At 51.4% G+C, this 110,539-nt stretch overlaps 3 protein-coding genes across 4 annotated transcripts in view; 2 read left to right on the plus strand and 1 right to left on the minus strand.

Moving 5' to 3' along the window:
- LOC128271530 (rootletin-like) overlaps window positions 1-3,121 on the plus strand; it is a 12,768-nt gene extending 9,647 nt beyond the window's left edge. The window contains exons 12-20 of the mRNA XM_053009103.1: window positions 622-771; window positions 837-953; window positions 1,013-1,336; window positions 1,403-1,731; window positions 1,799-1,991; window positions 2,070-2,201; window positions 2,267-2,655; window positions 2,858-2,948; window positions 3,017-3,121. Of these exons, the coding sequence (XP_052865063.1) occupies window positions 622-771; window positions 837-953; window positions 1,013-1,336; window positions 1,403-1,731; window positions 1,799-1,991; window positions 2,070-2,201; window positions 2,267-2,655; window positions 2,858-2,948; window positions 3,017-3,121 (1,830 nt within the window). The remainder of the gene's footprint in view (window positions 1-621; window positions 772-836; window positions 954-1,012; window positions 1,337-1,402; window positions 1,732-1,798; window positions 1,992-2,069; window positions 2,202-2,266; window positions 2,656-2,857; window positions 2,949-3,016) is intronic.
- A 2,964-nt stretch (window positions 3,122-6,085) lies between these two features.
- Window positions 6,086-105,717, plus strand: LOC128271138 (protein spire). The gene is made up of 17 exons (XM_053008577.1): window positions 6,086-6,734; window positions 33,221-33,255; window positions 51,388-51,514; window positions 57,197-57,390; window positions 69,658-69,852; window positions 74,346-74,378; window positions 76,672-76,802; window positions 77,088-77,199; window positions 77,298-77,424; window positions 79,699-79,761; window positions 100,708-100,961; window positions 102,566-102,779; window positions 103,025-103,078; window positions 103,731-104,356; window positions 104,435-104,641; window positions 104,704-104,996; window positions 105,066-105,717. The coding sequence occupies exons 1-17, from the start codon at window positions 6,086-6,088 to the stop codon at window positions 105,283-105,285; spliced, it is 3,534 nt and encodes a 1,177-aa protein (XP_052864537.1). The 3' UTR covers window positions 105,286-105,717.
- A 1,910-nt stretch (window positions 105,718-107,627) lies between these two features.
- LOC128273179 (ubiquitin-fold modifier-conjugating enzyme 1) lies at window positions 107,628-108,804 on the minus strand. 2 transcript variants are annotated; one of them, XM_053011104.1, is made up of 5 exons: window positions 108,720-108,804; window positions 108,363-108,492; window positions 108,154-108,285; window positions 107,919-108,086; window positions 107,628-107,853 (listed from the first exon to the last, which is right to left on the minus strand). In XM_053011104.1, exons 2-5 carry the CDS (start codon window positions 108,483-108,485, stop codon window positions 107,767-107,769), a joined length of 510 nt encoding a protein of 169 aa, XP_052867064.1. In that variant the 5' UTR covers window positions 108,486-108,492; window positions 108,720-108,804; the 3' UTR covers window positions 107,628-107,766. The 2 variants fall into 2 exon arrangements, with proteins under 2 accessions (XP_052867064.1, XP_052867063.1); XM_053011103.1 differs by lacking the exon at window positions 108,720-108,804 and having other exon boundaries at window positions 108,363-108,678.
- Between the last annotated feature and the right edge of the window lie 1,735 nt (window positions 108,805-110,539).

Raw genomic sequence — 110,539 nt, forward strand, 5'->3', positions numbered from 1 at the left:
CAATCGGGCACTTCCTGCGGGAGTCCCAGTTCCGCGGGAAGCGGGGTTTTACACCGTTCCGGTTGGCTCCCAGTCCTGCGCGTGCCACGTTGTCCTGTCGTCCAATCCTGCTGTCGTTTGTTTAATTTTGTGCCGTTAAATGTGCGCTTTCCTCGCGTTCGCGGTGATTTTACGATGATGAATGATAACCCGGGTGGTGTGCCACGAGCGAAGGTGGATTATTGCTTCATTGCCATTCGCTGAGCCCAGCAGTCCGAGTCCGTTTTGCCAATTATCCTGCGGCCGTGGAGACATCGGTGGCCATCCAGGGATCCAGGGACCAGGGGGGAGGTTGTAAATGGATCGTTCGGTTTTTAGGTCATTTACACTTCGATTTATGTCGTGTGCGGTGCGGCGGTGGTCCGTGAATCGATGGTTTATTTCATTTACTGTGGCGTGTCGGGAATGGCCGTGTTCATCGATTTATGGTTAGAACGGGCCGTGGAAGAATGATAGTATATTAAAGCGCTCCTTTGGGATAAGTTTTCCGTGCAGTGAGACAATAGTATGGTTCTTCGCAAAAGTGATAATAGTTTGGCTATTCCTTAGATGGTTAAAGTGCGTGTTGTTGGTTCATTGCAGCTAAGTGACCAAAAATCTCTCTACTTTGCGCTGCTGAAGAATGACGTTAAACAAATGCAGGACCAGCTGAACGGTGTCCGGTGCGAAATCGTTTCGAGGCAACAGGATCTGGGACACTTGAGCTTTTTCCGGGAGAAGTGTGCCGAAATGGTAAGTGGTGTGGTTTAGAAGGGTCATACTTCCAACGCTAAAAAATGGCCCATCGGCATCTCTAGGAACGTATTCACGAAGTGGAGCTAAGCCAGCAGCGTAGCAAACATTCCAACGAACTGAAGGACCTGCGGCGTGAAATCGAGCAATTGAGCAATCAGTTGGCCACCTCGATGGACTCGGTAACGATGGATGGTGGTGAGACGATTTGCCGTGTGTAATGCTTCCTCCTTCGTTCCAGAGCAAACATCACGAACAGACGGTACAAGAGCTGGCCACACTGCAGGCGACAATCCTAGAGCTGGGCGATCATAACGAGGTGCTGCAAAAGACGATACAATCCTACCAGGACAGCATCGTTCAGCTCGAGCAACAGTTTGGCGCTTCCGACCATCAGCTATCGGGAGCGAAGCTGGAGCTGGAAGAGCTACGATCGCGCTGCAATGAGCAGGAGAACAAAATTGGCAGTTTAAAGGCGGACAGGGACCGGCTGGTTGGCGAGCTGGCGACGCATAAGCGAATGTGCAAATGTGGCTTCAATAACGGATCCGGTTCTCGCGAAAGGGTAATCATTTGATCGGCACTCGTCAAAGTTGCGATCCTTATGTCTCTTGTTTTTCGATTGTTGTAGGCCAAAACACCTCTGTCGCACTCGCTGCAGAAGCAGTTGGATGCGAAGACGAGAGAAGCATCGCGTGCCCAGGAGGAGCTTCTTCAACGCTGCGAAGAGTGGAAAAAGCGCGAAGCCGAATACGTGGTCCAACGGGTGCAGGCCACAGAGCAAGCAACCCGATTGATCGAACAGCTGAGTGAACTGAAAGGCCGGAACAGTATCCTGGAGCAGTCGATCTTTACCAAGTGCGAGCTGCTGGACCGCTTGCAGCACAATCTGCGCGACGTAAATCGGACGCTCGCAATGAAGCTGGATCTGCTGACGGAAGTGGATACGAAGAATGCCAAGTAAGCATTAGGCACATCGTCTAGCAAATGCCGCTCACCATCGGGTTGTGTTTCTTTTGGTTCTCAGCCTGGCGGATGCGCTGGAAAAAGCACGCAAGGACGCACTGATGTGTGAGAAACGCTGCATGGAAGAGCTGAGTAACGTACGGCGTAGTTCGATGGACCAGAAGAACCAACTACAGCAATACGAGTCTCAGAATGGTCGGTTGCGGGCGGAAGTTGACGCGTTGAGAGAGAAGTGTGAACACATTGCGAATGAGGTTAGCAATAGACCATAAAAGCATGTACGGACGGGATGAAATTATGATCTGATGATCTATTTTGCCTATACTCTCTAGCGCGAGGCTTTGAAGGACGAAACGCAGGGACTGCGGGAACGATTGGCAACGTTCGAAGGTAAAGAAAGCGCCCTTTGTGAGGTAGTGAAATCGAACCAAAATGAGCTTGCCATTAAATCATCACGGCTGCTGGTAAGTTTAGGCGTTGGCCAGGCAGTAAAGGGCGGTGGTTTAACGATGAATCATCCTACGGGTAGGAATTGGAGGAAACGAACCGCAAGCTAAGCCAAAACTATCAGCAGGTGCAGGGCTTTAGTGCAGATCTGAACAAACAGTACCAGCGGACGCAGTTGGAACTGGAGCAGATGAAGGAGTGTTCGTCGAAGCTACTGGAGTTTAAGCAACAAACCCTTAACACGAAGGACATCACTCGCAAAAGTATAGCGGAGTGGAAGGAACGCGAAGCCCGGTACAATCAGGAGATATTGCGGCTAAAGAAACGCACCGAAATGCTCGAACAGGATCGGACAAAGCTGGTTACCAAGCTGGAAGGATACCATCGCGATAATACGATTCTCAGCAGAAGAGTGCACCAGGCGCAACAGCAGCCGGCGCGACAACATTCGCCCTACGACGAGAACCGGAGGTGAAGCATAATTGTGCACGTTTTTTGCCAAGAGAATGTTGATACGAGTTTTTCGCCATTTTTCACCAACAATAAAGACTAACAGAATGTTTTTGGTCAACAAGCAGCTGCCGCTGGCGCATTATGAGGGGCCCATAACCTTCCATTCCAACAGGGATCCATTGTTTATCGAAACTATTCCGTTCTGTGTTCTTTCTTTTAGAAGCAATAACCTTACACCGCTGCACCAGACGTTTTACCCACCGGAAGCGTACAGATTGGCGCGATCGAGCAGTGATCCTAACTGTAACGAGGTACACACGTGCCGGCAGAGATATCGTGTGAGATCAAACGAAGATTGTGATTTGTTTTTCAATTTTAGCCCAACGATTTGCTGCACAAAGTGGAATTCACTTGCAGCCAGTTGCAACAAATCAGGAAGTTTTGGCATCAAGGCATCAAACAGGCGTTTCCAACGGAACCGTAGGCCGAAGTCGGACCGGGAAGATAATATTTCGTCGTTTGCTCTTCCACAAGACGATATTCAAAATGCAAAGTATTGTAGTTCTGTAGTCTATCGATCATTCGGTAATCTTGTGACTGTTGTTTGGGTTTTATTTTTGTATAATAAAGTCTTTCAATGAACACCCGTTTTGTGTTTTGTGTTAGCTCAATCGTTTGGACGTTGTGGTTTTTACCTCGCAGCTTATTAGTCATTCAATATAAGACTACCCCACACTAGGATACTCAAATAAGGCTACCCCGCGGGTCAATTGAGGGATTTTCTATTTACCCCTTTCGAGACCACGAAAAACATATCCTTTGCCAGTTTTACTTACCTTCCAAGCAGCCTAATTTTTCGCTTAAACCTGGTATTTTGAATCTTATGTTGATCAAGTGTTTAAATCCCAACGAGAAGCGAGAGAGAGAGAACGATGTGAGAGAGAAACAGGTTTCAGGCTAGAGTGAGAGTGCATGATACCGGTACGGCCAGTGGAGTAAGAAAGAACGAACGAAAACAAAACTGCTCGAACGATCATATGGAGCGCGAGAGCGATTTTTATTTCTCTCTCCGATTTGAAATGAGCATAGTTCCAGCAGTTGCCGAAGCACTGCTCGAATTGCTTACAGTATGTGTCATGATTTTATGTACAGTATGTTTTGTGATAATGATTTCGAACAACGATAAATCATCATCTGATACGAAGATGAAAACTTACTTTATTCAATCAATCCACAACACAGTTATAAAAAATACTGCTATGGACTTTTCCGAAGCTCTCTCGCTATCTCTCTCTTTCTGTGTTCGTGAGCCGATCGGAAAACTCTTTCCGTTTTTTTTCAACTTGGCAAAATCTTGCATTTCTAAAACGAAGAAAACTAAGAACTAGAAGAATAAAAACCTCACTTTTGAACCTGACCTTTCTTCACCGAAACTGACCAAGACGCAGAGTCAGGTTTATTGGTAAGGTTCGAAGGTTCAAAGTTAGGTTCAACACGCTCGGGATTCTCTGAGAAACAGATTTTTTTTACAATTTTCCAATTTTTGCCGGATTCGGACGCGTTTTTGTGCTCGCGCTTGTGAGTGATTTCCCGTCGAATTTTACGTGTTTTCATCCAGGTTCCGAAGAAACAGTCGTCGGCAAAGAAGGCAGATAGCGTTTTCAGTGCGTCGTTATTTTGTTATCAACTGGCCGCAAAGTGAAACTGGTTGTTGCAAGGTACGCAGAGTTTCAAGGATAAAATGTGTTCTAAGTGAAGAGAGCTTTCCGAAAAGGGGTTGTTTTTCGCAAGTCAATTCTTGGCCCATAGTATTGCTGGTAATTTATTCAAGCGTTGTTATCTTTTACCCATTTTGCCGTATGCTTCGGTATCGATCGTGGTTATTTGCTAAAACTGGAGATGATTCCCAGAAGGATTGTGGGTAGGATTCTTGCGGAAAGATGCTGTGCCTTGGTCTCCATTGCACACAGCACTTAGTGTAATGGTGTTTCGTGTTTCGCATTGTCGCAAGGTCGACCTTGTTTGCGTTGCCGCTATCAACCACCGGCTGCCGCGCGTCGTTCCGTCCGCGTTCAAGCGCTATCAGCTGTGCCGGAACGCGAAGTTTATTTTAAGGTGTTTAATATGAAACCTCGCAAAAAATAGGACGCATTCCGCTTTGCTGCACTGGATCGATGGCCGCACCACGCGAAGGGCCAAACTGCGGCACAGTGTCGTCGGCTCTCTCGCTCGCTCACGGAAGGTCGCCGGCATCATCGACCGGCTTTCGTCATCGGCGTTAGAGCTTGCGGAAGTTCTCTCTCCGGGCAAAGGACAGATACACTTTGCAGTGAAAGGAGTAAGCAAAACGTTCACTTTCAAGCCGTTGGAAGAACATTGGTGTGTGACGCCATCTTTGCGGTTCGGTGGAATATGTGTTTTATCGATCCGCAACCATGCGGAAATAGAACCTGCGTGCTGCGTTCGTGTCGTAGGTCATTGTTTCGATCCTTGCCTAGGTCCTTAACGCACAAAAATCCAATTTCATCACATTAAGTATTGTTTTCTTTCGCTAGTGTGCCTGCTGCGATTGTGTATTTTCACTGAACCCGGGGATACTTCGTTTCTATCAGTAGTAGTGTGCTCGCAGCTTCCTGCGACCGTTTGACGGTGATTGTCAAAGAAGCCGATAGTGCGTTCGCCTGACTTTCCGTTGGGTGTTTACTAATTGATTGCTCCGAGTTTACCCTTCCGAGATACCGTCGACCACTCATGTGTATGTGTCCTGACAAGTGTGCTCGCTCGTGCTCTGTGACGTACATGTAAATAGAATCGCCATTGGCCAGATCTGTAATGGCGCTCCATGGTTGCGATGAGTAAGTGAGAACAACAAGAAGCATAGACAGTAACATCAGCGGTTATCACGCGCGCTGGTGGCTGATAAAAGAAGGGTTCAATCTCACAAGCTGACTGACAACTCGTTGAAGGTCAGATTTTGGGGGAGGAATTTTCTCCTGGCCTTGCTGGCTGGTGCAACAAACAGCCATTTGTGGTGCATGTGCATGTCGCGGTGTAACGTTTTACTGTGTGTTTCTGTGTGTGTGTGTGTATGATTTCTTCGTAAAACGTCTTGCAAAAGAGAAAAATGGCATGAAATGCGGTGAGCCACGAAAATGAATTGTAAAATCACCACACGGGCCCCAGAAATGATGGAACCGGCAGCGATTGTGCGTCGATCGTGCGATGATCCCCTTTGTCAACAGCCGGTGGTCGTTGGTCGGTTACTTGTCCTGCCGAGGATTGGCTCGTCGTTGATTGAAAAGTAACGCATTTCGCAACAGTCTCGAACTCTCGTGTGTCAGGACGAAAACTCGTCTAGTAAGCGTTGCTGTGAAGTAACTGTGCGTGTTTCGCAATTGTAGACGCTTGGTTATCGACGACGAAAAGGACGACGACCGGAAACCGCACGATGGCGTCGGAAACGGAGGTGCCGGTACCGACATGTCCGCCCGCTCCGGAGGCGGTGGCCGGCCTTCCGGTGTGTGGATTGGCGTCGAAAGCGAGCTGCCTTCAACCACCGCCCGAAGATGCCGGTTGCGGTGACAGTGATTGTGAAAGCGGAGTAGGCGGTGTCGTCGTTACAGGCGATCGTCAGCAGCGAGCGCAGCGTATTGCGGCGGCCCGACGGACGGAAGCGGCCAAGGGAGGATTAGCCAACGGTAGCCGTGGTGACGCAGCCGCGAGTGAAGGTGCCTCGGAAAGTGTAAAGTACGCCAAGTACAACGCAAGCGGTCGCACGGGTGGCCCGGTGTGTAGTGCAAACGGTACAGCGGCGGCGGCGATCGGTCGAAGGGCAATGGTGAAGCAAGTTAATGGTGCGAGCGGAGGGCCCGGTGCCACCAGCGCTGGTTGCTCGGTATCGTTGGACGAGATCCTCCAGACGTTCAATGCACCGATCTCCGAGGATCAGGCATGGGCGCTGATCTATCAGGCGTCCCGAATGTTTCAGACGCGCCTTCAGGAGCCGGGATGCAGTTTACGGGATCTGCGGCTCCCGCTGCTCCCCAAACAGCTCCACATCCAAAAGGACGGCAGTTGCTTCGTGACTGCAAAGACAGGTAAGAGAAGTTTGACTATCGATCGTCTTTTTGGTGCACATCACATTTGGAAACTTAGATAACGTTGAGGGGATATTTTGACAAAGAAGAAGATTTACAAAACCATCACGTTTTAGACACACAGGCCACAGGAGTATGTCCCCTCCGCGTGCAACAACAAACAAGGTTGTGCATGGCCACTTTATTGTTAGAGGAGTGCATAATGCACCGAGTAAGGGGACGGTAAACAATAAACCAGGAAATGTAAAATTTATGCTAAAATGTAGCAATACAATGCGGGACCGATAGCGACCGAGTTGCGAGAGCGTCAATTATGTGTAAACCTGCTGACTATGTGCAGGTTTGTTCTTTTAATGGTCCACACTAAGCGTTGTCGTTGAGTATCGGTTTACCTAAACACTTCAAAGGTACTTGTGTACGGGACAATTGTTGCCAGTCACTCGCCGTCACACTGGACCGATTAGGGGTCCGATGATTTTTGCTCAGTGACGTAAGTTTCTAACGGATGAGCTCATTTGTCAACGGTTCTTCTCCCGGACAGTCTGGGAATTAGTTGATAGTGACAAGATGATTGTTTTTCCAAAATCTTACAATTAGCTCAGGCTCATAACTCATGAGTTCTGCGGAGAGCTTCAAGTATAAACGATTACTTACTATCATCTCGCCTTCTCTTATCAGCAGCGCATTGTAAAAAATGGGGGTTTTCAAACGGTAATTGGTACTTGTGGCCAGTCTCATGATCTCATCTCATGGTCAAGGCCCATTTCTGCAGTCGAACATGACCTAATCGAATGCTCTTGGCATGACACGACATGTGAGAAAATAGCTCAAAAGTCCCCAAGGCTCAAGATAGACTTCCGTCTCCCGGCCATGCCGCATCGAAATTCTCGAGAGATTACACTATAGCGACGCACTTTGCGACCGCCCGGGAAGGCATGAGGAATTGCGCAATGAATCCTTTTAGAATGTCGTTCTAGAGCCAACATTCGCTTTTATTGTTGAACTGCTCGTGTGACCGTTTGCGTTTTGCGTTGTAGGATGCGATAGAACGTAAATCATTTGCTCGAGCCAAAACGGGGGGTAGGTTTATGCCTCCACGCCCCGTATGGGCTGGCCTGGCCAGAGATCGATATAACTCTTCATGAACGAAAGCACAATTGTGCTCGGCTCTGCTAAACAGTTTATGTCGCCCACCTATGGCACCACCTAGAACGGGCGGGCAGAGTGAGATGTTTGGAAATTGGGGACGGACCCGCACGGACGGACGCCGAGAATCGTGACCAGGTTCTTCCTGTTCACTCTCACGAATCCATCCACTTCCGCCCACCCGTGTGGGAGGAAGTTTTGGGGCGATCGAACTGAAAAGTGTTGCAGGGGATAGCTGCGAGGGGGGACCGAAACTCCGTTTTTTTTCTTCATCTTATGGTCGCAACCGCATTTTTTTAACTACTATTTGTAACGTTGCGATGGCTGCGTTTTGGGGGTTTGATTTGAAAAGTGTGCACTTCCGCTTCGGAGGGCGATCCGGCCGGGCCGGTTCTCGGGTTGATTCGGTTGCTCCGGTTTTACAGCGGCCACGCGGGGTAAATTGAAACGATGTTGATTGCGGCCACTTGCTGTGGCCACCTTGCTGGGTGGTTGAAATTGATTCCGATCGTCATTTTTCGTCGGCGATGAAGAACAAGGCACAGAGGCGCACCATATGAAGTCATTGCGGTTGCATGGATTCGATGAGTTTAAGTGGGGCTGCCAGGTGTTTTCTTGGCCACCGTTAGAATGTTTTACGCTTCTTGCGCATCACTGAGTTTAGGCGTTCGGTAACGAGGAAAACGTCTGCCACAAACGGGCTGTTGTGGTTGGAGCTGCTTCTGGCATGGTCAAGATTTTAGACTTCACTGGTCGCTGTGTGAATGCTTCCTCAATATGTTCGAAATAAGGCAGTTGAAAGAGTGGTAAATTATTGACAATTAATTCATTTCACTTCTATCTGCTGCACCCCACGGCAATGCTATGTGCCTGCTTCTTGCCAACGAGCCGAGGACTGACCCGTTAGGTGAAACTGCTAGAATATTACTAGAAAAAAGTCGTAAACAATCTACTGTAAAAGTTTCACAGAGCACGTCTTTTCCGGTTGCCACACATTCCGGGATGTTTATAAACTCGGCGCCACAACACGAACAAAAACTCGACGGGAGAAACGGGGCTGTTTTGGCCGGACTTGTCGCTTTGCTGGACAATGTGCCATGCTTTATAAAAATTAAGGGAGTTTTGCAACTAAAGGCAACTTGTTGTGAGCTTGTGCCATGGAAAGACTCATCAAACACGCTTCTCGTGAATGAAACAGAAAAGGTTTACCACACACAGGTCAGGAACGATGGTCAATCTCGATGGGCCGCACATTCAAAAATGCCAGGGCGAACATTTGGAGCCTCTTCTCGAGACCCGGGTGGCGGGTGATAGTTTCCTTCCTGCAAACGAGGTGATGGTTCTTCGCTGTGAGTAGATTGTCGTCGTTTCGAGAGGAAGCGATCAATCAAGGGGGAGCTAGCTGTATGGCTCAAAGTGGCTCAGACTTTTTCTTGCGACCCTCTTCTGGGTCGCAACAGCGTACATGATCTTCAACGATCGTCCGCAGGTCCATGGGTACTTTCGATTGGTCTTGGGATGGGAAGCTGGGCCATCGGTACTGCGGATCGGTCATGATCGTCTTCAAGCGTACGCCCGAGATCGCCATGTTCGTCTTGGGCATTTTTCTAGCGCACTACGCGCCATCTTCATGGTCATGGTCGTTAATAATGATCCACCGATTGATCGATCTCCAATACCTCCACCCCTCTGGTCGCACCCTTTCTGGCTCACACAAGAATGGTTTCGAGAGCGTTTGTGGAGTCGCGGGTCTCCTTGGGAGGCCAATGCCCAGAGGTTGTCTGGCGGCCCCATCCTGGGCCCGATTCTTTGATAGATTTTAAGCACGACCTAATTGGAAGGAAGTGACGTCTCATTTCTATCCTTTCCTTTCTTCCCTCGCTATCTGTCTCTTTCTTTCTCTCTTCGTTGTTGTGAGAACCCTTTTCCGTTCGGCAGAGGTGGCTCAGGTTTTACGTCATTTGTGATCGTTGATCCGGTCCGAGGCAGAGGAAGGTCAATTATTCTTGCGGCCGCTGGCTGCGCTGGTGAAAGTCAAACAAAACGAAATATAATGATCGGCTTCGGGTTGTTGAACGTTCATGTTACGTTCGTTCTTGTCCGAGCGAAGTTATTGATTTCTTTTGCGTTCCATTTTCCATGGGAAACTTTGCTCGGTCATCGGTAGATGATGGTAATCATTGGCGTCGGCAGCCACGGCGCAGCCAACGAAATGTGGAACGATACTGTCGGACATGTTTTGAAGAAAACCCGAAGATTGGTTCTAGATGTAGGTTCCACTGTTTCGTCTCGAGAAATACGACATTCAATCTTGATTTCAGAGGTAGCAAAACACACGGTTTTGTGATGTCGAACAGGTGTTATGATTCTTAGAACCGTTTCCCGTGTAAAGTATAAAACAGGAGACGTTGAGCGATTTCACCCGGACTACAAAAAATATGGCGCTGTGAGATTTAAGTCATCCGACGCCCGAAAATAACCTCGCTGGCGGGTGAGGCCTGAGGTACACACTATTCTACGTAGCACCTGTTGGTTGCCTATCAAGCACGCTTTTTTAATGCTTCGGGCGAACCACAAGCATTGTCGACACATTCCAGCCCCCTCCTATTTGTGACACCACGTGGCCTGACGGTTCCCTTGACGGTTACATGCGGTCGCTCATGATGCTGTGTCGAGGCGGAAGAATGGAGGGAATTTTCTTACGAGTAGTTCTGTTTCTGAGAAAGTTTCATCAGCCTTACAGACACAAAAAAACATCACGCATCCCAGGGGCTACCCCTTAGGATAGGTGAGAGAAAACCGAGCGTGTTTGTTTTATGGTCCAAAAGCCAAGCCAGGGCAAGGTACTTGCTTAGCTGTACATTAATTCAGCGCTCGCCGGGTGTGCGCGCTCCTGGGGATGCTACATTAAAAGTTCTCATTTGAATATATGGTAATGATGCGTCCTTAGTGCTCATCTCTTTGTTAAAATTTTCACTCGAGAATCCAACAACACCTTCCGGAGGAGCGGAGCGGACACTTGAAAAGCACTCGTCCGCGCAGCTGGCAGTCGAAAAAAATGCGTGAAAGCGCATAAAATCTTGATGGGGAAGTGTGAGAAGAGATTGTGGCCCGTCAGGCCCTCGGACATCGCGCGCGCGTCTTTTCATTGCGCCCTTAATTGTTAATTGTTAAGGTTGTGCCTTTTATGGTGATGGTGTCTGATTTGTCTATTTGTTTTACTACTCTTTCGACTACTCACGACCGTTGGCTGTTGACAGATTTCTTTTTTGGCTTCGCCTTTTTTTCGAGATGAAAGTATGTTTTCATTGTAAAAAAATCGAAATTGATCAAAAAGTCACCTTTCCGTTTTGTTCTATTTGTTAAAGTTAAAAAAGTACACCCTCAATGTATCGGAAAACAGATCGTGGAGGTCTCGCGCACTAAAGATCACGCGAATGGCAGAGCTAGAATGTTTCACGCCCGATTCGGGACGCTTTTCGGGATTGCGATGGATCCCTCGTGCGCTCGTGATTTAATGTTATGAAATGTTTCGATCTGAAATTGAAACCGTGAACGGCGGCCGCGCAGTGAAAGGAAGTGGCTTGTGCCAAAAATAGGAACGCGATAGGAAATGGGATGGTTTTCGAGTTTGAGCAGCCTGACGTCGCGATGCGTCGTTCACGTTAATGGCCAACAGATGCGCTCCCTACCAATGGAACCCAATATGTCTAATAAGTTTTAAAGATTCGGGTTTTTTTTGTTTTTTGGCCAGTGGTTCAGTGGATGCTTCAGGCCACCTTCTTCAAGGTGGAGTCAGAGAAGCTGAGGAATTTTCGCACCACGAGGAGTGGCGCTCGTAAGTAGTAAAATTCCTTCGATCGAGAAGTGCATCAACTGGCGATGGCGTAATGGGGGGGCGCCGAATGTTATGGTTGCAAAAGGGGGCCCACACCAACCGTCGGATTGTCAGACTTCGGAACCCACCCGCAGAAGGAGCTCTCCCAACTCACGTGGCTTTTCCCGAGGCGGCCAGTTGTTGGTGTAGGCGCTGGCGGAAACTGCAAAATGAGTCACACGCACACACCGCGGGCCGAGATATTGGTTTTGTGGGGGTTTGAATGTTTCTTTTTTCGCCTCTCGCGAGCTTTAAACTTTGCGATTGGACCGCTGGTTCGCTGTGCCGGAAAGTGTGTGTGGTGTGCGCGAAGAGTTGCGTTACAACGACGCCGTCTGGTTGCGTAGATGCAGTTGGCGCGCGTTTGGCGCGATGCGTGCCGTTTTTTTCACGTTTTTTTTCGGCTCGGCGATGTGTGGCAGTGAGATGAGAAAAATGCGATTATGAAATAGTTACGCATTCCTGCGCTCGTAGCGAGAGCATAGAGGACCAGGACGGGTGGCCTGTGCTGTTGTTGGCGGTGGTTGTTGCTGATGTTGATGATGATGATGCGATGGAGCGTTGGAGGTTTCCTGACGCGGCGTTTCCTCATCACGCGCGCTGATGAGTGACTTTTGGTTGGCCATTTTCTTGAACGGAGAAAACCTGTCTCTTTTTCTGTCATTTCCCTGTGGGCAAACCGATTCGATTCCCCAAGCTAATTGATGCGCGTTTCCCATTTTCACCGACGAATGGCACACGGTTCTTGAAAATGGGGAAAAAATATGACATGCGTTCTGATTGGACTTTATCGGTTTGTCAGAATTGTAAAACGAACGTGTCCAAACCACATTTCGAGATCAGTTCAGATTGGATGTGATCCATCCTGCATGTTGCATGTCCGCTCTCAAAACAACACATATTTCGTTCTGACAAACCGTTAGTGGACCGTGGATCGCTAGGGCTTACGCAACGATGCTGCTGCTGGGCAGCGGGGCGTAAAACGCACGAAAAGGGGCACGAATTTACGAAGTTGTTTTAAAAATAATCACTGAAGAAACGGAGTTCGCGCCTTTTCAGAAAAGCGACCGGCTTGATTGGTTTTCTAAATGCTTTTCAGATCGTTTGTCCGTTCTGTCTGGGAAAGGCGGAAAAGTGCCGACAGTCCCCAAGATGTTTCTCACTGCGGTGCCACGACTGGTCGAAGTGGAAACTAAAAATATAAGATCTGCTTTCAAAATCAGCAGCTGACGATGATTAGGTGCATCGTGTGTAGAGCCGACGGTGAGCCTTTCAACTTCAGACGGGACGATCAGATAGGAGGATCGATTCCTGTGTCTTTCAACGGTAGCCTTCATAAAAGAACTATTTTCGAGTTTCTTAAATTTATTCTACCGCCGACTTGTCTCATGGAGCGGGCCGTAAAAAGTAGGTTGACGTGTGCTTCGGGAAGATGTGTCGATTCGCGTCCACTATTTACCGTTTTTTTGACAGCATTTTAACGAAGTTTACACTCTGCACCGAACAATGGTGGGTGTGGATTATGATGAAGCGTGCAGAGAGCGCGTATCAGCCGCGATTTTGATGTTTCTAACTGTTCCCGAATTGATTGGTTTTTGCCTTAAACGAGTGATGAGAAATTTGATGATGGTTCCAGCGCCGTGTTGCGCCGTCACCTCGCCACCGCCGATCGTCGGAAGCATGTTGAATCATCATCTTCGTGACCGATATCGCATCGAATATATCGGTCATCCGGTTGTGAAGCGCCGAAAATCGCTGACAGTCGGCGCGCACGATGCCGCCAAAGCGGGCTGATCTCATCGGCGGCGTTGGCCGCCCAATATCTTTGTCCAATCCGGGCCCGTCATCATTATCGGCTGGCCGGCTGGCAGCTTTTCGGCAAATGTTTCAGTTTGGCAATTTCATTTTTCTCTTGCACGTCGTCTTCCGCCTTTTAGTAACGGTCCCCCTGATGGCATTCATATGGTATGTTGTGCATTAAAAACTCTACCGTTAGGTCGCGTTCTTCGGCACACGGCGCCATTAACGCTTGGCCGAACGCTGGCCCGCCCGGTGCCGAGGATCGCTTGACAAATGGTTGAATTTAAATTAGACACCGCAACTATTTTGGGGGATTGGTTTTTGTTTGGCAATAACGTTGCAAATAAAAGTTGCTGCGAAAGATCGCACACGCGAAACCACCAGCTTGGCTGATCGCGTGGCGTTAGCAAGCGGTTTGCTGATTTGGTCCGATTGGGACACGGTTTCATTCATGCTGATTGGCGGTTTTGGGTGACAGAGGTATGGAGCAAAAATGGCGATCGGACGGATCGTGTCGGATCGTGTTTCAGTTTATTCTGCGCAGCTCATCATAAACTGTCAGCAGAAGCCGAAATCGCAACGGGCGGTACAGTGGGGCCGTTGTTTCGCTGCGGGGATCGCGTTTTGGTTTCGTTTTGCCACAGCACCAGACGATGTTTTGTTTGTCTCGTTTCTACAACCCCCGTCACGGCAGCGTTTTCCTTAGCGACATTTGGATCAAGTTATTAGGGTGGTTGGCTTTCTCTATCAGCTTCGGTTGGACCTTCATCTCTCGCGATCTTTCGCCCGATTCCGGCATCTGCGTCTGAGCCGATTATGAATGAAATTGGCGAATAAACGGTTCACGCTCACGAGCCCGGTGTACAGAAGAAACTGCGTTCAGAAACCGGATTCACTACGGCCGTGTTTTAGTCCGGTTCGTTCGCATATGACGGGGCACATTCCGGAGCACCACAAACATTTGATTCCGTTCTTCGATACCCGATTCTATGCTCGGCGTCCACAGTTTGCGTCCACCGTCAGCTCGGATGACGGATTAGGTCAAAATCTACCGGATCGACGGACCGGCTGGCGGACCGACGGCCAAGTACACGGCCGGCACGGGGCAAAATTGGGGCCCACAGATGGCTTCGCAGTGGCGGCGTTCTCTTAAAACGTGTTGCGGCTACTGCGGCCAGTCCCGTAATCGGTGACCCATTTCCGAAACTAAGCGAACTAATGGAGGTAAGGCTTGGATGCCTCCCCCCTTCCCGGCAAGGCTGCCCCCGGGGGCTTCGGTGGTGTGGTCTGTGTTTTCCAAACTGCACACACAAAAAGTGTTGAAGCGATCCGCTAGATTGACGCCGGCCGACGGCGAGAACAGAAGTTGCTCCAATTTTCGAACGCTTGCTTTGCGCTCCTGTTCCGGCATATCCCTTCGACTAAGCGGCTCTTCGGAGAAGGTGTTTTAAATTCGTCTTTTCCGCAAGCCCCAAATTTCCTGCCAAGCCAGGCCTGCAACAGCTGCCTGGCATTAAGCCGAACCAAGTTACGTGCAAATAGTGTTGTTTGCGGTCGATTTAGGATTGTTTAGGAGGGCGGAGAGCATAATTACACCAGGGGAGGGCTGGCTTAAAATGGGGGCCAAACGGGGTATTAAAAGTAAATCGCCTTCGATCCAATTCGATTCGGCGGCTAATCGATCGAATTCGGCACGGTTGACGTTCGTTGTCGAGGCGTTTTAATATCGGCTAAGCGGAACTGGCGGAAGTGGTTGTACCTGCTGCTGCTGCTGCTGCTGCAACTGGTCTCCGATCGCAAAGGGTTGTTGCTGCAGGAACGGTTGATTTTGGGGGAAATTGGACCACTTTGCTGTGAATGGGAGAAGAGTGCGCTGAACGGTAAATTGATCCGTTGGTTGACGATGAAATCGTAACTGGACATATGCTGCCTGCTGAGGAGGGACACCGGGAATCGGATCCCCAGCGGGAGGTTTGAGCATTTTTAAAGGCCGTTTCCGCATGGTTAATTTCAAACAGGGAGCAGACATGGACGATTTGCGATCTATCATTTGATCGCGACCGTAATCAACCCGGAATCGGATGCTGACCATAGCAAACACGAACATTAAGATCGAAGCCCAAAGAACCTTCGCCGTTATCTGGGCTGCTCGTTAATCAATCTCTGCATTATCTTTCAGCGCTCAATTGAGCGATCTTTGATTGTTCCACATTAAATTAGAAACGATTGTTCCATTCACTTGGCCCTTGACGTTGGAGTGATGAACGATGGATCATTATGTGGAGGACAGCATTTTTTCAATTTTTATGCAACCTGTCATGCATCGCCTGTCTCGTGTCTTTGTCCTCGGTTAGCAACCTGCTTCGGAAGACAAAAACAGAAATCCTGGTCCCAGCAACGACTAGACCTAGCGGAGCCTTCAATCCCCCTTGGAATGATGGAACACACGGTGCAAATACTTATGCAATTTTCCACCTTCTTGAACCGGTAAACGATCAGTTTAGTTGCGCATCGTCGTCGTCGTCTCCGCAACAGCCGTGAAGTCTTTGTTTGCGGAAAGGCGGAAAGAACGTACGACCTAGTCTCGACCGGGAGTTCATCCGATGCGGCCAGAGCTAGCCAACGGTAACGCTGGCAGCAAGAAGAAAAAAACCCACCAAACAAATTGTTTCACTTAAGTAACTTGCTGCCGTCGTTGCCTTGTTTTTACCCCGTTATGTTGTGCTCGTAGACACCGGTGGCACGGAATGAATGAATGGAGGTTTGTGATCTTTAAGCTAGCTAGCCAAAGATGCACCAATCGGGTTGACGTGGGCCGTGGGTGAGTAAGGCGTTTGTTTGAATATCTTCACCGCAATTGTGCAGCGATGGCAGCGATGCACGCCACGGGCCTCTGGAAGATCTCCTCCGGCCCGACAGGTGCTGCGATCGTACGATAAGAACCGAAACTGGACAAAGAGCTACAGCCACGGGCGGAAAGGTTATGCAAACGTGCAGTTGTGTAATTGTTTTGTGTACACAACTAGAAGGTGGTTGCAACTTTCGCAGTATTGTTACGGCTCGCGAGAGCTGCATCTTGGCGAGGCGACCTCTCTCGTTGGTCCGAACTGTTGAAGAGCCAAAAGTTAATTGGTCCAAAATTGAAGAAATGGTCTATTAAATGGCAACCTTCATTTCGGTGTCCTTGAAATACGATCTGCTATCGGCCGCCCCCCACGCGAACGTTAATTGATGATAATGTGTTCTGAGTGGCGAATTCTGAGACCATTGGTTTTAGCCCATAAGATCGTGCAGTATTTAATGCCCCCTTGTGCGTTTGTACAGCCCCAGAGCTTGTGCGTACAAATTCCGGGAAATCCCAACGAGCGGAAGAACCATCCGGGAAGGGTTTTCTTTAGCTGCGTCAAATCGCGATCAGTTGTCGATCGTCGGACGCTAACGTAACGACACCGCTGTCGACAGTGAAATGGAAATGAGTACCTTAGTCATGCAAATTGCACAGCTCAAGTGCTCCTCTGACATACGTCGAACGGACGCGCACTGTGCCCGTGCCATGGTCAAGGTCGGTGCCCTCAATAAAGCGTTCCGCATGCGGGATCCGTTCCCCACTGAGCGGAAATTATGTTGCGTTCCCTTGCCTCTCCCCCAAAGTGGCGTGGCAAGTCCCGGCAGCTTAGCGGGCGGGCTTAGCTCTCCCGGATTGTGTGTGTGATGGCGCTGCATAAATTGTGCTCAGAACTTGCTCGCCCCTCGTCCTCGGCTTTGCGAAGGGCAAAAGGGCAACCACTGGCCAAGAACAATGGCGAGTGCTAATTAGAGCTTTCACACACCACGTGGCCTGTTCGGGTGTGGGAATGTCCACCGCGTTAGTTTTTGCTCTCCTTTTCGTGGTTCCTGTCGTGGAGTGACAAGCGTTTTAGAGGCACTTGTCGAGGCGGGCCGACGTCCAGAGGATCGGTGAAGATCGAGTGGCATAGATGGTCTAATTGGGGGGAGCCCTTGAAAAAAGGGTGGAGTATCTAGATCGCGGCACCAGCACTTACCATCGCCGGCAGATCTCTGGCTCAGATCGTGCTAAATCGTCCTCCCGCTAATGAGGTTCGCTATAAAGCGCTGCTTACCCAATGCCCAGAGAGCTTTAACAGGCTGACGGCGGAATCAGCGTTTCCAGATCTTCGAATGAGCTGTGTGAAAACTTGGTTCCGTTTGGTTTCGGACGGGATTTAAAATTCTTCCTCCCGCGTGATTCTGAGGGAACGTATTTTTCTCGCCTCAAAGTGGTTGATCGAATCTTCGTTCGGTACCTATCGCCGAGTTGATCTTTAACGGATCTTGCGTCTCTGAAGTGCCCATCTTCGTGACACTTTCCTTCGTTCCTTCGACTCTAAATTTGGGCCACCCGGGAATGACAGAACGGGGATCAGCCCCATTTTCCCACGCAAAGCCCACCACACCGGAACCGTCCGGTCTGCAATTTCATTGTTTCATTGGTATTATTTAATTGCTGGCCCCATACGATGTGTCCGGTGCCTAGCCAGTCGGCTTGTCCGGTTGTTGAAGGGTGAAGGTTTCGAAAGAGGATCGTAATTTTTTCTCCATCTCCGTCTGCGCTGTTCTCGCCCTCGGGACCTGCGAGCGATTGCTCGCATCTGGCTGCTTCAAGTAGATTTTGCACGTTGTTTGTTTAGTTTACAGAAGAGCCGGCGTCCGGCGTCTTCCGGCAAGCGTGGGCCAACGTAACATCTTCGATGGTTAGTGTGTGATGGGAACGTGTGAGAAACGCTAAACGGCGGTCGCTGGCGGTCTACACGCGCGTCGCTGGTTTTGCAAGCGAGCTGGCGGATTTTCGGTTCAAGCAACTTCAAGTGACCGGCCCGAAGGTGAACGAAAGCGTTTGACCGTAGACAGAGACTTCGTTTCGATTCGGCGGCGGCTAATGCATGACGGGGGAGGTTTTAGCTTTATGACATCAATTAATTTACGGCTTGTGCTGGACGTGCTTTAGGCCAAATAATCGCGCAATCTGTCCAACCCACCGGAGGCCTATAGTTGATGGCTTTTGATGGCCGCTTGGCCGTCTTTAGCGCGATGTCATCAAACGGACGATTTGCGGACGAAACATCAAAAGCGGGCAGAAAGTGCTAGGTGTTTCCTTAGGCGGCAACCAAATCACTGAGGAGGTGGTCTGTTTGGGCGCTTTTTATGTGAACCGCTTTTTCAGGCGCCGATTCCCATAAGGTCCCCTCGATCGAGAAGGCTTCCCCAGCCCCGGGGGCGTACTGGAAAGCCTTCGATAGTTGACACACAACCCAAGGGGAACACTTCTGTCGAGGTCGCTCGAGGAACTTTCTACATTTGCCTACATTTCGGAGGCCCGGAGTCGCGTGGGGCCGTTTTTCTTTTTCCCCCTTTTCCACCGAAGCGCACTGTCTCGTCGCATGACTGCATTTGGGTGTGATTGGTGTGTGTGTGTGGTACGTTAATTAACTAGACGATAGTAGACGGGCCAGAGCATAGAAAGAGAAGGCCTCACTGGGGTGGTTGCCGTTTTCACGGCGCAGTGGGTGGCTCCATGGTGGGATTTTTATCCCATTTCCAGCTGACACCAAAAACACCCATGAAATTCATCTGCAGCGCCGCGCTCGCAGGGTGACATGGCCGACATGACGTTGATGAGGTTTTCGGTTTTTTTAATGTCGACTAAAACACACGCAGCCCTCGCCCTGAGAATGGGACGCCGAAAGTGGGTGCGGGTCGTGCGGGGGGTGATAGTGGGTTCATCGCTCGTCATCGGGCGCTGATTAGAAGCGTCATGTTGTCGCGCGAATGAGCAGCGCGCGCCCATACGGTTTTCAATTCAGGCCAGAGGGCCGCTCGCGATGGATGGAGTGAAAGGCTTTCACTTTGTGCGCCGCCGCCGCCACCGCTTTTCTCATGCTTCTGACGCATCGGCCGAGGTGGCGTCATCCGTTTTGTCTAACTATTTTCGATCCCCATTCGTGCGCGAGGGACGACCGAAGATCCGACCGGCTTGATCCACTTTTTATCGGTTTCGGTCGACAGTTTTCTCAGGTTTTTCTCGAACCACTTTCGCTCGATAACCGAAAGGGCTCTAAAGGTCAAAGGGACTAAGGGCTCGGTATAGAGTCATAATGTATGCATTCTTTTCCAATGACGAAGCTTCGCCGATGGCTTAATGCTGCACCAAGCAAATGGGGCATTAGAACGAGAATATGCTAATTCTATGCTGTGCCTTTTCAACCTTTAACTTTATGGCAAAACTCTCGCTTCGATCAAGGCTGTGGCCTTGAGAATCAAAAATCGCATTCACTTTTCAGCCATAAAGAGCGTCTCCAGCAAACAACGAATCCCGAGTTACATCGGGCGGTGAAATTAATTTCCAAATATTATCTCCCGAGCGTCCGGTGACCGATGTTGCCCACCGACGCCACCGCCAACGCCACCGCCGCCGCAGCATTAGCAGCTGTCATGTTGGAGCTGATTTTTTATGCTTTCGAATTAATTAGAAATGTCATTAGGCAATTGTTTCGCTTTTCACCGAGCCCGCGTGCGTTCGCTGCCGGTGGAAAGTGCGAAGGTGTGCTTTTTTGCGTTGGTGACGATGTTGTTGTGGTTGTTGGTTGACCGCACGAACAAGGCGCGTTTTTCGGCGGTGGCTTTCTGTATCCCTCCACTTGTCGGCTCCCTTTGACGTCGGAGGGGGGGTGCGTAGCGTTTTCTTATAAATTACAAATTTTCCACCATCACTTTTCCGACGATTTCGGCCACACGCAACGCAACGCAACACATCGGGCCTTGCGTGGGTTCGTGGCGGCGGCTGGAAAAAAGTTTTCATTTTCATTGTCGACGGCGCACTGATTAGTGACATCTAAGGGGTGTCGTTGGCGGTCGGCTTATGTTGCCCTGTCGGTCGGCGCGCTGTGACTAATGATGCGTCGGTGGGGTGCAATTTTTCTCCCTCGATTTTTGTTTGATCTGCAACACGGTTTTTCACTTTTCTCGTGCCGGAAAAAACAATCGGACCCCGGTGGCTGCTAGCGGGAAGGAAGGAATTTTAACAAAACAAAACTAAAACGCCAAACAGTGGGCTTTGGTGGGCGGCCTGGCGGGTTGGTTACTTTCGCTTTCGGTGGCTGTGGAGGCGTTAGGTTCGGAAATTAATTTTTCTCAACACCCAAAGTTCCGTTTGTGCGCCTGGCTAGTAGTTTTCCGATCGTTAGATTTTACGACGGCGACCGTCGGGTCGGGCGACATTCCCAGATCTTGCCGACGTGTTGGGGCGTGTTCCCGGTGGGGCCGTGCCTTAAACACGAATTAAAAATGATGGACTGTTTGTGTTGACTGGGAGCCGCCTTGTTTTGTTGTCATTTTTCCGTTCTCCGCGCCCGGAACTGACGGAAATATGAAGATAATCGTTATTAATATTTTCACATTGTTTTCCCGACTTTCGGGGTCCACGGCGGTTTTAATATTAATAGTACAACAAAGTGAAGCGATTCCGACAACCATTTCGGTGCATTTGTCATGCTAATCGGTCTCTGGGGTTCGAAAAGTGTTGTGAAGCTTAGTTAGAGCTTTTTTAGTGCGTTTGCCGATTGTTTGCCATCGACAAGGAAAAGATATAAATATTTAGGAAGTAAAATGGTAAAAAGAAACGTCGTGAACAAAACGCATATTGAGGAATTGGTTTGAGGATTCGCAGTTCGCAGAGGATTGTTCTAAAAGGAACAACATCCCTTATATGACTCGGAACTAATAAAAACTGCTTCTAATTTTTCCAACACAACTCCGCGAGTCAATGACCAGCTCGTTTCGGAGCCCAACGCCAGAACGGAAATCATTCGCATCGTGCGCCGGTCCTAGGAAATGGATTTTCCGGCTCACGTGGAAGATTATTGCCGGCCGGCAATGGGTGGTGGCCCCGTGTGGGGAAATGCCACAAACTATAAAGGGGGGTGGCACTCTTTTCAGCGCCAGCTAGCACATGTCTGCCGTCATCTGGGGTCGAAAAGGGGTGACCGTAGCCGTAGTCCGGTGAATAATTACGCGTTCCCCGGTCCGGTCCGGTCCGGGTCGGTTCTTTTGTGTCCGCGGCGCGCATGAAACATGGCTTTAAATTGCTGCTTCATGCATGGGTTCCAATTAATCTGTGCTGCGGAGCCCACGGGAACGTCATAAAGTGTTTCTTGTTAAAAAATCTGTAAACTTTTGTTGGTAAGCCCGCTCCTGAAGAAGAATACAATTATTCCTCGAATCGTGCCAAATCGGTTTGATTTGCTGCGGTCAAGCTGATTGAAGAGCCGGGTGCTTGGGTTGATAGCGGGTCTGCTTTCCTTTTTATTTTCCATAAGTGCAGCAGAAGCGGCAGAACCTATTTTGATTGCATTTCCTGTGGGTCGCGTTCCGGTGGCCTCGGTTCGAGGCCCACCGAAGCGAAACGCTGTAAATGCGTTTCCCCTAACTGAGCTCCCCCCTTTCGGTGGCTTTTCCGTTCTGTACGTGGCGCTGTGAGTCACTAGACTATTGTGCGTCGTTGATGGCATGTCATTTTTTACGTAGGTCGTGAATTTGGCCCTCTGTTGTTTGAGCCCTCCCGACCCGTCCACAACACGACCACGGCACATCAGACCAGCCCTTGATTGTGCTGGGCCGTAGCACCACTCCTTCGGTTGCGGTGCATTTCGCAATGTCTGCTGATGTTCCTGTGACCTGTGCGATTACCATATGTTCTGAATACTTCCCCCGTGGCAGCACCTGCACACAGGGTGGGACTGCGTGCGGACCGGTTCTGGGTGGATGGGAAAAGGAATGCTCAGAATGCTGCTCCCGCACCCGGGACCTGGACCGGGAAACGGGTTCTTCCGTAGCCGCCGCATCTCTGATCGTGTTCCACGTTCGGTGCGGTGCAGAGTGCTAAAGTAAACAATAAAAAAAAACACACACGCACACACACATGCGCCGGAAAATCCCGTTTATAGGGTGGTGCCAAAACGAAATTGTGCGCATGCAAAAGCCCCATCGCAGCACCTGAGCGCTGGTCCGAGTGAACCGGGTTTAAATACCATACCCGAGTCCCCCGCCACATCCGAAGCGCCGGGAACCCTTAATTCCGGTTACGGTGAAGAGTAGATAACCTCGGCCAAGACACGGCACATTTTGTTTTGCACGACGCCGACGGGTTCTTCCTTTCATTTTCCCGGTTATCCAGGCGCCCCGGTTGCTTCTGGTTGGGGCCGACGGGAAGTTTATGACTGTTTTTTTACCCCCTGTGGCCGCCGCAAGTAACGGAGCATGATGGTATGTTGTTCCTGGTGCGGTCGGTGCGTGATAGTGACCGGAATAGCCCGTGCCCGTGAGGAATGCGCCGATAGTACCACACGTGGCAAAGTGTTGCGTAATCGAATGGCTTGTACCGTGTGGATCGTCGTCGGGTTTTGATCGTGCGTTAAAGAGGGCTGCTACAGTGATGGCACATTACATAATGAGATTTATCAGTAAAGGAAGAGAGGAAGAGTTTATTTACAAAACAGAGCCTACTGTGAGTGGCCCCTTGTTGCTAATTCTTACTACTGTCGCCAAAACAAACCGGGGATTCGCGCCTGTTACTCTAAAATTGTTTGTTTATTCTTCTAAATCTATATCATCACCTATGAAGTGATCACAATTCTATGTAACACACCTATGCCTACATTTGTTGCAATTTTGGAAATGGTCTGAAACGTTCTTTTTAAGAACAGCCTTAACACATTCATCGCTTCGGCTTCTATCTCCGCTATGTCCACTGAAACGGAGTCTACGGATCGCTCACGTGAGTTCAGCGAATATCCAGAAGTCAGATGGTGCTAAGTTACAATGATCACGAAATGATCACGAAATTATCACGAAATGATCAAAATCTTTCTCGTGATCCAAGAACCAAGAATTGTTTCTCCACAAATCTGGTCTTTTTGATGCATAGACTTACGCGAACACTTGAAGTAGTATTCTTTGTTGACAGTTTGTCCGATTTTGAAAGGAATTCATGATGTACCACACTGCAATAATCAAAGGAAACTGTTTCACATAATTTTTTGGCCACAGTAGCATAATATTGCTAACGAAGCATCATAAAACGAATCACGCTCGGTACCAAAAAAACCATGTCTGTTTTATTATGACCCAGAGCCCTGCGTAAGCCTTCCGCGCACGGAAGGAAACAAAAAAAGAAGCCTTTCGGAAGCGGACTTAGAGTTAATCGCGCATTTTCGGTCGTTTAATTTTGCATTTGCGTGTTTTGCTTCGCGAACGGTGGGAGGAATCGCATCGGGTTGTGTTTTAAATTCCACCTTTTTTTGTTTTTCACTGGTCTACCAGTTCGGCGGAGGGCGCATTGGTTCGTGGCGATAGAAAGTGAACTCCGGGCAGCCCGTGTAATGCTGCGAATTTTTAACGATCAACCGAAGCAATGGGCAATGAAAACGCTCTCGTCCACTGCAAACTCGCTGAAACCGAACACACAAAAAATGCTGGCTTCTTGGCCAGTTTCTACTGCTAATTACCTCTTCTGATGGTGTCCCGCTCGAATGAGGAACAACGCACACGGGAGTAGGTTTCTTTTGCTTGGGTCACAGCCTGTGTCGTGGAACCATAAGGTGCTACGTGCCGTGCTTGGCTCATGCTCAAGTTTCTCTAGCAACCAAATTTGTTTTTATGCGAAAGAAGCTGTCCGCACTCAGCTGAAGTTCAGTTCAGTGATTTGTTGCGCCAGCGCCAATCTTTTTAGAGGACCGCCGACGGGGCAAGATCGTTCCCACCGGGCCTCTTAACAGACGCGGGGCAGGGGATACTGCGAAAATTGGAGCGAACTGCGGCGCGCACAATACTGTCCACCTCGAAGGGGCTCGAAGCACGCACACCTGCCACCGATCCGATCCGATCTGCTACCAGCTTTTCAGCAACAGACTTTCAATCAGATTAGTTCAATCGGCGGGCACACGGCGAAGATGTGAAGGTAACGACGACGTCTTTAATTGACTTTCCCCACGGTCGGTCTCCGCCGTTCGCCATTTTCGTGGCGAAAGGGAGTTCCTCGGGGAGGCCGCGTTAATTACTACCGCGCACTCGGCTCAACGGGGTGTCATCGTGCGTCAAAAGAGCGCAAGAAAATGCCGAAAACTTACCAACCCGGAAGCTGCCGGCGAGGTGAACGGAGGGCGCACAAAGATCGTGCCCCGAGCACCTCAGACGCTCGGAAGGAAGTAAATAAAATGGTTCACCCGCGAAGCCGGCCTCTGATCGCCCCGCTGCTGGGATGGGTCTCTCCCCGAACGTCCGTTCGACCCGCCGATCGGAAGAAAGCGGTGGCTTCCTGTTGAACCGGTGCGCACCAGGGAGAGTGAGAGTGGGCCACGTGGCTCACTGCGGTGCTCCGTCGCGCGCCGAGATCAATTTATCAAATCAATGTCCGGTCTGGTGGCCGGCTGCATGTGACGCAGCATGACGGATGACAAGACCATTCGAGGTCGAGGACACGACAATCGAACGGTGCTGCCACCAGTTTTACGCCGGTCCGTCTCCGAGGTTTCGCTGCCCGAAGGCATCGGGAGAAGCCGGTGCCGGTGCCGGTGCAACTGCATTTGCATTCATGCATCTGACCCACCGACCACGGCGACTCGCCCCGAGCCTGATCGTGAAGGTCCGGCAAACCGCAACCTCGGGGACCTGATTTATGTGATGTGTGTGGTGGTGGTGGCGATCTGTTGACGATCGCTTGCAGATTGTATCGATGATCGATAAGACCTCAATCCCCGCACCGGAGCCCCGGAGCGGATCTTCCCTCTCCGGAATGGGACTTGTTTGCATTCTGTGGATCACTGAAGCGTGTAATGATCGTTGGATGCCCCCCGAGGGACACGGGACTCCCGCAAAGAGGAGGCCACGCATGTCCACTTCCAGCGTCCAGATCGTATCTGACCGTTGGTGGCATGTTAGCTGTCATCGGGCCGAGGTGTTTCCATCGCTAGTTCCCGCCCGGGTGATCTGCCTTTCGTGTCTCCTTCTCGAGGCTGAGCGGTGCTCCAATTCGGTAGCCGATCGAACAAGATCTTGTTTGCGTTTGATCTGAGCGTTGACATCTTGATGGGGCCGACGCCTCGGGTTGACCGGTTTCGCAGCGCCGAGTCGGATCCGGCGAGCCCACGGGTGACCACGGGAAGATGATCGTTTCGTGACAAAGTTAATTAAATTGCTGCTCGTTTTCCGACGCAACAACTTTAGAGTGGTCCGTTTCGTAAGAGCCTACATTTTTGTTGTTGGACTAATCGTGTTTTAATATCTGAATGAAATTTGTCTTCCGATTGTTGTTGATTGTCGCTAACAGCTTGCGTAAGTATGGCCTTTTGATTGGGCATCGGCCAAGCTTTGCTTTAATTTTCATTGACAGTTTCCTAGGCCCGCGCCGTATCTTTCAGGAACTCCTGTCTGAAGCGTTTTTTGTGTTATGAAAATTGGGCAAAAGCTTTTAGCGATCGTCACGAGTGACCACTCGATGCAATTATTGCTACTCGCTACCAGACGCTTGTCGTGAACTAGTTTGTTCCTCCAATTGCACTTGGTTGGTGGTGGTACACGATCAGTTTCTGCAGCCAGCAACACTTCCTCCTGGAGACACCAACGACGGGGTCTGGTCAAGATCGAGCCATCGATCACGGACCATTCGGCGAGTGTCGTAATATTTTTGGCAAAGCTAAAAGCATCGCCACTCGTGACGGTCATAAATAACGGCTTTCAGCTTGCCGGAAGCCCACCACTGGTTGCCGGCTGGCCTTTTCGGGCTGTCCACTCTGTAGTATCTGTGCGAACAGGTGGGACTTTTCGGGCGTTATAAAACAGAAGCTTCTCGTCACGCTTGGCGCTTGGTTCTGGCATTAAAATCAACTTTTAAGCCCCCCCCCCCTGGCCCCATTGGGAATGGAACATTTTTGCATTCGAAATTCATTGGACGCCGGTCTCGAATTTTATCACACTACACACCCGCCGGCCCCGGGGCGTCACGGATCCGTGCGTGCGAATGTTGCAAATATTTATTTGTGATGCATTGTTTCACTTTCCGAGGCGCCTTTTATGGCGATTTTTGGTAAAATTTGGAATCGGTTTTTTTTGCGACATCGAAAAAAGTGCAGCGAGGTGCGAAATTAATGCAAACTTAGGTTCGGGTCTCTCTCCCTGGCGTGTGCCGTTTGGGTGCTGCTTCCTGCGCCGTCCATTTGAGGGTCGGTCTAAAAACCGCGGTGTTTATGTTGCGTTGCGTTGTCGAACATGGCGGGCGCACGATGCGCACGTTACTTTGTTGTGCGCCGGCGAGGCTCATCTTCGGCATCGATCGTGATCCTCGAGGGAGTGCGTGCGGCTGCGTGCACACGCGCACACGTAAATAAAACGCGCGCGCACCGGCAAGTGCACTTGAGGCGCGCGCGGGAGATGCGCCGCAGATTCGGGAAGGTGGCGGGCCGCACTGTTAAGTGGCCACTTAGTTAACGACCGACGATCGTGACTTGCGCACGGTCGATTCCATCCCCGTCCCATCATGGTTTGGGTTTTGTTTTGGTTCTCTCCACTTCTCGTTACGCGTTTATCGCGCGGATATCGGAACGTGAGTGTCACGACGAGCGCACTTGAAAGTGAGACGACCGGCAGGCAGGCGGGTTAGGCTAAATAAACCCGACCGAAGAAAGGGGTCCAAGCCCAAGGGGGCCGTTGGTTTGGAGAATGGAAAACCAATGATTTCCTAGCCGATTTCTCGACACCGGCCGGGGTCGGTCGTGGCTGAAGTGGAGCTTAGAATAAACAATAAACAGAAATCAGGAATCGGTTTGGGGGGGGGAGTGCGAACCACTCTTCGCGAGGAGGGGGCGTCGTGATTGATGAGGTGCTTTCACTTGGTGTACGAACGAAAACAGAAACCCTCACGGAACCAACGCCTGGACTCCGGCGGGTCGTGACTCGCTGCTTAGAACGCCCGTCGGCCGTTCGCATCTCGGCCATTAAATTATGGTCACGATAATTAAAGACCTTCTCCGAAAACAGGTGGATTACGGGGCTCCCGGGAGAGCCAAGAGTGAAAGAGAAAGAGAAAGAGAGAGGAAGAAAGGGAGCCCTTTTCAAAACATTCGAGCTCTTTTCAAGGTCAGGCCGCTCGACGAGGAAATGGTTCGGTTTTCCGCATTCGGCAACAACTCGGCGCCACCGGGCATGCGCCGGACGACGCATTTCCCCTTTTTCCCTACCAAATGCACCGGACACGACGGCAGCATGACGTGCAGTTTCTTGGCGCAATTCCGTTTCTGAGGCGAACAATGACGTCATATCGTGGTTGACACCACTCCATTCGAGGTCCGCGAGGTCCGTTGCGAACGGGGTTTCGTATCGATTTTCCAGTCCGACTTCTACTCCGTTGGCCACCGGGCGGCTAGTGACGCGATTATGGTCCGCCCGCAATGGTCGAGGTCGTCGTATGCGCGTGGAGCCCCACGAGGTTAACGCTCGGCATTGGAACGGGACAACCCTCTGGGCGATCTGATCGATTGACCAGCAGACGGCGGTCCTTGGGGGCAGCTAAACCCCATCGGCTCCGTCCACGCAGCGTACTGGGAAGGAAATGGACCAATTTTGGCGTGTCGCGATTGGCCAACTAGGAGGTTGACTAAAGTGTCACGGTTCGCCGGTGATGTTGTTGGTACTGTTTAATCGGATTAGATTTGAAACTCATTCGCGATCCGATTCGTTAGCGATGGAGTATGATTGCTGTTGCTTGTTTTTCGGGGTCTTGGCTTGCGCCACCCGTTTGTTGGTCAATTTGAAGTAAATCATTTAATTAGAAGGCGTTAACCGAGCAAATAAATTATTCTTCAATCAACACGGTCGGTTGAGGGGTGTAAAAAAGTGGACGCGATGGTCATTATTTGCTATGCAGTAAATGTAAATAATTCTATTTATTTAGTGACTTTTACAAATAATTCTGTTTAATTGGTCACATTTTGAAAATTAATTCATCACATGAACATGCACTGAAACAATAGCATAATCAATGAGGAACCTCATCGAGCAATACTTGCGCAAGCCGCTTGTTTCGCTTAATTCACACACGCCGTCAGCCATGTGGATTGTGGAGCAGTCCCTGGGGGGTGCCACATTAACCGAGAAACACGCACTCACGCACGATGTTGTACCCAAGTTTTCCAAGCAAATAAAGTCACAGGAACGGAGCGGTGGTGGCGGCGGCCCCTGCGGGGTGAACATCATAATTACGGGCCAAGTAGATGCATAACAAATGCGTGCCTTCTTTCGTCTTTCACCCGCGGCCACTATTCGTCGGTGTCGGTCGGGTGCTGATGGCTTTTGGCTGCTCCATCGGGATTAGCATATTTCCTCCTTTCGCTCGTCGAAATGGTACATTTTCCGTTCTGCGGCGGGAAAACTGCGTTGCGCGTTGCGATGCCTTCATCGTCGTCGCTCCCTTTTGCAGTGAATCAATAATGAATTATGCACAGCTTTCGCCTCGTGAAGCGCCGTGGCTCCCGCGTACTTATGTCACGCGGGAAAAACTATGTGTGGGATGCAGCTGCTGAAGCGGGTGGGTGAAGTTCTCTTTCGATCGCCGGCCCCATTAACCCATTCTCATTACGCCAGTGCCCAGGTCACCCACCGTAATGGGGCGCAGATCGCAAGTGAGATCATCTGGAATCTGGTCCGTCGTCTGCCATTACGGCAAAAGGGAAACCGTGGAATCTGAAACATTTCCCGTGTGGAGGACGGTATTTATGTTATTTGAACGACGCCCTATCAAGACGCCAGGTCCCCCGGACTAGGACCCGCGAACCTGTGAACTAACTCAGTACTTCGTCCGGCCAATGGGTGGATTTTAGTGACGTCTGTCAGTTCTGATTGAATGCAACGGTATTCAAACGACTCAAGGTACGGTAAGTGTGTGTGACACAGGAAGCCACGCTCCAGCGGGGCTCCCGAGACACCCGGTACACCCGGTGTGCGAAGAATTCCGCGTGAAGTGCCCGTCTTCTGATGACGCACCTTGCTTTGGACGCCCAATCGATTAGGTGAAGTGGTATAGAAGCTTGATTGGAAGGGCTCCACCTAGCTCGGGAGGAAGTGGCGGACTAGCGTTTCCTAGAACAATGCAATTGTCTCGATGACGGTAATTAAATCCCCGCAGACTAAGACTTTGGTTCGGCTGATGTCACCTGACGGAACGGCTTGTAAGGCCCTTTTTTCAATTACCTACTCCAGTGTGGCTCAGCGGCGCCCAACCCGGGTCACCTGGAAGACCGGGTCTGCCACGCTTCCGATAGCACTCCCCGCCGATCGTGTTGTCGATTGCGTCAGCAGCCCTCCAATCCGCCCGAGGGCCGCCTGGCTTAACGCTCTCGAGGTTGAGGTTAGAATCTAGGTTAGTGTAAACACTGTGAGTGCGGTGATCGTAATCGATCGACCGAAGGGGCAATTCCATTCCGGAGAGTGTCGGCCGCGGGGGGAGACCGGCACGCTAATCGTTTCGCGGGGTGTCTTAGATGGGCGAGGCCAAGGTTTTTCGAAAATCTCACTGATGCGCGAAGGTCCCTTTCGCAAAGATGGATGGCTCACTTGCCCACCAAAAGCCCGTTTGGTTTAGAAATGCTGTTGAAGTTGAGCGATTTCCGCTGGCGGTTATGGCCGATGGCTGCGGGTGGGTTTGTTTTTACAACCCCCTCACCGATATCGGCGTTTATGTTCGTGTGCATCGACCACGTGGCACTTGCAAACTGGAGCAATACACTGCGGGTGGGGTTCACGGAGATTTTTGGAGGTTAAGCGGCGCGGGTATGGCGTAATGGTCTTTATGATGCGCTTCGGTTGCTTGCCGTTGACTCGCTAGAAAGTGGGTAAGGGCCACCGAAAGCATAACTCACACGCTGTAAAGCTGACTTACGCGCCGCTCATTGATTCTTGAGCTGTGCGCATCTTAGCACATGGGCTGAAAAGTCCTGGGCCTTAGGAAGAAAGCGGGGTTTTTGTGGTTCAAAATTGGCTTTATTCATCAACGTAATCTCCATCAAGAGCCACACAATCCAGCGCGGCCTACGGTTTATCTTTTGCCTCAAAATAGGCCTCTGTTTCAGCCAACGATTCCAACATAAGATTCACACGCAAAAATTCCGTTTAATCCGGTAAATTACGTTTAAAAATGGCCAAACACTGCTCAGAATCATCAACACGTTCTTGGTTTTGGTTAGCAGTGCGCAAACGCGGCACGCACTTTGAACAAAGCTTTCTCATAGTCAAATGATTATAAAGTATTCAGCCAACACATTATTTTAATATCTTTTCAACGTTAGCTAACACACGCAACTTCACTTTTCGGTCATTCAAATCGATGTTGTGGATTTTTTTAAATGTTACTACATCACCGTTGGTGTCTCTACGACCACGTTTGAAGTCAGCGAACCAACGTTTTATCCTTGTTTCTGATGGAGCAGAGTCCTTAGAAAACTTTCCAACCCATTGCTTCACTTGAACGGCATTTTTCCCCATTAAGAAGCATTAACATTAAAACACGAAATGGTTTTTGATCCATTGTTTAAAAAAAAACAAAAGTAGTGTCACTCTTAGCATAATAAATAGCAAACTAGAAGCAGAATATCATGAAAAAGCGGTGAATGCAATATGGCTTGAACCACCTATGTGTTAAGTCCGGGACTTTTGACCCCATGTGTTGAAACTGCTAACGGAGAAAGAGAATAAGATTAGGAAAATGTCTTTTCTAGAGAACGAAAGAACTTTAGCTCACCATTTTATGTTTATTTTCGAAACCAACTGTCTGTCTTGAAGTACGACTACTGCAACAAACTGTGGTCCGAAGATCCAAAGCGTGCCCGTAATAAGCACGATCCCGCATCTAGGACATTTGTCACGACTTTGGGCTAAGATGTGAACTTCATTTGCCGCCGAAACCGCCGCCCATTAGGCCTGCATGCCTTCGTGCGAAAAGCGCATTGCCGTGCAGTTGCATTACGGAAAAGACGATGGTTTTAATTGACATTTGGTGCCGCTTTGCTTTGCGAGTCGCCGCCTCGGGGCACCTACGACAACAGGAACATAATGAGAGTCCCGCCGATAGCAGATTGCAACATTGTGGTCTTCCGTGTATCATTGAGCGAAACACATAAACAAACAGATCGGTCCTGTAACACCACTCTATACTTGTTCGCTCACCGGTAGCCGGGCCAGGAGGCCGATGATGACGGTTGTTGCTGCGACACAAAAAAACAACCCGCGCAGACCAAAACCGAGACGCTGTTGGAGAGGTTTGGTATTAAATAAATTGTAATCCACTTCGAATGCGCCGCCGCCGCCGGATTTCGATCGGCCCACTGCGCGCGGCCGGATGGTGTAGGTCGGCCTTTTGTGTCGGCCGGGTGTCGCGCCGCGACAAGAGGATGGCCATAAATCAGACCCCTGGATAAGGCGGCACTGGGAAACGGGTGAAGCCCTTAGATCGGTGGCCACCTAGAACCGGGAACACACCAGTCCGAGAGTTTTCTTGCATTTTTTCTTCGCCCTTCCATCCCTCCGATCCTGATGCACTCCCCGGTTGGTGGTGGTCCCCGGCCTTCATCGACGGTGGTGTCCCGAAACCGGTTTAAGGGTTTTTGATTATTTCCTTTTCCCATTTTGATTATTGCCCCTCCGGGGGCGTGGGGTTCGGTGAGTAAGTTGTCGAGTGGCATCTTACTTTTTGGGACCGCCTTGAGGTGTTTCTAGGTGAAACGCGGTTCAAGAGTGGTGCCGGCTCGTCATTCAGAACCAGTGCCGGCGTCGGTAGATGCACCTGACCCTGAAATGCGAAGGCGTGGAAGGCAGGTTGCTAGATTGACCACAGGAGGGACAGAAGAATTCCCTGGACGCGGCCGACCACGGTGATCTTCGCCGGCGGCGCAGATAGAGTCTTTTAAGCCGGGATTTACATCTGTCATCGTATCTGTCGGCGTGGAAGCTGGGTCACGTTAGGGAAACCTTCTTTTTGGTTAAATACAGCGTATGTTCAATAAATAACGAAATTTTATATTTTTAAATAAAAAAGAAGCAACAAAAATTAGTTAGTAACATAGTTTAAAAAGGTATGTTCTTCCTCTTTCAAACGCATCGAAATTCTTGCAAATCGCATGACAGATTAAAAAGTTATGCGCGTTTATGTTTCAGTAGGTTTAGTACCCGTGCTACGGACGCATGAATCACTGGAATGTGGCCATAAAAGGATCCTTTTATGGCCAATTTTATCTTAGGGAATAGGAAATAGTCACGCCGTGACAGATCACTTTTAGTCATGTCTTTCGAATGCGTCGCATTCATCGCGGCGAATATTGCTGGGTCCATAAAGTTAACGGTTGACGGTTGTTTTCTGTGACTTAAAGGAATAAGGGCATCAAGTGAAGAAGGTCTCCACCACGCTGCGTTGTCCCACGGGAGCGTTGCTAAATCGGGACATCGGGTGTAGCGCAACTTCTGGGCGGTGATTCCCCTTAGATTATGCTATCGTAATAAAGCTATTTGGTCACCGACTATGTGCGCCATTCTAAAACGTTTCCCTTCTCATCCGATTGCTCTCTTGCAGATAAGGAGCTGTGCGTTCCGACGACCCAGAAAAAGGTGAGTACTCGTCACTGTCTCTATAGCGTCCCGCGTGGCGTCGTTCTGCAAACAGACCTCCATCGCGCACAACAGTAAACGGAAGACGACGCACTGCGCGGTTTCACCCGAAACTGGCCCACCGGTGTCCGTCATCTCCCCCCCGTCGGGATGTTATCTGCTGCCCGATTTCACCACTGTCCGGTAAACACTTGGCCGCGCCGTCGACGATGCTGTTTTATTTCGTGTTTGCCTTCCCGCGACGCTCAAGTCAACGCTTCAATGTGTTATTAAATCACATCTGATTAAAAGTGCGAGATAGGGCCGCACTATCGCGATCTGGTAATTATAGCCGCCGCTCTCGGGCCTCGGATGGACCGAGCTCTCCGGACGGACGACCACCTGGAGCCGAGCCGGGAGAGTGTGAGCCAGGTTCCGTTCGTCATTCCCGTTAGCGTTCCGGGATTTCGTTTGGCCCGGTCCGTCGGTGGCCACTAGAGTTTGGCAAATCATGCACGCACGAATTTCGTTGGTGGCCACAGGCTCGTCCCGTCGTCGTGAAGACCACGGGAAGCTGTTGAGTAAGTCGTCACGGTCAAGTTCGTCGTCTGCCCGTTTGGCTTGGCTGAACTTTCTGCTCAAGCGGCCTCTCTAGGGGCCTCTCTCGCGCGCGCCGACGTTAGCTAACGATCCCACCCGCTGCCAACGGACCAACGGACGCTTTTAACCAGCCCGTACTCCGCGAGTGGAATGGAGTTTTCACTTTCGTTTCGGGAACAGGAAGACGGGGCCGCGTTTCGCGGCGTCCTGGCGCGCGTCTTTGCTATCGCCGCGGTGTCGCTGGAATGATAATTGAATCGGCGAAATACGCACGTCCGATAAACACGCCGCGGCCACTTATCGTGGCCGCGGCTATTAGAAAATGGCGGCTACGCGATAAGCCCTGGCTTTCGCCACTCCAGTTGCGGCGCAGAAGATTCCTTTGCTGGTGGCCACCCCTCAAAACGCCACGAATTTTAATTGTCTTCTTGCGTTACTGGTCGGCCTTGTCTTAATCGGGAATGGTTGCAGTTTCTCAAATTGTTCAAGATTATCCAAATATTTATTTGCACGAATCGAGTTTATGACGGCCACTGCCATGGCGAACTGCAAGTCCACGGCACCAGGTAGGTCGACTAGGCATTTATGGGAATTAAAAAGAAAAGTTACGACCAATAACTTGATGTGAGGTTGATATGGGCCGGAAAGGCCACGGTCACTTGGGAAGGGATGCAAGCATATCACGGAGGTCGCAGCCCGTGTGAGGTGAGAGTGTTGCTCCGAAAGCGGTCATGGCGAGCTGGCTGGGAGCATAAATAAAGACCCGGGATTCCTGAGACGGGATGGAAGAATGGAACGAAGTGCGAGTGTCGCGTGCCTTCATACACCAAATCTGCCTTTAGGATCTGATCCTGTTGTTCTCTCCATATTCACTCTCCACATCAGCCTTCCTTCAGATTAGAAAAAACAGCACTAAACCTCCTTTTAAATGCGCGAAAATTATGATGGCCACAGTTGCCCAAGGGGATGGGCCACTTCTCGCACCCAAGCCAGTCCCAAAGTCAGTGCCACGCGTGATGTGTGTAAATTGTAGTTAAATCCCATTTTGTGGCCTCTTCTCACATTCGCCACGCCACGCTGTGGACAATTTTCTCCCTCCATCCAGGAGAGGCCCCTGGCCCCTAGAGTGTGTCCTCACCGCGAAGTGGGTCATTTTCTCGGGACAGAGAGAAAGAGAGAGCACCTGACAGAATACAACCCTGCCACGAGGGCTCCGTTTTCCAGGAGTCAGGTCGCGAGAAAGGAGTAATAAAATTAGCGACCCGCTGACACTCGGGGCCTAGTTTCGGGGCCTCCGGCTCCGGCACCGGGATCTCCGCCGACTCGCTGGTCCTTTGCATACGCGGACCGGGCGCGCCCGGTGCCGCCCTTCGAATCCGCGATGGCTTTCGTGCCGACTCGCTGACCCATTTATGATTATTGGCATGTTTTGGCCGGCATCTCCGGACCGCGCTCGGGAGCTGCGCGCCGTAACTTTGTTTCACCGGCGCGAGAAGCGAGATGACAATCAAACTTCCACGGCACTGCACGGCTCGCGTGAGAAGCTGAATTTGGGCATGGGAATATCGGATGGAGGCGGCAAATCGGCTCTGCACCCACCCATAGGCCTCCGGGGCCTGCGAGGGTCCTATCGCGCCTAATGGCTTGTTGGGCATCGGCTGAGCTTGCTTCGCGCGCCCTCGGGACGGTGGTGGTGGACAAAGTCATTTGTGATTACCGCTTATTGACCGGCACCGGGCAGCGATCGACCACCGGAGGCCTCTGGAGAAGAAAGTGCTGGGAGAGAGAGAGAGAGCGCGAAAACTTAAGACGGCGGTGAAGGTGGAGCGCAGGTATCGTGGTACGTAATCTTGCTGTGAGCGGCTTCGAGGCTTCGAGGCTTTGTGCTAATGTGTTTGGACGGATGGCTGGCTGGATGGATGCGATCGGATGCGATCCGGGCCAGGCGATGGTGGCCGAGCGACGACTCACTTGCTAACTGCTTGCTCGCCCCGAAAAAGGGCCCCGAAGCGAATGGGTGGATACGCCATGCTGCGTGCCCCGGTGCAGGGAGGTGCTACAGACCCCTCTCTGCCCTGTGGACGTGGAGAGTCATTTATCTAACCGTAACCGGGGTGGTTAGCTGGTGTCTCTTTCGACGTGGCTTTCATCTTTTTGAAGGCTACGTATCCGCCGCATATCACACACCGCTATCTCCCTCCGTGGCGCAACCAGAACGGTCCTAGTCCTAGGCCTTTCCCCGTGGGCTCTCGGGGGGTGGCAGCCGGCGTTGCACGAGCGCTGGCGATGCACACCGAGGCCTGGCGAGGGCAGAGAACACGCCGTCGACAACGACGAGGTTCGACAGTTCGGCTCGACGGTGCTTCAGTGTTGCCCCGCGGGGCCGATCCGCGAACGGTCGCGGGTGAGCATAGATCGCCTGCCGATCGCGGCCGACGCGAGTGGAAAGTGGAATCTCGGGGATGATCTCGAGCCCGCGACCGGCCGTGATCTTGGATCGATCGGTGGAGGGAAGGTCTAGGCGACCACCACCGGCGGCGGCCGCGCACACTGAGCTGGTGCTGTTGGCACGTGAAGCGGTCGCCACCGCCGATCGGCGGATCATTTCCATATTTTTCGCCGATGCCTCGTGGCCGCTAGGCTCCGCTAGGGCTGGGTCCGAAGTGAACACTTCGGGTCTGTTTTACGGCCCGGGGCGGGGAACTAATATCGGCGGTGGTGGTGGAACGGTTCAAAAGAGGTCCCCCCGGTTGAGAGGTCGAATTGAGCCCCCCGGGAGATCGGCTGGGAAAACTGCGGCCCATACTGTGCCGTATTCCATTTATTCCCCCTCTAAGTATGTGTTGGTGTGTGTGTGGTGGGAAGGAATCCGTGATGCCAACCTGAGGGTGGTTCGGTCGGGTTTGGGGCGAAAGATAATTTCTCCATCGCGCGGTTTGGGGGCGTGAGAATAAAGATTCTTATGACCCATATTTGGGCCCGTCCGCTGCAGCTCACGACTCGCGGCGATGGTGGACTTTGCATACACACCACGGGGGCGGACGGACAGGGGAAGGTGCACACACATGGCTACGAAGACGGTTGATTAGATGAAAGCCGCCATCGGAGCTATCTCCAAAGGGTTGATCCTCGAATGTACGTCGTTGTTGGTCCGATGGGCGTTTGGACCTTTATCGCTCCAAGTGCCCATGTTTACGCCCTCTTCCGTCACCGATTCCGCCATATGGTGTGCCACAGTTTGTGATACATTTGAACGAACTATCGAGTCAGTTTGCGTACTACATTGAACAATTACAGAATTATTCCTTAAACTATAACGCAAAATATTAGGATGGGTAAATAGAAATCTCGCGGAGTTTCTGACGAGTCCCTACAAACGTGTATGGCCTGGCTTTGTTCTGATGGAACATAACACCTCTTTTGTTGGCCAATTCTGGTCGTTTCTGGTTAAACGCTAGCTTCAAACGGTCCAGTTGCCCATGCGAAGCAACTCATAATAAACAATTCCTTTCAAGTCCCCCATATGCCATATGCTCAATAGAACCTTCCTCCCCTTTGGTCCTACTTAGCCCACCGTTTGAGCAGCATCACCACGCTTTGACCACGATCGATTGCGCATAATATAGTCGTATTGGTCTTTTTGCCCAAGGCTTCGCCGGTGAAAACTCGATCCATCAAGTTTTTTGGTGTTTATAGGTGTGTCACCGAAGCATCAAGCTTCTCTTCGAATCCAGCTTTGCGCAAATGATTCTGAAACTGTTTTATAGCTGATCTTCAGTTCCTGGGCGATGCTACGACTACTAATTTGTCGATCGGCACCATAAACACCGTTCACATGTTCAGCGACCTGGCTTCCTTTTTGACCTTCATCAAAGAAAAACTCTAAAATGTACACGAGAGAAGAAAACTCTTTTTTGATCTCCATTGTTAACACCCTGTGTAACTCACGACTGAATGGAACAAACAAAAAACAGCAACATTGTTTGATCGATGCTTTACGATATATCGATCACTGCAGCCATCTTCCGAGAAAAAAAAAAGATTTCCTTTTCCCCAATCTAATAGTATAATCACTCTGGTCCTTGCGCTTTTGGTCATCCTTGCACTGATCGTCGAGGCTGACAATTCTCGCAATTTAGGACTCGCTTCAGAAGTGCTTACTCTGTTTAGAATGTGTGTAAACGAAGATCGAACGATCGATCGATAACAAGCCAGGATTTTGAATAACAAACCAGGACCCCAAAAATGGACAACTAATGTTTAACCAATTAAACGTCAAAGCTAATCCGTTGAAAGCTGAGCTACCCTTTGCCGGGTGCAGTTTTCCAAAGTTTGATGTGTGAAAATCGAGCGACAATCCACGGAGCGAAGGAATGCACACATTCCACCTGGGCACCCGCCGGAGGAGCAGGACGCCAGGTTACGGTGTCGATGCACTCTCCGCGGGCGGGCATGCCCACGGTGGCCACCGTCACCGGCCCCCAAAAGCAGTAAATCTACTTTTCCCCGGTGTTTTTTTTTGCGCCACGAGAGCGAAAGTTCGGGATTCGAATTTCTAGATGCACGCTCACTGATGGCACAGTTTTCCCCAGCCCACCGTGGCCAGCACCACCCCGCCCCGTTGGGATTGGGTTTCAATGGGACCGTTCCTTCTTTCTACGTCGTCGTCGGCGGCAGCGGCAGTGTAATCCATGCTGTGTGAAAAATGGTGCGCTCCCGAGGTGGAAAGCAACCTCCGGTGATCCTCCGGTTCGTTTTCCCGATCCCGAGACGCAAAGCGCCAGTGACACACACACACACACGCGCCCTGGCCGATCGGTCCGATTTCGCCTGCAACCCGTGCGCGATCCGTGTGCTGATCTCGAGGCACAAAATAAATTGCAAACACTGCAACACTCGGGTTGGAGGGCCATTCCGCTGTCTCTCTCTCTCTCTCTGTCTGTCTGTCGCTCCTGTTCTGCGCTGGCGGTGATCGAGCATTGCGTTCCGATATGTTGACGTGCGCGCAACAAAAGTGTGCGGCGCGAGGAAAAAGTCGAGCAATTTATTTTACGGTGCACGTCGTCGTCGTCGTCGGGTGGGCGAAAGTTCACGGTCAGCATAAGACTATTTGCATCTAGCGCGGCGCACAGGCGAAGTCACTGGAGATGCGAAGGAGTGCCATCGAGCTAAGCGCCCGCTCCGTTGGCTGCTGAGCTTCTAACACCTACCGGCGGCGACGGCGGCGGCCACAATTAGTGTGGAATGTGTCGGTGTGGATGCCTGCGCCGCTTGTTTGCGGTGCACTTTTCCCTTTCGGTTTCAGGTGCCACGAGCCGCCATTCACCAACCAAATGAACAGGGCTCCGTCAAAGGTTTAGGTCTCACTCGCACAACATTGGCACATTGGCACGATAGAACGTGGTCTAATTATGATGTTGGTTCCCGCCGTAGAAGGAAAGGCCGAACCGGGACGGATAATTGAATTAAATGCGGGGAGCGAAATTTAAACCAATTGCCGGTCCCGGACCGTGCACTTTCGGCACATCTCAAGCCCGGCGCAGAAACTGGGTGCTTATTGGTTCACGATTGATTCACGATACTTCAGGCAGTGTGGCCATTACACGTGGCCACTGCGAACCTGCAAAGTTCGCGTGCCCATACGCGGAGGGCGATCGTAGGGCCCGCTCGGGGGCAGCGAAACGTGCCGTGAAATTACTGTGATTAATGATTATTTATTCACATATACACGCGTCGATCGCGTGGTGGGGCAACACACGGCGACCGCGAAGTGCGGCGTGCATTGTCCGGCGGCAGGCGCCTCGGTAGGTTGCCATAATCATATGGAAGTCGGGCTCCGGCGGCAGCGCAGTACACTTGACAGGCCCAACATGGCACGGTGATAGGTCAGGGTGAGCTGATTCCTCCGGCGGCGCTACCGCAGAAGTCTGGACCTTCTGGTCCGGTCGCGAGGATCATGGCCGAGGATCCGGCCACGAGGTAGGGCGCTTGCGGGGATTTAGTTTTGGTCCACCAATCCACCGACCTGTTGTTGGCGAAATAATTGGCGGGCAGAGGCAGAGTTTAGCTGCACTTACCCGGTCCGCCCGCGGAAGATGCCAGTTTCGGTGGTACGACCCGTCTCAGGATGGACGTGTGTGGACGTCATTTACTCTCTGGTGGGTTATGGTGTGTTATTTTTCCAATCCGATCCGATGATTGACCGCCATCGATTGAGTCCCTCTCCCGCTACACGCCCCAGCACGTAATGGCGTCGTCCGTCGTCCGTGATAATGCCTTCCTTTCTTCGGCAATTCATGGTTGCACATTACGCGCCCGGTCCGCACCCTTCACCTTCTCGTACACGCCACGCCATGGACCCCAAGGTTTTGGAGGCCAAGGTGTAGCTGCTGGGCTGAGCACGGGACACCTGATAGGCTCCCCCGGGGTCCGAGGACCTTTACCGAGGGGCTTCACTTTCGTTTTCAATTTCGATTTCCCAGCCGGACACCGAGGTTGGCGGTCGGGGTCCAGGGGTGCTATTAACTTCAATGGGCCACGGCAGTGAATCGACTCGTCTCGTGCTCGACCCGGTCGTTGTTTGCGGTGGTTGATGGTATTTTGTGCAACATGAAATTGAACTCGTCGTCGGTGGTGGCGACGGCGACGGCGGTGGTTGGGCCACGGTCATCACAAGGCTGATTGGTCGTCGAGGAGCCCTTGGAGCTGTTGTTTGCCCACACATGCGTGTTGTTGGGTGATTTGTGCGGCCGAAACTGCGAGTGCGCAATTTTCCGCCGGATTTTTAGCCATAATCACATCCTTCAGCTCCAAAGGGGTTTGGTCTCGGGTTTGGGTCCGGGTTGATGGTGAAATGGAAAGTTTCTCCTTCAAAGCGTTTGGCGTCCCCAGGATCATCAACTCTTGCCACTCGCGGCGATTGTTGAAGGAAAACCTCAGCGATGGACGAGGAACCGTATCAATTGGGCATCCTCGAAAACTGGCTCCCGCCTGGCCGGTGGCAAGTATTGATCGAACCGGTGGCCAGCCACCGGCAAGTTGGTGAATTTTAATTGATCACGACAATTAAAATCGTGCAACTTTCGATTCCCCGTTGGTGTGATTCGGGGGCCCCGCCACGATCTCCACGCCGTGGCTGACGCCGGTTCCCGGACTTCTCGATCGCTTCTGGCGCTTCGCGCAATGAGGTAACCCCGCGCCTGCGCCTAGGCTCTCGGAGAGGGGCGGCGTTTGGAGAAAAGTATTACCATTTCATAAACTTGTGCGCCGCCGATTGATGGTTTAGTAGTAGCGGCCGCCGCCATTTTAACCGAAGCCTTGTCTGCGCCCTTGCCAAACATTTTGCGCCACTAAACGGCGCCCGCGTTCGCCAAAACCGCCCCGTGATTCCTCCGCCCGGGTTTTGTGGTTCAATATTTTCTTTGATCCAGCGAGCGCTCCGGGACTTTCGGGGGAGGCCCGTGGTTGCGGTGGTGGTATATTGGTAACAAAGTTTCTCACGGCTTGGCTCGGCGTGGCGCCCGAAGGCTCCCGGTTGTGGTGGGGCACACTGTGTACACTAAGTGTCGTTAAACATGCATCATTCCGTGCTGCCTTTTCGGGCCCCCGTCCGCTGGAGGTCCTCCGCCACAGCACGGCAGGGTGGTCCGTGGCCGCCGAAACGTCACGCAATTCTTGGTGAACGAAAACGTCTGGAGGCTGAATTTCTCCATCACGCCGTTTGCGAAACGCAACTCGGGCGAGGAGTGCCTCACGGTGCTGGTGACCCCAGGTCGACTCCCGGTCTCGCTGGCGGATCGATTTCAATCTGTCAAACTGGCAAGGCCTGACTGCGGAGGCCCCGTGGTGACGAAAGCGGCCTCCCGTCAATATTTATGACCCGATTGAGGGCAGTATTTTTGCATCTTGAGTGACTGATCGTGAGCTAGGCCGCCGCAGCCTGGCAGCCCTATTTGAAGTCTGTTGGTGGAAGAATCCACGAAACTCTTGGCGATGCAACTAATCGATGTTACGTTTCGGCGCGGTTCCAGAAATAACCTCTACGCACAGACACACAGATACGGGTCAGCTGTCAGTGGAACAAATCGTTCCGCTTCCCAGAACTAACGCCTCATGGAGTCAGCGAGAAGATTCTACTGGGAAGTCTTGAAGATTTATTTCTGGACAGTGTCTGTGACAGTGGCGATTAGCCGCAGGGTGACACATTTATTTTTAATTCTTACAGCTAATTCCAATCGCTCGCTTACACCACGACCACGAGCTGAAAATAGCACCCCCACACACAAGAGGCGTGACGCTTTGGGGTCTTGTTGTTGGAGAATGTTTTCGAATTTGGTGGGACTGATTCGCTGACAGCGGGAAGTTCGATTTATCATGGTGATTGTTTACTGGTCCGAAGGTCCGGACAGGTCCCCGCTTATCACGTCGCCTTTCGATGGGTAACTATTCCGATAAGAAGTGCGTCAGAGTGGCCAAAAACCAACTGAACGTCGTCATTCGAATGCCGGCCTCTGCTAGTGAGTCGATGGAGTTGACCGGAGACTTCGCGATGGACTTCAAGGTGTCGCTCGCTTCCATGATTGATTGCACCTTCCGGAGGTTGCGGTCGAGGAAGTCGAAAATAGTTTATGCTCCATAACTTGGGACTCCCCGACTATGGTCTGCACGAAACTGCGACCCGGACGACCCGGGAGTCAGTCTAGCGCTCAGCGCGTCATGACTCACGGCGTGCGACTCCGCCGCCGTTGTAGTTGGCGCCAGCACCTCAGGAACGTTGAGGCGGGGGGGCTGACCTTTGCCACAGGCGGCCACAGTTCTTGGCGGGGTGGACACGCGGTGCTAGCACAACGATGCTGTCACTTTTAGGTTGCAAAAGCTGGCGCCAAAATTGTCACCAACCCGTGTTGGTGTTCACCCCGAGCGGCCAGAGGTTCGGGCCGCCGCCGTGCACCGTGCGGAAGCCCGGGCGGCCATCCGTGTGGGTTTTCAGTTACTGCGCTGCGCTGCGCCGCGCCGCGCCGAAGGGAGTCTCGTTAGTCGCGCATGCATTAAAATGGCAGCATAAACAATACCTTTTTCTCTAAACCCCGATCCTTCCTCTCGCCGAGCGCTCAGAACGCTCGGTCACGTTTGGAACCGGCGAGGAGAGGCACCCTCCCTGTGTTGGGTCCGCCTTTCCGAGGCGTTGGGCTTCCACCGCCACCAACGCCGCCGGGCGGCGATGGCGATTTGGAAATTTATGCATGTCGGTTTGTCGTCGTCGTTGCCGTCGTCGTCGTCTGTCCACTCGCTACTACTACGGCGGGCGACGCAACTTTCGGTGGGAGCCTTTACGGTCGGCACGGCGGTGTGACCGCGGGCCGTCGCTGAACTGTATCTACCGGGTATCGGGTTAGCTTTGGCGTCTTCGCCTGCTGCTCAAGAAGCGGCGCGCTCGCTCCTTATGGGCTATGCTGTGTATATTATGCAATTTGTCTTGCCACGGTTTCGCTCCCTCCGCACAGCCTGCCGCCAGTTGGTGCATCACAGGAACCGGAGTCCCATCGCGGTAGCATAGCAGTGCGGAACCACGATTGTTTGTGGGAGACCCGGACCCGGACCCGGACGTTCGGACATCGGGCCGAACCGGGAAGCTGCTGGCGGACGGTGGGCAGCAAGAAATGCTGCATTTGCAATTAAATAGCAAATTCGTGCGGTAAAACCTGCTCATTACCGCATGAGACATTCTGTGATGTCCCCCCGGGATGTGCGGGATTCGCGGGAGCTCTGAGCTCCACAGGCGATGCTCATCAAAAGTCGATGGCCTCGCTATGGACACACTATAGCCAGCTTGTTGAAACGGCCCGAAACAGGGAAGACAAGGGGGCGGTTTCCCACATGACTCGGGTCTCTTCTATGCGATCCCACAAAAGCTTATGCTAAGGGCGGCGGAACTACACATGGAACCCTTTTGTGGGCTTGTTTGTGCTCCTCCAAACGGTCCCAATTGCACAACTTGGGACACATCAAACCGACGCGAGTTACGATTAATAAAATGTTCTCTCCGAGATCTCCGATCGACGAAAAGTTAGAAGTGGTGGTGGTGGCTATTCAATTCGGCATTGCGCCACCCGTCTGTGTGCCGTCTGGCGGCTGCACCTTCTCTCGGTGTCGGTCTTGCGTGGCATAATAGCTTCAACATGAATCATTCTGGGTCGCCGTACGTGTGCCGGGCCGGGCCGCGGGTTCCTAGTCTGTCGCCGCGGAGCGTGTAGAAAAGCGATCCAGCGCCGGCGATGATTGGCTTACACGATTTCGGTTTTACATGTTGCAAAATTGATTCCCTGTCGGCGGCGACGGGCAGACACAGGGAGGCACCACATATCCAGTGCCCCGCGGCCCCGCTTGGCGCCTGCCATGTTTCGCTTTGTTTCGCGCGCCGAAGATCAACGAACTCGCACTCAGATCCAACGTTCTGGGGGCGGCCGTTGGGTCGATATGTTCTGGGCGCACATATGCGCTGGCAGGATTGCTGGACTACAACTGGCCGGCGTACCGTAATTGGTCAATTTCATCAATCCGTTCTTTGCCGAAATAAAAGCCAGAAACGGAAAGGAGAACGGACCACCACACGGCGTTGTTTACCTTTCTCGGGGGGGAAAATGGGGAAAATTAAGAGTTTGTTCAATTACCGTACCGGTGCTCTCCTCACTTATCTCTCATTTAAAGCTCCGCCGTGCGCGTGTTGTTTTGGTTTTGATGAGTTCTTTCACCCTCAGTTCTGATTTGGGCTTCGTTAGAACATTAGAGCGTGTGCTGGGACAGTTGTTGCATCTTAGTTCTGCGCGGTGCGCGGTACCGAGAGATCGTTTCATCAATTCGCCGCAGGTCTTAATGAGGCCACACTTCTTCGGTTTTGTGAAACTCTCCTTCGAGTGTGCTCGTGTGTGTGCTAAGACTAATAGCCCTGCTGACCCCGCGTGTCGAAGATTTCAGCCAGCCAGTTTGGCCACGATCGATTTTCCGCAGTATTTACAAACTTTTTGCGGCCTCGAACGATGAGAAGTTGGGGAATAATTGGCGTGTGTAGGTGTGGCCCCAGATAACATAATTAGGTGAAAACTAAGCGATCGGCGCTCATTGATTGCGATTAGAGTTTTTGGGAGCGACGTTGAAATTTGATGCGGCTTTCGACAGCCGATTGTTTGAATTTCGTAATATTGGCACGCGTGGTGCAAGAAGTGAGAGAATCGCAGTGTTTGCACATACCGTGTTCACGTCGAGCCATTCATCATAACGGATGATGAAACGGCCTTGGTTTGCGGGCTCGTTAAGTAGACAAGATGGACCAATTTGTCGTGTTCGTGAAGCAAAAGTGTAGTTATTTCTTCATTAATTTAATCTGTGAGGTAAACCACCCATTTGAAGGAATGAGGTACGTCGTACGAAATGTCTGGACTTTTGCCCGGAAACGACGTTCCTGGCGTTCCTCACCCGACCCGTGTGGTACTGCGCAAAACGCGGCCTGGTATTTCCGTTTTCCGCCGTTTATCTAATGGAACTCGATAGCGCGCCGTTCCCCCGGGGAAAGGCTACGCTTTGGCGGCCTTCGCTTCCCGTGTCCGTGTAGGACGTTAGGCCTACATCTGCGCTATCTGTACCGTTTTTTTAATCGACGTACACCATCTGTTGCTTTATCGAGACGCGGTACACGCCGCGAAAGAGATACCGCACTGCTCTGATTTGGCGTTCGTCGATCGATCAAACCGGGGCCCACGACCAGCGGGTCCGCGGTGGCCGCCCGGAGAGGCCTTCGAAATGACAGTCCGTCATTAGGCTGTCATAACGCGGGACTACCCAACGCGCGCGCACTTTGTGTGCGCACGCGTCCGGTCGGGCATCGATATCGATTGATTGACAGAACTGGATCTGTGCGCGCCCTTCTGCGAAGACGTCGGCGACTTGGACCGTTTTGTCCCCGTTTGTGGCCAGTAAATGTCAATGTCAGACCAGAATCGTTCGGTTCTGTTCGCATGCCACACGCAAAGCCAGCATTGGGTTGGATAGGCTTTCGTCTCAGGTCACCAACTGCCCGGGCACATGGGCACACGCATCGTCCTGTGGCCGCCACCTTCCAATTAACCTCGCTAACCATCGTTAGCGAGCATGACGACGCCGCATTCCGTAGACGACGGTTGCTGCGGCTGCTGCGAGAAAGACAGGTCAAATCGATCACGGCACGCAAATTGGGACCCGGCGTGACATTTGTGAACTCACGATTACCAACCGGGTGACTCCCGCGCCCGACTAGCACGACGCCATCTATCACCTGGAATCGCCCAAAATGCGCCGTCGCGGAGAATTCGTCCCACTGACCCATAAGGTGGCCCACTGGTCCCGGCGGGGTCCCCCAAAAGGCCCCGTAGCAACTGTAACGAAACAAAAAGTGGCTGGAATAGCGTCCCCGGCGAGAGATACGAGATCATAAATTATCACGATTGCCCGACGCCGTGAGTTTATTGTTCCATTGCTTCCGCAATCACTCAGCCCTCAACCGATCCACGGCGGCGGAGGTCCTACTTTGTCTGACGACGGCTTCTCTAGGTTCTCTCCTGGGGAGACTCCCCAGGAGTGAGTGTATCGAACGGGGACACCGTCGGTGCCCGTGTCGCCCGAACCGTTACCATATTTGGGACCCCAGAAGGAGCCGACTGTTTGGCGGCGGAGGAAGAAATATGACCAAAGGAGAGACAGGGCCCTCCAGTGTGGAAGCCACTCTGCCGTTGCGGCCGTTTTCAACACTCGTTTACCGCGCTGCCCAGGACACGATTTTAGAGCCTCGGGCGCGCGACCGAGAGAGAGACGGTTCGGGTTCTTAGTGGGGACCTATTTGTAAAACTTCAACGCTTTAGGCGCCGCAGCCTTTGCGGCGGCCGAAAGCCCTCCATTAACTCACAGGGGGGAGACTAATCATGGGGTCGGGCAAACGTTCGTTCTGACCTCTGAGAACGCGTGCGCCACGGTTGACCTTTTGGCGGAGTCGGAGTTTTTGGAGCGCCACGAGATGTTCTCCCAAGATATCGCGTCGCGTCCAGGCGGCTCGATAGCTCAATTGTGAGCCGCGGGACAGTGGAGCGAAACATGGAAACGATTATGAGTGATATATTGGCGATTACATGGACCGCGGTACCGTCTGGCTTTGTGGTGGCCAGCTGATGGCGAAACTGTAACGATGTTGACGCATTACAGTTTGCTTCGCTGTTCGCTTTTTGCGGTAATTATCACCTAATGAGCTATCGATGGCTTCTAACGGTTTGTGTTTAATGAGGCCGCCGGACATGGTTTCGGCGCCGAGATGACGATCTGTGGGTGAGAAGTGTCAGACCCCGCACTTTTGCTTTCCGGAGTTCCGTTCCGTTCCAGTCATCCGGCGGAAAGCGGACTTTGAACCTATTAGCGATCGCTCAGAAGCTGACGAACAGCAAACCTTCTCACTCCTTGATCATATTGCCCCACAGTCTCAGAATTGGAAATTTAGACAGCTTCACTTGTCGGGGAGTTCGATGGCACATCGGAGATCACTGATCGTATCTCGGCCCCTTAGAAGGTCTATCGGGTGACACTCGTGCCATTGTCTCTGCTTTCGCCACCTCAACCTCCACCAGCTACTGGCAGGGGACCCGCTGTGATATCTGCGGGCTGGTTTTCCACGCCGGCGACAGGAAGGATTTCAGCAATGCACGTGAAAGTTGTTTGCCATCTGAGCGAACGTTTGGCCGACTTTGCCACCGAACCGTTACCGAAAGTCAAAGGCCATCGCCATCAGCGTGCGAGAAGCGAGGGAGATTGAGGCAGCATCGCTACAAGGCGCTATGTGTTGACTCCGGGGGCGCCATTGGGCCATCGATCGGAGAAGATACATCGGTTCGTCCGATCGATGCAGCTGGCTGGCTGGCTGGCGGCTGTCTATTTGTCCAGTTGGCCCCAACCATTCGACTCTTCCGATACCCATATGGCACACGACGACGCTGGTGCATCCGTCCGGGTTTACCGTGTGTGTGTTTGCGGCCCAGGACAGGACGTTTAGGGGCTTTTATTGATGTAAGCTTCACCTTTGCCATGCCCTCGGTCCGTACATCGCGCCTCGCGAAATGGCGCATGGTCAGTGGATGGAGGCCCCTTTCGATTGTTTCGCACGGACGCTGGCGTTAGTGAAAGTGCTACGAACGATCGCACGGATCTGGCACGCTCTGGCGCAGGTCACCACCCAGGAGGACACAGAATTATTAGAGCGAGCAGAACGTATGTGTGGTACTTACGAAAGTCTGCCGAGATAGTAATCAGCCGCCATTGTTCGATGATTAATGGCATGGCCCATGTTATGCTCCGAAACGTCGTGTGGACGCGGATGATGCTTTCCATGCACGCTCCGAGAGCTTATGTGGCCAGCTCAAGAAATGGGATACAGTCCCGCAAAGTTTTCACCACGACCCGTCCACGAGTTCGCGTTCTCAGATGCGGAATTAATGCGATGCTCGCGGCCCGGGATCTGGTCCGGTTGCCCGGGGTGCTAATTGAGTCACAGAGTTGTTAACCGTTAATTGGTCATTCCGGACCATATTACCTAACCCGCGCGCGGAACAGGGGTACACCCTGTCAGGATCAGCCGCCATTTTACCGCCAGTTCATTAGCGTTTAAACGTTCGATCGTAAATCAATAAATCTACCACATTCCAGGCGGCGCGGGCCATCTTGCGGCCCGACGGGATCACCGTTAACCACACGCGCGGAACGGACCTGGCCGCGGTAGTTCATTTGCGGGTAACGGAACTCAGAATAAAAAACCGTCTGCCCGTTGCCCTGGAACATCTTCATCCGGCCAACCGAGCCGGCGTTCCGAGTCTTCCGAGACGAAGTTCAAGGATTCGACACGATTCTTTGGCCCCTTCTCCGACGGGGCCCTGGTTTTAATGCTGATTTACCTACTCCGGCTCGGCCGTACACCGGAGGGTTCCTTCTGCGGGCTTCGGTGGCTGATTAGGGCAAAGAAGTGGAACTGTAGTGGCAATTTAAAAGGCTCGACTGCCTTTTTTACTGGCGACCGCCGTCCATGTACTGCCTTTTTCTTGGGCCCAGCGAAACGGTTGTAATTCGTGGCACCAACCCGTTGGCGGGCTCAGGTTCGATTGTAACCTTTTCCGTGGGCCGAAAAGTGGAACCCTCAATTTGGCGTGGCCACACCACCAGAGGTCGGATTCTCGGATTGGCCTGGATTTTTTGTTGTTGTTTTAGGCGATGTTTTTCATCTCCCGCCGAGGCGGCGTGTGGTACGCATAGAATTGCGCGTTGATTGCGTAATAATGGCCGTCAGCGAACGGGAACGATGATAATTTATCGCCGCCATTGCGCCACTATCGCGTGGTGGACACGTGTGTTGATGCTGCGCGTTGAACTTCTTTTACCGCTACGCAAATGATAGTCATATCCGTTTTCGAAATATGGGCCACGAAGCGGCGTCGCTCGGTCGATGATCGAATTATCCATTGCAACAGCGTTCTAGGGCGAGAATGGTCAGTTCACCGTTGTTTTGATCACCTTCGTCCCTTACCACAGCGTCACCGGTGGCGCAAATGGACGGGCATTTTCCGTCACCCGCCACCCGGGCATGATTAGCGCTTTTATTGACCCAAAAAACGGAAATGATCGTCAGGCGTGCGTGCGTGTGTTTTTCTTACGCCTTGCCGGAGTTGTGATGAAAGGCCCAAAAAGGTTTGGTCGTAACGGGAACCGACGATGTCTTTCCGGATGAGCATGAGTTGGAAGTTGGATTAAAAGGTTTCGGGAGCTTGCTTCCGGCTGGTCATTCTGATAAGGCCACTAGGAATTGATTAATCTCGATGTGGTTGCTGAACAGGTTTCTAATTTTCCGTATGCTCCCGGAAATCGTTTCTTTCAGTCCATCATCGAGCAGCGTTAAGTATAGCGCGGAATGTTTTACAGTGAGACATGAACAGGCCACTTTGGTCGGTCTACAACCGTTGACACTTGCGCTTGTTTCCAGGTCCACTCTTGCGTTGGGCATTCCAGCGGCGTATTTGGTCTGCCGGCCGCGAACATTACTGGCGCATGTGGCTGCTATCTTTGCCTTTGATCACACGTTAATCCATCAACCGGTAATCGGCCATTGCCGATCGGTTACATTGCCTCCTGGTTTACGCCTTCCCAGGCGCGCGCTCCGAGTGCGAAGTGGTGTACCTACGAGGACCCGGGACCGACTCGGTGTTGGTTTTGCTCATTTTTCAAATTCCATCGGAAGTTAATCCATCAGCGTTTATTGTACCGTGCCGAGGGGTGGTACGGGCAGAACTGGTTGAGAAGTGGTTGCTCATCGTGCACGGTTACGCGAAGACTGAGGGCTCAACGTTTCGCAATATTATTTCTATCGCGCCGAGGTATTGGAAATATCAATCAGCAAACCCAAGGAGTAGGTAGCAGGAAGATTGGCCGATGCTGAAATATTCTTGCAAATTGTCATTAAAGATACTACTTATGAATGTATTTCTAAAACTCCTTCACGAACGGCTGAGATAAATAAATCGATAAATGTTCCAGGTGGCATCCATCGAAAGATCGCTTTGCGAAAGACATTCGCAGCACGTCGACCGTCATCCATCGCAGGTTGGGAAATGGTTTCCCAATCTTTTCTCCAAAACGGCGCAAGGTGGGAAAAAACATATAACACGCGGCGCGGCGCACCTTTTTTTTTGTTCCGACTCCAGACAATTGGGGCAATTGGGAAAAGCACCTAACGCTCGCCGCGCCAAAGGAAGGGCTCGTTAAAACCCGTGCCCCGATTGGTGATTGTTTATTTAGTTCAGTTTTTCTCAATTAGCAACCTTTGAAGGGCGTAACCGTGTTTGATTAGACGAAGACTTTGATCTTGATTTGGTGCGCGTAACGGATTGATTAGCTCCATACTTAGCCACAAGATATCGCGAATTGTTTCAAGTTCAATCATCGTTGGAGCTTCCGGATGCCGGTCCGGGTCCGGTGGTCTGCTCTCATTGATCATCTTTGTGCGATCCGATTTTCCGATAGTGCGCCACCGACATCGCGCTGCTGGTGCCTTATTCGATTTCGAGCCCGGCGAGTGAAACTCAAACCTGTTGCGCTGCAAGGCCCTCGTTCCCGATATGCTTTTTTCCGGCCGACGGGCGCCATTTTTTCGCCTTTATTTTCCCAACGGCAGGCTGGCCGGTTAACAAGCAGAAGCGCGCGCGCCCGCTTGCACCCCATATTCGGAAGCCCGGGCCCCGGGGGGGAACCAATTGGAAAGGCTTGAGAAGGTTTTCGGAGAAAAAGAATCCAGCGCACCCAACAATATTCGACTTTCCTTGAACTCGCTCCAAGGGGCCGATACGCTTTCACCTGTTTGCAGGGTGTCTTCGGGGTTGGTTCTTCGCGTGTGCAACCTGTTGCTTGGTGGCCTGCTGCCCTACCGACCTCCGAGGCCACGTTTGTTTACCTTTTGCTGACCGTGCACTTGGCTCACTCTTTCACTCTCTCTACTTCCAGATACTGCTGAAGCTGGGCATCGTCGTGTACCGGGCCCTCGACTACAACCTGCCCACGAGCGAAGACTGCCAGATCTCGCACGAGCTGGAGCAACTGATCGAGTTCATGACGTCCGAAGGTAAGGAAAGTCCCCCGGGACACGCATGTGGGGAATGGATGCCCACTGACCCAATTTAAGGGCAATCGACTGACGTCGCGTGAAATATTTGCCACACCGAGAATGGGGAGCTTGTGACCGGCGTGACTGGTCGCTTTGCGCGGAACGGGACGAAACACACAGACACACACGAATGGTCCGATGGCCCCAGGGACTGCGTGGTTCAGTCATTCCTTCCTGGGGTACGATCCCAGCGAATCGTTCTCCAGAACATCCACGCCCCGGTTAAGAGTTGTTGCCACCAAACGGGGAACCGTCAGCGACCGGTCCGGAAGGCGTTCCACAGAACGGACTGGACACCGTACTGGCGTTCCCATGTGTGGCCATGCTTCGCCATGCTTCGAAGATGGCAGAAGAAGGTACACATTAGCTTTCGTTAATGACCAACATGATGAGGTTTGGTGAGACGACGGCGCCCGCCAGAGGAAGAATAAGAGTGGCTCCTCCAATTGTTTTCCTGGGCCATCCTCCGCGGCCGCCGTCTGTCATGCATGCCGCGTGTCGTGTGCGTTTCCGACGTTTCGCTTTATTTAACTCTTTTCCGTTTCTTTTCTGCGCCGGCGTTGCGTGCCGAAGGAAAATCGTGGGAAAATCTCGAAACGTGCGCGATCTGTGTCTGTGTCCCCGAGATCAGATCTACACAGATTTGCAGTGCCAGTACCGGTGCCAGTGAGTTGCGGCCGCACGTGTGTCGGTGCGTTGCGGTTTCTAATTAACCTTGCAAGACACGCGAGTATGCTTTCTTTCGCCTCTCCGTGTGGGCGGTGTGTGATTTGTGACTTTTGGCGGGGGTGGCAACGCGGGGGGTTTTTCAGTTCGTTATGGTCCGTGTCCGTGTTGCGGTTTTGAGCATTGTTCGAAATTGCTGAGAATTGCACAAAGCTGCACGCGTCGACGGCGGGCCAGAGTACTTCGCCATCGGTGACACCCATTTCTCCACCCTTGTGTGGACACAGAAATAAACACCCCCCCGGGGGTTGGCCAGTTCTTCTGGTGGGCCACTCCGATTCCGATGCTGCTTCACTCATCTTTGGCGTGTACAACGTTTGGCCTTGGGTTTCTTGCGTAACTTTTGGCCATCTGTGGAACGAACTCAATGTTTCGTGTCGAGATTTTAGGCAACCCAAAGTGACAACCGGAGTCGTGAATTAGACGGCCACAACCCAACCGTGACATTGAGGCACAAGTGCAATGTCAAAGTTGCGGAAAGGCTTGCCTTAAGAGTCGATTGGATCATTATTACGAAAGGGTTCGCCGGCGAGTGCCATTGGAATGGGAATTAGCAGTCTCTTGGCCATGCCTATTGCGGACTAAAACCTGTGTCCTTTTTCTCCTATTTCGAGCCGGCCAACCGGTTCAATATAGATTATCTGCCCCACTGTTTGCACATTCTTAATAGCTTTCATTAGTGTTTTTGCAGCGCTAATTGAAGTTTGTCTAGCGATATGGTCTGCAGAAGAAGAAGAAAAAACCCTGGGCAAAAGAACGGACGCCTTTTATCTCCTGGCCCTGTCTTGAAGCCCGGTTAGCGTTCCACCTGGGTTGCGAGGAATGTGCCTTTGGATTGATTAAAAAGCAACGCCATAGCCACCAGGCTCGGGAAGTACACGAAAAAGAAATTAAGTACCGCGGAAGGTTCGCGCATAATTTGAGCGAACCATATCGCCGCGCCAGCGCCAACCATCTGACGCCAAGGTTGATGCTCTAGCATATCCATCGATGTGTCGCGGGCCACTCCGAGGAACAGGTTTCGATCGGCATTATGAATCGCGTTCGGTATCCGCAAGCGCGAGGCTGATTTCGATCGATGGTCACGATTTTTGTGGACCAGCCGTGGTTGGTACGTGGCTCAATTTTATGTGGGGTGCCCTCCGGCGGCTGTGACCACGTACTTATCTGGCACCCGTCGGGTGGGTTTTAACGAATAATTTCACACTTTCGGGACACATTAAACTGCGGGCCCGGTAAGCCCCTTCGGGGTCGGCGTGCCGGTTTTTTTTGCTTGGCCACCACTTTAAGGGGCGATGCTATATGACATTCAACTTGACTAGGTTTTTTGCGTTGCTAATCTAAAGCCAAGATCAACGATCGACGGTATGAAGCATTGATTAGGGTAGGTGCTACCTAGTGGAAGATTAATATTTCCATTTGCATACGATCCGATCCGGCTACAGGAATGTTTCTTTGCCTGTTCACGCCACCGAGATCACTATCGCACGCGGTTTCCGTTTAGCAATCATGCGAATGCGATCGACATCGGCACCGAAGGTTCTGACGTTGCTGAAGGAAGCGAACACGCGACGATTTAGCACGAAACGGTCCGCGCCGCACCCGCGGGAGGAAAGTTATGCACGCGAATGAATGTCAAAAGTAAACAGCGGCTAAAGCCACCAAGTGCAGCGCCAACGTTGCAACAGTCCCCGCCAGTCCCCGCCAGTTCGCGGGTTGAAATGAAAAGACCAAATAAAAATTGTAACAATAATAAATACATCATGCTGACTGACAGCGCGCTCGATGGGCTCTAGATGAAAGGAAGCGGGACAGCGACAATGCTGCGCTTGGACGGGCAGGACGGGCAGCCCACGCCGGGGTTCGCCGGCGTCATGTGTGCCCCCGGGTTGCAGGTTGCCAACTGGGCACCGAGCAAGGGCACCGAGACCGATTCAAACCCAGGTCCGCGATGTGGTCCGTTCCCATAATGGAGGGGGCCGGCCGGCCGGCGCTGTCTCATGCTGTGTCGTCCGCGAAATGTACCATGTTGCACCTCGGTGCGCCTCGGTGCTCGGATTGCTGTTTTCGCAGTTCGCAGATCGCACGATACAGTTACCCGTGGGGCTTTCTGCTCAGAAACAGCGAACAGAACGTACTTTTTGCCAAAGGAACACGCTGCGTGCGACAGCGGGGGGTTTTGTTTCCTGTGCGCCCGTCGAAATCTCCTAACGGTGGTTGCGCCTCGGAGAACGCGTTCTTCGCTGCGTCGCCGCAGGATGATGGCACACAGAACGCACGCACCGGTGGGGGGTTGGTGGGCCTTGGGGCGTCTTCCCTGCGAACGAATGGTATTTTATGAATGGGAGTTGCAGTTGTGGAAGAAACGAACGCGACAACCCGCTGGCTCCTTTTCACATATTGCACCCCCCCGGGCGTTGATCGTACTTACCAACACACGCACACGGGAGCATGATTCACAGGAATTTGGAGCGTGGCTGTGCGTGTGTGTGTGATTTGCATACATTGCGCAACTTCCATCTTGTCACCGCGAGTCCGGGGCGTGCGTTCCACAGCGAGACGTGAGACGATGCACGGCGAGACGGCGCACTCGCTCGAGATTTATCGATTTTGGCAGGTTCTGTTGAACATGACAAGCTACGTGTCGCGGGCTAAATAGTGGGCTGGGTGGTGGCTGCAGCTGCGCCAGGTTCGAGCCCTAGAGCTTAGCCTTGAATGCCTCTCTGCGGTGTTTGCGGTGTGGGAGAACGTTTGATTGATCATTTAATGGATGAAACCTTAGGGTTCGGGCCACACCGTCGTCACACGGCACACTGAATAAATTCGCGATCGATAGAGGGCGGGCGAGAGTTGGATTACTTCAAGAATGGCCATTACTGCCGCGCAAGTAATTGATGGATATTGTGGCGCATGATTGTGCAGACCGGATCGCTAATGGAGTTAAAGAGACCATTGTAGTGATTGTAATGTTTGTTGACGCCTTTACTGTCATTATTTGGACGTGTGCACACTTCATTGTAGTCGATTCATTTGGCCGTATCAGCAGTCGTAATTCCTTAACGGGCGCCCTTTAACGGAGCTAGACTTCAATTGTGCCCTCGGGTTAATTTTCAATTAAACGACCCTATCACGAGGTATATTCCGTAAATTAACGTTCCCTTAATTCCTTACAAGTCGTCCCCGAAACCCTTTCGAACTGCTTTCATTACGCAGCAGCACTAATAATGCATCCGTTAGATTGCAGATAACAGTTTCATAGTTCCGCTACCGGGTTGTTGCCGAGAACCCACGGTAGATTTTATTTATGAACACAATTATTTTCCTCGGTAGCGATTCTTGAATTTTTGATGCGTTCTTTTCACTCCGGGCGCCCACGGGGGGAATATGTGATAAAACAATTACAGATGCATTTGTACAAGCTGATTGCATTTTCGGCTCGTCAGCGGCGAGACAAATATTTGACCAGCGAAGGGAACCGTAGAATGTGCGGTGAGAAGGTTCCACCCTCTTGGTACGGCCCGCTGGTTTTCGGTCCATTTCGTGCAAGGTGAGCCCCGCACCGTTTGAAATGTTGATTAAATTCAATGCCTGGCCTTATTAATGCTCCCCAAGATGGTGGTGCGCGTATTTACCTTCTCGTTAGCTCCGCCGGTGAGCGGGGAGCATTTATTTAGCTTTCTTGTTTAATTTCGGTTTTCTGAATCCCACCCCGAGAGCATTGCATCGCTGTGGCCTCCCCCCGCCAGTACGTGTGCGCGTGGAAACATAAATAATGCATTAACAGGCCAGTGTTGGCCCGCCGCTTGTGAACCGGTTCCAAACCGAAGTGGCTTCGGAATCGGAAGGGAAAACAAAATACTTTTAGTTGCGCGTAATTTTCCCTAACGCGCCACACTAAAATCATTCGTAGAGATTATCGGATAACTGAAAACATGCGACGGGAAACAATGGACAAACGTTGGGCCAACTGCTTCCAGAGGGGCGGAAGAAAATAGGCGATCATTTATTAATATTATCTCAACGCGCGCAATGGTCACCCGTGAAAAGCCCGCGCCGGCAGCGCCCGAAACCAAGGAGGTGCAATGGCGAGTATCCGCTTGGTCCATTGCAACCTGCGAGTGCCCGCGGTGTAGTGACCACCCATCGGTGCATCGTCGATCGTATCGGACCTTGGCAGTGAAAAACCTTCGGTGTCGAGGCGAGCTCTTTTGTCCGTTTGCTCAACCACAGTGAGCCAGCCGGACGGCCAGTTAAGCGGCCGTATAATAAATTCGAGCTAATCCAACTAATAAACGCTCCGTGGGTCTTCTGGCGATAAGCCACGTACCCGTTATTTGCGACGCTAGGGAATACGGGTTGTCCTTGCATAAATATTGTTGATGATCGTAATTGACACAAAGAAACGCTTACATGGCCCATCGCTGGCTGACCCAGAAGTTGAAGTTGGGATGTTTTGGAAGTGAAGTGAACTCTCTAACGCCAAGCATTGAGATGTCTGAAGCACCGGAATTGCGTTTGAATTTACCGATGCGATTTAGAGATGAGGTTCGCCTGGGTGCGATAATGGGCAGCGATTAATCATTACACGATGTTAACTGTGCTCCAACATAATCCGGCTCTGAGGCTGAAACCATTGTTGGGGACCGGCGGCAGTCTTTTGAAACTCTGAAGGATCGTGCACGATCCGTAGCTCGCACGGAGAACTCGGAGATCGAAGCGGTCCGTTCTCATGCGTCGTGAAAGACGCGAAAACAATGCAACGATGTGTTAAGCACGAGCGAAAGGCGCTTTAAATATTTGTAATCGAATTTATGATACCGGCCGTTGATCGTTCTCTGATCGGTTTCTTTGAGTGGTTTGCTCCTTCCCGATCGTTCTTCTGATTCTCACACACGCACACTCATCTCTCTGTCTCTCTTTCAGATAACGACGACGAAGGCATCGAGCGTGACTCGGAAGAGGTCGAGGAGGACCTGGCCACGATCGACGGCGAAGACGGTGACTGTTGTGCCAATGGCAGCGGAACGGGCCACGACGGCACGACGATGGTGGCCGCCAACGGGTGCGGTGGCCAGCGAAAGCATCTCGAAACCAAAGAACTGGATCACGTGCTGGAGGTAAGTGCACCGGCCCCGACGGTCCCCGACCGCTCTTCACAGTCCCAGTCGCGGGCTCCTTCTCTGTGCGGAAATTTCTTCCTGCCCAAAAAGGGCAAGTGATGGAAGGGCCATTTTTTGTGGTCCTCCATTTCGTTCGCGGCTGATTGGCCGCCAACTCCTTTCTCCCGGACGGCCGACGCACCGTGAGGCTCTGCTTTGTTATCCGACTCCGGAGCGGGACGATGATGATGGTTCGCGGGATAGGATCGCGGGACCGGCCTTCAAAATCGTAGAATGGCCCGTGCGGAGAGCCGCGCTCTATATTGTATGGAAATTGTGCGCGGCCAGCGGTGAAAGCTTCATTGCAGGGCACAACGATGGCCGGCTGTGCGTGTGTCCGGAAAGGAAAGTGTTTTTCTTGCTCGATGTCCAGCTTGGCGGGCGACGCAGACGACGATGCGCCTCGTGCGTAAGATTAATTATAAGCGAAAAGGCGTCGTCTGTCCTGCCCAGCGAACGGCGTTTGCTTCTTAGCGGCGGTCTCGCTGTGTTGTGATTTGTGTTTAGTTCAGTCCATTCGCTCTAACCTTCGTGGGGATCGGTTCTCTCGTGACTTTTCGTTGAGATTCGAGCGCACTGTCTTATGCTCTGTGGAGGGCTTTTATGTTTCCGATTCCGGCGCATGGCCGACATTAGAGACATGGGCACGCAAACATGGACACTTTCAAAAGAACACTTCACCCCGCTCTTAATCTTGTGGTGAAGATGTTGATCGTTCGAACGGTTCGAAACTGCTCCATCATACTTGATCACGAGTTTCTGGAAGGCAGTGGTTAAGTACGTGGCACTGACCACCGACTGGGGGTCGTTGATGGAGATAACTCAATTTGTTGAACACCTTGAGCGCTTTGGATATACATTTCCGATCCGTAGTTCCGATATTCGGCCATTCTTCGTGGAACTTATTTTAGAAATAACAAAGATGCAAGACAGACATCCGTTATAAGAGGATTTTTGCCACGACCATGTGCGCCATGTTCATGTTGATTTCGGAAACTTTTCAAACCACCCTACTATCTTGACAAGGGTTTATGGGCAGTTCTAGTTTAGTTGATTGAAAGATTCACATGCCTCACCAATTGATCCGTCCCATTCCAATCGGCACCTTCTGCGCGCCCTTACGTGGCTGAGAAAGGGGCCATCATTCGTGTGTTTTCGGCTTCTCGAAAAGCACCCAATTGGCGTGGAAAACGGCTCCGGTGTTCGATCCCGCGCACCCTTTGACGGCGCGGCGCGGCGGCCCCCAATTTCAGCGCCTCGCCTAATGTTTCATGTTTCTGTTTCCGCGGAAGTGATTAAAACCGCTCGTTTGCTCCGGGTGGTTAACGCATTTCGATGCACACCGCGCGCCTTTTTTTCGCCTGTCCGGGCCTGGGCCTGTCAATGGGAGCGATGCCGCAAAGCCGTGTGCCGCGCGCCAACTAATGCCGGGGAAATGCTCGTGGAATGGCAAGCAAAGAGCAGAGGATGGAAATGGGTCCTTCTTTGCGACGTGTGCTCGCATACCGAGCCGGCTAATTGGTTTTTCTGACGCGCAGGATGGACGACCGACCGAGGGACCGTCTTCAGCTGGCCCCGGCTAGCACTTCCATCTGGAACCTGACAAAAGTAAGCCTTTTCCAGGCGTGTGGGGAAAACGGGAACGAGGAGGCCTTAAACTCTGAGAAAAGTGAATGGTTTCCGGGAGGGCCACAGAAAATGAAGCGACGATAAAGGAAAGCGCGTAGCGAAAGAAGGTTGTGCGGATTTGGCGTTAGAAACACCATCTCCGCTTCGTTACTTTCGGCCCCAGGGTCCCAAGCAAGCCGAGGTGCTGATCTTCGAGGGAGCACTTTCTGGTCAGAGATCATCCGCAGTTCGTAATTTACATTCTTTTATTTGCTTTTCAATAAGTCTGTTTACCACGATGAGGAATGCGTGTAACTGGTACAAATGGCGTAATGTGTTAGAATTGTCCCAAAGTTTGTGGACCAGCAAACAGACCGTTGAGGCGTTGACTTAACCTGGATACACGTTTGATGACGCAAGTTCGAACGTGTTGCATTCGTGATCAAACGGGTGTTCCAAATGAAAATGGTGTCCTTGAACATCAATTATCGTCTCCGGCCGACACTGCCTCAACCACTCGCGTTAATGTATGCGCAGCGCAAAGTACATAACTCTTTGTTTTATTTCGGGAATGAGTCCACAAGTCGTCGCCCAAGTTTCGGGTATCATCTCGGCACACACAGAGAGCGGTCCGTACGGTAACGATCGCGATCCCGTTCCGCGGCCACCTTGAAACGTGTTAGCATTGCAACGACCACACAATGACACGGTTCGTTACTTTCCGTGCAGTTTGTGTGCTACGATCGTGCGGCCCACCGGCCCACCATTCCGTGCTCAGGAACTCGGTTTTCGGCATCAGCCTTGGCGAAGGATAGCATACAGCATAAAGCATAAAGCGGATGGATCTAAAACTGATTGTTTCACGCTCGCCTCGGGGCTCGGGTCGGTTCGTTGCTGTTGAATGGTCACGCAATCCGCCGGCCGCCGCGGGCACCCGGGTCCTATGACTATGAATGAACGTTACTGTTTTGAATGGACGGCGGATTAATGGATCATTTATTTTCGCCATATTTTTCGGTGCTCGTGTGGCGAAAAGGAAAGTCGGTCTCACTTTCAAGCCGATCGCGGGAGGGTCTTCAGTCTTCAATTGTCCACGATAGACAAGTCTATCGAACAGAGGAACATGGCGCGCGGGACGCTCCGTTTCGTCTCCGTTTGCCGGCTTTACCCGCCGAGAGATTATGCTTTTTATGCTAATGAGCACGGCCAGGGTGCCCGACCGACCGACCATTTTATGCAACCGGCGTGCAAACAATCCAAGCGGTACTTGATCGTCGGCCACGGGTCGGCGTCTTACTTTTTGCATGTTTTTGAAAGAAATTGTATCTCAGCTACCGAAAAAGGGGCAATCCGGCCGCCGCTTTTCGCTCACGAAATTTTACCGGGAGGGGTGGCAGCATAACGTGGCATACATAACCCCGCCGGGGGCCGCACCGAAACCGATTCTGATAATGAGCCACCGCCGCCGCCGGCGGCAACGGCAGTGAGGTCTCGCTCACCTCACGAGAGGGCGCTCACTAAGTCAGCATCCGTTGGGCGATGCAACAATGAAATCAAATCAGCCGCCTATTCTGTCGATCACGGCGGATCACCCCGAAGCGCCGCCGGCGGTGGAAAAGTGAAAGTGAAAAGTTGGCCACCGAAACCGGTGCTGCGTCGTTGTGTTGCTGAAAATAACACATCCAACGATCGGACGGAAGGAGCCTCTGCGAGTGAAAGAAGCCGATATTAGAAGGTCGCCGAGTGTCGGCATCGGAAACAGTATTCTGAAACGGTTTGAAATGACACAAAATGGCTCCCGGGTTGCCCGGTGCTAACTGTAAAAACGGTGTTGCGATTCCAATTGTCGTGTTAAAGGTGCCGAGTGGCCAAGAACGGGCACTAAAAACGAGAAAACAATTGAAAACGCCCCCGTTCAGACCCGACACCTCCACATTTCCCTGCCTGCCGCGAAGGAAACCGCGCTGAAACGCATAAAGAATGGTCGCCCCGCCGAGAAGGTGCTGCCTCACGACAATGGCCGGGGCCGGGGCCGAAGGAGTTAAAGTCCCGCCCTGGCTGGCAACCATGCGTGGAACCATTATTTGTACTTCCACCTTCGCCCGCGAGCTGTTGATTTAGATGTTCCCGATGCGGCCCGCGAACATCATTGTGGCCCTCGGGGGGTGATGGAGGAGCCCCACACACTGTGGCCTACATCATCTGGCCGCAACTTTATTGCTTCATTTGTAGCGTTATTTATGCATTCTTAGGCAGAGCGTGTTGACATAGGTGAGTTAGCCGGAGGAGGAAAACTGGAAACTTTTCGCACTTTTCCGCTTGCCATTGTTTGGCAAAAAGGTTCTGTTTGTGGAATTGTTTCCAACGGCGCATCCGTTCGCTCGTGGCCTGGATACACCTGCGCGCGAAGGCTAGGCCATGCCTCACAGGGACAAACAGACAGAAAATTGTTTCATCTGCAAATAGCCCAGAGTGGGACCCCGGGGCGGGCGGTTCGATTCTCGGTCACTCGGTGGACGCCGACGGCGGTGGGGCTGTTTGAACAAGAGTAATCGGTCCGGCCGAACCCCCCCGACAAGCCGCGCCGGTCTGTAAGTGAGCGGTTGGCACGTATTAATTACGGCCACCGGTCACCAGTTGATACCCATATTCAGGCCACTCCTTGATGATGGAGGTGACGCGAACCGCGATGATGGAGGTGCGCGCATGGGGAACGGAGGCGCCACGCCGGAGAGGCACGCTGAAAGTTCTGCTCGACGTGCCCAGTTCTCCTTGTCGGCCGTCGTCCAGACACGTGATTATTCTTGGTATGCGGAAGCGAAGCGGTGATTTACTGTTCCAAGTGCTGTGAGAACTACTTTCTCTTTGCCTGTCTAGCTCCCAGGCTTTGATTAAGTTTTCTTTACAGTATCTTCAATAAATAATGATATTTAAAAAAACGTATAAAGCTACATATATCTATTAGTTAGTAACATAGTTTGATAGATACGTTCTTCCCCTTTCAAACGCATGCGATTTCATGCAAATCGGATTATAGATTAAAAAGTTATGTCGGTTATTACCGTTATTACCCGTCAGCCTTTCTTTGCCGATTTGAGCCTAGGAGAAAGTCACGGTCATACGGAGGGTTATTTCCTTTTTAGCGGTTTCAATCATGCCTTTAGAATGTTTTACAGAAGCGTCCTTTTGGTCGTCTGTTAATTCATGCGGAACAAAACGAGCACAAATTAATCCTTTCTTCAAGTCATTACTTAAAATATTCCAGATATGTCTTTGCTTGTATTGCACTCTTTAGTCAACCCTCTGACGTGAAATTTCCATTCACTGCAAAGGATTCACAATCTTTTTCCACCAATTCTGAATGATTTCGGTCTTGTGGATAACCAGGCCTTTCAACGTCTTCCAAGTCCTCCCGTCTTCGGCACCTGAATCGTGGACCACTGGAGCACACCACTGACCCCGTTTTCCGTCGGATGATTAGACATTTTCCAATTAACCTTTGACACTAACAAAAACATTGATTCCCCGGGCCCGCTCTATGCAACCGATGCGCCCGTCCGCCTGTTGTTCTGTTACTGGGGCGCACACTCGAGTGCACTTCTCGCTGTTCGTGCGCCTCAAGGAACCAGAGGGGGAGCACACGCCAACCTAAGTGGTCAATGAAGAATAAATTACTCATAAATTTCCCATCGACGTCGGCCGGTACGCGGGATGGGCGGCTAAGCCCAGGCATCAATCATCCGTAAACATCGCCGTTTGAACTCGAGGTGGCCTCATTTCCTTAGCCGCGCCGCGCACACTCCGAACTACTTAACCCGCTGGCCGAGTGCTGGGGTCCCGATCCCGGGGAACAATATGGCCACCACAACAGCACCGGTCTAATGAGATTAATTACTGCGAACCATCGCCGTGTGCGCCATGGTTGGCCTCCGGCGGGGTGGCTGCAATTACGGATTAGGCCAAACAGCTCCCCGCACTGTTGACCATCCGCGCATCCGGTGACCTAATATTTGGCGTCAGATTCTTCCCGAGACCCAACTGACCGACTGCAGTTTTACGGCCCGGCCCGAGGCCCAAGTTTGTGCAATCTGGGTTTCTGCTGTCTTCTAGGCCGGTCTTGGCGGTTGGCTGGCGGACGATTAAGTCATAAACTTTCTCCTAATTCGATCATGCGTCTGTCAGACTGTTCCCGAGCGCCCTGGTGCTCCTGGCAGATTTCACCGCGGCGCTCAACGATTCGATCCGGTCGATGATGGATGATGATCAGAAATGGGTCTTCGTTCCGTAGCCACGGGCACGGGTCGATGAAGCAGGCTTTTGAATATTTTATGCGCCCTCCCGGGGTTGTTTTTGGCGATGGCCGGCGGCGGACCATCCGATGAAGACATCATCCGGTGCGCGGAAAGTGGGGCAAGTAGAACACATTCTGCGCCCGATGGTGGCCGCCGAACCTGAAGGGCGGATTTGGATGAACCGAGTCGGAATCGGAATTTCTATCTGCTGCTGTTGCTCGGAGCAACCAAAGTTCACCCCCCCCGCCCGAGTTCGGGGTCCGGGTGGAAATCTGGGCTACAAGGGGAGAAAAGTCCGGTAGCTGATCGGATCGGATTTTTATGGGTAATAATTTAAAATTAGCATAATTTAATGACCGAACTGGGGCGGTTCTCTGGTGGCCTCTCTATCGGCCGCCGGGAGCGATCGGGACGGCAGACGCATAAAACCGAGGGTGCGCGTGTAGAAAGCCACCGCTGAGCCACCGGTGGTCGGGAGTTATTTTCGAAAGATTTACGGCCGACGGACGACGGACGCATCGCCGGATGTTTGGAGACATCGATCGGTCACAGACGCAGATGATGAGCTGGTGCGATCGCGATTCGAGATCCCGCATTGGGGAATGTTGTCTCCGGTGGCGCGTATTTTACGACTGCGACCGCTGACTTGTGGGGTCTGTGGCGAACGGATTAGGCTTTAGCATAAATTTGTCGATAAGTGTCAGCGTGTTTTTTCTGGGGTTCGATCAATCGGCAACAGATCGTCTTAATATTTATGGAAAGTTTTTATTCGCGATTTTTATCGCCCTCGAGGCTCACGATGGAGGCCACCAGGAGGACGATGTTGGTGTGGCGTTTCGGTTGAGACACTTCGTTGGAAAACAGCCCCCGAAAATGTTTGCCGAAATCTAGGATAGTTTCGCCAAAATGAATGAAGTAATACCTCGAACTGTATTTGCGATCTCGCGCGCAGCGGCTTGCATAATGAAGAGCTACGCGTGTTAAGGGGAAGTTTCTCTTCCCGCACGGATTTGCGTTAGCGACCAACGGGTGGCACCGAGGAAACAATTTCACGCACCGCTGAATGGCAAACAGTTGCGCCGGGCTCTGACATCTGTGTCACGAATATTTCGGCACCCGGACTTTCGCCCGGTTTTTCGCTCACCTTCCGCATCGCAGCATCGCTCCTTTGCATGGCACAAACCATTTCATAACGGGGGGCAACCGGGGTTTCCAGCGGCCAGCCGGCGATGACGGAAAATAATTTTCACCGCCGCCTGACCCCTGGGGGGCCCCGAAAAACCGCTCGGTTCCGTTCCGATAACGTTCCGCGACCGGTCCGCACGCTTTTGTCCGGAGACAATGTTGCCAAAAGCTTCATTTCGGGCCGTCCGGGGTGGCGCCTCCATCTGTCGGAGTTCCACTTCCCTGCCCGGGAATGGGAAGGAAATAAATCATCAAATTGCCTTTTTTCTCCCGGCACCATTTTTAGTGACGGCCGCCCGCCGGCTCGCCGGGTGAGCGTAGTTTTTTCCATCCCCATCATCTTCTTGCGCTGTGTTTGTCTTGTTTTTTTTTTTGGCGCGCGGTTTTCGGTGTTTGACTCGTGCCGCGCGCGTCAGACGTAACCGACGCCCCGTCGGAAATTACCTTCGTTTCGATTTAAATTACTCAATCGCTCGGCGGCGGCGGTGGCGGTGGCGTGGGGCATGGTGGTGACGGCTTCCCAGCGGTCCCAACGGTGGGCTGGAGTCAAGGTCTTTTGACGCGCCCCACTCGAGCACCGTTTCCTTGCACTTCCTGGACCGTATGTCCCAACTACGAACCGAGTGACGGTCCCACGTGGGCCAGAGCGCCACGCTCTGGAAACTCAAGACCGCAACGGTACCGTTTTTGGTCATTTGGGCGGCCCGCGTTGTTCTGGCTCTACGTTGGCGGCTTCTGTGGCCATTGATGGTGGTGTTTCGTCGGCGATTGTCCGCGCCTCGACGGCTGCAGGTCACCAGGGTCCGGGGGCCGCATCTAGGAACCGAATTACCCTTTCGGGACCCACCCCAGGCCGCCCCGGCGAAGGTGATTCATCGCGGATCGAATGCGCTGCGCTTGGTGGTGGTTTGTAATTTATTTATTTTCCGCTTTGTGGTGTTTATTTGGGGCCCACAGGCCGGACCCCACCAAGTTTCGACCGTTCTTTCTTAGCAGTTCCGTTGTCTTTCGTGGCTCGGAGCCGGATTCTGCGATTCTGTCACAATGGCACCTTGGGAATGGCGGCCTCTCTTTTGACTGTTTTGAAGAAGTGGAACTGCTGTGATCGCGGTTCTTGGTCAGAACAATTGCTGAAGTTGTGTTTACACGCTCAGGTACAAGTAATTGAATTCGAAAACAGTTAAATGTATTTTGAAAGGATTCATTCAACTATTTCCTAGCTTCAACCGTTAGCCAACCAAACCGATCGCGGAACGGTCAATGGAGAAGACCGGCCGAAAGGCAATGGAAATGGAATTACTCTTCCGTGTCTCCTTGGAATAATTTTTTCGAACCGTTTCGTGGTAAACATTAAATAACGTGCACGGTAGTAATGGAATCCTCCTGCCGGCGGCGCCCGTCTTATGCAATACAATATGAACAAAGGGAACGGACCAAGCAACATGCTACATTTGTTCAGTTCAAACGAAGCGCTTAACTTGTTATCGCTGGCCCGAGATATTTTATCGAAACTATTTCTCCTTCGCGCACTGATTGGTGGCATCCGCTGGTGGCAAGGGTTGCGCGGACCGCCCAAGTTACGTCGCCGTTCGGCAGCGCATTATCGTCGTCAAATTCGTCGGCCTGTCGTCGGGGCGCACCGTCTCGGCTTTTGCAACCGTCTCGGTGAAATATGATGGCCATTTCCTGGCCCCAGCCCCAGCCGATGAGCCGAACCGTACCGGACCGTACCGGACCTGGAGAGATCCAAATTCGGTTCCAAAAGTCCCAGTCCCACGAGCCAGTGCCGGAGCGGGCGAGAAAAAGGCCTTGCGCTACCAGCACTTAAGCGTATTTCTTCCACCGATCTCTTGAGGGCGGCCACCGAACAGCAACAGAAAGGGCGCTGAAGTTGTCCGCCCGGTCTGTGACAGTATGGAGTTTTGGGGGTTTCATTTTTACCGCCCAAAAATATTTGGTGGTCTGCTGCTTGGCTGCGGCGCCTGACATAACCGAACGGAGGGGGCAACACGTGACATTGTTGGCCATCTGCGTGGTCCACTAGGTCCACTGCGCCCAGCCGGTGCGTGGAAGCGAAGGCAGCGAAAAGCCCAAAAAAGTCTTCGAATTGAAACGACCACGAGCTACGCCCGAAGGAATTCGACCTACCCGAGGTCGTCGTTGGCGTCGCGCAGCTCTCCGGTTTCATAACCTAATGCCCTACAGAGTAGCAAAAATCCACCGCCGATATGCGCACGCTCTCAGCTGGGCGTCAAGCAATCTGCTTAACGCAGACTCGCCAGGCAAAGCAGATGGTGTCTCGGTGGTTGCCGTCGTCGCCGGATTATTTAATATTTTTGTGGTCACGGGCAGCGGACTAAACACCTTGGCGCATCGCGCTAACGTAACCACGTGGCGCACCGTGCGGCTGCGCCAAAGATGTCACCAAAGGCAACCGAAATACCTCCGCGTTCTGTGTTGTGTGGTTCGAAACCGATCGCCACAGCTCCAAGGCTCGGATCGACCTCCCGCACATCGATTGTAGCGCCGCACTATCTGGCCCCCCACGTGTGTTACGCCACGCGGTTAACGATGCTGCGCCGTGGTGACGATGATGGCGCTGGCCAATGGTGCCGACGCTGGGCGTAAATGGGCGATTTCAATAATCCTGCGATCGGGCTTTGATCCGTAGCCTCTTCACACACGCCACAGGCCAATTGATGTGACACGCTACGGCCACCGCTGACCCTTGTTCTACTGGCCCTGTTTTCATCCGTTTTGTGTACGCAACCCCAAATCCTGTCCTGTGCTCCGGAATACACGGAAAATAATGACATTTGGGTTGTAGTTCAAAAATGAAAGAGCCTTACTCATACCGATAAAGTTGCGTTAAATATTGTCGCAAAGTATTCGATTCCAGCAGCCTTTCGGCCGTTCGCAACCCGGGTGGAGAATGTGGAGGAACTGGGTTAATGCGGGACTCCGGTGATCTTGGCACATTATAGGGTAATATTTTATTCGCCCCTAATGGGCCCGCGGTTACGGAATGCGCGTTATGGAACCACCGAAGGGTGTCGTTTTTGTCCGGGACTTTCTGTCTGCTTCTCCGGTGACTATTTCTTCATTTGTCTCGAACGGTGAAAGAAAAAGTTTCGATTTCGATCACGGTTCGGGTCAAGGTGGTGGGAATAGGCATTTAATTTACTCATATCAACATATTGCATGGCACCAGCTGTGTTCTTCGGTTCGGGTCTTTATAAACAAAGCAATGCAATGTCGCGGCATTTATTGCCCATTTTTGGGGAAAAGTTCATCAAAACATCGTATTAACGAAAATAAGTTTATGACCGAAGCCTCGTAAACAGAAATGCACTTCTCGTGTGTGCATTAAGCGATCGCACTGCAAACGATCGCCTGTTTAAATTTCTACTCAACTCCGAAATTACTAGCCGTAAAAATTTGGTTTCATTTTATTTTTGGCCTCGGCGTATGTGCATCTTCCACGCACTTCCCGCGGATGAAACGCGTGACTCCAGCGCGCGGCTTATTAAAATATCCCCTGTGCGTCGGATTTATGCGTTTCACCACGAGACAACGGCCAAACAGACACACAAATCATGATGGTTACTCCCGGTGCATGCTGCATTCGGAGCGCCCGAAGATTTTACTTTTTTACTACCGGCGACTCGCGACTAATGAGTGGACCCAGCGTGGTGAAATGATGCATTCCACGAGATTTACTGCGGAAGGCTAACCTACATAGCGCGTGCTTTGTAGTGACATCGGCCCTGAATCGGACTCTCGCATCTTATCAACCGATCCGGAGGTCTCTTCCGGGGCCCCGGCGGCAGGAAGTTCTCGGGGGCCGAAGTGAAAACGAAGGCCACTCAAGGTTGCCTTAAACGCCAAACTCGCCCTTCGCCTCAAGGAAGACTGGATTTTCATTTGACCGAACCCAAGGCAGTGTGTGTGTGTCGTAAAATGGAGCCGTTAAACTAATTTCTTTGTCCGCAGTGTCCGCAGCCCCGGCCACCGGCGACTAATCTCGGTTGAAAGCGAGATCATGATCACGTTAGTGTGTGCGCCACACGACCACACGTTGTTTCAGATTAGGTCAAGATTTTGTCACTTTTGTCGAAGCGCCTTCGAAAGGAAAACAAAGATCACGTTTCGCTGTGCGCTGGTCGCGCCCGTAAAATGCGTGAAAATGAGCTTCTTAAGTGATGATGAGGCTTCATCAGTGGCCGTCGCGCAGTGGTCCGGGCGGTCTCCGGTTACTGATCCACTGTTGAAGCCCCTTCGTTATCCGGCAACCAGATGATGACTCTCGGCCGCATTCGGTGACAGCTTTCGACCGGGCAGCATCCGGCGGTTGCGGGCGGTTGTCATAAAAGACGCCCTGTCCGTCGCTTTTTGACCGACAGACGAAATGGCCAGACGCTACATTCGGATGGGTGCGGTGTGTGTCTGTGTGAAATGAGTGAAAAGCGGAAGCGGAGCGACACAGAATGTCCACGGTGTGACACACGGCGATAAGAAAGATTGGCGTTCCGAACGAAACGATCCGAAGCGTAAAGAGCACATCTGCGACGCGCACGACGCGACGGATACGCAAAGCACGAAGCACACTCGGCCGTAACTGTTTAATTGCCAAGAGCCTTTTCTCGTGTCTCGGCGTGGCGCGGAAGTGTCGTCAACGCGATGCAGTCCCCGACAGCCACCGTCGTCCGGTTTGGGGCTGACTGATGGTCGACGAGCGGAACGCAGTGGCAGAGGCCCCTGGATCCCTGGCAGCAATTTTCTGTCACTTTGCGCACGAAAAATACCGCTTCTCCCGCGGAGAGTGTGACGGAAAATGTCTGCGACACGCGGAAGCACGACTCTGTCCCCAAAACTGCGTGCACCGAGCTCGCCGGTGATGCCCTCATTCCGAATGAAATCAATACGGTTCCCGTGGCCGTTGGTTTCTTGAGATTTTTATGGTCCGTCCTTCGGTTTGGGCGACTTCCTGGGGACATAAAAATTAACGTTGGCGCCGTAAAAAATTAATTAAAATGAAGTGTTTACTCGCTGCGGTTCTCACACACTTGCTTGGTGCCCATCGCTCAACGATGGTTTCAGATTTCGTACCTTTATTCATGTTTCGATTTTTCTTTCCCAGTACTGCTCGACGCGTGTATCACCCACAAAGCCAGAGGACCACTATCGGGCCGTTTGCCGGGCACTGGTCACCGAAACGCTCGAGCTTCGCACGTTCCTACAGCGCGTCTGCCAGGGTGAGGCCGAGGTGCTCCGGTTAAAAGCGCAGGCGGAAACGACCGGCAAGGAGCTGGAAAAGATTCACTTCAACGACTGGGTAAGTTGGTTATGCTTATAATACGTAAAACAGGGATCCTTAGCCACGATCGGTCGGGTTTCCAAGCGAATTCGCGTCTCCGTTTAATTGAATTATCAATCCAACTGCAAAACGACTGAGAGGAGCGAAAACGAGCTGAAGATCGAGCGGGTTCAATTGCAACGAAACTGCGGTCCGTGTTGGGAAATTGTTTGGAAAATTCATCTGTTCAAATTGTCCGATTGCGGCGTCCGGCGCCAACCTTTCGCTTTTCATGCGGCATGGCCGGGCAAGTTTTCCTAATTTAATTCAATTATTTTAATTGTCCGTTCGCGATTGGTGGCGATGATCGAACGGCGAAGGGTGGTGATTAAGAGGCGGTATGTTTCGCCGGCCCCGTTTGCGAGTGGCGATCTCTCGCTGAGGGCGAATCAGTGATCTCGAAATAATTGGCATTGCATTGGTACACAGGGCTAGGAGGGAATGCAAATCGCGCACCCAAGGCGCTGCTTTCGACAGGCCTCCCGACGGCAATTAACATCGCCGTCGAAGGTAATTGAATAGTTTGGCAGAGTCCGACTTTGACAGTGAAGGGTTCAATGTAACGTTTTTCGTTGTTGGTTAATTTAGCCGTTTAATCGGTGCTCCGAAAAGTATGTGAGTTACATCAAAACGAGTTGATAAAGTTATAGATCGCTTTTCATCGTCATCGCTCGAAAGACGATGGCGTAACATCCGTACGGCCGGCCCCTGTGGATGAGGAAACAGCACATTTCACTCATTTCTTTCGCATCAATGTTAAATCATATCCGGCCGCAACGCAAGAAACGCCCGAGAAAACGGCAGGAATGTTTCTAATTAGCTGGTGCGCTCGCTGTGACGCTCTACGACACACGGTGAAAGGTGAATTGAACGGTAAATAGAAGCCCATTAGCCTATCTTTATCTGGCCACCGATGTCTGGCCACCGGAACAGCGTTCTTCCTGGCAACGGGCTTGTCAGCACATGGATGCGAAAAATCGTAACACCGGGGTGCGGTTGAAAATCGAGCTAAACAAAAACCCGAACTCACCTTCGAGAGGAGCCGCCGGAACCGCCGGAGAAAGGAAGCTGAAGGGTACCAAAAAAAATGACAATTGTAAAACACACCCTGCACACATGATTTCGTTTCTCCTGTCGAGGTGGCCGAGTGACGGCCGTCGGCAAAAAAAGACCTAACTAAAACAAACAGACGCGATCCGCCGGAGAGCCTGGGGCCAAGTGAAATTTATGTAAAATCACGCGAAGTGAACGCAACGCGTCTGCTGTAGTGTGGATTGTTTGCGGTGGCTATTAAAAATTTGAAAGAAATATAATGCAAATATGAGGCTGGGCGCGCGCTGGCCGGTGCGGAGCATATTAAGACATATGCGCGCCGGGGACATAAAATCATTAACCGAGACCGTCGTTCATCAGTTCAGTTTTCGTTTCTCGACCGAAAATTATATTGCCCATTTGTTGGGCCGCCGATCGGAGAGAGAGATGCCGAGGTGATCGAGGCATCACAAAAAATGGGCGATGAATAATTGGACACACCACATCTGGGTGGCACCGTGGGCCATCAAAATTTGTACGACTTGGTGATAAAAAGATAATGCAACAAAATGCGCGGCATTAAATTTTACACCACGCAGAGTTGCGTCTGCCGTAAATAGGTAAAGCAGTGTTTTCGCTTTAACTAGGTTTACGGTGCGAAGGTTCAGTGCGGCCTAAACCGGCATATTGCTGTCCGTTCCGCATCGGGCTCGTCACATACTGGGAGAGTGGTCTGAAGAATTTCCGACCTAACAAAGATGTAAGACTGACACTCGTTATTAGCGAATATTATTAGCAATGTGAGCAAATGCGGCAGCCAACGCGCGGGCAGCTTTCTCGTGTCTAAATGTTGATTTTAAATGTGACGAAAATGTTGTTTAGACACATTCATAACCTATCTCCCGCTATTGAAAAACAAATACTTATCGGGGGGTTATGCTCGATTTTATCCATTTTCACAAAAACACTGACATCAACTCACCCGAACGGCTGAACCACAAAATCCGCGCATTCAAAGCTGAATTTTGCGTCGGTAATTGTCAAAAGGTTGACAACCAAATTCACTAGCTTTCATTTAATCGTGCTGCCATCTTCGCATGATGAGGTCGGAAACATATCAGACCACCCGTCCCGTATGCTAAGCTCCCCGGCATCGTTGAAACTATCATGCCCGGACCCTCATCAACCCTCCCTTCAACCATGCCCTCGGACCATGGACTGTTGTTATGCTGCTGCTGATTGGAGCATTAGAGATAATTTTTGAAGGCCTTTCAGCAGCGCGCAAGTCTCCTGCCGGCCCTGCCGCTTCCCTGGCCCTGGCTCTTCGTCGCGGGCCCCTTTCGCTCGGAAGGTCATGAGCAGCGAACCGTAGGATCGGAAGACGGCACGGAAATGGGCAAACATTCGCAAGAAAATCTTCGATCGTTTCCTACGATAAACACGCAGCCAAAGTGCGGCAGCCGTAACTTTCCTCTCCCGTTCAGGGACCCGACCCGAAATTCCTAACATCAAGCTCGCGACGACGTGCGCTGTTGCTGGAATCATGGCCACGCGAAACCTCCGGCCCCGAAAGCCCGCGCCCGCGTGCCTCGTGGGGTTGGGACAATTAAGGGTACAATTTTCCTAATAATTTCCGCTTGCCCAGCGTAGCGCACAAACCGGGCCACAAACCGAACTGTAACTTTTAGGGCCCAGCACCGCAGACGGGTGTCGGCGCGCGCACACGGATGATCCGGCGGCGTACGGTGAAGATGCCGCGCACCAGTTTTCTGCGGCATTATGCTCAATTACCATAGAAAGCGTCACTAAAATGATTGTGCCGATTTTTTCTCTCCACTGGCGCTGGGCCATGGTGGTGTGGTCGTTTTATGTCGCTGTTTATCGTTGCACGGGGCTTTAAATTGCACCGCGCACCGGTGGTCATTTATGTTGTTCGGTACCGTTTGGCGTTGGTGATGAGTTGGAAAGCAGACAGCAAGCGGACCGATTAGTGATGCTGAGTGGGATGGATTGGCTACGTTTGGCCACAACGGCGCACTGCCGAAAAGGGTGTCCCCTGTGTGTATCTATTCGTGCCCAAACGAAAGACTTCAGTGCGCAAGACACGAACCCGCAGAATTATTGAATCGAGCCCGCTGCTTTCAGTTTTCAATCGCTACTCTCTTAATGTGAGTTATTTTGATGTTTTCTGTCCACTGCAGTGGCATTTCGGATGCCCCAAAAAGGGCCGGGCTTCTGCTTCTTGCCAGACTGTGCTCCGGTTTTTGTGGCAGGCTTCACTCCCGTTACGTTCCTGCCTGCATGTCTATTTTCCTGTCAAAACAACAGGTTAAATTCCATGATACTCCGCCAGGCGGGTTGCGTAAAGCGCCGAAGCTTGAAGTGCAACGCCAAAACGCCCAAACGACGACGACGGCTCGCCGTGGATCGCGCCTGACGTTCGTCGCGGGTGAAGGTGAAAGTCAGGTTCCATTCGAGCGTCAGCACAGCTTCAGTTGCAATGTTGCATCCGGTAATTAAAGGATTTTGTTTTTACCCGCACGCGCACCACACAACCGGCGGGGACAGAGCCGGGACAGAGGGGGGAAAATAAAATAAAAAAACAGCAGCGATCCGCACAACATGCAGCCTTTTTTGTGTGTGCGGCTGGGGAAAAACTTGTTCGCTGCAGCCAACATGAATACAAATAAAACCGAAATAAAAGGAGGAATCAGATGGCGTGAAGAAAACTTCTACCGTTACCCCCGTGCCGTCAGTTGATTCACCTGCAGACCGACGGCGGCGACCGGGCAAACGAAGTTGTTCGGTGCATTTCTGCACCGCGCACTGCACTGATCGGTCCATGATCTCCACCCTTCACGGCGGCGGCGGACACACGGCGGAACGACGACGACCACGCGCGCCCTGGCGCGAAAAGGAAAACCGAAAACGGCAATCGCATCCGCTCGCCGGAGTGCACCGAATTGCGCGGAGCGCGATAAGGTGCCGGGTGAAATGGCACCGAAACGACACGAAAGAATTCCGTACTTTCATTAATCTTCGAATAATACATTTTTCTCCTGATTGCATATTTTATGCTGCAGACACACCGCCGTTGTCCGCCGGCTCGTCGTCGTTCGTCGCTCCCCGAACGGGCGCCTTTTCGTCGGCCACGAACTCGACGTTCAAAATCGACGGATGCATTTTTATCGCTCCCCTCAACCAGTTTGCACCTTTTGCTTTTAATGTACCTGTGTGTTGTGTGTGTATTTTTGTTATTATTTCGGAATGCTGCGGCGCGCACCGCTCGGAACCGCCGGGGTGCCGTGCCACCGGTGGATATGATTTGCTGCGCCGTCTCGGAAACCGCGACCAAACGACCGCCGGTTGGTGTGTGTGTGTGTGTTAATGTTCCTTCACTCCAATTTGTCCTCCATTCCGCTCCGGCAACGGCGCTCCAGTCAGACGACCAGAGAATCTGGCAGGCACTGCAAGTATGTGAACTGTGTTCGGTAGAGCATTCTGTTTTTTTTTTCTCGCGATACTTTCATTCATCACTCTCCGGCCACACCGATATGTTATCGTTTGCCTGTTGTTTTTGGAGCTTTGTTGATTTACATTATTCGCTTCGGTTGGTTTTGTGTTTGTGTGCCGTTGAATTAGTTCGATAATTTCTCAACGCTCCGTCCGTCTCCGTCCCGTGTCGTCTTTTATGGTACCCAGACGCAGCTGCAATTTCCTACGCCGGATGCATTTATCTCGCATTGGCGCGAGGCGGGGGCCTCAGGCGCTTTCGAGTGGCTGCCCTTTCCCTTGACCCGTTCGCGGCACCGTTCATTTATTACGCCGCGCTCTCGACTGGCTGGTTTCCTTCTAATTTGGTTCAAAAAATGACAACGTTGCCGATGTCCCGTTCGCCGGCGCGCGCGTATCTAGTCTCTGCGATGACGATGACGATGGCGATGATGATGAAAATCCTCTTCATCCGCTCGGGAAAAAGTAATCTATTTCCGTTTCCCCGCCACCGGCCGGACGGGTGATTTGGCCGACGAACGGGGACGATCGACTGTCGGGTTCCGTTTGTTTTATCGAGAAATGTGAAAAAGATGGATTATGATGATGGTGTGCTCCGCTCCGGTTGCTCGCGGAACCGAACACACTCTGCTTTGATCTTCATCGACGCACGGTGGCCGCCCGGATGAAGATCATTCGCCCGCCAGATGTGACGATGATGATTGGTAGTAAATAAATGAATTACCGTTGCCAGGAGGATGTCGTGCAACGCACTCGAGGTCTGTTTGATGATCGGCGCGCGAAAGTGCCGCACTCGGCAGAATCGGTAACATCATCCGATCGCCCAGCGATCGGTAGTTCTGTGGATATTTTATTTTTATGCCAGATTATACCGTTGTCGGCACTGTGTCGGCATCCTGTTAACGCTAACATTCCCCGTGACCGGGGAACAAAATAGTCCCCAAGCGGGCTGCGCGGGCAGCAATAAATCATAGGCTCACGGTGGGATACTCTCCGTTCGTACGACATTTGGCGTTCCAGCGCCGCGATCTGCTACGCGCACCATGCTACCGTTCGCCCCTTGCTTGGTACGAGTTCACGCGTTTATGTCCGCGAGCCCACCGAACAGGGCAGGCACTTTTCATAAGCGGCTTACCTGGCCGGCAGTATGAGGCACTCCGCTGTCGCCTTTTTTTCTGGTAACAAAACTCGCAGGAAGGAATTGAGAAACTTGTGGCTCCAAACGGCTCCAAAGTTCTCGCGAGGCAAAGTTCTATGCAAACGAGTGGCCAATCATGAAGCACGCGATCGTTCTGCATCATTTCATTGAGCCCTTTGCGGCCGCGGCTTTTTGCAACCGGAGAATGGTTCCCCGAGCATGAAACAGATTGTGACGCACCACCAGCAGCGGTTGATATTTGGCTTTGTGTGATTCATGCCGATGGCGGGCTGATGAAATATTGCCGCCAAGCGGGCTTAAAGCGACATCAAAGCAATGGCCTCTCGATGGTTAGAATGTCTTGTGCAAAGTCCTTCTGTTCGCTGCGTGTGTGTTTCTGTGGTCCTTCTTAAATCTTATCTTCAATGCAGCAAAAAGTCAAGTCAAGAGGCATCCAAAGGACACTCAAACTTTGTGGCCGGCGATTAGTTTGTCTGGTCGCTCGAGCCGCTGTCATCGCCGACCATTCAGGATGCAGGAACGATCAATCGGTGGGACAGTTTCCCAAGCAATGGCCCATTCGGCCAACGGCACGGAAGAATGTTGTTTGCATCGGTCACCCAGCGCACCAAGCGCGGGTGCTGCGAGTGGTCCCCCACTGGACGCAAAGCGTCGAATGGTGTTTTTTCATTACATCTGTCACCACAATGTCACGGCGCCCCCCCCGGCCGGTGCGCGGCGGTTTCATAACGAACGTACATTCCATAAATTCTGATACATTCACCCAACGCGCGCGCGCGCACGTTGATTCTGTCCCTGCAGCGGTTCGAGAAGGGCTTCGTCGGGCGGGCTGTCGATCAGTGATGGTTCCATTTCGTTACGCATTCCGCGGCTGCGCAACATGGGAAGGCGCCACCTTGTCACGAGACTACCATTTATCACGTGCCGGAGTTTGGTTTCCTTTCGCCATCAGTTCCCAACTGAGCGTTTGCATTTGTGTTCTCTTTTTTGTTTTTATTATATTTATGTCGTATAATTTCAATAGAGACACTCCTATTTCGTTCGTCTGCTTCGAGAGTCGTTAACCCGTCGTTCGTCCCGTTGTTCCATTACAGGCCCGCTTCTGGATGCAAGTGGTCGATGAGCTGCGCCGTGGTGTGCGGCTGAAAAAGATCAACTTTTCGCGCACTCCCATCGAGTATGAGCTGACGCCGTACGAGATCCTGATGGAGGATATCCGTTGCAGGTAGGTGTCTCGCTAACAGTCAAACAGCCGCCTCGAACTGGGCCATCCGGCGCCCCACTCGAAAGGCGGCCCATGGTTCGGATGGGTCCGAAAAACCTTGACGCAAATCAATCGATTGCGCTGTCCCCTCGGGGCCAGCGGAGCCGCGACGGCGTCATCGGCGACAAATGCACGACGCGACGCGCACGACTTCTCCTACTTCTATCCGGCCCTTCGCTTTCCGGCTCACCTTTCGCTCTCGGCCACTAAACTCCTCGGCCTCGTGCCGCTCTGCTCCCGTTTCAGAAAGTACAATCTACGCAAGGTTATGGTGAATGGCGACATTCCGCCGCGGGTCAAGAAGGACGCACACGCCGTCATACTGGAGTTCATCCGATCGCGGCCACCATTGCGCAAGGTGAGGGGTCGGGTTTGGTTGGTTCTTCCGGTGGCGTTCCAAACGGTTTCTAACGAACCGTCGTCGTCGTCGGTTTTTGTTTTTGCTACTTTTCGTAGGCATCGGAGAGAAAGCTGGCACCGGCTCCGCTGCGACGGATTGCGACCCCCCGCGAACAGCTGCTGGACTCGATCCGGAAAGGGCGCGTGCTCAAACCGGTGGTGCATCCGAAGCTGAAGTCAAGACGTAAGTAGCGCACACCCAAAGTCACCACGGTCAAGTGCAAGTGCCTTCTTTCGGCAAAAGGCCGGTACTAAATATTAATTGCCCGTAATGTGTTCGTGACACGTCCCGTGTCACGGTGACCTTAATTGATGTTTAATAGTTCGCTTTCGTCACACTCGCCACACGCACCCACACTAAGCTGGCCTGTGGTCAGTGTGGTGCAATGGCGCCACTTAAGCCACTGCACGCACGCACCGCACGGAACGTGTCAATCACGGCGCACGCATGCACGCGACGTGACCGCGCGCTGGTGCAGACAGGGATTTATTAAATTAATAACAAAACGTCAGCAATTTCTGCGATGATTAATCGTCTCACTTTATCTGTCCCCGCGGCGACCGCGGGGAAGGGCTCTGCGGTGCGGTGAGTACCGTTGCCGGGGCACACAGGTTGTTGAACGGCATCAACGGAACCAGTTTCCGTGCGTGGTGTTTCTTTTTTTGCACCCCCCGCCCGGGGGTAATTGGTTGGCCGAGTCATTTAGCGGCGGCCAGTGTCTTGGCCAAACGTGTTTCCGGTTTTATTGGCACCCCCGGTTCAGCCGCTTCCCCGTTTTGCTGTGGCAAATCCTAATCGCGGCGTGGTAACACCTGGTGTCCTGGGCTATTTTTAATCCCGATATAGCCACCCACCGTCCGACCGGTGGCGGCGTTTGTCGTTTGTCGTCGCGTTGAAATCTTTCGTACGCACGGTGGCGCAATTAGCGTCCGATAGCGGTTTGTGCTTGCGCCATGATTAGCGAACGCTCCCGGTTATTCCGGTCCCCACTCCGGATTTTTTGCAGTTTTCGGGAGCCGCAGCCGCGCGACGGAACAAAATGGTTCTCCTCCGGTGCCGAGATGCGCCCGTTTTGAAGCGATCTTTCACTTTCTCCGGGAAACGGGAATAGAAAGAAGCAAAACGGCGGGGGGAAAACGGAAGAAGCTGACGCAAAACTCATCATAAAAATGGCGTGCGGCAGCTCGTTTGCATATTTCCCAGCTCCAGACAGCGGCTCGGTTGACGGGGTGCTCGGCCTGGTCTCGGACTGACAGACAGCACCCGTGCGTGCGTCTCACCCAAGCCCAAGCTGGGAGCAGATTTTTCCGTTAAAAATGCATCTTTCTACTTGCACTTTCTACCCGAAACCGTCCGTCCACGAGGCGCCCGACGGGGATGTTGGTGGGCGCGCGTCCCCCTTTTTGTTTTATGCATGAGCTCGTGGCCATGCTCGGCGCACGCTGCTCATAGAACGAGTGCACTGCGTGACGTGCGTGGGAAAATTGTATGCAAAACTCGACGCGAAAGTGCCAAAAGTGGCTGCTCCCAGTGCACGACGATGCCGCAGCATCCCTTTCTCCGTGCCCGACGGGTGAAAGAATGTTTTCCACGTTCCACAGCGTTGATGATGACGCCGGGTCGGGTGGCAACATTGTTGCACATTAGCTAAACAAGCAACGCGCGTCGATGATCGCCCGATACGGCGGGTGATTATGATGGTCTTGGCCGTTGGGAAGAAATTTATAACACACATTGGCCCACGCCCCAACATATAGCACAGCACAGATACAACGACACCGTTTGAATGGTGTGTTTGCGTGTGCGTTGCCGACGGCGCGACGTAATGGCTTCATTAAGCATTAGCCAGCAGCCTCTGCTCTTGAGCATTACAACCGCATCGTTGTCGTCGTCGTCGTCGTCGGTTCGCTCCCGATCCCGATCCCCACGCCCCCCGGCCACGCTCGATGAAGTCATTATTTGCATATTCACTGATGCGTTGCCGAGAGTGTGTGCTGTCAGTTCCCGTCGAAATCATCTCACTTTTCGCTGCCCAACTCGCCCAATTGTTGGTGAACGAAACCCGGTGAAAGGTACCCGTCGGGGCGTCGTCGGCAGCTCGAAATTGAGTGATTGTATTAAAGCGCTTTATTTGCATAGCCACAAGCCGTCATGATTAATGATCCGCGCGGCCGCTTGCCGCGGGTGCCGGTATTGTGGTGGTTTTCCGGTAAAAAGTAAGCAACACCCAAACGATAATCGGCCAACAGACGACTGGGGCCACCGCCGACAACAAGCTACCCTCTAGCGCCCGATTTCGGAGGGGTTACGATTTAAATCCGGCACCAAATCCGGTCATTATTGATTTCGCGTGGCGCGCGGCTCGGCTGGCCACCTGGGCACCTGTTGCGGCCGCCTCTCAAGGATTCATTTCGTGCTCATCACTCACAATCATTCTCTCGTCTCGTCCACACGCAGGGTGCAATCAGCTAACACTTTCCACCATCATTCCGCTACATCCGTTTCCGTTCATCGGCTTCTGTAAGTACCGCACCCGTAGGGCTCGAAATTGGAGGACTCGGTTCGTGTTTGGTGTCGTTGAACTGTCCACAGTAGCTTAGCTGGTCGTATAGTCTTTTCTGTGTCCTCTGTGACCTGTGTCTGTCCCGAAACGTCTCTCTCTGTCTCTGTGTGTTGTGTCAACGTTGTCCCGTAAGCGCATTCCTTCGTTAATCCTGTTGTGTCCTGTCAAACGCATATTCTCATTATTCCCCTCCAAAGCACATCCAAACCGATGATGGTTTCCCATCACTGTGACATGCGACTGCACCCCCGGGGGGTGCACTATTATTGCACCTTTGACCGGACCGGACATTGGTATCGCTCGGCTTTGACATCGAACGTCACTCACGGCGTCACGCAGCGTCGGCGGGGTCAGCCGTCCCAGGGTGACCCAGATCGGTGCGTTGAGATTCGATCGAGGGCTACCTGTCAACACCGGTTGTTGTGGGCTTTCAGGTTCCATTCAGCAGCGAACTTTGCCCAACCGGACGGCAGTGACCCGAGGAACGATCGAACGCGCACCCTGACGGGGCCGCAGCATTGATCGGAGCTATGCAAATGCTGTCGCGCAGTGGGTGCATTCTTGGCCATAATGGGGCGCGCTTGTTTCAGGGCTCGTTGCGCACGCAAGGTCATAGCAGGGACACATTGTTTGAACTGTCCAGTGACTTCCTTTGGGTTAGTCATTATTTTTACATCAAACTAAAGCACGGTCCGACCATCGTCGATCGACCAACCCCGAATGGCGGAGCAATTATTTTCGATTCCTTCTCTAAATTCCTACTCCCCATCGACGGGCGGCCGGCCGGTGTGTGTGTGGTAAAGACGGCGACATGCCAACAACCTTTTTCCGGTGGTAAACATCCTCATCGCTCATCGGAAGGGCGCTTACGAACACCCCGCCGTATTGACCGGTGGACCCGGACCAAGATGGGGCCGGATGATGGTTGCAATTTCCGTAACCTCGGCCCTTCTTTTTCGGACGCCATTTCCCGAAGCGACTCACGGATTTATTTTGTGTGTTTTTTTTTTGGTTACTCGGCCGTGCCTCGGTAAATTGAATGAACGACGGTCCGTGGTGCGCCGCACCGTGGCCAGCGTCTTTGCAACCCCGTCTTTTTTTGGACCTCCAACCCGAAGCCTTAGGGGTACCATCGGGGAGCATCGAAGATTAATTATCGATGCTTTGGGGCGCGGGCTTCAGTTTTTGGATGGAAGGTTTGTCCCACGGGAAGCGACGGGACCGCTCGGTCGGCCCCGGGGGTCACTCGTTCAGCGGTAATATCCGGAAGATCCGGAAGATATTTTACCGCAGGAAATCACGATGGAACCGTTTGTTATTATGTGTGCTCGCATGGGTGCTGGCGATCGCTTCGTGTCACCCGCCAGGAACCGTAGGGTCCGGAATTTATCGGCGAATTTTGCAATATTTTACAAAATTATCGACTGCAAGCGCGCAGGACGGCCACCCCGGCGGGCTCAAAAATCCCCGGAAGGATCGAATCGATGCCGGTTCCATTTCCACGCTGGCTCATTAGCGGCGGTGATGGACCCCGGCATCCGGGGGCGCAGGGCTGCAATAAAAATCTCTCACGGTCCGGAGGGGGGGCGGTGCAATGCGGCCACCGGGAGCAGCAGCGGTATGCAGCGTGCTGCTCATCAAGTGTAACAACAATGTTTTGGCATGACTTTGGCCAGGGAAAATGAAACATAAGAAGCTAAGAAGCGATGCGAACAACAAAAAACCGAACCTTCGCTAACAACGTCTTCCGGGTTCCAGTCCACGGCACGAGGTATTAGCTCGGGCATAATGGCTGCCAGCAGCAGCATCTTTCGCCGGGTCTTATTGTTGGCCAGCGCTTTCGTCGGTGGGAAGCCAGATAGCCCGCTTGGAAGCAAGATGGTTCCTCAAAGTCTAGCGGGACACACCGACGGCCACCAGAAGCTCTCCGGTTCTCCTCGGCACGGCTGTGTCCCGAAGCGATCCGACATCGGGAGTCTTTGTCGGCAGTCTAGGTCACTGGGGTGTGCTTATGGTATCGTGATCGCGATCGATGCTACCGTTGAAGGCAACGATCATCGCTGATGATCATGATGATGATCATGGTGATGATGATGTAAGATTGTTCTGTGCTTTGTACACCCTTCTGCGTCTCTCCCGGTCACCGGAAAGCCGGCCGGACCGGCCTTCGGGAACGGTGGGAATCGTCAGTGCAAATTGATGTGTTCCCTTTCGCGAATTGGCGGCCATCTTTGCCGTCGGTTCCCATCTTCCCATCAACCGGTACCATAGCGCACGATGCTTTCCTTTCGGCGAGGATCGCTTCACGTTCACGGATAATTGTTTGCGCGGTGGCTTGCGTCAAGGTTGGTGGCTCACGATCGCCGTTATGCAAGTGGCACTGGGACAATGGCTGGAACACAAGGCATGCTTTCCACAAGGAAGCGATCAATCTGCCGCGACTGGTACGGAAGGTAGAATGGAATGTCGGTTTGCTGGCTTTCTCAGGATTCTATGCTTTCACCGGCAGCCTCAATTCGTACGATCCTTTCGAGGAGTGAAACTCATTTGCGTGAATAACTCCGAAACGGCCAAATATCATCTTCTTTTGGCAAGTTCAACGAACCGAAGACATCTCACCATCTTAAGGAGCTTACGACCGAACTGGCTCTCGATTCTGCTCCCAATTATCGATTCAAAGATTAGCAACACGACACGGCATGGCCGTCGATTTCGGTCCGTTGGAGACCGCGCCGTGGTCTGTTAATTAATACATTTACCGGCGACCCGACGGAGCTTGGGCTGAGGCTGTAGAAAGATATAGTTTATTGACGCCGATGCCGATGGCCGATGGTCGTTTGTAGCGTGTGTGTGTGTGCGTGTAGTCCTCTGGAATTCCGTCGATGGGAAGAGCACCGCTCAATGGCAACCGGGTTTGTGGTTTTGTTTTTCGCACAACACTCCACATCCACGCTGGGACCTCCGCGGGAGCGGAGCATAAAGAATCTATTTTAATTTCAACCCACCGACCGGGGCCAGGATCGGAGTGCGATATCATAATTTGTGCTACGTTATGGGCGACAGGCGATTCCGTTGAAGTGGTGAGCAAGTTATGCTTTTTAATTTTCAGCTACTCCCGGTTTGGTGTCGGGGCCACCACGACCGCGGCCACCAAACTAGGTGCGCTAGGCGAGATTGAGTGGGCCGCGCCTGCACCTGCTGAGGCCCCCCCGCCAGGGTTGTCGAATCAAGCTCACCGGAGGGGTGTGTGCCACGCCGTCCGTTGATTACGGCAATTAATGTTCATGTTTTCCACCATTTTTTTCGTTTCGGCCCAGACTCCGAAACGAAGGCACCCGGGACTCACAACAAACCATCACACAAACAAACAAATTAAAAAGCACGATACATCATTTTCCTAATGATGATGGCACGCGCTTTCGGTTGATTCATATTTCGGAATTTCCACTGCATAATCAGCCGACGGGACCGACGCGTGGACCCACTGCTAGATGTTATAATCCCAATCCGGGCCAGGCCTGATTGTTTTCTCCCCGAGTCCGGGGATCCGAACCAGGTCCAGGATAGAATTGGGTTGGCTGCTGCGGAGGGCTGGCTCCGATTGAATGCAGATGGCTGTTGGCGGGGCTTTATGTAAGGGCCCTTCGCAATGCTTAACCTGTCGCCAGCGCCGCTTCACGAGAAAATTGAGGCGAGCGCGCGATCATCGACGATCATTTCTCTGCGGCGGCGGGATAATTAGCATAAAAAGGTGCTTGTGCCACGCGCCTTCCAGCTTGCACTGCACGACGAGACTCAAATGTTGTGTCAGACGTAAGATGCCCAGCGTAAGAAAACAAGCGTCTTTTGTTAACTGACTTGATAAAGTCCATGTGTGAGCCAACTAACGATTCTAGCCAACGATAAAAATTGGCAGACACTGTACCACACACGCGCCAAAACTCTGATGCCCTGGCAAAAGAAATGTTACGGAGGTCATACATGATGACACGCTGCACCATGCCCCGGCTTCGAATCGGATGCAACAAAGGCACACACGCAGACACAGATTCGTAGTTCGTAGGGACAAAAGGGAGAAACTACACAACCTACCGCACTCGGCACGACACGACTAACCCACATTTCGGTGTCATCTTCCTTGGCCTACAGCAGAGAGACAGAGCGAGAGATAATGGTGCTGTGTTGGGTCCTCCTGCGAGAAGTGGAGGATTATGGTTTGTTGTCAGTGGCGTCGAACAAAGCGCCGCACGGCGACGGGCAGGCCTTTCTCCCAGTGTCCCGCCGCCCGGTTCGCTCTTTTGCTTGTGAGATTATGATTCATTATCATCGGTTCCCCGCGGGAAGGCTCGTGTGTACCTTCTCCCGTATCAGCCCCGTCTTACTTCATCGGCCCTCGGCAGCATAGCTTTATGTTGCCGCCCAGCCCCCCGTCTTTTGTCAGGCGTCATCGGAATGCAAGCCTCTTTCTCGGGTCTTACTTGGTGCTCTGTTGCGATGGAGTCCCTTTTTGGTGATCGAAAATTTTGTTAAATTTATTAACTGTTTCAAGGAACAAATACTATACTCATAGAACCATAAATCATCAAACACTGACAATCGGATACTCATTTAAGATGTTTACAACGGGTTATCAATAGCATCTATTACAAAGCCTTCCCTGTACTCCACTTCCCGAAAGTGGCACCGGATAGTGCCGTAATTGTGTTTCGCTAAGCAGCGTATCTTTTGCTGATTGCTGGCGAAAAGTAATAAATCGAAGAATTTAAGGGCTTACGCTTACGGGTCTACGGGGTTGGAGTTTTCCCTTTTCGGCATGCGTTGCATGGATGCATCATCATCTTCGCCCCATAATCGACTCGTAAACGTCGGTCTACATCGCCCCACAACACCACACCGACCGTCATTACCATAAACACCGCCACTAATGATGTTGCTATTCGAGAATAGAGTGGTCGGAAGCGTAGCGTCCGTGCGTCTTCTGCTTCCCGCGCCGTTCCGAGAAGAGTCTTCGTCGGGATCGTCGGATCTGTACAGCGCCCCAAACTCTCCCTCGATCGCCGAATCCCACCGTCGTCTGTTCGAATGTCACGGAATCCCGGCCATCGTCCCGGCCATATAGCACACGGTCTCGCGCCCACTGGGTGGGTTAGTGGGTCTGTGGGTCTGTGGCGATAAGATCGATCAAAGGCATCAACCAATCAAAGGTCCCGGAGTCTCACCTGCAGCGTGCGTGGTCCCAGCCGTTCCACCGCCTTGGTGTTCCCTTCCAAGTGCAACCTCAATTTGTTGTCGTTCGGGATGCTGTCATCGTGCGGGACTGAGACGACCGGCGAAACCCACCCTTTTCGGTTCGGTCCGCTTCGCCCCGTTCGCGGTGCCCATCGCACAGGCACGCGCCCCGGCCGGTCGGTCCCTTAACGCCCTTTTCTACGGTTTGTGTATGGTTCACAACTTTATCTGAAGTTATTGATCATGACAAAATTGATCCTCTGCGCCGGCCCGTTGGATAGTTTTGAATGGGATGCAATCCTGAGGGGTGTCCTCCCCCCCAAAGAGGATCAAGGCTAGCGAATTGTCGTGGTGCCCGACGGATGGCTCTCAACTAGATTAACACACTTCGAACGAAGGGAGCGTTTCCCTGTCCAAAGAGCTATGAGCTGTTGGATTGAGTTCACGCCACGCGTCTCCATTCGTTCCATCACACGGCTGGAGCTCGTTCCAGTTATGGGGATGCTGAGAAACGTAGTCAAAATCTTCGGTTTATAGAAATACGTGCCAGACCATAACTTTGGCTTGGCTGTGCGATGAGAAAGTCCAGTTCCCGGGCGGGAATTCCTGGACGATAATCTCGTTAATGTCACAAAGCACCACCGCAGGTTTCTAATTGGCGCTACGGGCCTACCCCCGATGGGTGGGCTCTTGGGGTGACGCCTCGATATCTTCTCGGTGATCTGTCGATCGACTTCGTCTCTGTTGTGGATCTATTTGGTTCTAGGCGCTGCATATTTTAAAGTTTATTGACTGTCTAAATCGCAGAAGCTACCGGAGATTTTCTGCTACTCCCGAGATGGAATGCCTCAAACGACTTCATTTTGTCCTTTGTGCTGGGCTGAGCATTGGAATGGAGCTCATCACCGAAACAGCGGGACGACAGTTTATGGGAGCAACGGTAAACAAATGCTCTGGGTGATTATTCTGATTCTATTATCGTGGCCCGTACGGGTTATTGTGAGCTTTGAAAGCGAACATTAAAACGTTTGTGTCGTTTTTCGTTCGATAGCTAATGAATGCTATTTACTTTCGGACACCACCGATTGGATGTGTTGTGGGGATACAAACCTACCATTATTCCATACAATGTTGGGTTATCGGCCCTTGCGAGATCTTTGCCTTTTGTAACTGATTCCCAGAGCCATCCGTCGTCGTTGTGCTTACAGCACTTTTCACGCCAAACGCTTGTCAATCATATTAAACCGGCTCTACGTCTTCCTTATTCTATTGATCCTTCCATCACGTATCAACTCGAAAGGGCCGGTGTCGAACGAAACACATGCCGCCGCCGCCTCCTAGAGGACTAGCGCATAAGTTTGTTGCACGGCACGGCTTCGGCGAAAGAACGCAAACCTGACACGGGTCAGGCTGCGGGTTATGCAATGGAGAAAGAACGCGCCGTGCGATCGATGAGATAGCCATTTTCGCCAAAAGCCTATCAGTCACCACAAACGATGCACGTCGTGCCGCACGGAGGGCCGCAAGAGGATACTTTCCCGAGACCGGGTTCCGCCGGTCGGGAAGATGATGCGCAACATTCTGGTTGACATCGATCCTGGTTAATTGTGTTCAGCAAAAGAGCGGCGCGAAAAAAAGGGGGGAAACGATCATTAATAACCGCTATTTATTGCCAGCCGGCAACGTATTCGATGATTCGTTTCTCCTGCGCCCTGTCAAGGCGTCAGCGGGCTTGCGGGTTGCAGCCTTTTTTTTCTTAACAAACCGCTCAACGGAAGATGTCTCAATTAGCCGTTTCGAGTGCGTTCGATTTTTCCGCGTGCGTTGAGTGAGAGGATGTCGCGAAGGAATTTGTGGTAGTAGAACAACTTTTACCTCTCTCGGCAGCGTCTTTTGCGGAAGCGGCTGCCCGCCGTGGAGGAATGTAAGTGTCCTGCGTTTCTTTCACGGATTGGAAGCCCTTCGAAAACCCCCCATTAAAGCCATTGTCATCTGTCCGTTTGTCGATGTGCCGTCGATGCGGAAAAGTGCATCCCCAAGCTGCTGCTGTCACCAAGTGCAGGATCACTTTCCGTTTCTTCCAAAGAGGTTGGCAAACAAGTTGTGTTTCCGAGTGACCCACAAACCGGTAGTGCCGGTGATGGGATTGTGATGAATGTGGAGATTGTGGCGAGAGCATCGCGCATTCGCCGTTCGATCGATGATTTGTGACTCATTTGTCACTTACCATTCGAAAGATAGGAATGCGCTGAGGAATATGTTTATGGTATCTCTTGATAGCCCAACAATTGTTGAAAGATTCCGTTATTTACGGGAACTCATTTAGGAAGGCAGTATTGTGATATTATTAACGTTGCCATACAACGGTGATTATATTTCAAGAAAACTTCGTTCTTTGGTTTTTGTTGGGTGCGCTCGACACGGACCCGACGTCTCTGCATAAAAGCGAAGCACATTTTTATGATCGGCATACGTTTTTTTCTTCTTCTTTTATTGGATGCCCTGTCGTGAGAGATTGGAACTTTTACGACTATCGATATTCCCCTGATACAGATCATATTAGAATCTCAATCGTCGTCGATCGCCGTCGATCGCCGTGTCTGCAGAAGTCTAAAGAGAAGCCCACCCGATGGCGATAACGACCACTGCATGCACCTACTGTGGGTGTCTTGCTCCTGGAGAGGCCTGCGGTTTGTTGGCCATAAAAATCATAGACTCGAACTTTTATGGAGACATTTTCCATTTGTACCGTTTCGACCACAGTCGTCGAAGACACGCCAGACCCACCGGGCGATCGGTTGATTATTAAATTAAATGAGCAAGAACACCATCTCGGAGAAAGGAGCCGAATTTCATCGTTTTATGATGAAAGTGGGAAAAACGTTCTTTCTGCTGCGCCGAACGGCGTGAGCACAATTTAACAGCCCTTCCGGGGATTGGCCTGTGTGCGGCCGAATGGGCGAAGCAGAAGAAAGACACATTAATTTATAAATTTAATTTTCTTCATAATGCGCCTCGCTTCCTGCTCGATCCGATCCTCCCGCGGGGGGTCGGTAATCGTATGCAAATTCTTTCTATCTACCCGTACCGAGCGAGCATGAAAACAGTTCCACGCCACATTATCGCACGCGGAGAATCTTGATGGATGGTCGGTTTGTGACCGAAAATGTCCCATTCTTGACCACGTTTTAGTGCCGTTCCGCGTGACGGCACTCGTCGACGGTAATCACAAAGAAAGGCTGCACCGAGATGCATCCGAATGTGTGTATCTTCGTTTTCTTTTCTGTTTCGTTCATTTGCGTTTATTGCGCTCAGACCGGGTACGCGCCGTGGTACCGGCGGCTGCGGCTACGCAAAGTGTCATCGCGATTTTACATGCTGTTACGAAACGATGAGCCTCCATTTGCTTCCCATAAACCAAGGGACGGATGGCCATTTCCCCGGGGCGTGTGCGTCCACCGTCCGGATGAGCCGGTGATTAGCCAGGAGCAGTGCAAAATGCGTTATCGTGCCTTTCGGTTCGATCTTTCGCTTCGCCGCTCGGTCTTGCGAAGCATCTTGGCGAGCCCGTGGCGAAAAAGGGAACAATGTCTCATAAACAAGTCAAAGACTCTTTTGCTCATTGCCATGGAGGTCTTGATGCTCTAGGGGTCCCATTTGATGTGTGCCGGCCGGCAGGAAGAAGTTCGCGGTGGAATGCATTTTAAAATTCACTGGTTCCGCCGCGACTTGCGGGGCTCAACGAGATGGAGATTGGGACGGGTTGGACGGGTTGGAGGCGTGCTAACGGTCGTCACAATAAATCCGTCGCCAACCGCACAAATCTTCCCGAAAGCGAAAGGAGCCCCGGGGTGGATGTGTAGCCGGTGGATGTTGCAAAAGAGAATGCAAATTAGACGCAAATCGGTTTTGGTTTGGTATGATATTTTAATCTCCGTCAGATAGCACCCATAAATGTCGCTTAGGCTGAGTTAGAGAGGCTTAATCGTTGAGTTACTGCTGGGAAATGAGCTCCACGGTATTAAACGTTGTTGACGTGTCATTTAGCAGAGTTATGCTCTCTACTCATCGTGCCCATTTTGCCAACTAATAAACATCTCGGGACATTTATGCCTAGAAGTTATGCATAAATGTTAAATTATGTTATGTTATGCAGTTGTTGCACCTGGGAAAACTAACCATCGAAGCTCACCGCACCATTTTAACCACGCGTGCCGTGGTGAGCTTTGGGTGAATAAAGCTCTCACGTGAGACAGTGGTGCCCCTAGCGGACGGTAGCAGAACTCAGATCCATAAAAAGCTCATCTATAAAAAGCTCTTCCATAATGGAAATGTTCGGAAAAGTTCAAAAATGGCAAATTCGGGCAAAGTGAGAAAATGTCCCTCCAAAGTGAGAAAATTCTGTTGTGAGAAAATTGTTGGCGCTTAGGAATGGCTTCGACAATCTTTCGCCGCATTGGATAAAACATTTACCGTATTTATTTCGTGGTCCTCCTTGAAACGTTTGCTTTCGTGCGTAATTTGGCAATAGCGATTCGTTATCTAATTGCCAAGTTAAGCGATGTTTTCTTGGCTGAAAGCCCGCTTAAAACAGAGGCAAGCAGAAGTCCTGAAATAATAAAACCCCGTCTCCCCCCGGCTTAGCTACAAGACGACCACGAAATTCAATTATCCTTACACCGTCCGCCATTTGACGGGCTGGCATTTTGTTGATCCTTACCGAGACCGTAACGTTTATTACATTAACCGCCTGCGGATTTCTATCGATTCCGGTCCGGAACCAGAGGAAGGAAGTATACAAAATAAACCGAAGAAGAGCGCATTACGTGGACGGCACATCAACAGGACGAATAAATTATCCTCGCTGGGCCGGTGTCACCGAAAAAGCTTGCGGTAGCTAGACGGTCCGCAAAAGGGAGGGCTAACTTGTTCAACACAATCGCAAAGTTTTCCGTAACGAAGGTCAAGGTTCCGTTTCGAAAGGACACGCTAAACGCCCACACAAACCAGTGTATTGATTGCCTGAATGGCACTTCCTGTTCCGGAGTTAGGCTGTTAATAGTTGCGAAACACACTTGCGTTGTCCAATCCTCGATATGGTTTTGAAGCATCGTTGGCAAACGACTCTACTATCGGTCTTAATGAAGATGATGATTTATGATGGCCATTTGGCAAACGCTTCATACTTCTAGGACCATGCTCAGTTTGGCAAAATGTATCGAATCAACCGCAAAGAAGCGGCAAAAACCTCTGCTCGAATCGACAGCTTCCTCGGAATGTTGGAATGTTCCGTTTTGCTCGAAAGCTTCTCGAATTTCACTTTGGACGTCCACAGGCGGCCGAAAGCTCGTTTCAGTTTAGTATGTGTTTGCTGTAAATACCATCGACCGGGGCCATGGGCGATGGTTTTGCTTGAGTGTGTGCATGCTCCGCGACTACCACTACTACCGATCAGCGCTGGAAGCATGGGCAATCCGTGCTTCCTGCCGCCCATCAAGCATGCACGAACGGCAACATGCGGCGTTGGTGGGAAAAATTCGGAAAGAAATTTATGCTTTCCACCGCGACCGGGCAGCGCTTGGGCTTTAGTCGGCGCTGGGATTCGGCTGGTGGTCGTTCGGTTCGATTGTTCGTATGTTGTGTGGAAGGGTTGATTCGCTCGCCTAACATATGCGCAACAAGCTCACGAGGAACCCGCTGGTCAGCGGGTTATTCCTTTCCTTCGCGGCTACCGCGTGTGCGTTGATCTGAGTGTGGTTAAACAGTGGTTTTTGCTCCCAAAGTGTCATAAACACGGTTACAAAAACGGGCAGCGTGCAAAATGAGTAGACAATTGGTGTAAAAATCTCACACAAGCCGGAGCGATTTTTTGTGGGACACATTCACATTGCGGAAGGCGTTCGTAGAGGCCACATGTCACGCACGCTTCAACTCCCGCCGGCAGTGCAACGATGGATTACATAAACTTGAACGCTAAGCTGCGCCAGTTGGCAATGGGAATGACAGGTAATGCTATCGACCTGGAATGGCCGCGTTCCGTACCTATGTTTCTATGTTCGCGTATGCGATCGATACCTCGAAAAACCATGACCGGGCTAACCTAACAACTGTCGCACCGCACGTAAAGTCACGTTTTCGAATTTTAAACACATAACCGAGAGATGGGTCGGATGGGTTTTAAAGTGTCCCAACCAAAAATGTGTGACCCGGCCAGGCCAGGCCGGGTTCATCAGCCTAAATATGTTCCACCTTTCACTTGCTTCCCTTTTAATGGGAAGATAGAATCAAGCTACGAAGAGGCGCCCCAAAACGGTCCAACTTAATGGCCCCGGGCGCTGATCGTGATCTGCGCGAGGCCCTCTTAATAGCTTTCGCTGCGGCCATAGGTAACCTGCGAAATGGTTTTGGAAGGAAACCAAATCTGCATTTGGGACGCTACGAATATATTTGTGGCCCTGTGCTTCACTGAGCCGTTCGGTGACCGATAAACTCAAACCTACCACCGGGTCGGAGTGAAAGTGACGATTCAAGATGGTTCAACGGACACGACTCAGCCTCAGCGGATCGTCGCTGAACTCTCCCGATCAACAATCATTTTATGCTTGGAATTCTTGGGCACATTGCAAGGGGTCTCTCCTCTCCCAGCGATGTTCCCTTTCGGCATTCTTTTCCCATCTGCCGTTGGTTGGCTAACCAGGCACGCGTTCGGCACGCTGACGGCTGATACGACCAGCGAGGAAGAAGTCAAACTTGTTTTTCGTTGGTAGCTATCATAACATTTTTTGCCACAGCAACTCTGTCGAAGGCTGTTTTGTTTGCTGTTGATGTTGGCTGCTGTGCCGTGGAATTCACACCGCTTCGTGTTGCAGTTTTTCGTGTCACTTCGTGTTCGTTGAATTGTTTCACTTTGCACCACAATCGCTTAGAGGTCCACGGTGTGATTAGGTGTGATTGATTGGGGAAAGCGCTGCTCGATGGTCCGCAGCGCAATTCATTTACGCTCGACAACCGGGGGGATCGATTTTCCGTCAATAGTTCAAGTGACTCCACCTTGGGCAACTATATATATCATCAATCACGACCCTTGCTTCGAACGCCTCCTATTTGGGACGGTACGATTTTCGGATTCATCATTACTTGTGGGGATCGAAAGAAAGCGAAAAAAAAAACAGTAGAACTACAATGTTTCTTGGGAGCCACGATTCGGGCCGCGATGGTGTTTTTGCGTGATGAAGGAGCTAAAAATTACCGCATCCCGCAAGGGCAAGTCGTCACGCAGGACCATAAATTCGTATCCGTTTTCGGCGGAGAAGGTGTAGGTGAAAACTTTCACCGAATCGAAATATGCGGCACTCACATCCGAAGAAATTTATTAATCTTTACCTTTTTATCGATCGCGTGTTGTGTGATCGCCACCAGCATGGGTATAGTTTTCGTATTTGTGCTGGGGATTTTTTAGTACACAGCGTGCAAAACGAGTTCTATCGATTACTTTGGCACAGAACTTGTTTTAATCCCCACCATCCTCCAGGGTGTGGTATAAAAGCGAAGATCCATTGCGGTAACGCAACACAGATCGTCTCCGGTTGTTCTAGCAAGCGCGTTCTGGCCGCAATGGGACGCACAGGTTGGTTGGATCTTACGGTTAAAAGTTTGAGTGTACTCCTGTGTATGGTGTTGCTTTACCAAGCGGTCACAGCATCAGCATTACCAACGATTAGTGCTGAAGAAGCCGGCCCAGCAGCCGGCACTTCGACCACGTTGCCTTCGGAAGTCACTTTTCGCAATACAAAGGCATGGGTTAGTTGTGCTCCTACCTGTACAACACCATCTTTTGGGCGGACCAAAACTCCCGTCAACTAAAAAACGCCAGTAAGGAATCGCCAGAGGACAAGAAGTTTACAGCAAAAAGAGGCGTCCGGTGTGAGATACGGCGCAGGATGGCCATCGGAAGTGTTTGATCCCACGACTGGAACTGGAACGACCGAAATGCTGCTACATCGCGATTAACATCTATAAAATAAAGGACGTATCCAAATGTGTTGTTTCGTCTCTCCAGCCCGTTACGTATCCCTTATTTTGGTCCCCAAGGATGCGCAATAAGGTGCCAGAAGGTTAACTTCGCACTCGGTGGTCCTCTTCTTACTACTCGTCGTAAATTTAAGAGTCTTTTTCGGATCCATGATGCCGTATCCGGATGTTGCACTTGTGTGAATTTCATTAAGGATATCTACTTGTTTCCCAAGAAACAATAATCCGCTTGAATAAACTGATTTGGGCTTATAGAGTGGAAGTAAAAAATCCGAAAATGTTGGAGAAAACTTTCACCGAATCAAACCATGCCGCAATCGAAACCGAAGGCGAGAGCACGAATTAATTTAATTTTTATTCATTGCGAAAGGTGATCGTCACCAAGTTTTCTTGGAGTCTTGATGTTCCAGCACACGCCATGTACGGTTCGTTTCTTCAATTACTTGGTATTTGTGTACATTCGTTCAACATAAACTGCATATGCATGCAATCAATCCGACGTTAATCATGTCCCGATAAGCTCAAATTTCCTTGACATCGATGCTAACCGTTTATGCCTACTGTTATAATACAACCATTCAAACACTGGTTGTTTCAGGCTCCAATCAGAGTTCGGTGGTTATCAGTAGGAACTTCGTTACCGGAAACTCGATAACGTGGAGTTTTTGTTTTGCCTCATTTTATTTATTGGCCATCATGTCATCTTTATTGCCGCCAATGTTCCACTCTACTATCTGGATTCGAACCCGCTTTTTGCACCAACCACCGTTGGTGTTGACATGCCAATACGGGGTCGTGAAGATAACGGTGCGGTTCTTTTTCTTTTCATTCAATGAAATCCGGCCTTTCGCAATGCTCGATTCCGCGAGAGTGCGGCAAAAGTGAACTGCATAATTTATGTTGGTTTGATGCTGTGTCTTGTTGTGCCATCTTGATGTGTGTCGTTACCGTGACCACGCAGGTTCTGAAATTCGGGGACACCGCACTGTAGTGAAATTGATTTTTTGGTTATGAACGGCCAAATAGTTGCAGAGAGAGAAGGTTCTGAGCGAAAATAGCGAGAGAAAGAACCATGGTGAGAGCGTCTACGATGTGCATCTCTCCGACGGTGGAACGAGATAGACATTTGCATTTTGAAGGCCAAGGTCACGGACGGAAGCGTGCGAAAAGTGCATCCGTTTGCTCTACATAACTACGTATGCGCGCAACAGACAATGATGTCACGGCGCACGGTGTGTGACGTAAGCAAATGCTGGTCGGTCCGTGAAATTGGGCCGCCTTGTGAAAGGCTCTACCGGAAAGACCACTCATTGCCCAAAGATCGGGGTTTCCGTCCGATACGAAGTGAAGTACAATCATTACAAGTACCATCCGACCAGGCAGCATTCGCTTGTCCTGGCCTGGACTTGTTTTGGCTGGTGGCCACCAAGGGTGGCCACTGCATGTGTCATTCGTTGTTTGCCCATGATAAAACACAATTATGATAACAACCCGTGATAATGGCAAGATGAATAAATTGATCAACGGCCGATAGCGCCCAACTCACACGGGTGTGTGGTATAAAAACGGTCACCCGGCGTACTTTGTGGCCACAGACCGTCGTCGGTTGTTCTAGTAAACGGAATATGCGCGCCACAATGGGACGCTTAGGATCGTCGGATGTTACGTGTAAAAGTGCAAGTGTTTTCCTTTGTATGGTATTGATATACCAAGCGGCATCAATCAGTGCTCAAGAAGTCCAGACAACGGATGGTACCTTTCCGACTACACTGCCATCGAATGTGACTTACCCTACGGCGAACGGAACCGTTGATTGTGCTCCAACTTGTACAACTCCATCGCAAACAACCCCAGCATGGAATGTGACGTGGGGTCCAACTACTCCTACTTCCAACTGGACAGTTCCACCGCAGAATTGGACTACGCCAGCGTGGAATGTGACGTGGGATCCAAGTACTCCTACTTCCAACTGGACAGTTCCACCGCAGAATTGGACTACACCAGCGTGGAATGTGACGTGGGATCCAAGTACTCCTACTAATAACTGGACACTTCCACCGCAGAATTGGACCACTCCATCGTTGAACACGAGTTGGCCAACAACAGAGAATTGGACTCTTCCACCGCAGAACTGGACCACTCCATCGTTGAACACGAGTTGGCCAACAACAGAGAATTGGACACTTCCAACACAGAATTGGACCACTCCTGCTTGGAATGTCACGTGGGATCCAACATTCCCCACTGGCAACTGGACACTTCCACCGCAGAATTGGTCTACTCCAGCATGGAATGTGACTTGGGTCCCTACCGTTCCCGATTGGAACGCTACTTTCGTGCCAACCGCTTCCACGCCATCTGCTCCAAGTGTCAATTCCACCTTCAAACATTCTTATCACCATTACTTGGTGAACCGTGTGCTCCACAGAAGACCCAAGCACCGGCCAGACAGTGTGGCCGATCAGCCAACAGAACCCAAGTCACGTGCTGATTGGCTGTCGCGGAAGAGAGATCTTATCCGAAATCGAGTACATGCTGATAGCAATGAAAGCCGAACGGTGTAAGACATGGCGCAAAATGTCCAGGCGGAAGCTCCTGATTGGAACTAGCGGAACCAAAATGCTACCCATTACGAGTGAAATCTATGAAATAAAAAGAGGTATCCAAATGCGTATGTTATTGGCGTTTCTGGGTCTGGGACTATGTTTTCCTCCAACGGAACACCACGGAACTTAGTGGCCCGTTTCGTCCTGACGCACCAACTTCTGTGTTGTTTCGGTCCATCCGGCAGGATGCAAAGCGCCGGCGCCTCGGAATGCTCGCTGTTGTTGGTTTCCCCACACAACCACCAACACAATCTTCCCCAAAAGACGGCCAGAGCATCAGTGCGCCGAAAGGCAATGTTTTGTTTATGTTGCGCTTTATGTGGCCGAGAACACGAACTGGGGACTACCACCCTCATCCGTCGCCAACAATCCGGTGGCGGCGGTGCGACAGAGACGCCAACATTCGCCGCAACGCATGCGTCACCCCGTTCGTGATGGTGTGGCGGCGGCGGCCAGCACCAGTTATCCGGAGCGCGATTTGAGGAAAACGAAGCAAGGTTTGCAAACACAAGGGGGTACGGCCGCAAAGACTGGCGCTGGCCACCGATGTCGCGTCCGCGGAATCAGTCTTCGTAGAACCGCGAACCGTACGGGGTGGTGGACGCGCGCGAGTGATTGCTTCGTCGCTTCGACCTTTCAGAGCGATGATGGCATATGGTGGACTGTGGGAAAAGCGCTTTTAGTAGCTGTCCCTTCGCTTCTTTATGCTTTGCAACAGCTTCCCAAGTGTGTGGTGGCCAACCGTTTCCGTCGTCGAGCATTTGTGTTGCGCTTTTCGAACGCTTGGCTTGTGTTTTCCAAGAGGGCAAATGTAAGCTATAGATTCTGATGTGCCTGGTCAAGTGTCTTGTGCTTTCTGTTGAACGCCACTCCGGAAGGTGTCGCAGGACAAACGACCCCGGACCCTACACTAAGTTGTGGTTAATCAATAAGTGGGTTAGTTCGGTGCACGGGTTTCTGTGCTGTGAACCGTTGCGTTGCCCGTTGCCTCACGTGGCCTCACTGGGAAGTGCAAAGCGCCATGCAGGGTGTCCTGCACAGTGCCACGTGTGTGTATGGGTCGTTAGTGACAGTGTTTTAGTGTGTAGCATCCCTTATTTTGTGTGTCAGCGCGAAACCCTTTTTCGGTTCCCCAAGGATGCGTAATAAAAGACGTTTAGTTTTCTAGCACTTGCTATCAGCTGACTCCTTATTCCCTTTTTCACGCCATATGTCGGAACTGTGCCATTGTTTGAATTTCATCAAGGATATTACTTGTTCCCTAGCGATAACAATCCCTCCGTTTGCTCATTATTTGCATTCTCCCCCTGTGGCCACAAAGAAACGATGTGATGTCCTTTCAGGACCCGTGTGTCTGTGTGTGTGTGAAGTCAAGGTTTATGCAACTAATGGAAAACCAACACACAGAGGGCGAGACATACGATAGTGTGGCCGCATGTCGTCAAGATCCCGAAGAGACACGACTACCACTACAACGGCCGCGAAGACATTGAGGGAAGCTCCCTCCTGGTGGAGCCATAAATATCCTGTTCCCCGCGGTCGAGCCTTACTACTTCGCTTCCCTGAAAGGACAACGATGATATCATCGTCAGTTCCGCCTGCATACTTCACCGCCGTGCACCGGTTCTGCGCGTAGCGTTTGTGGTCCGATCTTTCAATCTGAATTCTTTCGCCCCACCAGTAGTTTGTGAAGTGATTCTCATGTTTCGACAACTTAAAGTGCCCCAACAACAACAGTAGTGCGTGACATACCCGTGACCACAAAGCGGCGTGAGTTTTTAGCTTCCAAAATGTTCGTCACGGCGGCGGCCGCAGACTGTGAGTCACCGGACGACGATCCGTGTGTGGATGCGGCGCGCGACCTGGGGTACTGTCCGCCGGACAACTTCACGTCGACCGTGGCCCCGATGCCTCGCAAAGCGACCGGAGCCGCTAGTGGTGGCACCGTGCCACCGGCCGCCAATCGAGCACCGAAGGCTGCCCCACGAACGTCGCAACCGCCGACGCCGAAACCTAGATCAGGTATTTTGTCACTTTGTGAGTGCGCTGTTCCTAATGCTCAGATATCGTCGTATGGTGGCGAAACGAAATAAGCTTTTTATGTTTCAACAAACATCGTTCAAACACAGCATCTGGTACGAGTCACTAAGAAAATATGTGCCTGTCTTTGGTCAACATGATAAGTTCAACCTAGAGTCAACATGATAAGTTCAGACCTAACCTAGATAAAATGACTTGATTATACGTCTTGGTGGCAATTATCGTAATGGCTGGAATTGAACCAGCCAGAAAGTGGACTAGAAACCCTTTAGTTAGAAACCTTTTAGTCACTTTATCTGAAACTTTCTTTAGAATTGCTCTAAATCTCAGACATTCCGACTTTGAACTATGCCGCACACCCCCGAAACCAGGTCGCAAATTTAGAATATGCTAACGAGTCTTGTTTGTCTGTGTCGTCAAACCCGGGCTAAACATCACACGTCCATTATCCGTCACATGTTTGGCTCACGGGGCTGGCTCGCCCGATGCTAATCAACTCACTTGAGACGCGTGACAGCTGAAGCAATTTGCACGTCGGCCCCAGCGGTTCGTCAACCTTAGTGGCGCCGAATTAAATAGCCTCCACGTGTCTGGTTTAGAAATAGTTGTGGCCAAATGTGGGAACGGTTCCCGAAAGCTCCTGTGTATGGCACACGCTTGAATGTTGTGCTCGCGATAAGTCATCTTCTCGGATTTGTCGAGGGCAATCGTTTGTCTGAAAAAATCCCCAGCGAAGCATGAATTATGTATGCGATTTCCGATCGGAATCGGGCTTTTGGCGTGGATGCTTGCGGCATACACGCGGAGCACATGATTCACAGTCCGAAGTGGTTTCGCCGCGCTCTTTCATCGATCGATTGGTTGGCCGTTACATTAGCCCGTGATAGGCGCATAAAGTGCAGACGAGTCGAATCGTCTTAGCAAATCGTTGGTTAATGTCTAGCCATCCTCTGGCCAGACGAAATCACGCCAACGCCTCGAAATGGAAGATCGGACACGAGTGCCATCGCCAAATAGGGTCATGTTTATTCTGTCAGCTTTTATCGAAATTTGAGCTTTATCCATTCGAACGCAAGCATAAGGCAGGGCCCACGGGTCACGAGTGTGGCACTCGAAATGGGATGATAATGAAAATGATGATATAATGGATGTTATGGATGGGCATAATGAGGCCGAGAGGGAAAATTGTATCATCGCTGCCGAGTGCGGACGTGCATCGGCAACTGGCTCGAGGACCCGGGTGGCCACTTCCGCACGAACATTTGTCTCCTGGGAACGGGAAAACCTGTTGAGAGATTGCAAGGATCGGTTGGGGAAAAATGTGGTACGGACTTTTTGGTTTGCTGGATCTTGAGGAGCACTCTGTTTAAGAAATGGAATTTAATCATAAAATCACCCTTCCAATTAGCAAATGAACTGAACTGAAGAGGTGGCTTCTTGTGAGCTCTATCCTGCATTAAAAATGCATATGTTTAATATCACGTACAGTCATTGCGACTGTGAACGATGCAGTGATGGCGGAAATAAAAAGTTACCCTGTCATTCTGTAGAAGTGCAACCAAATATAAATGGAACCCGGTTGAAAGCTTCCGGGAGCCCTTAATCCCCGTGTCTCGTAAACCCTGGTGACTGGTGCCGTAACTTCCCGGGCTGATCCACCATTACTTGCAGTATCAGTCTGTTGCAGGAAAAGAAAACTCCTGACAGTTACGACACTCCCACGTGCTATAAACTTTAGGTGTATCTTCGGTGGACTTCAAGTTCAGATACGGTTTCTCCTCACGGAGCTGTTCCGGGGGAAGAAGAATTACGTACAAACCCTTCTCATGAATTCGTAAACGTAATCGACCCAAGAAACATACTTTCGGCGATGCCCACTGTGGGCCGATTTTGTGGCCAAGGCCGTATGTGCCGTATGTGTTGAGACCACGAGGTGCCACGAGAAGCTTTCGTGTGGCTACAATATCGTTCTCCGTTCCAAACGCGACGTTTATGGTCCCAGACACAGAGCTTGAGCCGAACAAGAAGGCGCTTTTACCAGTTCCAAGCACACGGCAGATGTAAACCGTTCCGAACACCTACTGGGTCGGATCGATCTTTTCCGAAACCCTACATAGGCCCTCTTGTAGGCCATGGCCGGCTGGACATGGCTCGTAAATTTGTTTACATCCCTGGAACTGGTGCAAAAAACACATTCAAACGGTAGCTAGCCGCGGTTTTCGTTGAAGAACCGTGCCTTTGTGTGTGGGACGGAACGACTCGAGTAATGAGTGATGGACTTGTTGGCGGGTTAGCTTGACAAACGGCTCATTGTACTGTGCCAGCCTCTCAGCATAGGTAATGAATCATCGCCGACGAACCTTGAGAGCAGTAAACTCCAAAAACGGGTGTGTGGAACAACACTCCTAAGCCGCCCCGTTTTTGGGGGCCATTGGCCGCCAAGTTAACGAATCATAAAGAACGCCGCCAAAGGCACTTAAGGCGTGGCGAAGGAAACAATCGTTCACCGTTTCCGTTTTATTATTAAAAACAACCGTGTTACTGTTGAAATGTGGTTAGTTCCACCGAGACATGCCAAGAGGGTTCCGATAGATTCAAGGCGCAGCACGCGGTTAACCTTGTAGCGCGCGGCGATGGCTTCTTGTTCTAGGCCAACGATCGACCCTGCAGCTGGCAAAAAACGGAGACAACCGCAGCGTGCGGGTCTGTAGATAGTAAACCTAGGTAATTGTTGCAATGACAGTAGCGATAAGGGGCAGGTGACAAGTTTGGGTTATTGATGAGTAAGGTGGTGACTGATAGTACAAGTAGTCCAAGGAACTGGGGTTCCCTGTGTGTTTTTCGTTCGATGTCACGGTTCGGTAGCTCAATTTTTGTCCGTTTGTTTCCCACGTATTCTGTGAAGTTTGTCAAGTTGCAACAGAGGAGGTGCATGTCTCGTGCACCAAAGGGCGTCTCAGCGAAACTGACCACTCTCCTGTTGGACTTTACTTTCAGTTTTACCTACCACAACGCAACTAGATAGTGTAAAAAAATCATGTGATGAAGAAATCGACTCCAGTGGGGCCCCCAGCTTGGACGGAGTGAGCTGCAGTGGCAGCATCAGCACGTGCAGCGGAGCCAGCAGCAGCACCAGCTACAGCAACAGCACAAGCAAGGCGATGACGCTGTCCCGAGCGACGTTTTCGCATACCGGCAGCATGCCCCGCAACACCCTAAGACTGATACCAGTGGACTTTTCACTGTTGAACGTAAGTACCGCGGGCCGGGGGCAGCGAAGAGTTAGTGCACCGCGCGCCAAATGCAACGACCCGTTAGATAACTACTGGCCGAACACGGGGACCGAGATTTGATCGCCTGAAGTTTGAAGCTTGAAGCGGGTTTGGCAACTCCGGTGAACGGTGGTCGTTACCATGCAATCGACGATTACCGTTTTATCGAGGGGCCGCGGAAAGGTATGATCCCAAAGTCTGTCCGTTTCGTCTAATCCAATTATGCTCGAATCACGGCTCGAAGAAGGTGGTCACCGGAGGCCAAGTCGTAGCCCTTTGTTCAACCGTTCCTCTGGTGCGCGCTCGGTCCAGATGCTAATAAGTGTGGCCATTGTAGGAAGCGTTTCGGCAGTTCGCGGCCAGCCCGGCAGGCAGCATAACGCGCCGAGCGCAAGTGGTACAAATTGTGGAGCAATTATGAGGGTCGTGCCTCTCGATTTCACCGGAGGCCACCGAGTCTGGAGGGTGCGAAGAGGGGAGGAAAAAGCATTCCGCCCACCGACGCAGCCCGGATTCTCAGCATTCATCTTATGTTACAAAAATCTGCGGCAAGCGGCGCGGCGGTTTGCATAATGGCGGCGGCGGTTGGTCTCTCGTGTCGATTGTGCTGCCAACTGAAGCTCTCCGGGCGCTGAAACTGGATTACGAAGCCAAGGTTGCCGCAGCACGAGTTCCTCGCTGAAAAGTTGACACAGATCGAGTGAAAGGGGAGCTACCGTTTCGTAGAACTGTTTACCATAAACAGCTTTTGAAACCGTAGTATCTTCAAGAATGACTGGCGATCAAATTTGGGAAACAAAAGTTCCGTGAACGTCATTCCGACATTGGCATTGATGGCGAATGGTATGATTTTTAACGTCTTTTCATTATTGCAACATGCGTTTCGTTGCGAAAAGGTGTAGCAGTTCCTTTAAGTAGCTCAGCGCTCAGCACTAATCCATTAACACCTTTCCCATGTTGCGGGTCCCGGGTCGAGCTGCGCAAGCGAGCAATATTTCTCACGTCCCCGGTCACATTCTGCACTGTCGCTGCATTGTGCCCCGCTGCACTTTTGACGCTACGGAAGCGTGGTTTCCGTTGGGCGCGGTTGGGCGCGCTCGTTACATAGCCGTAACGAGAGCAAGTTGCACTACTTTTTATGCAACCATTTCAGAACGTAAAGCGAAGGGTAAAAAACGGCCGCACTTTAACCTTTTCGCTGAAACGTAATGGTTTGTTGCGTTGCCGCGGGAGTGCTAGAGTTATGTTCTGAAAAACTCCAGCACCACCCCGTACGTAGCACATAAGTTCTCGTGAACGTGTTCGCTTTTTTTCGGTGCTGACCTCCCGGAACACCGACCGGTGAAACTTACAGAATGCGTGACCGAATCGGACACAGCATTTTCCCACAGAGTGCCTCGCGAAAGGCGGTTCACTTCCAGTACTTGGGCACGAACTCAGGATTTCGTGATTCGCATTGGCGCCCACCTCGCATGCGGCATACGTGCGACTACTTCATCACAGTATTGGCCAAATGGGGCCAATGTTCTTCGACCCATTCGTGATGAGCCTGTCTTGGCATTTCTTTCACATCTTACCCGCAGGATGATGACTTCATCGACGAAGCAGCGAACGAAAGCGCAGACTCCAGCAGCGGCGGACAGAGGCAACAGCAAAACGGTGGCCACCGGATATCGTCCGGGGTCGGCGCCAAACGCAGCAGCACCGACGATCGCAACACCGACAGTACAAACCGCTCGATGATCGTCAACAACGAGAACAACCAGAACAACATCAACACCGTGCTGCGACGGACAAGTAAGTGGGCTTCCTAATCTGACCAAAACCCCCGATTAGCCCTCCGTTCGATGTTCTTCCCCGAACCGGACAACCGTTTGTCCTTCGTGTCCTCGCCCCGATATGATCGCCACTAACAACATTGTTTCTGTAAACTTTCCATTCCTCCTGCGCTAACCTCTAACGCCATAATACTAAACATCATTTGCTCGACGGCTACGTGGGTCCTGCTGATCGGCGACGTACCCTTGGACGTACGATCACAGAAAACCTCATCACCCACGACGAATATCATCGGTTCTGTGATAAGGCTCTCGAAAGTAAATATATACGAACCATTCGAGTGTAGTGTGTTTGTGGTTTGTGGTTCATTTGCCTTTTTTGTGTGTGTTTTTGTGCTTATCACGGTGTTATGCTTCTAATTTTGCATGTATTTTTCCATTTCTACGTATGCTAACCTTGTACATTTTGTGTTCGTTTAACACTGTTTTGTTTATCTTATGGAAAGCTTTCTCTTCATTTGTGTGTTTAAGCATTTCAGTTCACCCGAGATTCTTCGAAAATGTTTAACCATTATGTTGTTTTAATCTCCGCACGAAAATGTCACGTTTTCGAATGCGATATGCCCTCAGTGGAACTGGTTTGATTCCATTTTCCTTATCCAATCATCCGAACGATTGCATAACGAAACGGTTTCTAATGTGATCCTCTTTTTTTTTTTGGTGGAACCTTACCCAACCAGTTTAACACGTATGCGGTTCGCGTAACATTTGATCACGTTTTCTTCACGTTGTTATGATGATTTTGTTGACGATCGTTTGATTGATCGTTTTCAAGCCTTTCAACCACTTAATTTGTTTATGCTGCTTCTTTCGTTATGCACTTGCACTGCCGCTTGGCTGATTGGTGCACCGCGTGGATTTCGGATTCCTTTTTTCATACACTAATTCACACCGTCAATCCTTCCACCAGCCTACGATCTCGCTACGCAGTGCGAGTCACGGAGGGCATCGATGCGCCGACACACCATCATCGGGTGCAACCAAAACTACAAGCTCGACCCAATGGCCAGCCATTCGATGCCTCCGTCGAGGCCCGTTTCCCGCCAATCGGATCGGGATCATGCGACGAACGGGAAGCTCGAAAACGCGGCCACGGTCCCCGCGGTGCTGGCAGGATCTAGCCTGGTGGTCAAGGAGAAACCTTCGGCGATGGTAACACCGCACGTGGTGAATGGTGCTGCGCGGCCGGCACCGATCGGTGGTAATGGAGCGGTAAGTGAGTGTGGTGCTGCCGGAACCGGCAGCAATCTGTCTTCGCTCGACACTTGGACCAAAAACTCGCTCGACGAAAGCCAGTGGAAGGATACGTTCAATCTGAACGATCGGCTGTCGCTGACGCTGGAAGAAATCGTACATATCCGCTCGGTGATGACGAAGGCCGAGCTCGAGGGTCTGCCGGTGGACGTGCACATCAAGGAGGACGTCGAGAAGCGGAAGGTGTGCTTCCTGTGTCTCCGCACCCGCTTCACCCTGTTCGCCCGGGGCATCCTGTGCAAGCTCTGCCAACGGACGGTTTGCAACAAATGCAATACGAAGGTTGGTCCTTTACTGGGAATCCTTCGTTCGAACACCCGCACTAACTGGCCGTTTGTTCCTCTCACCCCGCCCGGATAGATGCGAATACCTACCGAACATTTTCGCAATGTTCCCGTGGTGCTCCTGTCACCTTCGCTTATGAGCAGCCCCTGCACCTCGAACACACCGTCGCCCAGTCACCATGCGCACGGTGGCGGCACCGGGTCCGGGCCGACCAGCATGGTAGACGAATCCTTCCCCCGATCCCTGATGGAGCGACTCTTGCGGCCTGAGTTAGATCGGAAGGTAAGGTGCCTTCGGTTTAACTCGCGAATACCAGTAACGTGCAACATTTCACTTCCCGGCAGACTCGAAATACGGTCGGCAGTGCTCCATCCTCACCAAAGAACCAACGGTCAGCGTCCAGCACACCGGGCACCAGTCTGCACGGTGGCGAGACGCTTTCGCTGTCGCTTTCGCACCACTCCTCCGGTGTCCAGCATCATCATCACGCCGCCAAAGAACATGCCGTAGCGTCCGCGGCTGCCATCGTCAGTGCGCAGAAATGCTCGCTCATGTCGCGCAGCATGGAAGGACCGAACAGTCTTCCGCCGCAAAGCCCCGCCCGACCGCACTCCAACTGCAGCACGCTGGACAGAAAGTAATGGCCGACGAATTCTTCGGTTTCCGTACGAACCGCCTGTCATTTTCCGATTGTTCGTTTTCGCAGGAACCGCTTCACCAAAGCATTCACCCTAACGGCGGCGGGCGGCCAGAGCGGGGTGTTGGACCCGCAAAAGGAACGGCTCACCGGTGAGCTGATGGCCGTCTGCAACGATTGTCGCAGCCTGGTGCTGGAAATCATACGATCATCGCGACAAACCCGAACAACGGCCCGCAATCAGGTGTTGCGCCATCTGACGCTCGACATCTCGCCGGTGTACAAGTAAGCGACCGGCGGCGGCGGCAACTGGGAGGCACGGCGATCGCGGGATCCATCGAGAAAGGAAAGCGCCGATTGTTGGATTTGATTTTTTTAACATCTTCCTGGCATCTGATTATGAAAGGATTAGCGAGGGCGAGAGAGTATAGGAAGAAGATTTAGGGACAGGCTGAGTGAGGAAGAGATCATCCGGAACACTACGATTTGCGCCCAGGTTTGTTTGCGAATTTTGTATTTATTATAATTATTTATTTAAAACAAACGGTACTTCCCTTCGAATGAGTCAAACAATGGGGCAGCAGAGCAGGGTGGACGCGCGCGGCACGGACCATCACGGAAAGGATCACGTTCGGTCGTCGTTGGCGAGCGGAAGGCACACTTGGCCCCTCATATTAAACTGAACAACCGCCCCCCCCCAGCACCGCCCGGACAGGCTGATAGACCCTCTATGGCATTGTAATTAGGTTTTTTCTCCGGGTTTCAGCCATGGTTTTTGTTTTGTTGCTTTTTATTTCGAGAAAAGAAGTTTTACACACACACCCGGAAGCAGTTGGCGCGAGGGCGTTAGAGTAAATTCAGGACACAAATAAATTGTCATCCATAGAGCCATAGAGCGTGTGTGTCCCACATCTAAGTATTTTCTTCTTTTCGTTGTCACTTATTACTTTCTTCCTAAAATTTGACCTGGTCAGAATGAGCAGGGCGAAGTTTAGGTTTTAAATTTTCTCTTTTAGTTTCTCCGTAGCAAGAAGAGGAAGAAATTTTGAATAATGAGGCGCTTCATGATCGAAATCTAAAATAAATCATATCATCTTCAGTTTTTGGAAACCGTTCATTTGTTTTCCTTGCGAAACGCTAGCATTCATAAGCATCAGGACATGGAAGTTCGGGTTGTTTTCTGAGCGAGGCCATTAGCAATCGAACCTATTCACTATCGCCGTAGTTTGATGTGTTTCGTGAATAATCAATAGTAGAAAACTGTACTGTCGCACCAACCGTAACTACAGACTGCGCTCTGTGGGAAGAACCCCCGCACGTAATCACATTGTTTGCATTGATGTTTACGCAGCTACTGATAACAATCATTACAGAAATTAACCAACAGGATTAAATTAACTAATCTATCTCTCGCAAAAGCTTAGCGATGCGAGCAAACGCAACGCAAACAGCCAAAATTGATAGCATAATACTGTTCGAAAGATTGTAGTGTTTTGTGAATTTATTCTTCGTTCCCGACGAGAAAGTATTGCAAATAAATTATTCAACTTGCGGAAGAAATATATAACAAAGCCACATGATAGACAAATGCAACGGTGCTTTCGCACTCTTGCCATCAGTAAATGGAAAATTCGAAAACAATAGAAAAATGACCGTTAATGTTGTTAGCCGTTGTTTGTTCGAAAGGAAGGATAGCTTCAAGGGGCGTTGGTATGGGGCGAGAGGAGGGAACACACGGAAGAGGATGATCGTCTGTTTGCTGATTGCGATCACCGGATACCTTTAAAATTAGCATATAGAGTCGAGTATATCAACCAACATCATAGAAAGGCTGTCACTAGTATATTTATACACAAATCTTCCATCTTTGCGAACTACAACCGACTTTTAAATGCGTTCAGTAGCGAGAAGGCAAACGAGTCCTTGACCTGCAATACTCATACGAATCGTAGATGAACATTTTAACACTACTTCCGAATGCAAGGACGAAGAAAACGGAGCCCGTCTACGGGACAAAAGTAAACAGTGTTCCATGAAAGTATTATCACATTTATGCGACTAATTAATGATGGAGACTGTTGATGAAAGTACGAATGCGAAGGAAGCAGGCACATTGTGAAAAATAAGTGTCCATATTCGGACGACGACCGGAAAGGACAACCACGATGCTCAAGAACCATGACGGACGCATCGAGGGTTTGTAAAAACGAGAAGTACATGTAAAAAGTATCAGTGCATTAAAGGAAGGTTTGCTCCTATTAAAGAAAGCTATTAATTATATGAAAGTAATCATAATAAAAACAGAAAAGTAAAACTAAAAAACACTTAATGCGCACCAGATAAACTGACCGTTTTCCATTTTTATCTGCTATCCGAACCTTCTTTATCGTGTAAGTTTAGCTCAACTTTCTCGTTCGGCGTTTTAATTCGATCGGTTCGATCGTTCGACACGAGCCGGGAGATTCTGCGACAACGCTGATTAGAACAGGAGTCCTTGTCGGATCGAAGGTAGCAGATTCGACCGATTAGAGGTGAAACCTCCGGGAACGAACCAGTTACCGTAGAATACAAGCGAACCAGAAGCGTTTCCAATAAACTAATACACAGTGCGAAGTGCGTAAAAGATACCCTCGTTATGTGTATTTCAAAAATGCTTATTGATAACTGAGTAAAAAATAACACAAAAATATTCCATAACATGTCAGCCGTCAATACCAGGAGCAGCCATTACGAGAAACAACAGGACGGAACTCTTTCAAGCGTACAACTTTTATCCTGACGTCTCGCCCTTTTCCTTATACGAGATGACGCCTTTTTCTATTAGATCCGGAATTTCCACTGCCAACCATGGGGAAAGCTGCAACGAAGCGCGAATTCGTAGTTGAGTTACTAGTTTCTTGCCGAGTGAAGTCTTTAAGTTACCCCCAGCGCCATGGCGTGTGCGATTCCAAATTTCGGAACATTTCTCGCCCAAAGTGGCTTAAAGTGGTCAGTGAGACAAATCTTTCCCCCGCGGTACATCTTCGCTGTCTTTCCATCCAGTTCGGGTAGCGCTATTTCCGGTGCCGTAGTCGGATAAGTTATCGGAATCTGTTCGATCAAATTCGGAACATGAGAACGGCGTTCAAACCAAAGACAGGATAGTGGATCTACTCACGTCGAACTCTACATCAAACTCGTACTTGTGCAGATTGTGCACGTACCAACATTTGCCGAACCATTTGGTGCCCTCCTTGTTCGATTCAAGTCGAAACCAGTCCATATCGGAGGACTTATTGTTTTGCACGTACTGTAATTAAAACACGGTGGTGATAGGTATACGGTGGTTATCGAGGAAGTATAAAATGAGTCATTGGGCCATTATACCTTAATTAAACTCTGATATTCTTCCTTGAGGCGTTCCACCCAAAGCTCCTTCTCCCTTGGCCCCGCTTTGGTTTTGAGCAATGGAATGCTGCTGAGCGTTCGGCGTGTTCCGTCGTCTACCATCGTGGATCTTGTGTAGCACAATTGCCGCAAGAAATTACCAATAAACCCGGAATGGTTTAGAAAGTAAATCACAATCTGTTTCGTGGCGTGTCGTCCCCACCGTGCACTGGTGAGAAATTGCTGACATCGGCTTTCGGAGAACTCTTTCTTTAACGCCCGTCCCGATCCGCCCGTCTGATATCGAATAACAAACTTCTCGACGGGAACGGCCACTAAAGTACAACTAAATGATACCTGCTTTTCCGCTGCGACGTTTTGCTAGGTTAGCGTTTTCTTTGCTCTTCTTCAGTCTCTATCGTTTTGCGTCCGTCTTCTCGGTTGTTTCACTGTTTTGTGAATCTCGGATCGGGTTTTTATTTGACGTTCCGCGATTACGGCATTCACCACTGAGACGTGGTGAGTAATTCGAGTACAAATCGAGCAATTTCACCCCAGCTTGTAACAATCTTGGCTTCTGTCAAACCGAGTGATAGTTTGAATCAATACCTCTCGTCGGTTATAACATTTAACACATTTAACGATCCTGGGGCGATTCGAAGCTCGGTATTTGATTGCCTACCCTGATCGCTTGGATGAAGGACTCTCTCTGGGAATCAACTAATCATCACTCGCCAGCGACAACCAACTTCCAACATGCAACTTTTTAAAACCTGATTCCTAAAGGACATTTCCTGGCTGACAGAAACATCATCTTACACAAAGTAGTTCGCTGCAGCAACGAAAGTAACAACTCGGAATCGCGAGTTCGTCGCGCGCGGTCCTCCGATTGCCTTCGCTCTCGTGCCGTATGTTTTCCGACCGGTCGGTGTTCTTCGCGCAAAGGATGGCAACAGGGAAGAACTTTTCTTAAGCAATCGTCTACCGAAGAGGATTTCTCTCGTTTCTCTCCAGATGCCATACTATACCATCTACTTCCAGTACAAGTAAGTGAATGGATTAATGTGCAGGATCTTTCAATCGAATAAAATGATCTCTTTTCAGCATTGCCTTGAGCTTCACAGGATCGTTGAACGAGTGATTCAAACTATTCAAACTAGTGTGTCTTTATTCATATCACTCCGTTTGACAGATCCCAAGGTTCTTACAAGCTGGGATGAAATTGCTTGATTTTTACTCGATTTACTCACCACGTCTCAGTGGTGAATGTCGTAATCGCGGAACGTCAAATAAAAACCCGATCCGAGATTCACAAAACAGTGAAACAACCGAGAAGACGGACGCAAAACGATAGAGGCTGAAGAAGAGCAAAGAAAACGCTAACCTAGCAAAACTTCGCAGCGGAAAAGCAGGTATCGTTTAGTTGTACTTTTGTGGCCGTTCTCGAGAAGTTTGTTATCCGATATCAGACGGGCGGATCGGGATCGGGCGTGAAAGAAAGAGTTCTCCGAAAGCCGCAGTCAGCAATTTCTCCCCAGGAGGCTGTGTGTGCACGGTGCAACAACGCTGATATTGTTTCGTTCTTGCGGTACGGGTGTGTGTTGCAATCCGAAGGGCGCCCCAGGCCGTGCCGTGCCGTGTGCTTGAGATTTTTCGGTTGCCGCGAAATTATTTACGGAACTACCGACTGCTGCTGCGGGTTCGATTGGCGCACGGTGTCAGTGGTGGGTGCCCCGTGTTCGTGTTGGGGTTTTCCTCTCGGCAAAAGTGCATCCCTGAAGTCGGCGGCGACGGCCACAGCGAGCAACATAATCGCTCGTCGGCGCTACGGAAGGACATACCCGCCTCGCGAAGGGCGTTACAGGGCATCGGAGTGTTCATTTTTCGGGGGTTTGGGATCCTGTGCGAAGGCGAGCTGCGCGAAAACGGCAATCGAAGGCTCTCGGGGTTCGTCGATGGCAGAAAACGCGGCTTGAGAGCGACGAATCCGTTCCGTTCCGCAGACCCTCGTGCGTGTGTGTGCTTGTGTGCGAGCGTTGGTCGAGACGAGACGAGACGAGACAGTGTGTGCGTTGCTCTGTCACACACAGAAGAAAACCGCGCGGTAACTGGTGCGAGAAACTGCGAGGCCTGCTGCGAGAGGCAAACTTCCATGCGAACGTCCGTTCTTTTTTTTG

This window comes from Anopheles cruzii, chromosome 3 (genome assembly GCF_943734635.1).
Source record: "Anopheles cruzii chromosome 3, idAnoCruzAS_RS32_06, whole genome shotgun sequence".
Taxonomy (NCBI): Eukaryota; Metazoa; Arthropoda; class Insecta; order Diptera; family Culicidae; genus Anopheles; species Anopheles cruzii.

Coding starts and splice junctions, on each gene's coding strand:
- LOC128271138 (XM_053008577.1), top strand. CDS start 6,086: ATGGCGTCGGAAACGGAGGTGCCGGTACCGACATGTCCGCCCGCTCCG. Junction 57,391..69,657: donor AACTGGATCACGTGCTGGAG/GTAAGTGCACCG, acceptor TTTCTTTCCCAG/TACTGCTCGACGCGTGTATC. Junction 69,853..74,345: donor AGATTCACTTCAACGACTGG/GTAAGTTGGTTA, acceptor ACGGCGCTCCAG/TCAGACGACCAGAGAATCTG.
- LOC128273179 (XM_053011104.1), bottom strand. CDS start 108,485: ATGGTAGACGACGGAACACGCCGAACGCTCAGCAGCATTCCATTGCTC. Junction 108,286..108,362: donor AATATCAGAGTTTAATTAAG/GTATAATGGCCC, acceptor TTTTAATTACAG/TACGTGCAAAACAATAAGTC. Junction 108,087..108,153: donor AGTTTGATGTAGAGTTCGAC/GTGAGTAGATCC, acceptor TTGATCGAACAG/ATTCCGATAACTTATCCGAC.